A 144,179-nucleotide genomic window follows, 5' to 3' on the forward strand; every position below is an offset into this window, starting at 1 on the left:
CAGGACCTTTGCTGTGATTGTCGCCAGTGATATCGGCCTGTAATTTGACCCGTCTGCCATATCCCCTGTTCTGTTTTTAACTATGGGCACCACAACAGTCATCATCATTGCATCTGGTAGATAAACATGGCTACAACAAAGATTATAGAGTAACCTGAGAACTCTGGAAAGGTGAATACCGGCATACTTTAAATGATCGATGCTCGTCGAGGCCGTCGTGACCCGGCGATTTCCCACGTTTCATGCTGTTTAACGCTTTCATTATGTCATTTCTTGTGAAACAGACCGGACCCTCACCAGCGACACTAACACCCCCAGCATCGCTCTCATCCCCACAGTCACAAATTTCACATGGGTCCACGCTAAACTGGGCTTTAAACATATTAGCAATATTTTTAGAGCCACTGGTACCTCCTACCTCAGCCGGAAGGCTCGCCTTTGCATTCAGCCTGTTAGTTTGTTCCCAAAATTTACTGAAATGTTTAGCCTCATACGACGAGGCGAGGATATCCATTTTTATTGTTTCGGTATTGTCTTGGCACCACTTTAATTTGCTCTTAAAAACCTTACGTGATTCTCGCATCTCGTCGTATGTCCACCACATGTCGGCCTTCCAGCTAATATCCACGACTGAAAGCAATTACGAGTTTTCAAATGAGCCATCCTAACGTGCTTATTCCATCCCATAACATATTCTTTCTTACTACGCTTTACAGTTTTGTGGCTGGATAATATTGCAGCCTCCTGCAATATACCTATAATATCACTATACAGTTTATCTATAATTACTTTATGCTCGGACTTATTACATACGTTATTGCAACAATCGATCATTTCTATTGGAAAATTAACTAAACTTAACCTATTGTTACATAATTCAGTATATAGTTTAATCTGGTCACTATCCCTATGACCCCATATTATTTTGTTAGTAGAGAGCGGGGTCGATTCTAGTTTTTTATGATTGGCTTGTGCATTATAGTTAAAACTACAATGGACTTCCAGAGGATAGTGATCAGACCATGACACATTATTTATAACATTGATACTTTGTATATGCCTTCTAGCTAGTTCCGTTACAATGCAGTGATCTAACCACCGCGAGGACCCATGACTGTCACTAACATATGTGTAAACATTGTTCTTATTAGCAAGCATTTCATAGTCAGCACATACATAAGACTGATCAGTACAAAATTGCATCATTTCATTAAAAAATAACTCTTTAGGATGCGCATTAAAGTCTCCTAATACAAAAACTATACTAATTCCACAATCCTCAACAATTGCATTAATTTCACTCAGGCACTCTGTGTATTCTATTAAATTATCTGCACAGTCTGTAGGCATGTAAACAGAAAAATATAGTATATTATACTCACGAAGTTTACATTTGATCGCGCACAGCCTCACGTTATTACATTTAACCACTGACACAGAAGAAAAAACACCCTTTCGCCATAAGAGCGCGACGCCACCATAGGGTCTGCCTAGCAGAATGCTGGCACTGGTGTCCACAGCCGACGTACCAGTAGATTCAAACTCGTCGTGAACAGTGCCGAGGTAGGTAAGGTCATGAGGTAGTAACCAAGTCTCCTGTAGTGCCACTAAGTCGGCACTCAAGCAAAGTCTTCTCACACTGTCTATTGAACGCTTAAGAAATTTACAATTAAAGCTCACCACCTTTATTTTATGACTTTTTAAGTTATTCTTATCCATTTTGTTTGTTTAAATTTACTGAAGCCTTTTTTCCATGTCTAAAATATATATACTTTCTGAAATAAATATCTTCCGGCCATAAATTAGCGTTAGTAAATACGGCCAATTTACTTCGTGGTATATAAAATTTGAAAGATAGATAATTTCTTGAACCTTTCGTATGTACTTTCTCTGGCAATATTTTTATCTGTGTCTTTTCATATATATAATCCGCTATATCTTGCTCCGTGTTTTCTTTTGAAATATTGTAAATATATAACGGAATTTGAATGTCTGCTGCTTTTAATTTTGTAGTTGAACTCGAGACGGCAGTACCTCGCATCCCTTTAAAACGCAACGATTTACGCTTTGTAACTCGAATCCATTCGCCTTCACCGCCACTGTGAGTGTCCGCCACTCCGTCTTGCTCGCACATTATTACATCGTGTGACGTCACTAAACCATCTGCCGCTATCGGCACCGATAACGGTGCCTCACGCACGTCGTTCCGTCGATGCGAATTATTGCCGCGGTGAGCCTCCACGTGTTGCATCGGCGGGGTGACAGAGATAGCTGTATCATTTACTATTGCCGGAGTGCATGCGTGCGTCGGCGATGGACGATCCGGAACCTGTTTTTGCACAGTCATTCTCTTTGTTGCAATATTCTCTAGTTCGTTCGTTGACCCCATCGATTCGCTAGCGTAATCGGGACTATCCCGCATGCAGAAACCACCTCTCTTTGTATTTACATACTGACCATTGTCCCTTGATACAACTTCTGATGCTTGTTTCTTTTCTTTTTCACTAAAATATTTTTCAAATACACTTTTTGTGATATATTCTTCCTTTTGATTTTCTATGGCCTGGACTTGACTTTGAAGCTTAACAATATCCTTTAGTAGTCGCGTTACATCTATATGATCAAACGTAACAGGCGGTAACTTTTGCAAGTCTTTTGCCACAAATATGGGGATATTTTCGGGATCTATACTCCTTAACACCCCAATTATATCATCAATATTTTTCTGTCTTCGGTCTTCACCTTTCCTTTTAACTAGCCGTTGCGGAATCGATTGAAACAATAAACACTTGGCTTTAAGAATTTCCTGTTCATCAAAGGATTGGCGGCATATAAGGGCCAAGCTTACATTGTTCATAACATCTAATTTGTTTTGAATGAAACTAAGCACCTCGTTTATCACAATGTTACAATTATTACACTTTAACGTATCCATACCGACGGAGGTCACTGACCCGTGACCGACCGCACGCGACCGCACTATACAATTCTTAAGCCACGTTTCTGTTAATATAATAACATCATAATTTGTACACGATAAATTGCAGATGAAGTCATGTGTTTTAGTACGGAGACCTCGGACGTTCTGGTAGTATATATTAAGACCGTTGAATTTTATAACATGAAACACTAAAATGATCTATGAGTTTAGAGAGCAAAGCAATTTACTGGATATTATTCAAAACAGATTTTTTACATAAATACATTCTGAATGTTCTGTCTTTCTCATAAATACCTTGCCCTGTCTAACCCACACAAATCTGTATTTTTTTTCTTTAGATTTTATTCGAGCTGCTGCATGTAAAGACTTAATAGCCGGTGACAAGTGTTCCATAACATATATTGGCTGCTTATCTGCTGCAATACCTATGTGACTTGTGTTCAGTTTATCGTCAGGATGCGATTTATTGTAATTGATGACACATGCTAGCATCGTGTCTCTCATTCGTGGTGTGGATAGCTTTACAATCACAGATCTGGGTCTTTTGTCGCTGTTGTTCAATTTTGCAACTCTAGTACAGTGATGTATATCAGACTCCTTTAGATCACATGATATTGCTTTACTCAGTTGCATTACTGCACTAATTAAATTTTCATTTTTATGCTCAGGAATCATTTGTATTTCAATGTTATTTGATCGATTATACTGCTCCATAGTATGTATTCGTTGTTGCAAATCAGATGTTACATTTTTTAGTGCATTTTTCTCTCTTTCCATTTCCGCAAATTTATCGTCGTAACTTGCAATTATTTTTTTAGTAGATTCGTATTCTTCGCTCAAAAAAGTCATCGAGTTTTCAATAGTAGATATTTGCTCTTTTATAGGTTTAAGATTTTCTTGAATCATTTTGTTTAACATGTTAGTGATATCTTCCAATAGTAAATTTTTTTAAAGGCCTGAAACTAATTACGAATGATTTGTTCAACGTCTTGTTTAGTAAGTTGTTCTGATGCAGGCGACCACTTTTCAGACTGTTTGCTTTTTTGCCGATTTGTCACATTGTAAGATTCTGGAGAAGTATTATTTCTTGTTGTTATTATTTTTTTCTGTGGAATCATTCTTACTTAGTAACGACTATAACAGCAACTTCTTAACAGAAAAATAAATAAATTGAAATAGGTCACTGTATATTTTTTAAAGTATTTCTTTGTTTTAAAATAAATTACTAGAACTTTAAGTGTTTCTTAAAATCGTTTTATAAAGCATTTATTTTTATTAATATACTACTTTCTTAACTTATTTTGTAAAATATTCGTAAAATAAGTCACTGCCCTTAGTAAAAGTACCTATATTATATAATTATCGTTTCACCCTTTTGCGTATTAAACTTATTCAAACAATAATGTTTTTATATAGATCACACACTGTCTTTGTTATTTACACATATCTACGTTTTATGATTTCAAAACACAGTCCTTATATTTTTAAAACAATTTTTTTTTACGGAGCTATATAGTTCCGTGCGCTTACGCCGCCTTTTTGGGTCTGGCACAGAAGTCTTCTCTCCAAGCTACTGGCATATGGTACACAAGCGTAGCCTTCGTGTTTTAGTAGATGGTTGCGCTTCACAATTCTATGTAGTGAATGCTGGGGTCCCCCAGGGATCTGTGCTATCTCCCACACTCTTTCTTTTGCATATCAATGATATGCTCTCCCTTGGGAACATACATTGCTATGCAGATGATAGTACAGTGCATGGTGGATACCGCTGATGATACAAAGCAAAATCGCCATGCTGGGGATGGACGTTCGCTGCGACCTTAGTCCAAGGGCATATAATTACATCGAGGCTATGATAAAAAAAGCTTCACGAAAACTCGGAGTTCTGAACAAGGTGCGGCGTTTTTTCACGCCGAAACAACTGTGCCTGTTATACAAAACACAGGTACGATCTTCCGTTAAATATTGCTCGCACCTTTGGGATGGCTCCGCTAAGTACCTACTGGAGGCCTTGGACCGGTTGCAGTGACATGCAGTACGCATTATTGGCGACGTAAAGGTAACAAACACCCTTGAACCTTTACAATTGCGTCGCGAGATAGCAGCACTGAGCGCTTTCTATCGACTGTATCACGGCGAGTGCTCTGAGGAATTATTCTCTCTAATTCCTGCTTCCCCCTTCCTTCTTAAGTCCACGCGAGCTGGTTCTCGATGTCACCGCCTAACTGTGACATCAATTCCTAACTGTGACAATCAATGTATTTACATAAGAAAAGTAGTATATGTAGTATATCAGTTGTCTTGTTTCCATAGCACGAGTTTTGTACAAGCTTAATTTGGGATCAGATGGCCGTGTGTGAAAAATGTCCCAGGATGTTTTTATTATTAGTTTCAAAGATTTAGAATTAGGATTACGTTGTTAATGTACCAGGAGAACATAAACAGTGAGTCGGTCTCACCGAACGATTAGATTAAAAGAGTCAATTAGTTTCAGTTAGGATTACAGTATTAATGTACCAGGAGATCATAAACAGTGAGTCGGTCTCACCGAGCGATTAGATTAAAAGAGTCAATTAGTTTCAGTTAGGATTACAGAGTTAATGTACCAGGAGATCATAAACAGTGAGTCGGTCTCACCGAACGATTAGATTAAAAGAGTCAATTAGTTCCAGTTAGGATTACAGTGTTAATGTACAAGGAGATCATAAACAGTGAGTCGGTCTCACCGAACGATTAGATTAAAAGAGTCAATTAGTTTCAGTTAGGATTAGAGTGTTAATGTACCAGGAGATCATAAACAGTGAGTCGGTCTCACCGAACGATTAGATTAAAAGAGTCAATTAGTTCCAGTTAGGATTACAGTGTTAATGTACAAGGAGATCATAAGCAGTGAGTCGGTCTCACCGAACGATTAGATTAAAAGAGTCAATTAGTTTCAGTTAGGATTACAGTGTTAATGTACCAGGAGATCATAAACAGTGCGTCGGTCTTACCGAACGATTAGATTAAAAGAGTCAATTAATTTCAGTTAGGATTACAGTGTTAATGTACCAGGAGATCATAAACAGTGAGTCGGTCTCACCGAACGCGGATGGCATTAATCGAAATAAGATCAATGTTAAATATATTCGATTTGGCCCTCAGAACATCCGACGCCGACTATTCCGGCGACGAGTGCTACGGGAGTCTACCCCCGCAGCCTCGTTTCGGGAACGTCGAGTACAAACTGCAGCTGGTCTCGCCGTGCGAGCAACGCTTCGAGCACCTGGTGACGCAAGTGAATAATAAATAATATTAAATATATAACATTATATATAACTTAGGTAGCTAACTGGGTAGGTATCACCCACTCATCAGATATTCTACCGCAAAACAGCAGTACTTGGTATTGTTGTGTTCCGGTTTGAAGGGTGAGTGAGACAGTATAATTACAGGCACAAGGGACATAACGTCTCAGTTCCCAAGGTTGGTGGCGCATTTGCGATGTAAGCGATGGTTAACATTTCTTACAATGCCTATGTCTATGGGCGTTAGTGACCACTCACCATCAGGTGGCCCATATGCTCGTCCGCCTTCCTATTCTATAAAAAAAATATATTTATAAGGCTTCGTATCCAGAAGTTTTTGATTCGATTATCATGTAGAGATCCTATACGTGTGTACTCGTAATAAGGAGATGACGCCTTATCCCAGCTGTGGGTAAAAATGCTGTTTCATTTTTAAACAAATTAAATGATACCTACTCAGTCGCGACAAAAACCGACTTTGTTAATATTATATTGTAATATCATTTATTTTATCCTCAGATAAATATTTTATGGTCAAGAAACTTAGTTGTAATTACAATGGCAGTATAAAATTTGATCTTGAAATTGTAATGACTTCATTGGTTGATGGTATGTTAGCTGTTTGTAGTGCGCAATACAATAATTTTTCTTTTCTACAGTTGAACTCGATAACGGTAGAGGGTTCGCTCGCCTGAACATGTTCAGGCATTTGCACGAAGTGAAAAGTGGTAGGACGTCCTTGCTCAGCCACGAGATACTCGGCTTCGATGCTCAGGTGCGCTAATGATTATTTTGACATTTATTTAAATTAAGAACAATCCCCCACCCACTTGCAAAGCCCGGGCAAACACCACTGCACTTTGATGTGCTTAATTAATGGGCACATTGTCAGGAGATCTGCTTTTATGGGATGAAGTATTGCTATGTATATCCATCAACCCGCATTGAAGCAGCAAGCTAGAGCTCCAAATCACAAGTGGGGGGGAGGCCTTAGCCCAGCAGAGGCGTTATTTTTTTTATAATAAGTAAATAGAAAAGAAAAGTAAAAGTAAGTTGTACACTAGAAGTGAGATTTGGAAGCATGTAAAGACATTGTTTGCGCCTGAACTCTCTCTAATTTTCACCCTGGGATTATGTAAATGTCTAAGTCCCACTGCTGGGCTAATCCCTCTTCTCCCTTTGATGAGGAGCTTATTCCAATACGCTGTTCCAATTTAGAGGTGCTAATCTGGGTTTTAACACGCTATCATTGGTAACGATTTACACATTCTATTCACTACCATCTCGGTTCTCAATAGGATTAAGAGTGTGTGGGAATAGAAACTGTCTGTGCTTGCACGCACACACAAGTACCATTATTAGTCCCGTGCAGTTGTCTAAATCGTTCGTATCCGTAACAGCCTGTGAATGTCCCACTGCTGGGCTAAAGCCTCCTCTCCCTTTTTTTAAGAAGGTTTGGAGCTTATTCCAGCACGCTGCACCAATGCGGATTGGTGGAATACACCTACTACTTGTGTATTCCTAAAACCTGTATGTGTCTAATTTCAGTGAAATTAGACACATACAGGTTTCCTCACGATGTTTTCCTTCACCGTCAAGCAGAGATGAATTATAATCACAAATTAAGCACATGAAAATTCAGTGGTGCTTGCCCGGGTTTGAACTCACGATCATCGGTTAAGATTCACGCGTTCTTACCACTGGGCCATCTCGGCTACAAGTTGTCTAAACATGTGTATCTAGTTTTCATACTCATTTTTCAATTATATTAATCTTTGTAAAAGCTTCCGTTATTCTATTATCCAGTTGTATGATGGCGTATGTTACACCCCGTTAACGATAGATGGCGCTCATTCGAAATGTCACATTCCTGAATCGCGCTGTCTAGATATTCGCTTTTTTTTTTTTTTTATATTCTCCGGGAGGGCAAATGACTCTACTCCACCTGTTGGTAAGTGGTAGTAGAGTCCAAACGCGACGACGGCCAGTACAGACGGGAAAAACGTTCTGCACTAGCCGCCTTCGCCTTGCCGGCCCGCAAGATGCCTCTTCACGCCTCGTTTGAAGGAACCCGGGTTGTAAGAGGAGGGGAACACGTGAGCTGGTAAGGAATTCCATTTTTTGGAAGTGCGACAAAGAAAGGAGTTGCCCAATTTCTTTGTTCGCGATGGAATTGATGTTACAGTTAGGCGGTGACATCGAGAACCAGCTCGCGTGGACTTAAGAAGGAAGGGGGAAGCAGGAATTAGAGAGAATAATTCCTCAGAGCACTCGCCGTGATACAGTCGATAGAAAGCGCTACGGAGTATATATAGTGTAGAAGTGATTGTTTTTGTAATCTAATAAATTGTAGTTTCATTTACCTAATCCCAGGTATCAGTGTTGCAGAACTATCGATAGTTTGACCTCGAAAACTATTATCGACAGTACTTCCGAAAGTATCGTCTTGTGTCAATATTGTCGATATTATCGATAGTTACTATAGCTCTCTGTTCACAATACTATTGGTAACTCATTTGCCTGCCTCGTTAGTCTAGTGGCTTCATATAAGACCGCAGACCCCGGAGGTCCTGAGTTCAATTCCCAGATCGGGACAATAAAAAGTTATTGGGTTTTTCTGTTAGAAAATTCTCAGTAGCAGCCCGGAGTCTGGAAGTTGGAAGTGTGTACACTCCCGTGCCTCGGAAAGCACGCAAAACCGTTGGTCCTGCGCCTGAACTCTTTCCGGTCGTGTCGGGTCGCCGTCCCATCGGATTATGAGAGTTTGGGAGTAGAGAGTGCACCTGTGTTTGCGCACACACTTGTGCACTATAATATCTCCTGCGTAGTTGGCTAATCTCTCTTCAGATTGGCCGCCGTCGTTGAAATCGGTCTGGAGGACATTATTATTATTAATACTATTGATAACAGCAATCCATAGAAATTCATTCGATAGTAACGATTTAATAAAACTTCATTAATAATAGTGTTGTTACTGGGCCTACTACATTACTTATCTTGAGAAAGCAATATAATAATAATAATAATAATAATAATAATAATAATAATAATATTGGACATTATTCACACGCGGTCATCTGATCCCAAATTAAGCAGAGCTTGTGTTATGGAAACCAGACAACTGATATAATACATATACTACTTTTCTTTTGTAAATACATACTTATATAGATAATTACACCCAGACTCAGGACAAACAGACATGTTCATGCACACAAATGTCTGTCCTGGGTGGGAATCGAACCCACGACCTTTGGCATGAAAGGCAAGTATCTAGCAAGGGTGGTTGGCGTAGCTATAGACAATACTATTACCATTACCAATAGTATGGAACTCGTTTTAAGGTCATACATAAGAGTTCACCCAGAAACACTTCGGGTTAAATAAAGGCTTGTGAAGCTACTCACTCCTCATCCTTTTTGATTTCCTTGTCTACATTATCTATGGTGTCCAGTATCGACTTTTGCGGCGCGACGCAGTTCCTTGCCATATTCTCGTCAGTTATTAACAGCGGTTTCTGTAATAATACCAATATATATCATGCATTAACATGTCTGTTTTACCTGAGTCTGTGTGTAATTGTCTATACAATAGTATATCAGTTGTCTGGTTGCCATAGTACAAGCTCTGCTTAGTTTCGGATCAGATATATATATATATATATATATATAGTTGAACGCAAATCACGGTAGTGTCGGCCGGCAGGGTGGCCGTGTTCCCGGTGAGCTGCGCGCGCGGCGCCGGCCTCAACGCGCTGCACGCGTGCCTGCTGGCGCTGGCGCCGCGCCGTGACCTGCAGCGCTCCGAGGACGTGAGTGAACCATATGTTGCGCAGTTGACTAGTATCAATCAATCAATCAATCAACAGCCAATCGTTGTCCACTGCTGAACATAGGCCTCTCCCAAGGTGCGCCAAAGCTCCCTGTCCTCCGCCTTCCTTATCCAGTTGGTGCCCGCCACCTTCTTAAGGTCGTCGGTCCACCTGGCTGGAGGGCGCCCTACGCTGCGCTTGCCGATTCGCGGTCTCCACTCTAGGATTCGTCTGCTCCAACGGCCATCGGTCCTACGACATACGTGACCAGCCCACTGCCACTTCAGCCTGCTAATTTTGCAAGCTATGTCGGTGACTCTGGTTCTTTTCCGGATAATCTCATTTCTGATCTTATCCTTCAAAGATACTCCGAGCATAGCTCGCTCCATAGCACGCTGAGCGACTTTGAATTTGTGGACTAGTCCCGCAGTTAGTGTCCACGTTTCGGCACCGTCTGTCATGGCAGGTAAGACGCATTGGTTGAAGACTTTCGTCTTCAAACATTGCGGTATAGACGACTTGAGGACTTGACGAAGGTTGCCAAATGCTGCCCATCGTAAGCGAATTCTTCGATCGGCTTCCGAAGTTGTTCCTACCGACTTGTATTATCTGTCCTAGGTAGGTATATTCACTAACAACTTCGAGAGGTTTCCCCTCGACGTATATCGGTCCCGGCACGACATGCCTATTGAACATGACCTTGGTCTTGTCCAAGTTCATACCGAGACCGACACACCGGGAAGACTCGCCTAGGCTACGCAGCATTTCGGTGAGTTGTTCCAGCGACTCTGCTATGATGACGATATCGTCGGCAAATCGAAGGTGTGAGATGTACTCGCCGTTTACATTGACTCCATACCTAGTCCAATCCAGCGTTTTGAAAACGTCTTCCAACGCGTTGGTGAACAGTTTCGGGGATATTACATCCCCCTGTCTCACCCCTCTGCGCAGTTGGATCGCCTTCGTCTTACAGTCCTGGATGTGGACAGTCATTGTAGCGGCGTTGTACAGACATCTCAGTGCCTCGATATATCTCCAATCGATATGACATCTCTGCAATGAGTCGAGCACTGCCCAGGTTTCGATGGAGTCGAAGGCTTTCTCGTAGTCCACAAATGCCATACACAGCGGCTGATTGTACTCTTCGGTCTTCTGCACAATTTGCCGAACAGTATGGATGTGGTCCACGGTGCTGTAGCCTGATCGAAAGCCGGCTTGCTCTGGGGGCTGGAACTCGTCAAGTCGTCTGGCGAGACGGTTCGTGACGACTCTTGAGAACAGCTTATACACGTGACTCAGGAGGGAGATTGGTCTGTAGTTTTTCAAGAGGGTTTTATCACCTTTCTTGAAAAACAGTACCACCTCACTCCCGCTCCACGTTTCCGGGGTCTTGCCATGTTGGATGACGGAATTAAAGAGGCTTGCTAGCTCTTTCAGGACCGGAGTCCCGCCTGCCTTAAGCAACTCTGTTGTGATTCCGTCATCTCCCGGAGCTTTGTTGTTTTTAAGCTGTTCTAGAGCCGCCCTAATCTCTCCTTGGTCAACGACCGGGAGCTCCTCGGAGTAATGGCGCATAAGAGGGGCGCGCTGGTCATCAATACTGATTCCCACGGGTTTATCCGATCTTGAAGAGAACAACTGCCCATAAAACCTCTCTACTTCTCCGATAATCTCAGGCCTAGAGGTAACGACCCCACCATTTTCAGTTTTAAGTTTTGTCAGACGCGGCCTCCCAAACTTGCGAGCGAACACTTTCGATCCCCGATTTTGCTCAATCGCAGCCTTGATGGCACGGGTATTGGAGCGTCGGAGATCGCGTCGCGACTAGTATCCTTTTTATTAAATTATAAATGTTATAATTTATGTCACTTTACAGGAGGCGTGCGAGTTTCAAATAGACGAAATTTTCCACGTAGGGGACTCGACGGGGCCCGTCGTGGGGGGACTGCTCGCGCGAGGGCGACTCTACGAGGGCGACGAACTTGTCATAGGTGCGTTGCGTTCTGTTAGTTGTGAGATGAATAGAGCGACGTACATTTAACACCCCCCCCCCCTGCAGAACCCCTGGAGTCCGGCGAGTTCTCGGAGATATCCGTGCTCACGATATACCGCAACCGGGTCCCGTGCGGCAGCGTGCGCGCGGGACAGTCGGCGTCGCTGGGCCTGGGTCGCTTCCCGCCGGGACTGCGGCAGGGCATGGTGCTGCTAGCGCGGCCGGGGGGCTACGCCGCGGGACACGAGCGGCCCACCTTCGGAGGCTGTCCGCGCGGGACTTGCAGAGGACGACAGGTGGGTCGCTAATTCAAACCTTATTACTAAATAAAAACTTACATGTATTTAAGACAGAATATATATACGCGGCCAGTAGTGCTATTCTAGAATCTTAGATTCATCACTCTCCGTTGAAATGTTGACATGATGATGATGAGTGAGAGAATGTTCTTACAGAGTAGCCATACTGGTTGTAGCTTTATATTTAAAATTATATTATACAAACGATTTAAAAAGGCTTTTTTGAATAACGTTTCTACCGCCAAATAGCAATACTTAGTATTATTGTGTGCTAGTTTGAAAGATGAGTTAGACAGTGTAACTATAGGCACAAGAGACTTAATATCTTAGTTCCCAAGGTTGATGGCGCATTTCGATGTTAGGGGTGGTTAATAGACTGTGACAAAGTCTATGGGAAGTGACGACCACTTACCATAAGGTGGTCATTTGCCAGCGTACCTATACGAAATTAAAAAAGTGATATATTTTTTTATTTTCAAAATTCATTGTTACAGATATCAGAACTAGTCCACTCGTCGCAAGCTTCCGAGAAGAATCGAAAGAACGCAAGGAGACAGAACAAGAATATCCTCCAGGACATCGCCAACGTGAAGACCAGCCTCACGAAGACATCGGACACGAAGTGCACGAACGTGTACGTGTCGGACGACGGGAGCAAGTACAGCGACGCGCACGTGTCGAGCGACACGCAGGACAAGTGCGTGTGTGACGACCTGGTGTTCCTCGAAGACCCAAACGACCCTAGACGCTGTATATACTTTCAGGTGAGCAGAAAACTCTACTCGTTTTTAAAAGATTAGCAAACCTTAGATATGCGATTCCACGCGATTCGCTACCAGCTCTGCTGTATTGTACACCACAAACACTTCTCGATAAATATATCTCTATATATAACACGACACTGTTACACTTAACTACTTATATACACTTTAGTTTTACTTACAAAGTTCCGATAACAACTTCACAGATAACCAAAACGGTAAATTTTTCGCGAATCCATAGTCAATACCACAGAATATTAAGATTTCGACCAAATTTCAAGGTCAAAGTTGCTTATATACTCTACTTGCTATTGGAATCGACTATAGACTTGTATATGTTTGCACAGCACATTGTGTGTGTGTTTTTTTTTATCCGTAACAGCACGTGAATGTCCTACTGCTGGGCTAAAGGCCTCCTCTCCCTTTTTTGAGGAGAAGGTTTGGAGTTTATTCCACCACGCTGCTCCAGTGCGGTTTGGTAAATACACATGTGGCAGAATTTCAGTGAAATTAGACACATGCAGGTTTCCTCACGATGTTTTCCTTCATCGTAAAGTACGAGATGAATTATAATCACAAATTAAGTACATGAAAATTCAGTGGTGCCTGAACCATCTTGGCTGTTTTTTTTATATGCTAGCAATATTAGCACAGACTGTGCAATATAATATGTAATGCGGTCATGAATTAAATTTGATTGAATGTAACAGGCATCCGTGCATGTCCTGAGACATTCCACGGCCATCTACCCAGGGTTCCAGTACTCTGTGCATGTCGGGAACGTGCGTTAGACGGCCATTATCGAGGTAACGAATACATACATCAAACTCACTTTGCGGAATGGAATTAAATAGTTTAATTTTGGTATAATTTGTGGTGTTGCGTAAAATACTTAAGTATGATAATGATATTTATTTTTTTATGTTATATTCCTGTTCAGCGGTAGAATATCTGATGAGTGGGTGGTACCTACCCAGGCGGGTTTGCACAATGTCCTTACCACCAGTTACCACACACACTTATAATATATTCTGCCGCCAAACAGCAATAGCATTATTGTTGGTGAGTAAAACAGTGTAACTACAGGCACGAGGGACACAAAAAACGACAAACGATGATGGTATTTTTATGTTACATAAAAACAGTGTTGCCAACCTCTTAGAAGCATCCTCCTGACGGATGAATTGAAACAAATACAAAATACATTTATAATATGATGTTAAAAAAAAGCAAATCAAGTACTGCAAGTAGCATTAGTAAACTTGAAATATACTCAATTAAATGAAGCTGAAGAGTTAATCCCCGGAGAGAATTTCTTTAAAAAAATGTTCCTCCTAAAAAATGTCTGACCTAAAAATATCCTATTTGATTTCATCTGACATAGCCCTATTTAGGGGAAAAACCCCCAAGTTGGCAACACTGTATAAAAAAAAAGTGGACCATCCATATAAACTTTCATATATTTAACACTAGCGGACAAATTTTTAATAAACCATCATATGTGATCGAGCAAATTTTCACTCATAACTCATTGTTATTCAGTCAGTTAATTAATCAGTGTCAGAGTTTTTAGTACGTATATAACATACATGCAAAACGTCTATGCTTATGTATAAATAATATTGCAATATATAAAGGCTTATATATATATATATATATGAAAATATAATATGGAACTAATGGCTTCTTATGTATGTACACACATACATCCAATTTCTAGTTAATATTAAATAATTATATGACTAGATTTATGGAATAACGTACATACACAATGGATTGTTGGTGTTGGTGGCACATTGACAATATAAATGATGGTTAATATTTCTTAAAACGCCAATGACGCGGTGGAGAATTACCACCAAAATTTCATTTGAAATTAAAAAAGAGAAACAGAAATCGCAACAGTAAAAGGTTATGTCTTTATATTTGAAAATATGTACATTCAAAAACATTAATTTAATAAACTTGAGCGTCTCCAAAATCTTTGCATCCGATTCATATTTGGTCTTCGTAAATATGATCACGTTTCTGAATTTCGTAAAAAGCTCAAGTGGCTCCCAATCCGGCTTCGCAGGAATACTCACATCCTTCAACTTCTGTACTGTATTCTGTTCAATCCGTCTTCTCCTTCATATCTAAAAGAACGTTTTCAATTTCTTAGTTCTTCACATAGCCATAATCTTCGTTCTGAAGAGAATTTGATTTTAAAAATACCACCTCATACAACATCTTTTTATAGTGACTCATTTACAGTCCATTCAATTCGTCTTTGGAACTCTCTTCCACTAGAAGCAAGACGTGCACCAACTATTACTTCTTTTAAAAAAATGATAAAAGAGCACTATCTTGCTTCATGAAGAAATACTGCAATTAAATATTTTATTTATTATGTAAGTATCTATAGTATGTAAATGTATATATTTATAATGTGTATGTATATTATATTATTATATAATTATATATTTATGGAATATTTATTTATGTATCGTATATATACATATATATATTGTATCTATTTTTTTTTTTTTTATGTATTAAATAATTGCACACCCCTACCATCCTATCTCTCTCCTCTACCAAAGGTTGCCTGGAAGAGATCGCTGTTTTAGCGATAAGGCCGCCTATTGTACATTTTTCTTTTCTTTGTTTTGTTTTACTCCTATTATTTTTGTCTATATTGGTGTGCAATAAAGAGTATATAAATAAAATAAATTCTTAGTTATACCATGTTTGCCTATCTACCCTTCCGTGACGCCACGGTGACACGACTATGATAATATTATCGTATGTTAAATTGTTATAATAATAACTTATTTAGAAGTTAGTTGACTTAAAATTTCAAATAAACTGAGATTTAAATTAAATATTCTTATTTAAAATCAAAATAGCACTGTGGGACCTACATTACCTACCACACGCAGTGTCCATACAAAACATCAAGCATATGACCGTCGCGAGCCGAAGGCGCGCGGTTACTAAAACGTAGGAGCACATACGCCGAGTTTTGTATGGACACAGATAGGCGCGTATTTATATGGTGCCCTCCGCGGCGCCTGCGGTGCGCCCCTCACCTCTCGTACAATTCGTAAGAAATAATTATTGTTCTTACATACTCACTCGCTATTGGTAGAAAAGCCAATGTTTTGATTTGTACATAATTTTCTTAAAGAATTTTATTCTTGTTATAGCCCTTCCGATTGGTAAACCGGTAATTAAATTGTAACTCACATTATAATCCAATTTCATTGGTTATAATGTGAAACTTTTTATTGGAGACGAATTTCTGTAAATATTGTTTATTGGTTATTAATAATTTTCATTTTTGTATATATATCTGTGTAAATTTCAAATAAAATCATTCCACCTGAAGCATCAACAAGTTTATTACGATACTCAAGAAACCTCCGAAATAGTTAGGGAAGCAAGAGCCCCTACAGTGGTGACCTACCGACGTTGAGAAAATGGATCAAGATACTGCTGCTCAAGACCCCAAACCTCTGGCCGAGGTAGACCTGGCAGCCATCTCCGTACAGTCACGGATACTACCATTCTGGAGGGACCTTCCACGAGCCTGGTTCATACAATTTGAAGCTGTCGTCGACCCCTTGAAGACGTCCGATGATCAGAAGTTCCGTTACGTCCTGCAACAGCTGCAAGCCACGGACCTGCAACACGTCACCGACATTCTATACGACACGCCGGCTACTGATTAATACATCACATTGAAGAACCGACTACTCGCCGTATATGAAAAATCAGACGTAAAGAACTTCCAGAAGCTCGTCGGCGGTCTACAGCTGGGTGACCAGAAACCCTCTCAATTACTTCGCAAGATGCGAGAACTAAGCGCCGGTATGATTACGAACGAAGGGCTCCGTATCGAGTGGCTTAACCATTTACCTACTCAGATACGCGTTGTTCTATCCGTAAATACCGAGTCATCACTCGACACACTCGCCGCCATGGCCGACAAGATGGCGGAATACTCCGAGCCCGCGATGATCGCCGCTGTATCGACCGCAACAACAACTACGAACGACGCCGTATCAACACAAATAGCAATGTTATCGAAGCAGCTAGAAAAATTGTCGCTACAAATCAACGAAATACGCGGCCGCTCCACACATCGTCAATACCGTCGCTATCGCTCCCAGTCAAGGCCACGATCCAATTCAAACTCAACAAGAAACAAATCATCTGTGAAGCCCGGCGATGCCACGTGGGAATGTAAATACCATTACCGATTCGGCGATAAAGCGAAGCGTTGCGAATCGCCGTGTTGCCGAAGAAACAAAGCTTTAAACTAGCTCCGACATCGACTACGGCGGACCTCGATGTCCCTACTGCCAGCAACCGCCTATGTATCTACGATCGCAACACTCGAGAACGTTTCCTCGTGGATACCGGCGCCGATATATCCGTATTATCAGCATCAAATTATAGAAGCAATACAAAAATCGAAAACGCCTGCAGATTATTTGCCGCAAACAACACACCTATCAAGACGTATGGCGAAAAAACGTTAAGATTGGATTTTGGTTTACGACGAAACTTTCTATGGACATTCATCATCATCGCAAGGTACATATAATGGTACAGGTAATCGGCACAAACCAAGCCTATTACCACGTACTGAAGCAATATCCAGATGTACTTCGACCCATGTCACTCAAACAACCTTCGAAGCATAACGTCGTCCACCATATCGAGACAACTGGCCCGCCACTCTACGCCCGTCCGCGTCCGCTTCCACCGGATAAGTATAAAGCTGCAAAGACTGAGTTCGAGAATATGCTGGAAATGGGCATCTGCAAACCGTCAAACAGTCCCTGGGCGAGCCCGCTACACGTTGTGAAGAAGAAGGACGGCGGCTTACGAGTTTGCGGTGACTACAGACGTCTAAATGCGATCACACTACCCGACCGCTATCCGATACCTTGCATACAAGACTTCACATATCAACTTCATAACAAGACAATATTCTCGAAGATCGACTTAAAAATGGCTTACTACTGGATACCAATTGCTGAGGAAGACGCACAGAAAACCGCGATTATAACTCCATTCGGTTTGTTTGAATTCAACTGCATGACCTTTGGACTACGTAACGCGAGCCAGACATTCCAGCGATTTATGCACGAAGTACTCCGAGGCGTCGAAAACTGCTTCTGTTTCGTCGATGACATCTTATTATATTCCGAAAACGAAGAAAAACACATTGAATTATTACATCAAGTATTACAGCGATTAGAAAAATTTGGCGTCACACTGAAAATAGAAAAATGCGAATTCGGAAAAAGCAAAATTAATTTTCTCGGTTACGAAGTCTCAGCGGACGGAATCAAACCGACTGAAGATCGCATCGAAGCCATTTCAAAATATCCGAAACCGAAAACCATCGTCGAGTTACGTCGCTTCCTAGGCATGTTGAATTTCTATCGAGACTGCCTACCACATCAAGCCGAACTTCAACACGAACTCAACAAATATTTGCACAACCGTAAGAAAAACGACAAAACCCCGATCGAGTGGACACCGGAAGCCGACATAGCCTTTGAAAATTGCCGTCAAAGCATTTTAAAAGCTTCAACTTTGACTCATCCGCTACCCAGTACACAACTCAGCATCATGACTGACGCTTCAGATCACAGTCTCGGCGCCATACTACAACAGAAAGTAAACAACGAATGGAAACCGCTCGCATACTTCTCAAAAGCAATGAGTGCTACACAACGCCGCTACAGTGTATACGATCGCGAATTACTAGCGATCTATACAGCTGTAAAACACTTCCGACGACTCATCGAGGGATGCGAAGTGACTGTGTACACCGATCACAAGCCACTTGCCTACGCACTACATCGCCAAGCAAATAGTACCGACACTCCGAGAAGAGAACGACAATTACATTTCATTAGTCAATTCTGCTCAAATATCAAACACATACAAGGGGAAGAAAACACAGTCGCCGACGCTCTCTCACGCATAGAAGACATTCAATGCCCGACGATCATCGATTTCAATCAATTAGCCATCGATCAACATAACGACGAAGAACTAAAATCATTACGAAGACAACCTAACTTGAAATTCGCCGACGTCGCGATGCCTGGGATACAGCAGCCAATTACATGCGAGCTGTCTACCGCGACGCCGCGACCGTACCTACCGAGCATTTATCGCTACGCAGCATTCAAAGCGCAACACGATCTATGCCACCCGAGCGTGCGGACATCAAGAAAACAAATAAGTTCGAAATACTTTTGGCCGAACATGAACACAGACATCGGTACATGGACTAAGGCGTGTATTAATTGTCAACGAGCAAAAATACATCGACACGTCGTCACACCCTTAGGCGAGTTCCCGCCGTCACAGCGCTTCGAACATATACACATCGACATAGTCGGACCGCTAAGACCGTCGAAGGATTGTCGATATCTAGTGACTATGATCGATCGCTGTACGAAGTGGCCCGAAGCAGTACCGATACAAGATATAACAGCTGAAAACGTCGCAGAAGCCTTATACGAACAATGGATCGCACGTTTCGGTTGCCCGCTGCGTATATCAACGGATCAAGGACGTCAGTTCGAATCCGAGCTATTCAATTCTCTCATGAAAAGATTCGGAATTACAAGAATTCGAACTACTGCATACCACCCGCAATCGAATGGCCAAATTGGGCGATGGCACCGAACCCTGAAAGCTGCACTGATAGCGCGCGAAGCTACAATTCAATGGACGGACGAGTTACCCACCGTGCTACTCGGTTTACGCACGGCGTTACGCAGCGATAACAACTTTAGTCCGGCAATTATTACCTACGGTACTACTCTGCGCATACCTGCGGATTTCTTCGTACCTACACAGTCGAAGATTGACGACGCCGAGTATGTACGCCGCCTCACCGAGAACATGGCAACGCTACAACCAACGCCGCGCTCGCACACGCCGCAAAACAAACCATTTGTTTACAAAGACCTAGCGACGTGTACGCATGTATTCGTGCGCAACGATACAGTTCGAGCTCCACTAACTTCGCCGTACGATGGGCCTTTCGAAGTTTTGAAACGCTACGACAAGTACTTCCAGATACATCTGCCAACACGCACGACAGTTGTCACATTGGACAGACTCAAGCCAGCATATACATACAACGAGTCGCCATCGTCTGAGGACCCACCGGTCAGCAGCAGATGCCAGGACAACTCTCCGACCTACACGACGAGATCTGGAAGAAAAGTCAAGCCATCCGTACGATTTTCTTGAGGGGGAGTGATGTGGGACCTACATTACCTACCACACGCAGCGTCCATACAAAACATCAAGCATATGACCGTCGCGAGCCGAAGGCGCGCGGTTACTAAAACGTAGGAGCACATACGCCGAGTTTTGTATGGACACAGATAGGCGCGTATTTATATGGTGCCCCCCGCGGCGACGGTGCGCCCCTCACCTCTCGTACAATTCGTAAGAAATAATTATTGTTCTTACATACTCACTCGCTATTGGTAGAAAAGCCAATGTTTTGATTTGTACATAATTTTCTTAAAGAAATTTATTCTTGTTATACCCCTTCCGATTGGTAAACCGGTAATTAAATTGTAACTCACATTATAACCAATGAAATTGGATTATAATGTGAGTTACACATTTGAAACTTTTTATTGGAGACGAATTTCTGTAAATATTGTTTATTGGTTATTAATAATTGTCATTTTTGTATATATATCTGTGTAAATTTCAAATAAAATCATTCCACCTGAAGCATCAACAAGTTTATTACGATACTCAAGAAACCTCCGAAATAGTTAGGGAAGCAAGAGCCCCTACAGCACTATGTACGTGTTAATATTGTATTTAATACACCTTTTACAATTAGTTGAAATGTATATTTATCTTCTTTGCAAATATTGATATTTGAGTATCAAGTAGATGGTTAATATTTGTCTCTGGTCAGACACTCTCTGTCCAATAAAAAATAATTTATTATAAGGGAAATGGTAAATTGGGTGGTTGAGATGCTAATTTATTCTCTTCAAAGTCCTCGTATAATTATGACTGCCTCGTTGGTCTAGTGGCTTGATGTAAGGCAGACCCCCTCCGGGTCAATTCCCAGGTCGGGCAAATAAAAAAAGCTATTGGGTTTGTCTGTCAGAAAATTCTGAGTAGCAGCCCGGAGTCTGGAAGTTGGAAATGTGTACACTCCCGTGCCTCGGAAAGCACTTAAAGCTGATGGTCCTGCGCCTGAACTCTTTCCGGTCGTATCGGATTGCCGTCCTATCGGATTATGAGAGTTAGGGAATAGGGAGTGCACCTGTGTTTGCGCACACACTTGTGCACTATAATATCTCCTGCGTATTTGGCTAATCAATCTTGAGATTGGCCGCCGTAGCCGAAATCGGTCTGGAGGACATTATTATTATAATTCAATTATAGATTAAAAGAGTCAATTAGTTTCAGTTAGGATTACATTAACACTGTAATCCTAACTGGAACTAATTGACTCTTTTAATCTAATCGTTCGGTGAGACCGACTCACTGTTTATGATCTCCTGGTACATTAACACTGTAATCCTAACTGAAACTAATTGACTCTTTTAATCTAATCGTTCGGTGAAACCGTCTCACTGTTTATGTTCTCCTGGTACATTAACAGCGTAATCCTAATTCTAAATCTTTGAAACTAATAATAATAACATCCTGGGACATTTTTCACACACGGCCATCTGATCCCAAATTAAGCTTGTACAAAACTCGTGCTATGGAAACCAGACAACTGATATACTACATATACTTCGAACGAATACTTCGAACTAGAAAGACGTGTTACAAGCTTCTCTCATTTAAAATTACTTAACTCTTAAAATAGTGGCAATAGTGATTCAAATTAATAATCCTTACATTAAATAAATCTTTAAACAGTGTTTCCAAGAAAAATATAAACGTTTTGTCCATGCGCAAGGTGCTAAATAATAAAAATATAAAGTGGTTTGCTGGATACAACTGAGTGCAGTGATATTTTTTAAACCATCTACCTACTACAATTTATTATACTAAGAGATCATCACGCCAATACAGTACGAGAAATTTAACATATACGTCATACACTCGCTGGTGTCGTGGACACTGCGCGGAAGTAAAGTCGAAGCTCGCGGTGAACCGAGTTCGATTCTCAGCAAAACTACAAATTTTTTTTTTTGAGTCTTTTGCCGTCCACTGCTGGACGAAAGCCTCCCCCATAGAACGCCAACCATCCTGATCTTGGGCAGTCCGCATCCATCCCGAACCTGCCACCTTTTTTAAATCGTCGGCCCATCTTGTCACAGGGCGTCCTACACTACGTTTGCCTAAGCGTGGTCTCCACTCCAACACGTGTCGGCTCCATCGGCCATCAATGCGCCTGGAGACATGACCAGCCCACTTCCACTTCAGCGAGCTAATTCTAAGCGCGATGTCGGTGACTTTAGTTCTCTGGCGACACAAATTTTGTATTTTTACAAATTATAAATTTATTAATACTGGTAGACATAAGCGCCAAAATGGTATTCCTATGTAAGATATGCAATATCAATGTCGCAGTTACTCAAAAAAGAATTAAATGTACGGTATGTTCGCAGCACTATCATACCGATTGTATCAAAACGATTAAAGATCTTACAGCAACAAGAGCGCATTGGAAGTGTTCATCATGTCTGGAACCGCAGAATAAATTTGCTTTAAGCAACACTAATAATTCAGAATTAGAAGTTAAAAAAACTAGAAAGCAACAATTAGATACAGATGAAAATAATCGCCCTATGTCCACATCAACGTCGCGATCACCTTCCTACTCTTCTCCAGTAGATAATGCAGGTCAACCAATAGTCACTCCAGAAAAAAACAGTCCATCTGAATTTTTGGTACACTGCGAATCAATTATTGAGGAGCGTTTGAAGCCAATGGTACAAACAATTGTGAATCAGCTAAAGCAATCGCTTATGGAAGAAATACGAAAGGAATTAACCGTCGAGTTTAAAAGCTTAGAAGATTCACAAAATAAATTGCGTATGGAATACGATATATTAGAGGAAAAATATAATGAACTAGAATCATTGGCGCTTAAATCAGAGAGCGAACTCTCAGACTTGAAAGCACAAATGAATAAACAACAGCAGTGGTCACGAATGACAAATATAGAAGTAATGGGCCTGCCAGAAACAAAAGGAGAATCGCCGATTAATATCATTGTAAATATTGCAAAGCATGCCAGAGTCAATGTCAAACCTGAAGAGATTGAATTCGCAAATTGAGTGCAGCCGATGCAGCAAAAATCGGGTAGACCTAAATCACTCGTGGCTAAATTAAAAAGTCGCGACTTAAAGGATTCGATTCTATCAGGATTAAGAAAATGCAGGGGTATCAATACGAGTCACATAGGATTGAATGGCCCACCTCGAAACTTTTTCGTCAGCGAACACCTAACGCCCATGAACAAAGAGCTGCTCAGAAAAACAAAAATACGCGCATCAGAAAAGGCTTATAAATTCGTCTGGATAAGAAATTGCAATATTTTTTTAAGAAAAAACGAAGAAGCCCCTGCAATAAACATAAACTCCGAAAAGGATCTATGGAAAATTATGTAGATTTTAATTATAATAACTTAATATTGAAATCTTCTTATTTTGTGGATATTGTAAACTTTATACTAAATTTTCAAAGTTATGAACTTAGACTTCTTATTTTAGTTGATGTGGCGAGGTGGGATTCAATACAAAAAATACATGTCATACTTACACTTACTTACAATTTACTAAGCTACACTACACTAAAACAATCTACACAATTACTTATACTATATTTATTTACTTTTAATCAAATCAATTGTATAGCTGGACAACTTTTATTAAAATCACAACAATTACGAGTAATATGTCTAGAGAAAACATTTAATTTACATTTACAAATTGATAATACTATTTCCTATTTTATCACATTTTTAGAATCATGCAACAATATTTTAAATTTAAACGTCACCATTAATGTTAATTTCAATTATAATTTATTCATATACTTAAGCTTTCCTTTAAATTGCCTATATAAATGATTAATGCTTTACAACTATTTTATCAGAATGTCCGTGGATTGCGAACCAAAACTGAAGAATTTCGTTCAAATATATTAATAAACGATTACGACATCATTCTAATAACCGAAACTTGGCTTACTGATGGCTTTTATGTCAGAGAACCGTGCGATGACAGATATGACGTTTTTCGTACGGATCGAAATACTAGCACATCGACCAAAAATACTGGAGGTGGAGTTATGATATGCGCCAAATCCATATTACAGCCTCAAAGAAGACCAGAGTGGAGTTCACCCGGTGTTGAATCAGTTTGGATAACAATCCCTAAAAACGTCATGAAGCATAATCAAAGTTTACATATCGGAGTATTTTATATACCACCAGATATTGATCAAGTTAAACGTATTGAGACAGTAACTACTTTTTTGTCATCCATGTTAATACACTTACCTGAAGATTACTTTATAATAGTGGGTGATTTTAATCTTCCCCACACTGACTGGAAGGGAACAGGGCCATTGCACTTTAATCGTGGATCATCATTGTTACAGACCGTATCAACTAATTTTATTGAAACCTGCAGCGGTTTTAACTTGACACAATTTAACAAAATATCAAATTGTAGTAACAACATTTTGGACTTAGTTTTTGGAAATACTTATCTACATGTTCAAAGGTCGAATCAAAACTAGTTGCTGAAGATAAATATCACCCCAGTCTCGAAATTGATGCCTCAGATTTTCTATTAAGAGAACTTAATGTACCTCCTTTAAGTAAATTAAATTTCTAAAAAGCGGATTTTAATGCTATTAATGATACTCTCATTAAGTTAGACTGGCAATCTATTCTAAACGGTAATTCTATTGATGACATAGTTAACAACTTCTATACCATTATTAACAAAATAATAGACGAACATGTACCAAATACCACAGGCAAATATCTTAACCACTACCCCATTTGGTATAGCAAATCTCTAAGACATATAATTCGAGACAAACTTAAAGCTCATGCACGTTGGAAATCATCTAAAAATCCACGTGATTATGATGAATTTTCGCTATTACGATTCAGACAAAAGAAAGCTCAAAATAAGTATTACAACCAATTTCAAACAAAAATGCAGGAGAACATTAAAAAGGATCCAACACGATTATGGTGGTACCAAAAATACTTACGAAACTGTAAGAACGGCTATCCGAGCTCTCTTTCCTTAGGAGATCGTCAATTCAATAATCCTACAGAAATATGCACGGGATTCTATGAGTTCTTCGAAAGTGTTTTCGCCAAGCGTAATGGTAATGCTTACAGCACACATATCCAAGAGCCTAATACAAATGATACTATTTGTAACCTCAACATTGACAAAGAATTAGTTTATAAAATACTTAAAGACCTGGATATAAAAAAAGGAGCAGGAAGTGACAGAATCCCAGCCATATTCTACAGTAAATGTGCTAAAGCATTAGCAGAGCCACTGTCAATAATATATAATAAGTCTGTCAATGTATTTAGCGCTTTTCCAACGAAATGGAAGGAAGCACTAATCATACCAATCCATAAATCAGGACCAAGGAATAAAATAGAAAATTATAGACCCATTTCCATATTAAATACAATAAGTAAAATCTTTGAAAGTTTTGTTTATAAGGCGATCGTACCTATTATCCATAACTCAATACCCGTACAACAACATGGCTTTATGGAAAAACGATCAACGGTAACAAACTTATCATTATTTACTAATTTTGTTTACATGGCAATGGACAATAGAGAGCAAGTAGATGTAATATATACCGACTTTCAAAAGGCGTTTGACAGAGTAGACCATGATATACTAATGCAAAAGCTTCAAGAACTTGGAATCAAAGGTGACTTGCATAGGTGGTTTTGTTCCTATATATCAAAAAGGCAGCAAGCAGTTGTTAAAGGTAGTGCTCGTAGTGACTTCATATACGCAACTTCAGGGGTCCCACAGGGATCACTATTAGGTCCGTTACTGTATAACGTATACTTGTATGATATATTTAATTGTTTTAAGCACTCCCGTTTTTTACTATTCGCAGATGATAAAAAAGTTTATAAAGTAATAAGTAGCACATCTGACTGCATTGAATTGCAACGTGACCTTGATAATCTTTCACATTACTACGAAAAAAATAAAATAACGATTAATATTAAAAAACAGTAAAAATAACATTTTCTAGGAAGTATAAAAATTTTGAATATAACTATAATATTGATAACAAGCCGATACAAGAAGTTAAATCAGTGCGTGACCTTGGAATTCAATTAGACTCTAAATTATTGATGGCAGAGCATATAGAACTCATTACTGATAAGGCATATAAGCAATTAGGCTATATTAAACGTATATGTCAATCTTTTAATAATATTGAATGCATAAAAATTTTATATTTTACTTATGTACGTTGTATTCTAGAATACGGTTGTAGTATATGGTCTCCGAATTATATAACTTACAAAGAAAAACTGGAGAGAATACAAAAAAAGTTCATAAAATTTCTTTGCTTCAAGGACTTTAAAGAATTTAACGATTATGTTGATATATGTAAACAATATAATATTGAAACATTAGAAACGAGACGACGACATTACGATATGTATATGCTACATGCAATAATAACCGGAGATATAGATTGCAACGATTTATTGAGCGTTTTGTATTTAAGAGTTCCTAATCGCCGCACACGTCACACAGCACTATTCCACACGCCTGAGCTAAACACTAATTATGCACACAACTCTGTCCTTAATCGCATGGTCCACACGTGTAATTCAAAATACTCAGAAATAGATCTGTTCAGCATGTCAAAACTAGCTTTTAAAAAAGCTATAATTAAAAAAGATAAAAATTCATTATAACACACACACACACACACACCACACACACACACTCACACTCACACACATACACGCACATATTGGATTCCCACCCGTAAACAGTTTTACTTTTACTACCGTCTTCTAGTTATTAATATGTTTAAGTTACCTGTGTAATCCTATTTTGGTTTTAATTATATGTTATATAATAGTCAATATATCAACTTATGTATAAAAACTGTTGGATTACCAAATAAATAAATAAATACTACTTTTCTTATGTAAATACATATTTATACAGAAAATTACACCCAGACTCAGGACAAACAGACATGTTCATGCACACAAATGCAAACGCTGTAATCCTAACTGAAACTAATTGACTCTTTTAATCTAATCGTTCGGTGAGACCGACTTACTGTTTACGATCTTTTAATCTAATCGTTCGGTGAGACCGACTCACTGTTTATGATCTCCTGGTACATTAACACTGTAATCCTAACTGGAACTAATTGACTCTTTTAATCTAATCGTTCGGTAAGACCGACACACTGTTTATGATCTCCTGGTACATTAACACTGTAATCCTAACTTTTTTTTTTTTATATGTCTGGGATGGCAAATGACTACTCCACCTAATGGTAAGTGGTAGTAGAGTCCAAACGCGACGACGGCCAGTACAGTCGGGAAGAATGTTCTGAACTAGCCGTCACCACCTTGCCGGCCCGCAAGATGCCTCTTCACGCCTCGTTTGAAGGAACCCGGGTTGTAAGAGGAGGAGAACACGTGAGCTGGTAAGGAATTCCATTTTTTGGTAGTGCGACAAAGAAAGGAGTTGCCAAATTTCTTTGTGCGCGATGGAATTGATGTCACAGTTAGGCGGTGACATCGACAACCAGCTCGCGTGGACTTAAGAAGGAAGGGGGAAGCAGGAATTAGAGAGAATAATTCCTCAGAGCACTCGCCGTGATACAGTCGATAGAAAGCGCTCAGTGCTGCTATCTCGCGACGCAATTGTAAAGGTTCAAGGGTGTTTGTGACCTTTACGTCGCCAATAATGCGTACTGCACGTCGCTGCAACCGATCCAAGGCCAGTAGGTACTTAGCGGAGCCATCCCAAAGGTGCGAGCAATATTCAACGCAAGATCGTACCTGTGTTTTGTATAACAGGCACAGTTGTTGTGGCGTGAAAAAACGCCGCACCTTGTTCAGAACTCCGAGTTTTCGTGAAGCTGTTTTTATAATAGCCTCGATGTAATTATATGCCCTTGGACTAAGGTCGCAGCGAACGTCCATTCCCAGCATGGCGATTTTGCTTTGTATCATCGGCGGTATGCCACAGAGGGAGGGATGAGGGTAAAATGGTGACTTTTTCGCTGTGAGAGCGCATACCTGTGTTTTCTTGGCATTAAACTCAACAAGATTATCAGAACCCCATTTGGCAATGAGCTCTAACGTCCTATCGAGTTCAATGACAAGATTCTCCCGCCTCTCCTAAGTTTCCGCCCGCCCAGCCACTGCGCGTCCGTGGTATTCACCATGCACTGTACTATCATCTGCATAGCAATGTATGTTCCCAAGGGAGAGCATATCATTGATATGAAAAAGAAAGAGTGTGGGAGATAGCACAGATCCCTGGGGGATCCCAGCATTCACTACATAGAATTGTGAAGCGCAACCATCTAATAAAACACGAAGGCTACGCTTGTGTAGGAAGCTGGCAATCCAGGTGCATAGCTGAGAAGGCAGACCATATGCCGGCAGCTTGGAGAGAAGACTTCTGTGCCAGACCCTGTCGAAAGCCTTGGAGATATCGAGGCTGACAGCCAACGATTCTCCATGCTTGTCGATAGCTTCACCCCAGAGGTGTGTTACGTACGCTAGAAGATCACCTGTGGACCGTTTTGGTCGAAACCCGTACTGACGATCATTAATTAGACAGTGATCTTCTAGGTAATGGATCAGTTGGTTGTTTAGAATCCGTTCAATCACCTTACAAAGTACTGAGGTGATAGCTATTGGTCGATAATTTGCCGGGTCAGACCGATCCCCTTTTTTGGGAACCGCTTGCACATTAGCTCTTCTCCAAGCCTCCGGCACACATCCCGAAGAAAGAGAAAGTTGGAACAGGCGCGTTAACACAGGAGACAGCTCCGCCGCGCACTTCTTCAGCACAATGGCTGGTTTTCCATCAGGACCGCTAGCTTTCCGTATATCAAGTGATTGCAGCTCCGCACGCACATCACGTTGCCTGATTTTGATGTCAGGCATCGTGTGGCCACATGAAGGTATTGTTGGTGGCTGCGCACTACAATCATCGATCACAGAGTTGTCGGCAACCTAGTAAGAAGAGTTTAGCCAGGAGGTCGGCTTTCTCCTGCGCACTGTGAGCTAGCGATCCGTCCGGATTTCTGAGCGGTGGCAGCGAAGGTTGGCAGAAATTGTTTTGCACAGACTTGGTCAGACGCCAGAAGCTACGGGAGCCCCTAGGATGCGAAATAAGGTCATGACCAATCTGTACAATGCGCTGTGCATCCGCTCTCGTGTATGCCTTCCTACAGGACTTGGAATTTTTATTGTAATTTGCTTTTAGTGAGTCAATGTTAGATGCCCCGCTAATGCAGCCGTTGATTCACGTGCGATATGCCGCCTGCTTAGATGATACAGCGTCGGCACATTCACGAGTGAACCAACGGTTACGCGTACCCCTATTGATGAGATCTGAGGTAGGAATGTAGTATTCCATTCCTAACATGATCTCATCAGCAACAGCAGCGGCACTAGCTGTCGGGTCATTCCCACTGAAGCAACGTTCCTTCCAAGGGAATGACGCACAGTAATCGCGCATACCGTCCCAATCTGCCGACTTATAGTGCCAAACGCGACGTTTGCATACCGCTGATGGCGGCAGCTTGGCCTGTGGCACTTTGGTAGATATAAGGCCGTGATCCGAAGAACCAAGTGGAGCTTGAACCACAACCTGATATTACCACCGGGTGAGAAGTCAGCAGAAGATCCAGTAGAGAAGGCGCTTGCCCATCAATGTCTGGGATCCTGGTGGGCTGATCAACCAGTTGGGTCAAGTCGTGTGTGAGAGCAAAAGCATGAGCAGTTCTTCCAGCATGGTCAGTTTTGAGGGATTTCAACCATGATTCATGGTGAGCATTAAAATCCCCCAAAAACACCAATTCCGCGTTAGGAAACTGCTCTTGCGCAGCATCTGCCACCCGACTAAGATGGTCAAATAATCGGCTTGTCTCCAAGTCACCATTGTGGGATCTGTAGAGGCACACGTAGACTCGACTCTGACGAACCAGGTCCACACGTACCACCAACATGGAGAAGGAGGGGTCCTCCAAGCAGCGCAATCGGTGATAACAAACGCCCGCCCTGACGAACAAGCATACTCCGGCTTTCGCTTTAAAAGATTCTTCTAGCATGTAGCCGGGATAGTTAAGGTAGCTGGTGTCGGCAGGGCGGAGTATTTGCGTCTCCGTGAGAAACAGCATTGATTATAACTGAAACTAATTGACTCTTTTAATCTAATCGTTCGGTGAGACCGACTCACTGTTTATGATCTCCTGGTACATTAACACTGTAATCCTAACGGAAACTAATTGACTCTTTTAATCTAATCGTTCGGTGAAACCGTCTCAATGTTTATGTTCTCCTGGTACATTAACAACGTAATCATAACTGGAACTAATTGACTCTTTTAATCTATAATTGAATTATAATAATAATGTCCTCCAGACCGATTTCGGCTACGGCGGCCAATCTCAAGATTGATTAGCCAAATACGCAGGAGATATTATAGTGCACAAGTGTGTGCGCAAACACAGGTGCACTCCCTATTCCCTAACTCTCATAATCCGATGGGATGGCAATCCGATACGACCGGAAAGAGTTCAGGCGCAGGACCATCAGCTTTAAATGCTTTCCGAGGCACGGGAGTGTACACATTTCCAACTTCCAGACTCCGGGCTGCTACTCAGAATTTTCTGACAGACAAACCCAATAGCTTTTTTTATTTGCCCGACCTGGGAATTGACCCGGAGGGGGTCTGCCTTACATCAAGCCACTAGACCAACGAGGCAGTCATAATTATACGAGGACTTTGAAGAGAATAGATTAACATCTCAACCACCCCATTTACCATTTCCCTTATTATAAATTATTTTTTATTGGACAGAGAGTGTCTGACCAGAGACAAATATTAACCATCTACTTGATACTCAAATATCAATATTTGCAAAGAAGATGCTCTGAACATAATGAAGATAGTAGAAAGCGGCACCAGCACCAAGTTGTACTACTACTATAACAATAAAAAATCCAAATACAGTGCAGACTGGCGACATCTAGTGTCTACTACATGTAACATTATGCTAGACATTATGGTAAGTTCGTTTAATCATTAATTAAATCATATAATCGACTAAATGGGTACAATGATATTTATGATTATATACTAATGTATGGAATTCGATTAACGCTACAAGATTTACTATTGAGTTTCTTTCTTCGGTTCAGTTCTTCTTGGTAGAATCTGCATATATCCACAACTAGTAGCTTTAAACCTTTGTGAAATAATTCGAATGTACTTATAAGTCTACTTGATTAATTATCACCAACTCAGCAAGCGCGCATTGTCGTGAAACTTTCTTATGAACGCGGGTTGACACAATAATTGCCAATTTATTTTTTACAAAGTGTAGCTTAAATTATAAAGATTTTAAATAAAAAATCCAACATACTTTAATTATTTTTATTATAGTCTAATGATGTGCTAAAAAATGTTTTAATTTTTTTTTTAATATTGAATGACTGATTTAAATTTTTTTTTAATCTTTGCTAATATATAACATTTTTCTAAGTCAGTAAAAAACATTGTTTTATTTTTTAAGTCACAATCACACGTTTTATTCAAAGCATAATTAAATAAAAAGATTAATTTAGTCTAATAACACCCTAAAATTTTCATAAATCGATGACACGAAACTAAATTTTATTAAAACTGGCCGTTTACTCTGACAAAATTAAAAAATTAAAGAAACACACGTTTCAAATTAATATTCTAAGCGAACTGCCACAGATAATACACAATTAATTATTTAACACCATCATTTCATCGCTTACCATTACTTTATCCAATTAAATTAATTCGGATTAATTGATACTTTGAGGCAAAGAGATCTAATAAAATACGTACTTAAAATTTATGTAATAAGGACTATTTTTGTATAAACAATAAGATATGTAAGAAAATTTTAAAGTCGTTAAGAAGAAGATAAAAGTTAAAATGAATCTTAGTGGAATATATATAAAATACAAATTTGATGATAAATATAGAGTAAATGTAAAAAATACACTTATAAATATACATTTTTTTAGTAGGATTACTTTTTAGGTATTTTTAGTTCATACAAATTATAAATTAAAATATTTACTTACAATTGTTTTTACATATGAAAAACGAAACAGCAAATTATTTAATTAATTTTGTTCCCATAAATATTTCTGAATTTCAAAATGGTGTCACTTAAAAATGTCTTACGTTTGTGTTACATAAATACGTATATTTAACTTAAAATAGCAAGTTATATCAGCTTACAGGAACTAGAAAAATCATTTAGATTTAATGTACAAAATTTAAATACTTCGACAAAAGATATGTATACATCAATACAATAATATGAATCGCGCCAAAATTTAAATTTAAAATGGCGTCATGATTATGTTTAAAAATATTTAATATTTTAATAAATTTAAATAACACAATACGAATTTGAAAATGGGGTCTTTTCAAAATAACAGAATATGACATAACAGAGCATTTTTTAATATTCTTGAGGATGGTTATCACACAAATGCTATTTCTGATGTTAGGTCTGCTATTCTTTTAATAATTATTGTTATTTAGCTTAGCGGTATTTTTTTCCATTCATGTTGCCGCAGAGTCTTAAACACAGGCCATTCCTTATATATTCAAAATGGCGCCTAATAAGAATAAAATATAATTTTCAAGCAGTGATGAATCGCTTGAATTTTGTAAAAATTTACCAAAATAGTAATATATAATTTTGTTTTGGTACATATTCAAATTTAGTATTGCATAAGTTAGGTAATAGACGAAATTTCATTTATATTTATAACTGATCAGAATATGATTGACGGGAATAGTTCGTGCTTATAATGCCTGAAGTTCTCAAAAAAATATGACCGAGTTATTACAACTTATACCTAAATACCTGGATGTTTATTTTTTAATTTATATATAATTAACATTATTTTATGCTGCAATTTTTTTTAATTTGTTATGTGTAATATAATAATCAGGTTAGTAAAGGTTTGAATATGTTTTTTTATTTAAAAAAATAACTTTTAACGCGACACGTTTTCTTAGACCAAAAACGTAAATGATACTAATTATCTTTGTTTAAAAAAAATCTTATTGCGCCCTTATATTGAAAAACGATTTATCCCATACTTATCAACCATTAATTGCTTTTATTAAATTATGTTTAATATTATTGTAGTTTAATTAATATCGATACCACAGATAGCTATAAAAATATTAATTAATACAAATCATAAAAATTCAATGTCATATCGTCTAAAGTAAAATCGGCATTAAATAATCCGATCATTGATAAATAAATATCGTAATGTTATATAAATATGTATCATTAACTTAAAATTGCAATTTATAAACAGGAACTGGATATATCATTTAATGTATATTGACATTTATTAATTAATTATAATTATAATAATTAATTATATATACAACTACAACTGATATACTACATATATATACATATATGTAGTATATCAGTTGTCAGGTTTCCATAGCACGAGTTTTGTACAAGCTTAATTTGGGATCAGATGGCCGTGTGTGAAAAATGTCCCAGGATGTTATTATTATTAGTTTCAAAGATTTAGAATTAGGATTACGATGTTAATGTACCCGGAGAACACAAACAGTGAGACGGTCTCACCGAACGATTAGATTAAAAGAGTCAATTAGTTTCAGTTAGGATTACAGTGTTAATGTACCAGGAGATCATAAACAGTGAGTCGGTCTCACCGAACGATGAGATTAAAAGAGTCAATTAGTTCCAGTTAGGATTACAGTGTTAATGTACCAGGAGATCATAAACAGTGAGTCGGTCTCACCAAACGCGGATGGCATTAATCGAAATAAGATCAATGTTAAATATATTCGATTTGACCCTCAGAACATCCGACGCCGACGATTCCGGCGACCAGTGCTACGGGAGTCTACCCCCGGAGCCTCGTTTCGGGAACGTCGAGTACAAACTGCAGCTGGTCTCGCCGTGCGAGCAACGCTTCCAGCACCTGGTGACGCAAGTGAATAATAAATAATATTAAATATATAACATTATATATAACTTAGGTAGCTAACTGGGTAGGTATCACCCACTCATCAGATATTCTACCGCAAAACAGCAGTACTTGGTATTGTTGTGTTCCGGTTTGAAGGGTGGGTGAGACAGTATAATTACAGGCACAAGAGACATAACGTCTCAGTTCCCAAGGTTGGTGGCGCATTTGCGATGTAAGCGATGGTTAACATTTCTTACAATGCCTATGTCTATGGGCGTTAGTGACCACTTACCATCAGGTGGGCCATATGCTCGTCCGCTTTCCTATTCTATAAAAAAAATACCTTTGATATCACACAACGGTTATTAATTGATATAAAACAAACACTTTATTAGGAAAACATTTTCCTTGTTCGAAATATTTTATTAAATCACGAAGGTTTTAAAAATATGCTAATTTTGACTATTGTTTTTGTTATGAATAATAAAAACTGGAAAATCATATTATCTTTAGGATTTTAATGCGATATAAGGTTCCGTCATGCTATGGCATAAATAAACATCACTGAGAAACTATATTTTGAGACAAAATAGTCGTACTTACGCGTGAAAACACACGCCGGCAATTTTCTTCTTGCTGTCGCTTTAACATGAAATAATACGACACTGCACCATTGTATAACCATCGATATGATATAAGGATTGTTTCTCGGCCTTTACACTGGATTAGAATCGTTTTCTAACATAAATATAAGCGAAAATTGAACATAAAACACAATGAACGCACCAACTGTCAAGTTTGTTACACCAACACTGGTTACACGATAAGGGTCAAAAGATTTGATAATTCTATCTCTGTCTAAACCTGTCTACGCTACAGTACGTACTCGGTTCGCAGCTGGCGGACACGCAGCAGAGCGTCGAGCTGCGGGTCTTTTTTTTTTTTTTTATATTCGCCGGGAGGGCAAATGACTCTACTCCACCTGATGGTAAGTGGTAGTAGAGTCCAAACGCGACGACGGCCAGTACAGACAGGAAAAACGTTCTGCACTAGCCGCCTTCGCCTTGCCGGCCCGCAAGATGCCTCTTCACGCCTCGTTTGAAGGAACCCGGGTTGTAAGAGGAGGGGAACACGTGAGCTGGTAAGGAATTCCATTTTTTGGAAGTGCGACGAAGAAAGGAGTTGCCAAATTTCTTAGTTCGTGATGGAATTGATGTCACAGTTAGGCGGTGACATCGAGAACCAGCTCGCGTGGACTTAAGAAGGAAGGGGGAAGCAGGAATTAGAGAGAATAATTCCTCAGAGCACTCGCCGTGATACAGTCGATAGAAAGCGCTCAGTGCTGCTATCTCACGACGCAATTGTAAAGGTTCAAGGGTGTTTGTGACCTTTACGTCGCCAATAATGCGTACGGCACGTCGCTGCAACCGGTCCAAGGCCTCAAGTAGGTACTTAGCGGAGCCATCCCAAAGGTGCGAGCAATATTCCACGCAAGACCGTACCTGTGTTTTGTACAGCAGGCACAGTTGTTGTGGCGTGAAAAAGCGCCGCACCTTGTTCAGAACTCCGAGTTTCCGTGAAGCTGTTTTTATAACAGCCTCGATGTAATCCCTTGGACTAAGGTCGCAGCGAACGTCAATCCCCAGCATGGCGATTTTGCTTTGCATCACCAGCGGAGTACCACAGAAGGAGGGAAGAGGGGAAAATGTTGACTTTTTCGCCGTGAGAGCGCATACCTGTGTTTTCTTGGCATTAAACTCAACAAGATTATCAGAGCCCCATTTGGCGATGAGCTCTAACGTCCTATCGAGTTCAATGACAAGATTCTCCCGCCTCTCCTCAGTTTCCGCCCGCCCAGCCACTGCGCGTCCGTGATATCCACCATGCACTGTACTATCATCTGCATAGCAATGTATGTTCCCAAAGGAGAGCATATCATTGATATGCAAAAGAAAGAGTGTGGGAGATAGCACAGATCCCTGGGGGACCCCAGCATTCACTACATAGAATTGTGAAGCGCAACCATCTACTAAAACACGAAGGCTACGCTTGTGTAGGAAGCTGGCAATCCAGGTGCATAGCTGAGCAGGCAGACCATATGCCGGTAGCTTGGAGAGAAGACTTCTGTGCCAGACCCTGTCGAAAGCCTTGGAGATATCGAGGCTGACAGCCAACGATTCTCCATGCTTGTCGATAGCTTCACCCCAGAGGTGTGTTACTTTTTTTTTTTTTTTATAGAAAAGGAAGGCGGACGAGCATATGGGCCACCTGATGGTAAGTGGTCACCAACGCTCTTAGACATTGGCATTGTAAGAAATGTCAACCATCGCTTACATATCCAATGCGCCACCAACCTTGGGAACTAAGATTTTATGTCCCTTGTGCCTGTAATTACACTGGCTCACTCACCCTTCAAACCGGAACACAACAATATCAAGTATTGCTGTTTTGCGGTAGAATATCTAATGAGTGGGTGGTACCTACCCAGACGAGCTTGCACAAAGCCCTACCACCAGTTACGTACGCTAGAAGATCACCTGTGGACCGTTTTGGTCGAAACCCGTACTGACGATCATTAATCAGACAGTGATCTTCTAGGTAATGGATCAGTTGGTTGTTTAAAATCCGTTCCATCACCTTACAAAGTACTGAGGTGATAGCTATTGGCCGATAATTTGCCGGGTCAGACCGATTCCCTTTTTTGGGAACCGCTTGCACATTAGCTCTTCTCCAAGCCTCCGGCACACTTCCCGAAGAGAGAGAAAGTTGGAACAGGCGCGTTAACACAGGAGACAGCTCCGCTGCGCACTTCTTCAGTACTATGGCTGGTATTCCATCGGGACCGCTAGCTTTCCGTACATCAAGTGATTGCAGCTCCGCACGCACATCACGTTGCTTGATTTTAATGTCAGGCATCGTATGGCCACATGCAGGTATTGTAGGTGGCAGTGCACTAAAATCATCGATGACGGAATTGTCGGCAAAGAGTTTAGCCAGGAGATCAGCTTGCTCTTGCGGACTGTGAGCTAGCGATCCGTCCGGATTTCTGAGCGGTGGCAGCGAAGGTTGGCAGAAATTGTTTTGCACAGACTTGGTCAGACGCCAGAAGCTACGGGAGCCCCTAGGATGCGAAACAAGGTCATGACCAATCTGTACAATGCGCTGTGCATCCGCTCTCGTGTATGCCTTTCTACAGGACTTGGAATTTTTATTATAGTTTGCTTTCAGTGAGTCAATGTTAGATGCCCCGCTAATACAGCCGTTGATCCACTTGCGATATGCCGCCTGCTTAGATGATACAGCATCGGCACGTTCAACTTACTACTTATATAAATAATTACACCCAGACTCAGGACAAACAGACATGTTCATGCACACAAATGTCTGTCCTGGGTGGGAATCGAACCCACGACCTTTGGCATGAAAGGCAAGTAACTACCAACCACGCCTACCGGCTCGTCAAAAAATCGATACGTTGTGCCTACGTATTAACTTTTATTAATGTAAGCAAAAATCACTGTCCATAATGGCACCTAGAAACAAGTCGATATTCGATATGCTACATTGTCAATTAATACATTATTATATGTTCTGTCGCCAGTCGCCATTCTAACATCGCACTGTAATATCGTCGTAACAATTAAATATTGTAAATTATATTACAATACATATATCTATACTCAATTGCCTTTCATTACATCATCCACAAGACATTTAAGGCAAAACGTCAATACTATCGAAAAATCATTGATATTCGATAGTCCAAAACTATCGATTTTATCGATAATGGACTATCGACATGCAACACTACCCGGTATTCTTATACCTAAAATGAAAGTCATATAATGTATTACATTCTTATAATCAGGGTAATGTCGTCAACTACGGTTGTTCCGAGCTGATGACAGCGGAGCGCATCGGAGAGAGGAGCGCCAAGCTGGTGTCTTTCCTGGACCACGTTCGTACCACGCTCCACGGGCTCACGGGTTACTCCCCGCACTACGCCATGCTCGTTGTATGTTTATTTATTACTAGTTCCCATACGTGTGGGGGGGGGCTCAGATTTTAGGTATCCTAAGTCTTTTTCTATAGCCCTGATAACGTGTTTTCAAATTATTATTAGGTAAGGATTTTTTTGGAGTCCTGACATATCAAACCAAAAGTTAATTTTCATTTTATTGAATAAATATCTTATCTTATTAATACATTTTTACAAACAGCTCAAAATCAAAATAATTTATTCAGGTAATAATATATAAACCTATCACCGGCTCAAACTGTAGATCCTACTAAAAATAATCGGCAAAAAAACTAAACTCTTTTGCTACAATTAAACTATGTAAGAGTTTAAATAATACTTATGTAAGAGCTTAAATAATACCGGCTTAGAATAGTACTCCCCCAATCTCATCCCGTGGGTGTCGTAAGAGGCGACTGAGGGACGGGGAAAAGGGGGGATGGGCAGCAGCGTCCCCCCTCCCATAAACATCTTACCCCCCCTTCTGCGCTCGCCAACACGCCTGCCCAGCGCGGCGAGTATGGGCAAACCCCTCCCTTAATGGCAGATGCGCCCAAAAAAAAGGCCCCCAGTTACCGGCAAGCCCGCTAGGCCCGACCAAGGTAGCGGTCGCGGTATCGGCAGGGCAGGGGGTGCTAAGAATCACCGGTTCACGGCAGGCTACCGTATAAAACGACTGCACATGGCAACGTATAATGGACGCTCGATGAGGCGGGACCATCACCTCGCCGAATTAGAAGTAGAGTTAAGTCATATAAACTGGCATATATTGGGGTTATCTGAAGTCCGAAGACAGGGGGAGGACACGATAACTCTAGAGTCCGGTAACTTACTCCACTTCCGCGAAGGTGATAACCTCTCCCTGGGTGGTGTCGGTTTTCTAATCAAAAAGGATCTCATTAGCAGCATTGTGGAAATCAGTAGTGTGTCGAACCGGGTAGCGTACCTTGTCCTAAAACTTTCCGACAGGTACTCCCTGAAGGTCGTACAGGTATATGCGCCAACTTCGACATACTCTGATGATGTGGTCGAAGCGATGTACGAGGACATCGCAAAGGCCCTCAACGACACCTCGAAGGCCCACTACAATGTTGTTATGGGAGACTTCAATGCTAAAGTCGGAGTACAAGATAGCGGTGAATCGAAAGTCGGACCTTACGGCTTGGGCTGCAGAAATCACAGGGGGCAAATGCTGGTAAACTTTCTCGAAGCGCAGGGGCTTTTTTTGATGAATTCTTTCTTTCAAAAGAAGCCTCAGAGGAGGTGGACCTGGCGAAGCCCCGATAACGTGACAAGGAACGAGATAGACTTTATCATTTCGAATAAAAGGCACATATTTAGAGATGTTTCAGTGATCAACAGGTTTAATACCGGAAGTGATCACCGCTTGGTTCGAGGCACTCTAAATATCAACTTAAAAGCCGAAAGATCGAGAATGATGAGGTCTACTCTCCGACCTACCATGCTCCAAGCTGCTCAAGGCTCCGAAAAGTTCCAAATGGAACTTCAAAATCAATTCACCGCGTAGGAAACCATAAGCAGCATTGATGAGAGAACCGACACGCTGGTCAAAATACTGCAAAACACATCCCGCAAGTGTTTTCCGCCACAGAGAAGAGACAACGCACCAAAACTCTCTGCTGAGACACTCGAGCTCATGAGAAAACGACGAGAACTACCATCGTTTTTGTCAGATAAGACCTTAAATCGAACAATAAAAACGCTGACGCGTCGCGATCTCCGACGCTCCAATACCCGTGCCATCAAGGCTGCGATTGAGCAAAATCGGGGATCGAAAGTGTTCGCTCGCAAATTAGGGAGGCCGCGTCTGACAAAACTTAAAACTGAAAATGGTGGGGTCGTTACCTCTAGGCCTGAGATTGTCGGAGAAGTAGAGAGGTTTTATGGGCAGTTGTTCTCTTCACGATCGGATAAACCCGTGGGAATCAGTATTGATGACCAGCGCGCCCCTCTTATGCGCCATTACTCCGAGGAGCTCCCGGTCGTTGACCAAGGAGAGATTAGGGCGGCTCTAGAACTGCTTAAAAACAACAAAGCTCCGGGAGATGACGGAATCACAACAGAGTTGCTTAAGGCAGGCGGGACTCCGGTCCTGAAAGAGCTAGCAAGCCTCTTTAATTCCGTCATCCAACATGGCAAGACCCCGGAAACGTGGCGCGGGAGTGAGGTGGTACTGTTTTTCAAGAAAGGTGATAAAACCCTCTTGAAAAACTACAGACCAATCTCCCTCCTGAGTCCCGTGTATAAGCTGTTCTCAAGAGTCGTCACGAACCGTCTAGCCAGACGACTTGACGAGTTCCAGCCCCCAGAGCAAGCCGGCTTTCGATCAGGCTACAGCACCGTGGACCACATCCATACTGTTCGGCAGATTGTGCAGAAGACCGAAGAGTACAATCAGCCGCTGTGTATGGCATTTGTGGACTACGAGAAAGCCTTCGACTCCATCGAAACCTGGGCAGTGCTCGACTCATTGCAGAGATGTCATATCGATTGGAGATATATCGAGGTACTGAGATGTCTGTACAACGCCGCTACAATGACTGTCCACATCCAGGACTGTAAGACGAAGGCGATCCAACTGCGCAGAGGGGTGAGACAGGGGGATGTAATATCCCCGAAACTGTTCACCAACGCGTTGGAAGACGTTTTCAAAACGCTGGATTGGACTAGGTATGGAGTCAATGTAAACGGCGAGTACATCTCACACCTTCGATTTGCCGACGATATCGTCATCATAGCAGAGTCGCTGGAACAACTCACCGAAATGCTGCGTAGCCTAGGCGAGTCTTCCCGGTGTGTCGGTCTCGGTATGAACTTGGACAAGACCAAGGTCATGTTCAATAGGCATGTCGTGCCGGGACCGATATACGTCGAGGGGAAACCTCTCGAAGTTGTTAGTGAATATACCTACCTAGGACAGATAATACAAGTCGGTAGGAACAACTTCGAGAAGGAAGCCGATCGAAGAATTCGCTTGGGATGGGCAGCATTTAGCAACCTTCGTCAAGTCCTCAAGTCGTCTATACCGCAATGTTTAAAGATGAAAGTCTTCAACCAATGCGTCTTACCTGCCATGACATACGGTGCCGAAACGTGGACACTAACTGCGGGACTAGTCCACAAATTCAAAGTCGCTCAGCGTGCTATGGAGCGAGCTATGCTCGGAGTATCTTTGAAGGATAAGATCAGAAATGAGATTATCCGGAAAAGAACCGGAGTCACCGACATAGCTTGCAAAATTAGCAGGCTGAAGTGGCAGTGGGCTGGTCACGTATGTCGTAGGACCGATGGCCGTTGGAGCAGACGAGTCCTAGAGTGGAGACCGCGAATCGGCAAGCGCAGCGTAGGGCGCCCTCCAGCCAGGTGGACCGACGACCTTAAGAAGGTGGCGGGCACCAACTGGATGCGGAAGGCGGAGGACAGGGAGCTTTGGCGCACCTTGGGAGAGGCCTATGTTCAGCAGTGGACAACGATTGGCTGTTGATTGATTGATTGAAGAGTTTAAACACAATTTTTTATCATATTTATAAGCCCTTATCGAGCAATACGTCTTATTAATGAAAGTTTTTTAAGAGGGAGAGTTGGTTCCTCCTAACTGGCCTAGGCCAGTCTGGGTACGGGCCGCGGGGTTGCCCCCTAACCTGTCGTGTCTTTAATTTTTGGCCCATAGGGGCCAGGGTCACAGCGACCCAGTGGCTGTAAGTTTTTTAATTCAGCTACAAGATAATATTATAGATGGCACTGTAGTCATATTATCAACTTATACTATAAACTTATACTATAAAGTTCAAAAGTCGATACTGGACACCATAGACAATGTAGACGAGGAAATCAAAAAGTATGAGGAGTGAGTAGCTTCACAAGCCTTTATTTAAACCCGAAGTGTTTCTGGGTGAACTCTTATGTATGACCTTAAAACGAGTTCCATACTATTGGTAATGGTAATAGTATTGTCTATAGCTACGCCAACCACCCTTGCTAGATACTTGCCTTTCACGCCAAAGGTTGTGGGTTCGGTTCCCACTCAGGACAGACAATTGTGTGCATTAACATGTCTGGTTTTCCTGAGTCTGTGTGTAATTGTCTATACAATAGTATATCAGTTGTCTGGTTGCCATAGTACAAGCTCTGCTTAGTTCGGATCAGATATATATATATAGTTGAACGCAAATCACAGTATTGTCGGCTGGCAGGGTGGCCGTGTTCCCGGTGAGCTGCTTGCGCGGCGCCGACCTCAACGCGCTGCACGCGTGCCTGCTGGCACTGGCGCCGCGCCACGACCTGCAGCGCCCCGAGGACGTGAGTGAACCATATGTTGCGCAGTTGACTAGTATCCTTTTTATTAAATTATAAATGTTATAATTTATGTCACTTTACAGGAGGCGTGCGAGTTTCAAATAGACGAAATTTTCCACGTAGGGGACTCGACGGGGTCCGTCGTGGGGGGACTGCTCGCGCGAGGGCGACTCTACGAGGGCGACGAACTTATCATAGGTGCGTTGCGTTCTGTTAGTTGTGAGATGAATAGAGCGACGTATATTTAACACCACCCCCCCCCCCGCAGGACCTCTGGAGTCCGGCGAGTTCGCGGAGATATCAGTGCTCACGATATACCGCAACCGCGTCCCGTGCGGCAGCGTGCGCGCGGGACAGTCGGCGTCGCTGGGCCTGGGTCGCTTCCCGCCGGGACTGCGGCAGGGCATGGTGCTGCTAGCGCGGCCGGGGGGCTACGCCACGGGACACGAGCGGCCCACCTTCGGAGGCTGTCCGCCCGGGACTTGCAGAGGACGACAGGTGGGTCGCTAATTCAAACCTTATTACTAAATAAAAACTTACATATATTTAAGGCAGAATATATATACGCGGCCAGTAGTGCTATTCTAGAATTTTAGATTCATCACTCTCCGGTGAAATGTTGACATGATGATGATGAGTGAGAGAATGTTCTTACAGAGTAGCCATACTGGTTGTAGCTTTATATTTAAAATTATATTATACAAACGATTTAAAAAGGCTTTTTTGAATAACGTCTCTACCGCCATTGCAATACTTAGTATTATTGTGTGCTAGTTTGAAAGATGAGTTAGACAGTGTAACTATAGGCACAAGAGACTTAATATCTTAGTTCCCAAGGTTGATGGCGCATTACGATGTTAGGGGTGGTTAATAGACTGTGACAAAGTCTATGGGTAGTGACGACCACTTACCATATGGTGGTCATTTGCCAGCGTACCTATACGAAATTAAAAAAGTGATATATTTTTTTATTTTCAAAATTCATTGATACAGATATCAGAACTAGTCCACTCGTCGCAAGCTTCGGAGAAGAATCGAAAGAACGCGAGGAGACAGAACAAAAATATCCTCCAGGACATCGCCAACGTGAAGAACAGCCTCACGAAGACATCGGACACGAAGTGCACGAACGTGTACGTGTCGGACGACGGGAGCAAGTACAGCGACGCGCACGTGTCGAGCGACACGCAGGAAAAGTGCGTGTGTGACGACCTGGTGTTCCTCGAAGACCCAAACGACCCTAGACGCTGTATATACTTTCAGGTGAGCAGAAAACTCTACTCGTTTTTAAAAGATTAGCAAACCTTAGATATGTGATTCCACGCGATTCGCTACCAGCTCTGCTGTATTGTACACCACAAACACTTCTCGATCAATATATCTCTATATATAACACGACACTGTTACACTTAACCACTTATATACACTTTAGTTTTACTTACAAAGTTCCGATAACAACTTCACAGATAACCAAAAGGCTAAATTTTTCGCGAATCCATAGTCAATACCACAGATTATTTAGATTTCGACCAAATTTCAAGGTCAAAGTTGCTTATATACTCTACTTGCTATTGGAATCGACTATAGACTTGTATATGTTTGCACAGCACATTGTGTGTGTGTGTGTTTTTTTATCCGTAACAGCACGTGAATGTCCTACTGCTAGGCGAAAGGCCTCCTCTCCCTTTTTTGAGGAGAAGGTTTGGAACTTATTCCACCACGCTGCTCCAGTGCGGTTTGGTAAATACACATGTGGCAGAATTTCAGTGAAATTAGACACATGCAGGTTTCCTCACGATGTTTTCCTTCATCGTAAAGTACGAAATGAATTATAATCACAAATTAAGTACATGAAAATTCAGTGGTGCCTGAACCATCTTGGCTGTTTTTTTTTATATGCTAGCAATATTAGCACAGACTGTGCAATATAATATGTAATGCGGTCATGAATTAAATTTGATTGAATGTAACAGGCATCCGTGCATGTCCTGAGACACTCCACGGCCACCTACCCAGGGTTCCAGTGCTCTGTGCATGTCGGGAACGTGCGTCAGACGGCCATTATCGAGGTAACGAATACATACATCAAACTCACTTTGCGGAATGGAATTAAATAGTTTAATTTTGGTATAATTTGTGGTGTTGCGTAAAATACTTAAGTATGATAATGATATTTATTTTTTTATGTTATATTCCTGTTTAGCGGTAGAATATCTGATGAGTGGGTGGTACCTACCCAGGCGGGTTTGCACAATGCCCTTACCACCAGTTACCACACACACTTATAATATATTCTGCCGCCAAACAGCAATGGCATTGTTGTTGGTGAGTAAAACAGTGTAACTACAGGCACGAGGGATACAAAAAACGACAAACGATGATGGTATTTTTATGTTACATAAAAACAGTGTTGCCAACCTCTTAGAAGAATCCTCCTGACGGATGAATTGAAACAAATACAAAATACATTTATAATATGATGTTAAAAAAAAGCAAATCAAGTACTGCAAGTAGCATTAGTAAACTTGAAATATACTCAATTAAATGAAGCTGAAGAGTTAATCCCCGGAGAGAATTTCTTTAAAAAAATGTTCCTCCTTAAAAATGTCTGACCTGAAAATATCCTATTTGATTTCATCTGACATAGCCCTATTTAGGGGGAAAACCCCCAAGTTGGCAACACTGTATAAAAAAAATGTGGACCATCCATATAAACTTTCATATATTTAACACTAGCGGACAAATTTTTAATAAACCATCATATGTGATCGAGCAAATTTTCACTCTTAACTCATTTTTATTCAGTCAGTTAATTAACCAGTGTCAGAGTTTTTATTACGTATATAACATACATGCAAAACGTCTATGCTTATGTATAAATAATATTGCAATATATAAAGGCTTATATATATATATATATATATATATATATATATATATATATATGAAAATATAATATGGAACTAATGGCTTCTTATGTATGTACACACATAAATCCAATTTCTAGTTAATATTAAATAATTATATAACTAGGTTTATGAAATAACGTACATACACAATGGATATTACATCTTGGTTCCCAATGTTGGTGGCACATTGACAATATAAATGATGGTTAATATTTCTTAAAACGCCAATGACGCGGTGGAGAATTACCACCAAAATTTCATTTGAAATTAAAAAAGAGAAACAGAAATCGCAACAGTAAAAGGTTATGTCTTTATATTTGAAAATATGTACATTCAAAAACATTAAATTCTTAGTTATACCATGTTTGCCTATCTACCCTTCCGTGACGCCACGGTGACACGACTATGATAATCTTATCGTATGTTAAATTGTTACAATAATAACTTATTTAGAAGTTAGTTGACTTAAAATTTCAAATAAACTGAGATTTAAATTAAATATTCTTATTTAAAATCAAAATAGCACTATGCACGTGTTAATATTGAATTTAATACACCTTTTACAATTAGTTGAAATGTATATTTATCTTCTTTGCAAATATTGATATTTGAGTATCAAGTAGATGGTTAATATTTGTCTCTGGTCAGACACTCTCTGTCCAATAAAAAATAATTTATTATAAGGGAAATGGTAAATGGGGTGGTTGAGATGCTAATCTATTCTCTTCAAAGTCCTCGTATAATTATGACTGCCTCGTTGGTCTAGTGGCTTGATGTAAGGCAGACCCCTTCCGGGTTAATTCCCAGGTCGGGCAAATAAAAAAAGCTATTGGGTTTGTCTGTCAGAAAATTCTGAGTAGCAGCCCGGAGTCTGGAAGTTGGAAATGTGTACACTCCCGTGCCTCGGAAAGCACTTAAAGCTGATGGTCCTGCGCCTGAACTCTTTCCGGTCGTATCGGATTGCCGTCCCATCGGATTATGAGAGATAGGGAATAGGGAGTGCACCTGTGTTTGCGCACACACTTGTGCACTATAATATCTCCTGCGTATTTGGCTAATCAATCTTGAGATTGGCCGCCGTAGCCGAAATCGGTCTGGAGGACATTATTATTATAATTCAATTATAGATTAAAAGAGTCAATTAGTCTAATCGTTCGGTGAGACCGACTCACTGTTTATGATCTCCTGGTACATTAACACTGTAATCCTAACTGGAACTAATTGACTCTTGTAATATAATCGTTCGGTGAGACCGACACACTGTTTATGATCTCCTGGTACATTATCACTGTAATCATAACTGGAACTAATTGACTATTTTAATCTAATCATTCGGTGAGACCGACACACTATTTATGATCTCCTGGTACACTAACACTGTAATCCTAACTGAAACTAATTGACTCTTTTAATCTAATCGTTCGGTGAGACCGATTCACTGTTTATGATCTCCTGGTACATAAACACTGTAATCCTAACTGGAACTAATTGACTCTTTTAATTTAATCGTTCGGTGAGACCGACTCACTGTTTATGATCTCCTGGTACATTAACACTGTGATCATAACTGGAACTAATTGACTCTTTTAATCTAATCCTTCGGTGAGACCGACTCACTGTTCATGATCTCCTGGTACATTAACACTGTAATCATAACTGGAACTAATTGACTCTTTTAATCTAATCGTTCGGTGAGACTGTCTCACTGTTTATGATCTCCTGGTACATTAACACTGTAATCCTAACTGAAACTAATTGACTCTTTTAATCTAATCGTTCGGTGAGACCGTCTCACTGTTTATGATCTCCTGGTACATTAACACTGTAATCCTAACTGAAACTAATTGACTCTTTTAATCTAATCGTTCGGTGAGACCGACTCACTGTTTATGACCTCCTGGTACATTAACACTGTAATCCTAACTGAAACTAATTGACTCTTTTAATCTAATCGTTCGGTGAGACCGACTCACTGTTTATGATCTCCTGGTACATTAACACTGTAATTCTAACTGAATCTAATTGACTCTTTTAATCTAATCGTTCGGTGAGACCGACTCACTGTTTATGATCTCCTGGTACATTAACACTGTAATCCTAACTGAAACTAATTGACTCTTTTAATCTAATCGTTCGGTGAGACCGACTCACTGTTTATGATCTCCTGGTACATTAACACTGTAATCCTAACTGAAACTAATTGACTCTTTTAATCTAATCGTTCGGTGAGACCGTCTCACTGTTTATGTTCTCCTGGTACATTAACAACGTAATCCTAATTCTAAATATTTGAAACTAATAATAATAATATCCTGGGACATTTTTCACACACGGCCATCTGATCCCAAATTAAGCTTGTACAAAACTCGTGCTATGGAAACCAGACAACTGATATACTACTGTTATAAATCAAACAATTATTAAAATAAAAAAAGATTTATTTGGCCTTCGGCCTCAAGTACATACACAATTTATGACTTTAAACAAACATAAAATAATTAGTAATTTAATTAAATCGGTAATTATTCGGGCAGAGCTTCCGCACACTTCAAAAGTTAACGTAATAATGAGCTCTTATCGCCAACATCTCGTCTTATATAGGCAGGTGTGGTGTTGCTGAATTAAAATATTAGTCTTCCTCCAACACGGCCTCTCCTGACGGGGCTGCGTCCCTGAAGCCCTCAGATGAACTTGTGGATGGACCGGTAACACCCACAACATCCGATAACTGCTCAGCATTGTCATCATTGGTTTCTGAGGAAATAAACACACAAAAATCCATCATTAGTCACGTCTGTTCTATTACTCAACAAGGCATATATTTGTATATTTGTCAACTACACAAGTCAGTTTGAATAGACTACATAGGTTTTACACAGGTCTGGTCCCACGCAACCGAATACCTCGCACAAAGTCGTGTGTACGAACAGGTTTTATATCAGTCTATAGTAGGTCACCCCAGATACCTATACATCATGGATTTACACAGGTCTGTTGTCAGCTGCGCAACCGACTCACCCCAGAAACCATTGTGGTCAACCCAATACCGCGCGCACAGGTTTTACATGGGTCTTTTCCACTAGCACGTCTCACATTTACATGCTACAATAAATAAATAAAGTCAAGACAAATAACAACTCATGCACAACAAGTAAATACCTTCAAAAAATGCAGCACAAGTTTCCGTAGAATCCGTTTTACATGTTTCCAATGGTTTTTGCTGAAACAATTATTAAATTGGCTAAGGTAACAAACTGCGTAAGAAATATCTGGACGGGTGAGCAATGATAAATAAATCAAACTTCCTATCAATTGCTGGTAAGGATATTTAGTGGAACAAATATCTTCCTTTTTAAGTTTCAAATTTACCTCCATTGGTGTATTTATTGGATTACAATCTTCCATGTTAAATCTCCTTAACAACTGTTCAACAAATTGTTCTTGGTCTACAATCAAAGCATTGTTTTCTTTTCTAACCTTCATGCCTAAACATTGTCGGATTTCTCCTAAATCTTTTAACTTAAATTTTGAATTTAATTCAGTTTTTAGACATTCAGTTTCAATTTTACAGTCAGAAAAAATAAAAAAGTCATCAACAAACAGAGCTATAAATGTTTTAGATTTCTCATTCTGCTTAACAAACAAGCACGGCTCATACAAAGACTTTTTATAACCTAATCCTTGTAAACAATCATCTACTCGTTTATACCATGCCCGAGCAGATTGCTTCAAGCCATAGATTGCCCTATTCAACTTTAGTACTTTATTTTCTCTATTCTGACAAACAAAATTTTCTAGTAATTTCATATAGACAGTTTCATCCAAATAGCCATTTAAAAATGCTGTGGTAACATCTAGGTGAGTTATATCTAGGCCATATTTGACACTCAATGCAAATAAGAGTCTTAGTGTAGAGTATCGAAGCACAGGGGAAAATGTCTCTTTGTAGTCTATACCTGCTTTTTGGGTGAAGCCCTTCGCCACCAAACGCGCACGATATCTCACTTTTTCACACTTGTCTAATTTCTTTTTAAACACCCACTTACACTGAACCACTGTAGCTTTATTTGGCTTATCCACCACTTCCCATGCCATATTATCTTGGAATGACTTGAGCTCCTCCTTCATAGCCTGACACCATTCTTCTGCCTCTGGACCGCTTATAGCCTCTTCATATGTTATCTGGTCTCCATACAGATTAAAATCTGCTTCAACACACATATTACTGCAACCGTATCTCTCTGGCTTCTTTCTTTGTCTTACTTCTGCCTTCGGTTTAGTCATCTGATTAAGGTCCTTCAATTCTCTCAATGGTACAGTATCGAAAAACTCTTCTGAGGAACTAGTAGATGGTTCTTCTTCTACATAAGTACTATCATCCTTTGATATTACTGTACTAGTAGATTCATCAGAGTCGGAGTTGGTTTGGTCTTCATGTTGCTCGGCAGGATTTGCTGGTGCGCTTGGATTCTCTTCAACTACTGCTTGTATTATTTCTGGGTTATGATTTGGTTCTATTATTGTAACATCTGGGCTTGTTATTACTTTGTTGGTCTTTGGGTTATATAGCCTATAGCCCTTCACCTTAGCGTATCCAACAAGTTAATGTTTTTCTGCCTTTTTGTCCCACTTCAGGCGTTTCTCTTTAGGAACATGTGACATTACTATACTACCAAATACTCGTATGTGACTGATATTTGGTTTTCGACCATGCCAAAGTTCATAAGGAGTCTTCCGGTGCAGTCCTGAAGCTATTGATCGGTTTTTTAAATATACAGCTGTATGTACTGCTTCTGCCCAGAACTTTTTCTCTAATTTAGCATCATATAACAGACACCTTGCTTTTTCAACAATAGTTCGGTTAAAACGTTCACACATTCCATTCTGTTCTGGACTATAAGGATTAGTTCTCTGATGAATGATGCCGCTTTGTTTCAAAAAATCTCTCATTTCATTTGAACAAAATTCTGTGCCATTATCAGTCCTTAAGGTCTTAATACTGGAATTTGTCTGTTTTTCAACCATATTCTTGAACTCTCTGAAAGTGGCAAAAACTTCACTTTTATTTTTCAAAAAATACACGAATGACATCCTGCTATAATCGTCAACAAATAGCAAGAAATATCTGGATGAACCAATTGATTTGTTCTCCATTGGGCCACACATCTGCATGCACAATCTCGAGGACTCTTTCACTTCTGTGACTGCTCTGTGGAAAAGGTAACCTTGTCTGCTTGCCCTCACAGCACACTGTGCAGTTGAACTTGCCAATGTCAGCTTTGTTGTCATACATTAAACCTTCAACAGCACCATTTTTCATTGCATTCATGTCTGTACTATTAATATGACCGAGTCTTCTGTGCCATGTTACATCTGAGGTTGTTCTAGCTGAAGCTGCTAATGAATATGCTGGCCGAGTGTTAAGTCTGTATACTCCATTCACCAACTGTGCTATGCCAATCAACTCGTTCTGCCGATTTCTGATGTAACAATGTTCTTGTTGGAAACTTACTTTGTTGCCATGCTTTATCAACTGGCTGACCGACAAAAGGTTAGTAGTAAGATCTGGTATACATAACACATCCTTGACCAAAATATCATGTTCTGAATTCTCAACAACCGTCGTAATCTGTGTATCTCCTGAACACAACACTGGCATAGTTGTTTTATTAGCAACTATAATCTCCTTTGTTGTTAGGTTATGTGACGTATTTTTAATGTTTTCCTGACATATCATCATGTGATTGCTGGCTCCCGAATCGATATACCATTCTTGCTTACTGAAACTGCCATTGAGGAAAACTGCACTAAATGCATTTACTTGCTTTTCTTTATTTTGTGGGCACTGGTTTTTATAATGACCAATTTGTTTACATTTGTAACATTTAATAGGTTTGACAGGTCGATTTGACATTGACGTATCTCCAGTTTTGCCAATTTTTTTTCGTTGCCAGTTTTTAGCCGTTATAAATGCACTTTCTGTTTCAGTACTACCAACATTATCACTCATGTCTATCAATTTTGTTTTTACGCTGACGTGACAGCGGAAATGGCGATACCTGAGTGCTCTATGGCCATTATCATTGGCGAAAATTTGTCGAGTAGTCACGCCAATAACAATGAACCTACCCATTCTTCATTAATATCAAAGCCGGTTCCTTTCAATTTATGCGCCGTATCAATGAGCTGAGTTATGTACGCCGTCATTGAATCGCAATTTTCGAGCCGTATAGAGATGAGAGTTCGCAACAAACTGATTCTGCGTGTAAAACCCGAATCATCAAACAGCGATTTTAGCTTTGTCCAAACACCGTGCACTGTTTTTTCACACTTTATATGCACATACAGGGATGAATCGATGGCCATTACTAATTTCGCTTTTGCCTTTTGATCTTCGACGCTAGTTGCTGTTTCGCCATCTTTCTTGTTGATATCTACGCCTTCCAATATCATAAAATTCTCAACCGCGAACGCCCACTCGTCGTAGTTTTCGCGTCCCTTGAGTTTAGGAACATTTACGATGTAACTACCAGCCATTTCACTGCAGAAAACTAATACTTTTTACTGAAATTAGCGGGTCTGGGCCCATAACCTAATGAAACACTCGTTGAGTTTTTACAGACTAAACAGTTTTTATTTGAACGGAAGACACAATGACAGAACAAATAGGGTTGACATACCTAGAGACAGATGTTGCCAGTAGTAGTTAAATTATTATTTCGTTATATAAATCTATCTGCTATTAGTCGATAATTTGCCGGGTCAGACCGATCCCCTTTTTTGGGAACCGCTTGCACATTAGCTCTTCTCCAATCCTCCGGCACACATCCCGAAGAAAGGGAAAGTTGGAACAGGCGCGTTACCACAGGAGACAGCTCCGCCGCGCACTTCTTCAGCACAATGGCTGGTATTCCATCAGGACCGCTAGCTTTCCGTATATCAAGTGATTGCAGCTCCGCACGCACATCACGTTGCCTGATTTTGATGTCAGGCATCGTGTGGCCACATGAAGGTATTGTTAGTGGCTGCGCACTACAATCATCGATCACAGAGTTGTCGGCAAAGAGTTTAGTCAGGAGGTCGGCTTTCTCCTGCGCACTGTGAGCTAGCGATCCGTCCGGATTTCTGAGCGGTGGCAGCGAAGGTTGGCAGAAATTGTATTGCACAGACTTGGTCAGACGCCAGAAGCTACGGGAGCCCCTAGGATGCGAAATAAGGTCATGACCAATCTGTACAATGCGCTGTGCATCCGCTCTCGTGTATGCCTTCCTACAGGACTTGGAATTTTTATTGTAGTTTGCTTTCAGTGAGTCAATGTTAGATGCCCCGCTAATGCAGCCGTTGATTCACGTGCGATATGCCGCCTGCTTAGATGATACAGCGTCGGCATATTCACGAGTAAGCCAACGGTTACGCGTACCCCTATTGATGAGATCTGAGGTAGGAATGTAGTATTCCATTCCTAACATGATCTCATCAGCAACAGCAGCGGCACTAGCTGTCGGGTCATTCCCACTGAAATGACGTTCCTTCCAAGGGACTGACGCATAGTAATTGCGCATACCGTCCCAATCTGACAGGACAGACATTTGTGAGCATGAACATGTCTGTTTGTCCTGAGTCTGGGTGTATTTTTCTGTATAAGTATGTATTTACAAAAGAAAAAAGTATATGTAGTATATCAGTTGTCAGGTTTCCAAAGCACGAGTTTTGTACAAGCTTAATTTGGGATCAGATGGCCGTGTGTGAAAAATGTCCCAGGATATTATTATTATTAGTTTCAAAGATTTAGAATTAGGATTACGTTGTTAATGTACCAGGATAACATAAACAGTGAGTCGGTCTCACCGAACGATTAGATTAAAATAGTCAATTAGTTCCAGTTAGGATTACAGTGTTAATGTACCAGGAGATCATAAACAGTGAGTCGGTCTCACCGAACGCGGATCGCATTAATCAAAATAAGATCAATGTTAAATATATTCGATTTGGCCCTCAGAACATCCGACGCCGACGATTCCGGTGACGAGTGCTACGGGAGTCTACCCCCGGAGCCTCGTTTCGGGAACGTCGAGTACAAACTGCAGCTGGTCTCGCCGTGCGAGCGACGCTCCCAGCACCTGGTGACGCAAGTGAATAATAAATAATATTAAATATATAACATTATATATAACTTAGGTAGCTAACTGGGTAGGTATCACCCACTCATCAGATATTCTACCGCAAAACAGCAGTACTTGGTATTGTTGTGTTCCGGTTTGAAGGGTGAGTGAGACAGTATAATTACAGGCACAAGGGACATAACATCTCAGTTCCCAAGGTTGGTGGCGCATTTGCGATGTAAGCGATGGTTAACATTTCTTACAATGCCTATGTCTATGGGCGTTAGTGACCACTTACCATCAGGTGGCCCATATGCTCGTCCGCTTTCCTATTCTATAAAAAAAAATACCTTTGATATCACACAACGGTTATTAATTGATACAAAAGAAACACTTTATTAGGAAAACATTTTCCTTGTTCGAAATATTTTATTAAATCACGACGGTTTTAAAAATATATTAATTTTGACTTTTAACGCTGATAAAACGCAACCACGAGCTACAGTGTGTGCTTTCATACAGACCCTGTGGTCTTGACAGCTCAACGTCACGAGGTAATTCAATTTATAACACGGATTAAAAAAAAACAATAGTGTTTTTATATGTCGCTTAAGCAATATATATGTATATTCAATTTGAGCGTATAATACAAACAATTTTATTGAGGTTGTGCTCGTGAAATATATCGATGCGATGCTCGTAGTTCCACTCGGGGCCGATAGGTGGCGCCGTTTCGAGTGACGTACAACGTTAAGCGGCATGTCAAAAGCATAATAATGCCCCGGATACACACGTGTGGAGCTGTTAGCGAATCGTTTAATTAAAATGAATTTTGATAGGCGATTGACATTCAGCGAGATAATTTTTTTTTTTATAGAATAGGAAGGCAGATGAGCATATGGGCCACCCGATGGGAAGTGGTCATCGACGTCCATAGGCATTGGCATTGTAAGAAATGTTAATCATCGCTCACATCATCAATGCGCCACCAACCTCGGGAACTAAGAAGCTATGTCCCCCGTGCCTGTATTTACACTGACTCACTCACTCTTCAAACCGGAACACAACAATACCGAGTACCGCTGGTCTGCGGTAGAATATCTGACGAGGCACCCCCTCGTACCCGGACGGGCTCGCACAAAGCTCTCCCACCAGTAAAAATATATAGTATTGTCACCCCGACACCTCAACACGTGCCCCCCCCCCGCAGCTGAAGTGGTGGCTGCGCTCGGGCGGCGGCGCGGTGGTGTACGTGGTGGGCGTGCGCGACTGCGGCGCGCTGCGCGGGCTGCGGGCGGGCGCGCTGCGGGCGTCGCTGCGCGCGCTGCGGGACATGGCGCGCGCGCTCGGCGCCGCACTCGTGGGCGCGCGGGCCCGCCGCGTGGCACCGCGCGCGCCGTCGCCGAGGTGTACATCCGCAAGGTGGGCACGCCTGGAACTGGTACACCGAGGGGCCGCGAGGCCGCGATCGAGACGGAGATGGTTTGTCGATGTGTGCTTATAACGTTGCTATAGTACCCGCGTTCCCTGTTTTGGGAGATTTTCGGGACTTAATTAAAACTAAATAGGGTTATTAAATTTTACTTTTTAATGTTTATTATACATTTTTTTTAATTATAATATTTTTTGTTTTCCTCCTACACCCGAAAACCGTTGCATTGTTTGTTTTTGCTTCCGTTATCAATAGTACTTCGGCATCTTTATATGGTACTGGATTAGCGTTCTCCTCATAAAGAATGATTGCCACATATATTTCTATGTTACCCTCTTGACTCGGAATCTAATAATATTATAAATTCATGAAGAATGTTAAATCATGTTGTCGTTAGAAAACTATAAATAGGATAACGAATAAATTAAAATAACATATATACATATAACGAAGCTCTTTAGTTTATTAATGGACTCCGTATTTATTTGTTTCATTGTCGACGAGTCGATATTTTTTATCGAATATCGGGACTTTTTTTAGCCGATGCTTTCAGCACTTACATGATAAATAATTATAGGTTATGAATAATAAAAACTGGAAAATCATATTATCTTTAGGATTTTAATACGATATAAGGTTCCGTCATGCTATGGCATAAATAAACATCACTGAGAAACTATATTATCTGTCGCTTTAACATGAAATAATACGACACTGCACCACTGTATAACCATCGATATGCTGTAAGGATTGTTTCTCGGCCTTTACACTGGATTAGAATCGTTTTCTAACATAAATATAAGCGAAATTTGAACATAAAACACAATGAACGCACCAACTGTCAAGTTTGTTTCGCTACTTAAGTAGCGAAACAAACACCAACATTGGTTACACGATAAGGGTCAAAAGATTTGATAATTCTATCTCTGTCTAAACCTGTCTACGCTACAGTACGTACTCGGTTCGCAGCTGGCGGACACGCAGCAGAGCGTCGAGCTGCGGGTCGCGGTGATGGGGGCGAACGAGGCGGGCAAGTCGACGCTCATAGGCGTTCTCACTCAAGGTACGTTCGTTATTATCTTGTTGAAGTCGTGAGTTCTAGTAACTAAATTAAATATTGAGTATTTAATTACAGGCACAAGGGACATAACATCTTAGTTCCCAAGGTTGGTGGCGCATTGGCGATGTAAGCGATGGTTAGCATTTCTTGCAATGCCAATGTCTATGGGCGTTGGTGACCACTTACCATCAGGTGGCCCATATGCTATAAGAACAATCCCCCACCCACTTGCAAAGCCCGGGCAAACACCACTGCACTTTGATGTGCTTAATTAATGGGCACATTGTCAGGAGATCTGCTTTTATTGGATGAAGTATTGCTATGTATATCCATCAACCCGCATTGAAACTGCAATTTAGAGCTCCAAATCACAAGTGGAGGGGAGGGCTTAGCCCAGCAGAGGCGTTATTTTTTTATAATAAGTAAATAGAAAAGAAAAGTAAAAGTAAGTTGTACACTAGAAGTGCTAATCTGGGTTTTAACACGCTATCATTGGTAACGATTTACACATTCTATTCACTACCATCTCGGTTCTCAATAGGATTAAGAGTGTGTGGGAATAGAGACTGTCTGTGCTTGCACGCACACACAAGTACCATTATTAGTCCCGTGCAGTTGTCTAAACCGTTCGTATTCGTAACAGCCTGTGAATGTCCCACTGCTGGGCTAAAGGCGGGTTGGTGGAATACACATGTGGCAGAATTTCAGTGAAATTAGACACATGCAGGTTTCCTCACGGTGTTTTCCTTCACCGTCAAGCAGAGATGAATTATAATCACAAATTAAGCACATGAAAATTCAGTGGTGCTTGCCCGGGTTTGAACTCACGATCATCGGGGAAGATTCACGCGTTCTTACCACTGGGCCATCTCGGCTACAAGTTGTCTAAACATCTGTATCTAGTTTTCATACTCATTTTTCAATTATATTAATCTTTGTAAAAGCTTCCGTTATTCTATTATCCAGTTGTATGATGGCGTATGTTACACCCCGTTAACGATAGATGGCGCTCATTCGAAATGTCACATTCCTGAATCGCGCTGTCTAGATATTCGCTACGGAGTGTATATAGTGTAGAAGTGATTGTTTTTGTAATCTAATAAATTGTAGTTTCATTTACCTAATCCCAGGTATCAGTGTTGCAGAACTATCGATAGTTTGACCTCGAAAACTATTATCGACAGTACTTCCGAAAGTATCGTCTTGTGTCAATATTGTCAATATTATCGATAGTTACTATAGCTCTCTGTTCACAATACTATTGATAACTCGTTTGCCTGCCTCGTTGGTCTAGTGGCTTGATATAAGACCGCAGACCCCGGAGGTCCTTGGTTCAATTCCCAGATCGGGCCAATAAAAAGTTATTGGGTTTTTCTGTTAGAAAATTCTCAGTAGCAGCCCGGAGTCCGGAAGTTGGAAGTGTGTACACTCCCGTGCCTCGGAAAGCACGTAAAGCCGTTGGTCCTGCGCCTGAACTCTTTCCGGTGGTGTCGGGTCGCCGTCCCATCGGATTATGAGAGTTAGGGAGTAGAGAGTGCACCTGTGTTTGCGCACACACTTGTGCACTATAATATCTCCTGCGTAGTTGGCTAATCTCTCTTGAGATTGGCCGCCGTGGCCGAAATCGGTCTGGAGGACATTATTATTATTATTAATAATATTGATAACAGCAATCCATAGGTATTCATTCGATAGTAACGATTTAATAAAACTTTACATTAATAATAGTGTTGTTACTGGGCCTACTACATTACTTACCTTGAGAAAGCAATTATAATATAATAATTATAATAACCCCACCGACGTATCTTTACGTTGCCGACGTGGTGGTGCTTGTTTTTTTTTTTTTTTATTTGTCCGGGATGGCAAATGACTCTACTCCACCTGATGGTAAGTGGTAGTAGAGTCCAAACGCGACGACGGCCAGTACAGTCGGGAAGAATGTTCTGTACTAGCCGTCACCGCCTTGCCGGCCCGCAAGATGCCTCTTCACGCCTCGTTTGAAGGAACCCGGGTTGTAAGAGGAGGGGAACACGTGAGCTGGTAAGGAATTCCATTTTTTGGTAGTGCGTCAAAGAAAGGAGTTGCCAAATTTCTTTGTGCGCGATGGAATTGATGTCACAGTTAGGCGGTGAGGCTATCATTGAAGCGCACAGTTGTCCGCTTCAATGATTCTTAGGGCTATGCCAATAGAGCTACTCATGTTGGATTGGCCTAAGATGAGAAGACAGACCAAGAGAGATACAACCCAAGCCAAGGTGGAACAGCGTACGCCGAGGGCTCCATGGCTAAGGGGGTGCTTAGTCGTTAGTATGCGAACTTTAGAGACAAGGGGACCTCTAATTTAATTTACCCTTATCACAGTGAATGCAGGGCTCTGCTGTGATTGACTTTTATGTCCCTAGCTACTCGTGGGAATAATATGATAACTAGGTCTAAAACTTAAAAATATATACAGGCGAACGAGCCATCGTTAGAAGAAGAGTCCACGCAGACTTCTAATTCATCCTCCAAATCTTTATTCCCATCAATACCCTCTTCATCACCAATTTTGTATGCATCTTCACCAAATTCATCATCAACCGGTGCTCAACTGGCGGATGTTGCACAGGAGACAAATTTTGTCAGTGAACCTGTGCCCACCACCAGTGGCGTAAAAAAACGTAAAAAATAGAGTATGGAAATGAATAAGTTCATCCTACGTACCTACCTATATCTTACAAATTTAGAATCATACACAAATTCATATATTTCTTCATTACATATAAAATTTATAGATAAATATCCACATATGAAAGTAAGCAGACAGATAATTGGTGACCAACGTAGAGCTATTATACAAAAGAAATTATTATCACAAGAAACCATTGATCAGATTTACGATGAAGTTAGAACAGAATTGCAAGTAATCCAAACTCAGATACAACAAAACGCCACAAATCTTAAAACATCCCTTAACACACTAACAGGAAAACGTATGAAATGGACAAATGAATGCAATGAAGCAATTATTAGGATTTATTTCAAAATAACACAATTAGAGACTAATAAGACCGCTTATAGAAAACGTTTGTATGAAGAGTTTATAAACTTATACCCAGAGTTTACACACATTACAGAGCAAAGATTAGCGGATCAACGAAGGGCAATAATAAATAATAAATATATTAAACAAGATAGATTAACACTGATTAAACAACAAGTAGCAGATGAATTACATTATACACACACACTAACGGAAGACACAGATAATGAACATTTACAAACAACAGAACAAAGTAATATTACACACTACGATGCATTCAAATCTAATTCAGAAACAAACTCACAAGCTAGGAAAATGCAAAACACTACAGTTACATGCACTGATTCCGTTACATCAACCCCTATCGATGAACAAAACATAGAAAGTATCACCCACGATCATGATATGACTTTAGAAGAAAACACTGAAATAGAGAACACATTCGTTCATGCTCTAGAACATTTTTGTGATACTGAACCAACTAGCAGACCATACATTCCTAAACAAAGGACTTCTAAAATGTTTTCATTAATAATGAAATACATAGATACGATGATACTGACAAAATTTGTAAACACTGATACTGATTTTATCACTCTACAGACAATAATTTACTGTGCAGCATGGACAGCAGCTAAATGTAATGGGGCAAGAATGACATTCTTAACACAAAACAACCATCAAAACAAATCATACAGAAAACCTAGCTGGCAAAGAAGATTAGAAAATAAAATAAGGAAGTTGCGAGTCAATATAGGCAGGTTAACACAATTTATTAGAGGAAATAGAAACCGAAAAGTAGTAGCTGCAGTAGAACTCATAAAGACACAATATCAATCACACGCACAATATGAAAATACAAACACGCATATAGAACACTTCTTAGATACCTTAAAACAGAAACTCAATGCAGCAGCTAGTAGACTTAAGAGATATTTGACGTGTACTGCCCGTAAAATAGAAAACAAAACATTTGCTAACAATGAAAAAATCTTCTATAGAATTTATTATCTAACTGCAAAGATAATGAGCAAAATCTAGAAATACCTCCCCCTGAAATATTTCGACAATTCTGGGCTAAGACATGGGAAAACCCCATAGAACATAATGAACATGCAGACTGGGTTAACGAAATAACTACACATATTCCAGAGATGGAGTTCAACTTCCTACCAATAGAAACATTTATAGATGTCATCAAACGAATGCACAATTGGAAATCCCCAGGCTCAGACAATATTCACAACTATTGGTACAAGAAATTTAGTAGCATACACTCATACATACATAAGTACTTAAATACATTCATTCAATCACCACATTTACTACCGAAATATATAACACATGGAATCACATACTTAGTACCTAAAGATAAACATGATACCACAAATCCAGATAAATACCGACCAATAACTTGCTTACAAACCATATATAAAATTTTATCAGCTTGCATAAGTGAAGAAATATACAAACATTTAACTAAACATAATATATTAGCCGAACAGCAAAAGGGGTGTAGAAAAAATAGCCAAGGTTGTAAGGAGCAGCTTACTTTTGATGCAATCATTTTAAGTAGTGCGGTAAAATCAAAATCAGATATCCATACTATGTTTATTGATTATCAAAAAGCCTTTGATTCAGTCCCGCGTAGCTGGTTATTGTATGTCTTAAAATTGTATAAAATAAACCCAACCCTCATATCATTTCTTCAAAATTCTATGCAAAACTGGCAAACTGTATTAAAAATAAAACAATCGTCCATGAAATCTCTAACTACTGAACCAATTCGTATCCAACGAGGAGTTTTTCAAGGAGACGTTCTGAGCCCCCTCTGGTTTTGCTTGGCCTTAAATCCTCTTTCACTCTTGTTAAATAAAACCAATACAGGATTCACACTTTACGGTAATAACACCCAATATAACTTATCACACCTCATGTACATGGACGATATAAAACTTTACTCCACTGACAAAAACACGCTGCTTGAGTTAGCAAGCATTACGGAACAGTTCTCCAAAGATATTCATATGAAATTCGGTGTCGACAAGTGCAAAATTCTGTCAATCTCGAAAGGAGAAATCCTTAATAATAGCTACACACTCGAAACTGGTGAACAAATTGAACCAATGGATGAACAAAGCACATATAAATACCTTGGTTTTAAACAATCTAGGCAAATACTACAAACTACGACAAAACAAGAACTGCTTACAAAATTCTCGCACCGATTAAATCTCGTATTAAAGACACACCTTAACTCTAAAAACACAATAAAAGCTATTAACACATTTGCCATACCCTTACTTACGTACTCTTTCGGAATAATACAATGGTCAAAAAGTGACATAAAAAAATTGCAGCGTACTATAAACACTCACTTCACTAAATATAGGAAACATCATCCAAAATCTTGTATTCAAAGGCTCACACTACCACGCAAAGAAGGAGGAAGGGTATTAATAGACATACACAATTTACACAATAAGCAGATACTCTCACTCAGACCATACTTCCATGATAAATCCGAACACTCACCTCTACATAGACACGCAACAGAAATAGACAAAAAGCTTACACCATTAAACCTACATGACAAAAACACTCAAGTAAACGAACATATCATAAGTACACAACAACAAATGTTGGCATGGACTGAAAAAACACTGCATGGGAGGCACCGAGCCTATTTGAACCAACCCCACGTCGACAAAGAGAAGTCGAACGAATGGCTCAAACGAGGTGAACTGTTCCCTGAGACCGAAGGTTTTATGCTCGCCATTCAAGACCAAATAATAGCAACTCGTAACTATAGGAAGTACATAATGAAGGATAATAATCAACCTACTGACTTATGTAGACAATGTAACGCAGCCTCTGAAACTATTCAGCACATAACGGGGGCTTGCAAATCTCTCGCACAGACCGATTATAAGCATCGACATGATCAAGTGGCTGCAATCATACACCAACATTTAGCATACAAATATAAACTTATAACAGAAATGAATCCATATTACAAATATAAACCGGAAAGTGTATTAGACACTAGAAACCACAAAATCTACTGGGATAGAACAATAATAACTGACAAAACTATCTGTTATAACAGACCAGATATTACCGTTCATGATAAAATCAATAGAATCATTTATCTTATCGATATAGCCGTTCCTAATTCACATAACATACAAACCACAATATCTGAAAAGTTAAGTAAATATCAAGATCTCGCCATAGAAATTAAAACGCAATGGAAAGCACAAACAGTACACATAGTCCCAATAGTCCTATCATCCACAGGTATCGTGCCAAAATCCTTGACGCAAAGTCTGAACACCTTACAAATGCCAGCGTATATCCTCCATATACTTCAAAAAGCCATAATCCTTAACACCTGCCGTATCACCCGAAAGTTTATATCATCATCCACTTTATCATCAACGTTTTTAATATAAGCAACACTCCTTAACGCTTGGCTGCAGCCCGCGTTTTCGGTTTAAACCCTTCGAAAGAAGAGAAACTTTAAAAGTTAAATAGAAATAATAATAATATTGGACATTATTCACACACGGTCATCTGATCCCAAATTAAGCAGAGCTTGTGTTATGGAAACCAGACAACTGATATACTACATATACTACTTTTCTTTTGTAAATACATACTTATATAGATAATTACACCCAGACTCTGGACAAACAGACATGTTCATGCACACAAATATCTGTCCTGGGTGGGAATCGAACCCACGACCTTTGGCATGAAAGGCAAGTAACTACCAACCACGCCAACCGGCTCGTCAAAAAATCAATACGTCAATACTATCGAAAAATCATTGATTATCGATAGTCCAAAACTATCGATTTTATCGATAATGGACTATCGACATGCAACACTACCCGGTATTACTTATACCTAAAATGAAAGTCATATAATGTATTACATTCATATAATCGGGGTAATGTCGTCAACTACGGTTGTTCCGAGCTGATGACAGCGGAGCGCATCGGAGAGAGGAGCGCCAAGCTGGTGTCTTTCCTGGACCTGGCGGGCCACAGCAAGTACCAACGCACCACGCTCCACGAGCTCACGGGTTACTCCCCGCACTACGCCATGCTCGTTGTAAGTATGTTTATTTATTACTAGTTCCCATAAGTGTGGGGGGGGGGCTCAGATTTTAGGTATCCTAAGTCTTTTTCTATAGCCCTGATAACGTGTTTTCAAATTATTATTAGGTAAGGATTTTTTTGGAGTCCTGACATATCAAACCAAAAGTTAATTTTCATTTTATTGAATAAATATCTTATCTTATTAATACATTTTTACAAACAGCTCAAAATCAAAATAATTTATTCAGGTAATAATATATAAACCTAACACCGGCTCAAACTGTAGATCCTACTAAAAATAATCGGCAAAAAACTAAACTCTTTTGCTACAATTAAACTATGTAAAAGTTTAAACACAATTTTTTATCATATTTATAAACCCTTATCGAGCAATACGTCTTATTAATGAAAGTTTTTTAAGAGAGAGAGTTGGTTCCTCCTAACTGGCCTAGGCCAGTCTGGGTACGGGCCGCGGGGTTGCCCCCTAACCTGTCGTGTCTTTAATTTTTGGCCCAAGGGGCCAGGGTCACAGCGACCCAGTGGCTGTAAGTTTTTTAATTCAGCTACAAGATAATATTATAGATGGCACTGTAGTCATATTATCAACTTATACTATAAAGTTTTTTTTTTATTTCTAGATTTCGGCAACAGCCGGTATAACTCGCATCACAGAAGAACACATCGGTCTTCTGCTGGCTTTGGACATGCCGTTCTTCGCAGTCATCAACAAGTGTGAACTGGTTAGCAACATCAACGCTGTTGTAGCGAGGCTGGCTCAATTGTTGGAACCCGCTAATAAGGTCAGTGATTTTATTTTAAATAGCATCTATAAAGACTAGCTTATAAGCTAGGTTATTATTTCTTACATCAATGCTTATGGGTGATGGTGACCACTTACCATCAGGTGGCCCAACTGCACACATATAACATAAAGAGAAGCCGGGGGGGGGGAAAGTTTAACAGACAAACAGATATATTTACTTTCCCATTTATAATATTAGTATATATTGTAATTGGAAACATGCAGGTTTCCTCGCGATGTTCTTCAAGGAGGACGAGATGATAAATCAGGGATGCTGTATAATTTATAAATTTATTTAAATTTAAAGTAATGGTATATATTGGTATTATTACAGAAACCGCTGTTAATAACTGACGAGAATATGGCAAGGAACTGCGTTGCGCCGCAAAAGTCGATACTGGACACCATAGACAATCTAGACGAGGAAATCAAAAAGGATGAGGAGTGAGTAGCTTCACAAGCCTTTATTTAACCCGAAGTGTTTCTGGGTGAACTCTTATGTATGACCTTAAAACGAGTTCTATACTATTGGTAATGGTAATAGTATTGTCTATAGCTACGCCAACCACCCTTGCTAGATACTTGCCTTTCACGCCAAAGGTTGTGGGTTCGGTTCCCACTCAGGACAGACAATTGTGTGCATTAACATGTCTGTTTTTCCTGAGTCTGTGTGTAATTGTCTATACAATAGTATATCAGTTGTCTGGTTGCCATAGTACAAGCTCTGCTTAATTTCGGATCAGATATATATATATATATATAGTTGAACGCAAATCACAGTAGTGTCGGCCGGCAGGGTGGCCGTGTTCCCGGTGAGCTGCGTGCGCGGCGCCGGCCTCAACGCGCTGCACGCGTGCCTGCTGGCGCTGGCGCCGCGCCGCGTCCTGCAGCGCCCCGAGGACGTGAGTGAACCATATGTTGCGCAGTTGACTAGTATCCTTTTTATTAAATTATAAATGTTATAATTTATGTCACTTTACAGGAGGCGTGCGAGTTTCAAATAGACGAAATTTTCCACGTAGGGGACTCGACGGGGCCCGTCGTGGGGGGACTGCTCGCGCGAGGGCGACTCTACGAGGGTGACGAAATTATCATAGGTGCGTTGCTCCCTGTTAGTTGTGAGATGAATAGAGCGACGTATATTTAACACCACCCCCCCCCCCAGGACCTCTGGAGTTCGGCGAGTTCGTGGAGATATCCGTGCGCACGATATACCGCAACCGCGTCCCGTGCGGCAGCGTGCGCGCGGGACAGTCGGCGTCGCTGGGCCTGGGTCGCTTCCCGCCGGGACTGCGGCAGGGCATGGTGCTGCTAGCGCGGCCGGGGGGCTACGCCGCGGGACACGAGCGGCCCACCTTCGGAGGCTGTCCGCCCGGGACTTGCAGAGGACGACAGGTGGGTCGCTAATTCAAACCTTATTACTAAATAAAAACTTACATGTATTTAAGACAGAATATATATACGCGGCCAGTAGTGCTATTCTAGAATTTTAGATTCATCACTCTCCGGTGAAATGTTGACATGATGATGATGCGTGTGGTGAAATGTTACAATTATTACCGTTTTCTGCGGTGAGTGAGAGAATGTTCTTACAGAGTACTGGTTTACCGTTTGTAGCTTTATATTTAAAATTATATTATACAAACGATTTATATAACGATTATAAGGTCGAGATGGCCCAGTGGTAAGAACGCGTGAATCTTAACCGATGAACGTGGGTTACAACCCGGGCAAGCACCTCTGAATTTTCATGTGCTTAATTTCTGTTATAATTCATCTCGTGCTTTTCGGTAAAGGAAAACATCGTGAGGAAACCTGCATGTGTCTAATTTCATCGAAGTTCTGCCACATGTGTATTCCACCAACCCGCATTGGAGCAGCGTGGTGGAATAAGCTGCTCCAGTGCGGTTTGGTAGAATACACATGTGGCAGAATTTCAGTGAAATTAGACACATGCAGGTTTCCTCACGATGTTTTCCTTCATCGTAAACTACGAGATGAATTATAATCACAAATTAAGTACATGAAAATTCAGTGGTGCCTGGATCATCTCGGCTGTTTTTTATATGCTAGCAATATTAGCACAGACTGTGCAATATAATATGTAATGCGGTCATGAATTAAATTTGATTGAATGTAACAGGCATCCGTGCATGTCCTGAGACACTCCACGGCCATCTACCCAGGGTTCCAGTGCTCTGTGTATGTCGGGAACGTGCGTCAGACGGCCATTATCGAGGTAACGAATACATACATCAAACTCACTTTGCGGAGTGGAATTAAATAGTTTAATTTTGGTATAGTTGATGGTGTGGCGTAAAATACTTAAGTATGATAATGATATTTATTTTTTATGTTATATTCCTGTTTAGCGGTAGAATATCTGATGAGTGGGTGGTACCTACCCAGGCGGGTTTGCACAATGCCCTTACCACCAGTTACCACACACACTTATAATATATTCTGCCGCCAAACAGCAATAGCATTGTTGTTGGTGAGTAAAACAGTGTAACTGCAGGCACTAGGGACATAAAATCTTAGTTCCCAAGGTTGGTGACGCATTGGTGATGTAAGCGATGGTTAATATTTATTGCGGTGTCAATGTCTATGGGCGGTGGTGACCACTTACCATCGGGTTGCTCATCTCATTGCTGACCACGGGTATATTTTTCGCTTTAGGGTATAATGTCTCCGAACAACGTGCTGAGGGCGGGCGAGGGGGCCTCCGTGCTGTTCAGGTTCGCCCGCTGTCCGGAGTACCTCGTGCGGGGCCGTCGGCTGCTGTTCACGGCGGGGCTGGGGACCAGGTACCGCTCAACGAACCCAACGATAACTTCTAATTACAGTTGAATTGTTGAGCCAATAAAGTATATCGTCAGCTCAGTGTTGGTATCCGAGATCGCTAGTTCCACTGACTTTCACACATTTAATTTATAAGTGTTCGGTGAAGGAAATCCATGCATCGAAGCAGGTTGTGGAATAAGCTCAAACCTTCTCCTGAGAAGGAGAGGTTTTAGCCCAGCTGTGGGACATTTATATACTGTAACTGTTTTGAATCATGTTGGAATAAGTTTTGTTCTTAAGAAGAGATATCTTCGACCAACAGACACTTTTGTACTTTACTAGCAAAACCCGGAAGGTGGCTGTTAATGTGGTACAGCGCCATCTAGCGGCGTTACAACGAAGTGGATATTATAAAATCATCCATGAGACATACATCTAAATTTCAACTATGATGGTGATTCAAACGGTCCGAACTCTATTAATCACAAACAGATACACAAACAGCCATTTTTATATATTAACGAAATTGTTTTGTTACAGAGCCATCGGCCGGGTCACGCAAACCTTCCCGTACATACCATGAATTCTATAGAACACGGCTCCAATGTAAAATTCGAGATCTCTCTAGAATATTCTAGATAAATTAAATATATTAATTTTATCGTTTCGCCTTGCGGATTAAATTACAAAAAACGACAAATGATGATGGTATTTTTATGTTACATAAAAACAGTGTTGCCAACCTCTTAGAAGCATCCTCCTGACGGATGAATTGAAACAAATACAAAATACATTTATAATATGATGTTAAAAAAAAGCAAATCAAGTACTGCAAGTAGCATTAGTAAACTTGAAATATACTCAATTAAATGAAGCTGAAGAGTTAATCCCCGGAGAGAATTTCTTTAAAAAAATGTTCCTCCTAAAAAATGTCTGACCTGAAAATATCCTATTTGATTTCATCTGACATAGCCCTATTTAGGGGGAAAACCCCCAAGTTGGCAACACTGTATAAAAAAATGTGGACCATCCATATAAACTTTCACATATTTAACACTAGAGGACAAATTTTTAATAAACCATCATATGTGATCGAGCAAATTTTCACTCATAACTCATTTTTATTCAGTCAGTTAATTAATCAGTGTCAGAGTTTTTATTAAGTATATAACATACATGCAAAACGTCTATAAAATATAATACATCCAATTTCTAGTTAATATTAAATAATTATATAACTAGGTTTATGAAATAACGTACATACACAATGGATATTACATCTTGGTTCCCAATGTTGGTGGCACATTGACAATATAAATGATGGTTAATATTTCTTAAAACGCCAATGACGCGGTGGAGAATTACCACCAAAATTACATTAGCCTTCCTATTCGAAATTAAAAAAGAGAAACAGAAATTGCAACAGTAAAAGGTTATAAGTCTTTATATTTGAAAATATGTACATTCAAAAACATTAAATTCTTAGTTATACCATGTTTGCCTATCTACCCTTCCGTGACGCCACGGTGACAGGACTATGATAATCTTATCGTATGTTAAATTGTTACAATAATAACTTATTTAGAAGTTAGTTGACTTGAAATTTCAAATAAACTGAGATTTAAATTAAATATTCTTATTTAAAATCAAAATAGCACTATGTACGTGTTAATATTGTATTTAATACACCTTTTACAATTAGTTGAAATGTATATTTAGTATATTCCAATCGTAGGAGTAAATATAAACTAACTTTATATTTCCATATCCCGTGATAGTCGCTAATAGCTCAGCTTAACTACTTTCTCGAATAAAACGCAATTTTTTCGCAAATCCATAATGAATATCACAGATAACTCAAAATCTCGACCAATGATATCGCGCCAATTCAATGTCGGTTGTTAATTTGCCTTTGTCTACTCTTGTGGCTTTAATACACTAGTTATTTTCTATTTAAATGAAATAACATATTTATATGCATACATATAAAGGGTTACAGGGTAATATGTCACGATCCTTTTAAAGGGTTATAGTTCAGGACAATAGCTATCAAATGACCCCCAAAATGCTTATGCAAAAGTGTATCGTTTTCGAGTTCATCACCAGCCGAAAGACGTCCACTGCTGGATAAAGGCCTCCCCCAAGGATTTCCACGTTGGCCGATCTTGCGCTGCCCGCATCCAACGGCTTCCCGCGACTCGTTCTAAGTCGTCGGTCCACCTTGTAGGGGGCCTGCCCACGCTGCGTCTTCCGGTTCGTGGTCGCCACTCGAGAACCTTTCTGCCCCAGCGGCCGTCGGTTCTGCGAGCAATGTGCCCCGCCCACTGCCACTTCAATTTAGCAATTCTTCGGGCTATGTCGGTTACTTTGGTTCGCCTGCGGATTTCATCATTTCTGATTCGATCTCGCAGAGAAACTCCGAGCATAGCCCTCTCCATTGCCCTTTGAGTGACCTTGAGCCTTCTTATGAGGCCCATTGTGAGCGACCACGTCTCTGATCCATAAGTCATCACTGGCAACACACACTGGTCGAAGACTTTCGACTTGAGACACTGCGGTATTTGGGATGAGAAGATATCGTGTAGCTTCCCGAACGCTGCCCAGCCGAGTTGAATTCGACGATTGACCTCTTTCTCGAAGTTGGACCTACCTAGTTGGATGGTCTGACCTAGGTAGACATAGTTGTCTACAACTTCGAGTGCAGAATTTCCAACCTTGACTTGAGTGGGTGCAACATGGATGTTCGACATGATTTTCGTCTTGTCCATGTTCATTTTTAGACCCACTTGTTGGGAAACCCTGCTGAGGTCATCGAGCATAGTGCCGAGGTCTTCCAAGGTCTCAGCCATAATTACAATGTCATCGGCAAATCGAAGATGAGTGATGTACTCGCCGTTAATATTGATGCCAAGTCCGTTCCAGTCCAGAAGCTTGAAAACATCTTCCAATGCAGCGGTAAACAGTTTCGGAGATATAACGTCTCCCTGTCTTACACCTCTCTGCAGTTGGATAGGTTTTGAGTTCTGATCCTGGAGTCGGATCGACATGGTGGCGTTCTCGTACAAGCACTTTAACACCCTGATATACCGATAATCAATTTGGCACCTTTGAAGAGAATTCAGCACGGCCCAGGTTTCGATCGAATCAAAGGCTTTCTCATAGTCCACAAACGCTAAGCAAAGTGGCTGGTTATACTCCCCAGTCTTCTGTATAACTTGCCGCAGCGTATGTATGTGGTCTCTGGTGCTAAAGCCTTTCCGGAATCCGGCTTGTTCGGGTGGCTGGAAGTCGTCAAGCCTTTGCTCGAGACGATTCGTAATGACTCTCGAAAACAACTTGTAAACATGACTCAGCAGTGAGATGGGCCTGTAATTCTTCAGAAGGGTTTTATCACCCTTCTTAAAGAAAAGTACCACCACACTTCTGTGCCATGCTTTTGGCGTTTGACCTTTGGCAATGACGGAGTTAAAAAGCCTCTGAAGAGCCCTGAGGATCGGTGTACCACCCGCCTTCAGAAGCTCGGCTGTAATACCATCATCACCAGGTGCCTTGTTGTTTTTGAGTTGTCCGAGAGCCATTCTAATCTCGAAAAGACTGACGTCCTGAAAATCTTCAGTGTAGTGTCGGGTTAGTCTTGCTCTAGGATCTGCAGCATGACTACTGACAGGTGATTGAGCTGTCGTGTACAGCTGACCGTAGAACTTCTCAACCTCTTCCAACAGCTCAGATCTTGACGTGACTATTCTGCCATCCTCAGTTTTCAGCCTTGTCAGTTGACTCTGACCAACAGGCAGATCTCTGGCGAACACTTTAGAGCCTTTGTTCCGCTCGATGGCCTCTTTAATGCGCATTGTATTAAATTGGCGAGTGTCGCGAGTTAGAGACTTTGAAATCCGTCTGTTGATCAGCCGATAGCCGGCAGCATCAGCTGGGGACGTCAGAATCATTTTCCGTCTTTCCTCCATAAGCCGTAGGGTAGAGGCAGAGATCTTTTTGGTTCCTTTTGTACGGCTGGTCTTGAAGGTCTTAGACCCAGCCGTACGGACAGTTTCCACAAGCCTGTCGTTGTATGTGTCCACTTCCTCGCAGTCTGCTAGGCAATCGAATCGGTTTTGGAGTTCGAGCTGAAAGGCTTCGGGATTTCGGATTTGAAGAGGTGATGGTCGGAGCGTAGACTTCATCAGTCGGGACCTCTGGAGTTTAACATTGATATTTAACGAGCCTCTTACGAGTCTGTGATCGCTCCCAGTTTTGACAGCATTGATCACGGAGACGTCATTAAATATTTGTCTTCTCGTCGACAAGATGAAGTCTATCTCATTCTTGGTTTTCCCATCAGGGCTCACCCAGGTCCATTTACGCTGACCTGGCTTCTTGAAAAAGGAGTTCATCATAAAGAGTCCCTCCTTCTCCATAAAGTCGGCCAACACCTGGCCCCGAGTGTTGCGGTCTCCAATTCCATGAGGTCCCACCTTTAACTCATCACCGAATCGTTTGCCCAGCTTCGCGTTGAAGTCCCCCATTACAACAATGAAATGAGTCTTGTTGGTATGTAAGGCTTTAGATAAATCCTCATACATGACCTCAACCTCATCGTCGGAGTGTGTCGAAGTCGGCGCGTATACCTGTATGACCTTCAAAGAATACCGCTTGGTGATTCTGAGTATAAGGTACGCCACCCTAGCCGACACACTCTCGATTTTCACAACGTTGTTAACGAGGTACTTGTGGACTATGAACCCGACACCACCTTGTGACAGTTGATCGCCCTCTCGGAAATAGAGAAGGTTACCGGATTTCAGGATCATCGTATCCTCCCCCTGTCTTCGGACTTCGGATAATCCGACGATATCCCAGTGTAACCTGCTCAATTCTTCCTCCAGTTCGATGATCTTCTCGTCGGCCCGCAGTGTACGCGTGTTATATGTTGCCAGGGCCAGAGGTCGTCGGTGTTGGTAACACGAAATCTGCCGGGGATTCTTAGCACCCCCTGCCCCGCCGTTACCACAGCTGTTACCAAGGCTAGGAATAGCAGGGCTGCCGGGGACTAGGGGCCGTGGTTTAGTTGCGCGAATCATGAGGGGATATGCCATAATCGCCACGCTTGGCAGACGGGTTGGCGATCGCAGTAAGTTAGTCATAGTACTCAGAGAGACGCTGCTGCCCGTTCTCTGGTGTATATTCCCTCGGGTCGACTTCTACGCCCCCCACGGGATGAGATGGGGTGGTGATATTCGTCGCCGTCACCACACGGCGCACCACACGGTTTTCGAGTTATTAATTTTTTAATATTTTTTTTATTTAAAGGATGTTTAAGATTCTAAAATTCAATAAAAAAAAATCAACGTATTTTCCCTATTTTTTTTTTGTATTTCTTGCTAGGGTACATCCTAGTTAATAATAACCAGTTATAAAACAAAAACATTCTTCAAGCATTTTTAAATTACAGATCCAAAACTGTACAACTTTTCGATTTTTAATTTTGATTCTTTAAGTTACTCGCAATTTTTTTGTAAAAATCACTATGGCTTTTATCGTGCGAATCATTTTAAAAACATCTGCGTTTCCTTAGCTATCCATCGGTACATAAAAAGTACAGTAACAATCATAAACTCAGGAGAAAATTAGATAACAAAGAGACCAGGTAGGAAATTCTAAGAATTTTTTTTTTTTTTTTTATAGAATAGGAAGGCGGACGAGCATATGGGCCACCTGATGGTAAGTGGTCACCAACGCTCTTAGACATTGGCATTGTAAGAAATGTCAACCATCGCTTACATATCCAATGCGCCACCAACCTTGGGAACTAAGATTTTATGTCCCTTGTGCCTGTAATTACACTGGCTCACTCACCCTTCAAACCGGAACACAACAATATCAAGTATTGCTGTTTTGCGGTAGAATATCTGATGAGTGGGTGGTACCTACCCAGACGAGCTTGCACAAAGCCCTACCACCAGTAGGTGCTATAGTTAAGAAATTAAATCTGGATCAAAGACAAAAGGACCTCAATGCAAAGTAGTTAAAGATTATTTTTAATAGGGGTAATAGGTAAAAAAGGAGAGATAAACCAGAGCTGTCATTGTAATTTTGAATTTAAATCAAAAACAAAATACTTAATCTTTTTAGTTACTCCATACTTTCGAAATTACACTGTTTATTATTCATAATTCGTGTTCAAAATGAGATCCCCTATTTCGTATACAAATACGCATTCTTTTTCTTAATTCACTTTTTACTACAACACTACTCAAGCTATGTCGAATAGAATTTGCAGCATTCATTATTCTTGTTTTGAGTTCTTCAATTGTTTGTACTGGTGAAACATCATAAACCAGGCTTTTCATATGCCCCCAGACATAATAGTCCATCGGAGTCAAATCTGGACTTCTCGCTGGCCATGGGATTGGTCCTCCTCTGCCAATCCATCTATTACGATAATTGCTGTCTAGCCACTGTCTTACGGACATTCGAAAGTGTGCGGGGCAACCATCATGCTGGAATATCATTCTCTGCCTAAGTTTCAGCGAAACATTTTCGAGTAACTCATGCAGGATTTCTCTAAGCAAGCTTTCATAACTTTCACCATTTAAGTTATCAGGTAGGAAATGTGGCCCAATAAGATTATCATTGATAATCCCCATCCAGACGTTTACCGAGAAACGTCTTTGGGAACCGCTTAATCGCTTTTTGTGAGGGTTTCCCTGTTCTTTTTGAGACCAATATCGAATATTGTGGTAGTTAGTAATACCATCTTTGTCAAACTTTGACTCGTCTGTCCATAAAATTTTTCTCAAAAAATTGGGATTTTCTGCATCACAGTGTAGCATAAATCGGCAAAAATCTAAACGTCTTGCAGGATCTCCTTCTTCAATCACGTGTACGGGTGTGTAATGATAGGGATACAATCCAGCCGCGTGGACAGTAAACCAGACTCTCCATTGAGATACGCCCAGTCGGTTTGCCACAATATTGGTGGAAACTGTAGGGTCCTCTCGAAAATGACGAATAATTACATCTTCTTCATCTGGAGAACGGACACGAGGGCGTCCGGAATCAGATTGTCTCCTTTGCACGCGACCAGTTTCTCTAATTCGACGATACACACCAATAAAGACACTATTGTCAGGTGTCCGGCGATCCGGAAATCGACGATTATACTCACGACGAGCAGCTGCGGCGTCACCGTTACAATATCCATATCAAAATAAGATGTCAGCGTATTCTTCATTAGAGTACGGACGACGAGAAGAATTTTGTTCTGCAGCCATAATAGTCCTTTTTACGCGCCAAGTTATCATAAACACAAATCACAAATTCCTTTTAGCTAGCCGAGTCACGAAGTTGTAAGAAACAGAGTCCAGTAAACGAAGCGGTTTTTTTCAAAAATTTAAGAGATCAATATTCACCAAAGCGCGTCCACACTATACGAGCAGTGCAAGTACAGTGAGTATTATGTACCCCGACAAGGTTTTATTACTCTTATTCCTAAAAGAAATGAGATAAAAGGAAATTAGAAAAAATGACGGTAAATTCAAAGGAATTGATAATAGTATTCCACAAACAGCTCTGGTTTATCTCTCCTTTTTTACCTATTACCCCTATTAAAAATAATCTTTAACTACTTTGCATTGAAGTCCTTTTGTCTTTGATCCAGATTTAATTTCTTAACAATAGCATTTCTTAGAATTTCCTACCTGGTCTCTTTGTTATCTAATTTTCTCCTGAGTTTATGATTGTTACTGTACTTTTTATGTACCGATGGATAGCTAAGGAAACGCAGATGTTTTTAAAATGATCCGCACGATAAGAGCCATAGTGATTTTTACAAAAAAATTGCGAGTAACTTAAAGAATCAAAATTAAAAATCGAAAAGTTGTACAGTTTTGGATCTGTAATTTAAAAATGCTTGAAGATTGTTTTTGTTTTATAACTGGTTATTATTAACCAGGATGTACCCTAGCAAGAAATACAAAAAAAAATAGGGAAAATACGTTGATTTTTTTTTATTGAATTTTAGAATCTTAAACATCCTTTAGATAAAAAAAATATTAAAAAATTAATAACTCGAAAACGATACACTTTTGCATAAGCATTTTGGGGGTCATTTGATAGCTATTGTCCTGAACTATAACCCTTTAAAAGGATCGTGACATATTACCCTGTAACCCTGTATAACGTTACTGTTTTTAAAATGATAATCACGCCCCAAGAAACAAATCTTAAGGTTTGTATTTATTTTTTTTTTTTAATGGTAGCTCTTACAATGCCGATGTTACTTTTGCATTAAGCCGCGCTGATATGTAAGACTCCAATAAAAATTGATTATAAATTTAAAATAATAATGTTTGCGGTAAAATAATTTTTGTATTTATTTAAAAAAAAAAAAACATGCTTAGCATTTTAAAAACACAAACGTCATGACGCCATTTTGAATTACAATTTTGGCGCCATTAATATAATCACTACCTCAAGAGGTAAACCAAAATTAGCTTTCATATTGTTAGTATTTAAACTTTGTACATTAAATGATATATCCAGTTCCTGTTTATAAATTGCAATTTTAAGTTAATGATACATATTTATATAACATTACGATATTTATTTATCAATGATCGGATTATTTAATGCCGATTTTACTTTAGACGATATGACATTGACTTTTTATGATTTGTATTAATTAATATTTATATAGCTATCTCTGGTATCGATATTAATTAAACTACAATAATATTAAACATAAGTTAATAAAAGCAATTAATGGTTGATAAGTATGGGATAAATCGTTTTTCAATATAAGGGCGCAATAAGATTTTTTTTAAACAAAGATAATTAGTATCATTTACGTTTTTGGTCTAAGAAAACGTGTCGCGTTAAAAGTTATTTTTTTAAATAAAAAAACATATTCAAACCTTTACTAACCTGATTATTATATTACACATAACAAATTAAAAAAAATTGCAGCATAAAATAATGTTAATTATATATAAATTAAAAAATAAACATCCAGGTATTTAGGTATAAGTTGTAATAACTCGGTCATATTTTTTTGAGAACTTCAGGCATTATAAGCACGAACTATTCCCGTCAATCATATTCTGATCAGTTATAAATATAAATGAAATTTCGTCTATTACCTAACTTATGCAATACTAAATTTGAATATGTACCAAAACAAAATTATATATTACTATTTTGGTAAATTTTTACAAAATTCAAGCGATTCATCACTGCTTGAAAATTATATTTTATTCTTATTAGGCGCCATTTTGAATATATAAGGAATGGCCTGTGTTTAAGACTCTGCGGCAACATGAATGGAAAAAAATACCGCTAAGCTAAATAACAATAATTATTAAAAGAATAGCCGACCTAACATCAGAAATAGCATTTGTGTGATAACCATCCTCAAGAATATTAAAAAATGCTCGGTTATGTCATATTCTGTTATTTTGAAAAGACCCCATTTTCAAATTCGTATTGTGTTATATAAATTTATTAAAATATTAAATATTTTTAAACATAATCATGACGCCATTTTAAATTTAACCGTAACCGTAACAGCCTGTGAATGTCCCACTGCTGGGCTAAAGGCCTCCTCTCCTCTTTTTGAGGAGAAGGTTTGGAGCTTATTCCACCACGCTGCTCCAATGCGGGTTGGTAGAATTCACATGTGGCAGAATTTCAGTGAAATTAGACACATGCAGGTTTCCTCACGATGTTTTCCTTCACCGTAAAGCACGAGATGAATTATAATCACAAATTAAGCACATGAAAATTCAGTGGTGCTTGCCCGGGTTTGAACCCACGATCATCGGTTAAGATTCACGCGTTCTTACCACAGGACCATCTCGGCGATTTAAATTTAAATTTTATAGAATTAGGATTACGTTGTTAATGTACCAGGAGAACATAAACAGTGAGACGGTTTCACCGAACAATTAGATTAAAAGAGTCAATTAGTTTCAATTATAATCAATGCTGTTTCTCACGGAGACGCAAATACTCCGCCCTGCCGACACCAGCTACCTTAACTATCCCGGCTACATGCTAGAAGAATATTTTAAAACGAAAGCCGGAGTATGCTTGTTCGTCAGGGCGGGTGTTTGTTATCACCGATTGCGCTGCTTGGAGGACCCCTCCTTCTCCATGTTGGTGGTACGTGTGGACCTGGTTCTTCAGAGTCGAGTCTACGTGTGCCTCTACAGATCCCACAACGGTGACTTGGAGACAAGCCGATTATTTGACCATCTTAGTCGGGTGGCAGATGCTGCGCAAGAGAGAGTTTCCTAACGCGGAATTGGTGTTTTTGGGGGATTTTAATGCTCACCATGAATCATGGTTGAAATCCCTCAAAACTGACCATGCTGGAAGAACTGCTCATGCTTTTGCTCTCACACACGACTTGACCCAACTGGTTGATCAGCCCACCAGGATCCCAGACATTGATGGGCAAGCGCCTTCTCTACTGGATCTTCTGCTGACTTCTCACCCGGTGGTAATATCAGGTTGTGGTTCAAGCTCCACTTGGTTCTTCGGATCACGGCCTTATATATACCAAAGTGCCACAGGCCAAGCTGCCGCCATCAGCGGTATGCAAACGTCGCGTTTGCTGCCGCGACTTATAGTGCCAAAGCACTATACGTCGGCATATTGGGACGGTATGCGCGATTACTATGCGATTACTATCCCTTGGAAGGAACGTTGCTTCAGTGGGAATGACCCGACAGCTAGTGCCGCTGCTGTTGCTGATGAGATCATGTTAGGAATGGAATACTATATTCCTACCTCAGATCTCATCAATAGGGGTACGCGTAACCGTTGGTTCACTCGTGAATGTGCCGACGCTGTATCATCTAAGCAGGCGGCATATCGCACGTGGATCAACGGCTGCATTAGCGGGGCATCTAACATTGACTCACTGAAAGCAAACTACAATAAAAATTCCAAGTCCTGTAGGAAGGCATACACGAGAGCGGATGCACAGCGCATTGTACAGATTGGTCATGACCTTATTTCGCATCCTAGGGGCTCCCGTAGCTTCTGGCGTGTGACCAAGTCTGTGCAAAACAATTTCTGCCAACCTTCGCTGCCACCGCTCAGAAATCCGGACGGATCGCTAGCTCACAGTGCGCAGGAGAAAGCCGACCTCCTGGCTAAACTCTTTGCCGACAACTCTGTGATCGATGATTGTAGTGCGCAGCCACCAACAATACCTTCATGTGGCCACACGATGCCTGACATCAAAATCAGGCAACGTGATGTGCGTGCGGAGCTGCAATCACTTGATATACGGAAAGCTAGCGGTCCTGATGGAATACCAGCCATTGTGCTGAAGAAGTGCGCGGCGGAGCTGTCTCCTGTGTTAACGCGCCTGTTCCAACTTTCTCTTTCTTCGGGATGTGTGCCGGAGGCTTGGAGAAGAGCTAATGTGCAAGCGGTTCCCAAAAAAGGGGATCGGTCTGACCCGGCAAATTATCGACCAATAGCTATCACCTCAGTACTTTGTAAGGTGATTGAAGGGATTCTAAGCAACCAACTGATCCATTACCTAGAAGATCACTGTCTAATTAATGATCGTCAGTACGGGTTTCGACCAAAACGGTCCACAGGTGATCTTCTAGCGTACGTAACACACCTCTGGGGTGAAGCTATCGACAAGCATGGAGAATCGTTGGCTGTCAGCCTCGATATCTCCAAGGCTTTCGACAGGGTCTGGCACAGAAGTCTTCTCTCCAAGCTGCCGGCATATGGTCTGCCTGCTCAGCTATGCACCTGGATTGTCAGCTTCCTACACAAGCATAGCCTTCGTGTTTTAGTAGATGGTTGCGCTTCACAATTCTATGTAGTGAATGCTGGGGTCCCCCAGGGATCTGTGCTATCTCCCACACTCTTTCTTTTGCATATCAATGATATGCTCTCCCTTGGGAACATACATTGCTATGCAGATGATAGTACAGTGCATGGTGGATACCACGGACGCGCAGTGGCTGGGCGGGCGGAAACTGAGGAGAGGCGGAAGAATCTTGTCATTGAACTCGATAGGACGTTAGAGCTCATTGCCAAATGGGGTTCTGATAATCTTGTTGAGTTTAATGCCAAGAAAACACAGGTATGCGCTCTCACAGCGAAAAAGTCACCATTTTACCCTCATCCCTCCCTCTGTGGCATACCGCTGATGATACAAAGCAAAATCGCCATGCTGGGGATGGACGTTCGCTGCGACCTTAGTCCAAGGGCATATAATTACATCGAGGCTATTATAAAAACAGCTTCACGAAAACTCGGAGTTCTGAACAAGGTGCGGCGTTTTTTCACGCCACAACAACTGTGCCTGTTATACAAAACACAGGTACGATCTTGCGTTGAATATTGCTCGCACCTTTGGGATGGCTCCGCTAAGTACCTACTGGAGGCCTTGGACCGGTTGCAGCGACGTGCAGTACGCATTATTGGCGACGTAAAGGTCACAAACACCCTTGAAACTTTACAATTGCGTCGCGAGATAGCAGCACTGAGCGCTTTCTATCGACTGTATCACGGCGAGTGCTCTGAGGAATTATTCTCTCTAATTCCTGCTTCCCCCTTCCTTCTTAAGTCCACGCGAGCTGGTTCTCGATGTCACCGCCTAACTGTGACATCAATTCCATCGCGAACAAAGAAATTTGGCAACTCCTTTCTTTGTCGCACTTCCAATAAATGAAATTCCTTACCAGCTCACGTGTTCCCCTCCTCTTACAACCCGGGTTCCTTCAAATGAGGCGTGAAGAGGCATCTTGCGGGCCGGCAAGGCGGTGACGGCTAGTACAGAACATTCTTCCCGACTGTACTGGCCGTCGTCGCGTTTGGACTCTACTAACACTTACCATTAGGTGGAGTAGAGTCATTTGCCATCCCGGAAATATATTAAAAAAAAAAAAATTAGGATTACAGTGTTAATGTACCAGGAGATCATAAACAGTGAGTCGGTCTCACCGAACGATTAGATTAAAAGAGTCAATTAGTTTCAGTTAGGATTACAGTGTTGATGTACCAGGAGATCATAAACAGTGAGACGGTCTCACCGAACGATTAGATTAAAAGAGTCAATTAGTTCCAGTTAGGATTACAGTGTTAATGTACCAGGAGATCATAAACAGTGAGTCGGTCTCACCGAACGATTAGATTAAAAGAGTCAATTAGTTTCAGTTAGGATTACAGTGTTTGCATTTGTGTGCATGAACATGTCTGTTTGTCCTGAGTCTGGGTGTAATTTTCTGTAAAAATATGTATTTACATAAGAAAAGTAGTATATGTAGTATATCAGTTGTCTGGTTTCCATAGCACGAGTTTTGTACAAGCTTAATTTGGGATCAGATGGCCGTGTGTGAAAAATGTCCCAGGATGTTATTATTATTAGTTTCAAAGATTTAGAATTAGGATTACGTTGTTAATGTACCAGGAGAACATAAACAGTGAGTCGGTCTCACCGAACGATTACATTAAAAGAGTCAATTAGTTTCAGTTAGGATTACAGTGTTAATGTACCAGGAGATCATAAACAGTGAGTCGGTCTCACCGAACGATTAGATTAAAAGAGTCAATTAGTTCCAGTTAGGATTACAGTGTTAATGTACAAGGAGATCATAAACAGTGAGTCGGTCTCACCGAACGATTAGATTAAAAGAGTCAATTAGTTTCAGTTAGGATTAGAGTGTTAATGTACCAGGAGATCATAAACAGTGAGTCGGTCTCACCGAACGATTACATTAAAAGAGTCAATTAGTTTCAGTTAGGATTACAGTGTTAATGTACCAGGAGATCATAAACAGTGAGTCGGTCTCACCGAACGATTACATTAAAAGAGTCAATTAGTTTCAGTTAGGATTACAGTGTTAATGTACCAGGAGATCATAAACAGTGAGTCGGTCTCACCGAACGATTAGATTAAAAGAGTCAATTAGTTTCAGTTAGGATTACAGTGTTAATGTACCAGGAGATCATAAACAGTGAGTCGGTCTCAACGAACGATTAGATTAAAAGAGTCAATTAGTTTCAGTTAGGATTACAGTGTTAATGTACCAGGAGATCATAAACAGTGAGTCGGTCTCACCGAACGATTAGATTAAAAGAGTCGATTAGTTTCAGTTAGGATTACAGTGTTAATGTACCAGGAGATCATAAACAGTGAGTCGGTCTCACCGAACGATTAGATTAAAAGAGTCAATTAGTTTCAGTTATGATTACAGTATTAATGTACCAGGAGATCATAAACAGTGAGTCGGTCTCACCGAACGATTAGATTAAAAGAGTCAATTAGTTCCAGTTAGGATTACAGTGTTAATGTACCAGGAGATCATAAACAGTGAGTCGGTCTCAACGAACGATTAGATTAAAAGAGTCAATTAGTTTCAGTTAGGATTACAGTGTTAATGTACCAGGAGATCATAAACAGTGAGTCGGTCTCACCGAACGCGGATGGCATTAATCGAAATAAGATCAATGTTAAATATATTCGATTTGGCCCTCAGAACATCCGACGCCGACGATTCCGGCGACGAGTGCTATGGGAGTCTACCCCCGGAGCCTCGTTTCGGTAACGTCGAGTACAAACTGCAGCTGGTCTCGCCGTGCGAGCGACGCTTCCAGCACCTGGTGACGCAAGTGAATAATAAATAATATTAAATATATAACATTATATATAACTTAGGTAGCTAACTGGGTAGGTATCACCCACTCATCAGATATTCTACCGCAAAACAGCAGTACTTGGTATTGTTGTGTTCCGGTTTGAAGGGTGAGTGAGACAGTATAATTACAGGCACAAGGGACATAACGTCTCAGTTCCCAAGGTTGGTGGCGCATTTGCGATGTAAGCGATGGTTAACAGTTCTTACAATGCCTATGTCTATGGGCGTTAGTGACCACTCACCATCAGGTGGCCCATATGCTCGTCCGCCTTCCTATTCTATAAAAAAATATATTTATAAGGCTTCGTATCCAGAAGTTTTTGATTCGATTATCATGTAGAGATCCTATACGTGTGTACTCGTAATAAGGAGATGACGCCTTATCCCAGCTGTGGGTAAAAATGCTTTTACATTTTTAAACAAATTAAATGATACCTACTCAGTCGCGACAAAAACCGACTTTGTTAATATTATATTGTAATATCATTTATTTTATCCTCAGATAAATATTTTATGGTCAAGAAACTTAGTTGTAATTACAATGGCAGTATAAAATTTGATCTTGAAATTGTAATGACGTCATTGGTTGATGGTATGTTAGCTGTTTGTAGTGCGCAATACAATAATTTTTCTTTTCTACAGTTGAACTCGATAACGGTAGAGGGAGCGCTCGCCTGAACATTTTCAGGCATTTGCACGAAGTGAAAAGTGGTAGGACGTCCTTGCTCAGCAACGAGATACTCGGCTTCGACGCTCAGGTGCGCTAATAATTATTTTGTCGTTTATTTAAATTAAGAACAATCCCCCACCCACTTGCAAAGCCCGGGCAAACACCACTGCACTTTGATGTGCTTAATTAATGGGCACATTGTCAGGAGATCTGCTTTTATGGGATAAACTTATAACAATTTCAGTGCCAAAATATAATAGTTTTCAACAATAACTTTGCAAATATAAAAGTGATTTACATATGTTTAACGTTGGACAAGTGCATCGTGATCTACTTCGTGCGTCAAGACGTTAATGAGCTTCATATTGAAAAAACATACCGCAACCGATAGGTCATTGACCACACATAAACAACGTACAAAACTGATAACTATTTTTGCCCGGTCAACTTAAACAGTTGTTGGAACAGAGGTTTCGAACGCACCGCATACGCAGTCGGTACAGGTTCAAATCTCACTTTTGCGCATCGTTACTTTTTTTTTTTTTTTGGTTTCGAAGTAATAATATGGAGTTCGCCTGCTGTAGCAAATCAATAAAAGATGCTGAAGATCCTATTGTATGTACATCTTGCGATAGGGAATTCCATGTAGCTTGTATGCTACAGCTAAAAGATCAAGAACTAAAACCGGACGATGATCTTAGACTCTCCTGGCGGTGTTCATCGTGTACCTCAAATAATTCTCGGGACAACAAATCTGATACCCCAATTCGCAATGTCACAAAGCGGTCCAAGCAAAAAACTGATAAGAGTACGTCTTCTGAAAAAAATACACATAAGGTAAATCTCACTGCGCTACAAATATCAAGAGATGAAATTCGAAATATTATTAAATCTGAGTTTAAAGAGGCTTTTTCTGGATTTCAAAATGTCCTTGAGGATGTTAAAAAGGAAATTTTGTCACTCCAAAACTCTGTGAAATTTTTAAGTGATACTCATGATGCGATTCTTAAGAGACTAGAAACAGCCGAGAATGGGATAAAAAAGTGTGATGCATTATATTCCGATGTAAAAAACTGCCAATTATCTATGATAAACCTCCAAAATGAAATTAATAATAAGGAACAATGGTCCAGGCGTTCTAATATTGAGATTATTGGCCTTCCCGAATCCAAAAACGAAAATTTAATGACAACAATGAATAAGTTATCGGAACTGGTGGATCACTCAGCTTACAGTCATTCGGACATCGATTTTATAACCCGCGTGGCCCCTAAAAACAATGATTCTAAAAAACCAAGACCCGTAATTATTCGATTTTTGTCTAGATGGAAGAAGGATGATTTCCTTGCTAGATTACGAGCAAAGAAGAATATCAGGGCTTGCGACCTTGGCTACGTGGGAAATACTAATCGTGTTTACTTTAACGATCATCTAACAAGTGCTAATAAGGCGCTTCTTCGTAAAACAAAAGAAATAGCTCGCGATAAAAAATATACGTATATTTGGGTAAAAAACTGTTCTATTATGGCTAGAAAAACTGACACTAGCCCAGTTATTCATATACTTAACGAATGTGATTTAAAAAAATTGTAATACGCGCAATTAATTTATCCAACATATTATATATAAGTACGTTTGGTGGCTTCTTTATAAATTTACTAAAATTATGTTGGCTTTTCTATTTGATTGTAATTTTATTAGGCTTTGAGAGAGAGATGAAACTGCTAAATCTGTTTAAGGTTTATTCTATTTGTATAATTTTAGAAAGGAGAATTATTATAATTAATTTAGATGAAATGGTCAGTTTAAATGTATTTAGTATAATTCTTAAGTCTTATATGATTTATAAATTACTTATTTCGCAATGGTATCCAAAATAGCGATTTTGTACCAAAACGTGCGAGGTCTTCGAACAAAAACTTCTGAGTTTTTTTCGAATATATTAAATTGTGAACATGACATAATTTGTCTAACTGAAACGTGGTTATTACCTGGAATTTTTGATTCAGAAATGTTTGATAGTCGCTACTCGGTCTATAGATGTGATCGTAACTACAATGAACGTAACGATAAAATGGGAGGCGGTGTCCTGATTGCGGTGCGTAACGGACTCGTTGTTAAAGACCCTGTCTTTTTGCCGTCAAACGATATTGTTTCCTGTGACGTTTTTTCATTATGCGTAGCTTTAAGGACAAAAGGTAAGCCCGTTAATTGTAGATTTTTTTGTTGTTATTTTCCTCAGTCGGGTTCACAATTTCAAGATCAGTTGAACTTTTATGAACGTATCTCTGAATTAGTGATATTGAATCCGAAAGATATATTTTTAATAGTTGGTGATTTTAATGTTCCCAGTGCTATTTGGTCTCCTTCGTCCACATCCGCTGAGCTCTGTGAGAATATTGGAAACTCAATGGTCAATGCAATGTCTTCCTTCATGTCCTTAAATAACTTTTCCCAATATAACTTAGTCTCAAACATCAATAATCGCCAATTAGACCTTGTCTTCAGTAACTCAAATTGTAGGGTTATGCGCTGTGAAACACCTTTAGTAAAGGAAGATTTACACCATCCCACGTTGGATATTATGTTAATAGATATTAACATTAGTAGCTTTCTTAGCCCTCCTCGTATTGTTAAACTTTTTCATAAAGCTGACTATAAAATAATTAATGAATTATTGGCTAACATTGATTGGTCGGTTATTTCTGATTACTATGATATTGACACATCCGTTGAGAAATTCTATTACATAATCAATGATATAATTACAAAGAATATTCCTTCTAAAGTGGTTGTTGATTTTAGTAAGTATCCAGCGTGGTATTCCCCTGCACTTATTAAAATTATTAAAGAAAAACTAAAATATCACAAAAAATGGAAAATGTATGATAATTACAGTGATTACAGTACTTTTAAATTACTTCGTGATAGACAAAAAAGGGTTGAAAAGACATGCTACGATAACTATCTTGATTTTGCGGAAAATAATATTTTGAGAAACTCTAAGTGTTTTTGGACATTTGTCAAGACCAAACAGAATACAAATGACATACCTGAGCGGCTATATTATAACGATATCTCAACAAGTGACGGTCAGCAAATAAGCAATCTATTTAATGAATATTTCTATACATCCTTTGAACATATAATCTTAACAATTTTTCCTGTAACAGTCAAAATAATAGTGGATATGCTAATACAATTAATTTGTCATCTGTTGATATTTCACTTGCTGATGTTCGTAAGTATTTGAAAACCTTAAATATTAAAAAAGGTAGCGGACCCGACGGTATACCACCTCTTTTTCTAAGTAAATGCTATATGACTATATCTATTCCTTTACATTTATTGTTTTGTATTTCCCTTCATACATGTACTATGCCTTCAATTTGGAAACAGTCTTATGTTGTGCCTATTTTTAAAAATGGAGATAGACATGATATCAAAAATTATCGTCCTATTTCGAAATTAAGTTCAATTCCAAAACTTTTTGAACGTATAATTTATGACAAAATCTTTCCAAGCATACGTCCCATAATTATTGACCAGCAGCATGGATTTATTAACAAGAAATCAACTGAAACTAATTTGTGTGAATTCACTGACTATGTTTTGACTGCAATGGACAAAGGATATCAGGTGGACGTTGTGTACACCGATTACTCCAAAGCGTTTGACAAAATCTCTCATTCTATCTTAATAGCAAAAATGGAGTTCATCGGTGTACATGGTGACCTCCTTAGATGGATCAAGTCATATTTATTGAATAGAAGTCAAGCCGTTACTGTGAAAGGATATTGCTTATCTTTTCTACCCGTTCCATCTGGAGTCCCTCAAGGCTCACATCTTGGACCACTGTTTTTTAATATATATATAAATGATGTTGTTTCGGTATTTGCATCTTCTAAATTTCTATTATATGCTGATGATACAAAAACTTATAAAATTATTAAGAGTGTTGATGATTGTATTAGTCTGCAAAAAGATTTGAACTTACTTAGCGATTATTGTACTACCAATTCGCTGTTTTTGAATATAAAGAAATGTAATTGTATAACATATACCAGAAAAAGAAAAGTGATCATTTACAACTACCGATTTAAGGAAGATGATATAAAACGTGTATCAGTGGTCAAAGATCTTGGAATAACACTCGATTCTAAACTTCTTTTCGATGAACACATAAATTCCATAACTTCTAAAGCGTTTCGTATGCTAGGATTTGTGCTGAGGATTTCCAGAGAGTTTAAGCGTGTTTCAACTTTTGCTATTTTATATAAATCATTTGTGAGACCTATTCTAGAATACGCTTGCACTGTCTGGAATCCACGGTATAGTAAATATATAGAATTCATCGAAAATATTCAGGAAAAGTTTTTAAAATATTTAAAATTTTCGTCTATAAATAATTTGAATCAAATAGAAAAGATACCGACAACTGAACAGAGACGACTTGAACGTGATATGGTGTTTTTATATAAATTGATCCACAACATATTTGATTCCCCTTATCTCCTTTCTAAAATAAATATCAAGTGTCCTCGCCCTGGTAGTCGCAATAAATCTATTTTTGATTTTCCATTGACAAAGACTAAATATGCAGCAAATGCATTTATTAATAGATCATCTAAACAGTACAATAAAACATTTATTGAATGTGATATATTTCATCTCTCCCTTAAAAAATTCAAACTGCAAGTAAAAGAAATATTATACTCTCAAGAGCCTTAATTTACTCATGCATTTCTAATTAATTAATTATAAATTGATTATTTATTATTAAATTATGTTTTCTTGATTTAAAAATTAAATTTATATTAAATTAAATTATATAAATGAATTATATAATTTCATGCACCTATTAAATATAAAAAATGTCTTGTTTTGTAATTACTTATGATTAATTTATAAATGGAAACTGTTTTGGTTTATGGATTGTTTTATATTTTTTATTTTATTGTAATTATTTCACTGTTTGTTTCCTGTACACTAAATAAATAAATAAGTATTGCTATGTATATCCATCAACCCGCATTGAAGCAGCAAGCTAGAGCTCCAAATCACAAGTGGAGGGGAGGCCTTAGCCCAGCAGAGGCGTTATTTTTTTTATAATAAGTAAATAGAAAAGAAAAGTAAAAGTAAGCTGTACACTAGAAGTGAGATTTGGAAGCATGTAAAGACATTGTTTGCGCCTGAACTCTCTCTAATTTTCACCCTGGGATAATGTAAATGTCTATGTCCCACGGCTGGGCTAATCCCTCCCTCTTCTCCCTTTGATGAGGAGCTTATACCAATACGCTGTTCCAATTTAGTGGTGCTAATCTGGGTTTTATCACGCTATCATTGGTAACGATTTACACATTCTATTCACTACCATCTCTGTTCTCAATAGGATTAAGAGTGTGTGGGAATAGAGACTGTCTGTGCTTGCACGCACACACAAGTACTATTATTAGTCCCGTGCAGTTGTCTAAACCGTTCGTATCCGTAGCAGCCTGTGAATGTCCCTCTGCTGGGCTAAAGCCTCCTCTCCCTTTTTTTAAGAAGGTTTGGAGCTTATTCCACCACGCTGCTCCAATGCGGGTTGGTGGAATACACATGTGGCAGAATTTCAGTGAAATTAGACACATGCAGGTTTCCTCACGATATTTTCCTTCACCGTCAAGCAGAGATGAATTATAATCACAAATTAAGCACATGAAAATTCAGTGGTGCTTGCCCGGGTTTGAACTCACGATCATCGGTTAAGATTCAGGCGTTCTTACCACTGGGCCATCTCGGCTACAAGTTGTCTAAACATCTGTATCTAGTTTTCATACTCATTTTTCAATTATATTAATCTTTGTAAAAGCTTCCGTTATTCTATTATCCAGTTGTATGATGGCGTATGTTACACCCCGTTAACGATAGATGGCGCTCATTCGAAATGTCACATTCCTGAATCGCGCTGTCTAGATATTCGCTACGGAGTGTATATAGTGTAGAAGTCATTGTTTTTGTAATCTAATAAATTGTAGTTTCATTTACCTAATCCCAGGTATCAGTGTTGCAGAACTATCGATAGTTTGACCTCGAAAACTATTATCGACAGTACTTCCGAAAGTATCGTCTTGTGTCAATATTGTCGATATTATCGATAGTTACTATAGCTCTCTGTTCACAATACTATTGATAACTCGTTTGCCTGCCTCGTTGGTCTAGTGGCTTGATATAAGACCGCAGACCCCGGAGGTCCTGGGTTCAATTCCCAGGTCGGGCCAATAAAAAGTTATTGGGTTTTTCTGTCAGAAAATTCTCAGTAGCAGCCCGGAGTCTGGAAGTTGGAAGTGTGTACACTCCCGTGCCTCGGAAAGCACGTAAAGTCGTTGGTCCTGCGCCTGAACTCTTTCCGGTCGTTTCGGATCGCCGTCACATCGGATTATGAGAGTTAGGGAACAGAGAGTACACCTGTGTTTGCGCACACACTTGTGCACTATAATATCTCCTGCGTAGTTGGCTAATCTCTCTTGAGATTGGCCGCCGTGGCCGAAATCGGTCTGGAGGACATTATTATTATTAATACTATTGATAACAGCAATCCATAGGTATTCATTCGATAGTAACGATTTAATAAAACTTCATTAATAATAGTGTTGTTACTGGGCCTTCTACATTACTTATCTTGAGAAAGCAATAATATAATAATAATAATATTGGACATTATTCACACACGGTCATCTGATCCCAAATTAAGCAGAGCTTGTGTTATGGAAACCAGACAACTGATATACTACATATACTACTTTTCTTTTGTAAATACATACTTATATAGATAATTACACCCAGACTCAGGACAAACAGACATGTTCATGCACACAAATGTCTGTCCTGGGTGGGAATCGAACCCACGACCTTTGGCATGAAAGGCAAGTAACTACCAACCACGCCTACCGGCTCGTCAAAAAATCAATACGTTGTGCCTACGTATTAACTTTTATTAATGTAAGCAAAAATCACTGTCCATAATGGCACCTAGAAACAAGTCGATATTCGATATGCTACATTGTCAATTAATACATTATTATATGTTCTGTCGCCAGTCGCCATTCTAACATCGCACTGTAATATCGTCGTAACAATTAAATATTGTAAATTATATTACAATTCATATATCTATACTCAATTGCCTTTCATTACATCATCCACAAGACATTTAAGGCAAAACGTCAATACTATCGAAAAATCATTGATAATCGATAGTCCAAAACTATCGCTTTTATCGATAATGGACTATCGACATGCAACACTACCCGGTATTACTTATACCTAAAATGAAAGTCAGATAATGTATTACATTCATATAATCAGGGTATTGTCGTCAACTACGGTTGTTCCGAGCTGATGACAGCGGAGCGCATCGGAGAGAGGAGCGCCAAGCTGGTGTCTTTCCTGGACCTGGCGGGCCACAGCAAGTACCAACGCACCACGCTCCACGGGCTCACGGGTTACTCCCCGCACTACGCCATGCTCGTTGTAAGTATGTTTATTTATTACTAGTTCCCATAAGTGTGGGGGGGGGGGGGTCAGATTTTAGGTATCCTAAGTCTTTTTCTATAGCCCTGATAACGTGTTTTCAAATTATTATTAGGTAAGGATTTTTTTGGAGTTCTGACATATCAAACCAAAAGTTAATTTTCATTTTATTGAATAAATATCTTATCTTATTAATACATTTTCACAAACAGCTCAAAATCAAAATAATTTATTCAGGTAATAATATATAAACCTAACACCGGCTCAAACTGTAGATCCTACTAAAAATAATCGGCAAAAAACTAAACTCTTTTGCTATATAATAGAGTCCCGCATAGCTGGTAATTGTATGTCTTAAAATTGTATAAAATAAACCCAACCCTCATATCATTTCTTCAAAATTCTATGCAAAACTGGCAAACTGTATTAAAAATAAAACAATCGTCCATGAAATCTCTAACTACTGAACCAATTCGTATCCAACGAGGAGTTTTTCAAGGAGACGCTCTGAGCCCCCTCTGGTTTTGCTTGGCCTTAAATCCTCTTTCACTCTTGTTAAATAAAACCAATACAGGATTCACACTTTACGGTAATAACACCCAATATAACTTATCACACCTCATGTACATGGACGATATAAAACTTTACTCCACTGACAAAAACACGCTGCTTGAGTTAGCAAGCATTACGGAACAGTTCTCCAAAGATATTCATATGAAATTCGGTGTCGACAAGTGCAAAATTCTGTCAATCTCGAAAGGAAAAATCCTTAATAATAGCTACACACTCGAAACTGGTGAACAAATTGAACCAATGGATGAACAAAGCACATATAAATACCTTGGTTTTAAACAATCTAGGCAAATACTACAAACTACGACAAAACAAGAACTGCTTACAAAATTCTCGCACCGATTAAATCTCGTATTAAAGACACACCTTAACTCTAAAAACACAATAAAAGCTATTAACACATTTGCCATACCCTTACTTACGTACTCTTTCGGAATAATACAATGGTCAAAAAGTGACATAAAAAAATTGCAGCGTACTATAAACACTCACTTCACTAAATATAGGAAACATCATCCAAAATCTTGTATTCAAAGGCTCACACTACCACGCAAAGAAGGAGGAAGGGGATTAATAGACATACACAATTTACACAATAAGCAGATACTCTCACTCAGACCATACTTCCATGATAAATCCGAACACTCACCTCTACATAGACACGCAACAGAAATAGACAAAAAGCTTACACCATTAAACCTACATGACAAAAACACTCAAGTAAACGAACATATCATAAGTACACAACAACAAATGTTGGCATGGACTGAAAAAACACTGCATGGGAGGCACCGAGCCTATTTGAACCAACCCCACGTCGACAAAGAGAAGTCGAACGAATGGCTCAAACGAGGTGAACTGTTCCCTGAGACCGAAGGTTTTATGCTCGCCATTCAAGACCAAATAATAGCAACTCGTAACTATAGGAAGTACATAATGAAGGATAATAATCAACCTACTGACTTATGTAGACAATGTAACGCAGCCTCTGAAACTATTCAGCACATAACGGGGGCTTGCAAATCTCTCGCACAGACCGATTATAAGCATCGACATGATCAAGTGGCTGCAATCATACACCAACATTTAGCATACAAATATAAACTTATAACAGAAATGAATCCATATTACAAATATAAACCGGAAAGTGTATTAGACACTAGAAACCACAAAATCTACTGGGATAGAACAATAATAACTGACAAAACTATCTGTTATAATAGACCAGATATTACCGTTCATGATAAAATCAATAGAATCGTTTATCTTATCGATATAGCCGTTCCTAATTCACATAACATACAAACCACAATATCTGAAAAGTTAAGTAAATATCAATATCTCGCCATAGAAATTAAAACGCAATGGAAAGCACAAATAGTACACATAGTCCCAATAGTCCTATCATCCAAAGGTATCGTGCCAAAATCCTTGACACAAAGTCTGAACACCTTACAAATGCCAGCGTATATCCTCCATATACTTCAAAAAGCCATAATTAAGCCTTAACACCTGCCGTATCACCCGAAAGTTTATATCATCATCCACTTTATCATCAACGTTTTTAATATAAGCAACACTCCTTAACGCTTGGCTGCAGCCCGCGTTTTCGGTTTAAACTCTTCGAAAGAAGAGAAACTTTAAAAGTTAAATAGAAATAATAATAATATTGGACATTATTCACACACGGTTATCTGATCCCAAATTAAGCAGAGCTTGTGTTATGGAAACCAGACAACTGATATACTACATATACTACTTTTCTTTTGTAAATACATACTTATATAGATAATTACACCCAGACTCAGGACAAATAGACATGTTCATGCACACAAATATCTGTCCTGGGTGGGAATCGAACCCACGACCTTTGGCATGAAAGGCAAGTAACTACCAACCACGCCAACCGGCTCGTCAAAAAATCAATACGTCAATACTATCGAAAAATCATTGATTATCGATAGTCCAAAACTATCGATTTTATCGATAATGGACTATCGACATGCAACACTACCCGGTATTACTTATACCTAAAATGAAAGTCATATTATGTATTACATTCATATAATCAGGGTAATGTCGTCAACTACGGTTGTTCCGAGCTGATGACAGCGGAGCGCATCGGAGAGAGGAGCGCCAAGCTGGTGTCTTTCCTGGACCTGGCGGGCCACAGCAAGTACCAACGCACCTCGCTCCACGGGCTCACGGGTTACTCCCCGCACTACGCCATGCTCGTTGTAAGTATGTTTATTTATTACTAGTTCCCATAAGTGTGGGGGGGGCTCAGATTTTAGGTATCCTAAGTCTTTTTCTATAGCCCTGATAACGTGTTTTCAAATTATTATTAGGTAAGAATTTTTTTGGAGTCCTGACATATCAAACCATAAGTTAATTTTCATTTTATTGAATAAATATCTTATCCTACTAAAAATAATCGGCAAAAAACTAAACTCTTTTGCTACAATTAAACTATGTAAGAGTTTAAACACAATTTTTTATCACATTTATAAACCCTTATCGAGCAATACGTCTTATTAATGAAAGTTTTTTAAGAGAGAGAGTTGGTTCCTCCTAACTGGCCTAGGCCAGTCTGGGTACGGGCCGCGGGGTTGCCCCCTAACCTGTCGTGTCTTTAATTTTTGGCCCGAGGGGCCAGGGTCACAGCGACCCAGTGGCTGTAAGTTTTTTAATTCAGCTACAAGATAATATTATAGATGGCACTGTAGTCATATTATCAACTTATACTATAAAGTTTTTTTTTTTATTTCTAGATTTCGGCAACAGCCGGTATAACTCGCATCACAGAAGAACACATCGGTCTTCTGCTGGCTTTGGACATGCCGTTCTTCGCAGTCATCAACAAGTGTGAACTGGTTAGCAACATCAACGCTGTTGTAGCGAGGCTGGCTCAATTGTTGGAACCCGCTAATAAGGTCAGTGATTTTATTTTAAATAGCATCTATAAAGACTAGCTTATAAACTAGGTTATTATTTCTTACATCAATGCTTATGGGTGATGGTGACCACTTACCATCAGGTGGCCCAATTGCACACATATAACATAAAGAGAAGCCGAGGGGGGGAAAGTTTAACAGACAAACAGATATATTTACTTTCCCATTTATAATATTAGTATTTATTGTAATTGGAAACATGCAGGTTTCCTCGCGATGTTCTTCAAGGAGCACGAGATGATAAATCAGGGATGCTGTATAATTTATAAATTTATTTAAATTTAAAGTAATGGTATATATTGGTATTATTACAGAAACCGCTGTTAATAACTGACGAGAATATGGCAAGGAACTGCGTTGCGCCGCAAAAGTCGATACTGGACACCATAGACAATCTAGACGAGGAAATCAAAAAGGATGAGGAGTGAGTAGCTTCACAAGCCTTTATTTAACCCGAAGTGTTTCTGGGTGAACTCTTATGTATGACCTTAAAATGAGTTCCATACTATTGGTAATGGTAATAGTATTGTCTATAGATACGCCAACCACCCTTGCTAGATACTTGCCTTTCACGCCAAAGGTTGTGGGTTCGGTTCCCACTCAGGACAGACAATTGTGTGCATTAACATGTCTGTTTTTCCTGAGTCTGTGTGTAATTGTCTATACAATAGTATATCAGTTGTCTGGTTGCCATAGTACAAGCTCTGCTTAGTTTCGGATCAGATACATATATATAGTTGAACGCAAATCACAGTAGTGTCGGCCGGCAGGGTGGCCGTGTTCCCGGTGAGCTGCGTGCGCGGCGCCGGCCTCAACGCGCTGCACGCGTGCCTTCTGGCGCTGGTGCCGCAGGACGTGAGTGAACCATATGTTGCGCAGTTGACTAGTATCCTTTTTATTAAATTATAAATGTTATAATTTATGTCACTTTACAGGAGGCGTGCGAGTTTCAAATAGACGAAATTTTCCACGTAGGGGACTCGACGGGGCCCGTCGTGGGGGGACTGCTCGCGCGAGGGCGACTCTACGAGGGCGACGAACTTATCATAGGTGCGTTGCGTTCTGTTAGTTGTGAGATGAATAGAGCGACGTATATTTAACACCACCCCCCCCACCCCGCAGGACCTCTGGAGTCCGGCGAGTTCGCGGAGATATCCGTGCTCACGATATACCGCAACCGCGTCCCGTGCGGCAGCGTGCGCGCGGGACAGTCGGCGTCGCTGGGCCTGGGTCGCTTCCCGCCGGGACTGCGGCAGGGCATAGTGCTGCTAGCGCGGCCGGGGGGCTACGCCGCGGGACACGAGCGGCCCACCTTCGGAGGCTGTCCGCCCGGGACTTGCAGAGGACGACAGGTGGGTCGCTAAATCAAACCTTATTACTAAATAAAAACTTACATGTATTTAAGACAGAATATATATACGCGGCCAGTAGTGCTATTCTAGAATTTTAGATTCATCACTCTCCGGTGAAATGTTGACATGATGATGATGAGTGAGAGAATGTTCTTACAGAGTAGCCATACTGGTTGTAGCTTTATATTTAAAATTATATTATACAAACGATTTAAAAAGGCTTTTTTGAATAACGTTTCTACCGCCATGGCAATACTTAGTATTATTGTGTGCTAGTTTGAAAGATGAGTTAGACAGTGTAACTATAGGCACAAGAGACTTAATATCTTAGTTCCCAAGGTTGATGGCGCATTTCGATGTTAGGGGTGGTTAATAGACTGTGACAAAGTCTATGGGTAGTGACGACCACTTACCATAAGGTAGTCATTTGCCAGTGTACCTATACGAAATTAAAAAAGTGATATATTTTTTTATTTTCAAAATTCATCGTTACAGATATCAGAACTAGTCCACTCGTCGTAAGCTTTGGAGAAGAATCGAAAGAACGCGAGGAGACAGAACAAGAATATCCTCCAGGACATCGCCAACGTGAAGAACAGCCTCACGAAGACATCGGACACGAAGTGCACGAACGTGTACGTGTTGGACGACGGGAGCAAGTACAGCGACGCGCACGTGTTGAGCGACACGCAGGACAAGTGCGTGTGTGACGACCTGGTGTTCCTCGAAGACCCAAACGACCCTAGACGCTGTATATACTTTCAGGTGAGCAGAAAACTCTACTCGTTTTTAAAAGATTAGCAAACCTTAGATATGCGATTCCACGCGATTCGCTACCAGCTCTGCTGTATTGTACACCACAAACACTTCTCGATCAATATATCTCTATATATAACACGACACTGTTACACTTAACTACTTATATACACTTTAGTTTTACTTACAAAGTTCCGATAACAACTTCACAGGTAACCAAAACACTAAATTTTTCGCGAATCCATAGTCAATACCACAGAATATTAAGATTTCGACCAAATTTCAAGGTCAAAGTTGCTTATATACTCTACTTGCTATTGGAATCGACTATAGACTTGTATATGTTTGCACAGCACATTGTGTGTGTGTGTGTTTTTTTAACCGTAACAGCACGTGAATGTCCTACTGCTGGGCTAAAGGCCTCCTCTCCCTTTTTTGAGGAGAAGGTTTGGAGCTTATTCCACCACGCTGCTCCAGTGCGGTTTGGTAAATACACAAGTGGCAGAATTTCAGTGAAATTAGACACATGCAGGTTTCCTCACGATGTTTTCCTTCATCGTAAAGTACGAGATGAATTATAATCACAAATTAAGTACATGAAAATTCAGTGGTGCCTGAACCATCTTGGCTGTTTTTTTTATATGCTAGCAATATTAGCACAGACTGTGCAATATAATATGTAATGCGGTCATGAATTAAATTTGATTGAATGTAACAGGCATCCGTGCATGTCCTGAGACACTCCACGGCCATCTACCCAGGGTTCCAGTGCTCTGTGCATGTCGGGAACGTGCGTCAGACGGCCATTATCGAGGTAACGAATACATACATCAAACTCACTTTGCGGAATGGAATTAAATAGTTTAATTTTGGTATAATTTGTGGTGTTGCGTAAAATACTTAAGTATGATAATGATATTTATTTTTTTATGTTATATTCCTGTTTAGCGGTAGAATATCTGATGAGTGGGTTGTACCTACCCAGGCAGGTTTGCACAATGCCCTTACCACCAGCTACCACACACACTTATAATATATTCTGCCGCCAAACAGCAATAGCATTGTTGTTGGTGAGTAAAACAGTGTAACTACAGGCACGAGGGACATAACATCTTAGTTCCCAAGGTTGGTGACGCATTGTTGATGTAAGCGATGGTTAATATTTATTTCGGTGTCAATGTCTATAGGCGGTGGTGACCATTTACCATCGGGTTGCTCATCTCATCGCTGACCACGGATATATTTTTCGCTTTAGGGTATAATGTCTCCGAACAACGTGCTGAGGGCGGGCGAAGGGGCCTCCGTGCTGTTCAGGTTCGCCCGCTGTCCGGAGTACCTCGTGCGGGGCCGCCGGCTGCTGTTCACGGCGGGACTGGGGACCAGGTACCGCTCAACGAACCCAACGATAACTTCTAATTACAGTTGAATTGTTGAGCCAATAAAGTATATCGTCAGCTCAGTGTTGGTATCCGAGATCGCTAGCTCCACTGACTTTCACATATTTAATTTATAAGTGTTCGGTGAAGGAAATCCATGCATCGAAGCAGGTTGTGGAATAAGCTCAAACCTTCTCCTGAGAAGGAGAGGTTTTAGCCCAGCTGTGGGACATTTATATACTGTAACTGTTTTGAATCATGTTGGAATAAGTTTTGTTTTTAAGAAGAAATATCTTCGACCAACAGACACTTTTGTACTTTACTAGCAAAACCCGGTAGGTGGCTGTTAATATGGTACAGCGCCATCTAGCGGCGTTACAACGAAGTGGATATTATAAAATCATCCATGAGACATACATCTAAATTTCAACTATGATGGTGATTCAAACGGTCCGAACTCTATTAATCACAAACAGATACACAAAGGAGAAGGTTCTCCTTAAAAGGGAGAGGAGGCCTTATCCCAGCAGTGGGACATTAACAGGCTGTTACTGTTACTGTAGATACACAAACAGCCATTTTTATATATTAACGAAATTGTTTTGTTACAGAGCCATCGGCCGGGTCACGCAAACCTTCCCGTACATACCATGAATTCTATAGAACACGGCTCCAATGTAAAATTCGAGATCTCTCTAGAATATTCTAGATAAATTAAATATATTAATTGTATCTGTAACCAGTTTTCTTGTCGTGTTCACTTCATGATTGCGTGGGAGGCGTTTCGCCTTGCGGATTAAATTACAAAAAACGACAAACGATGATGGTATTTTTATGTTACATAAACAGTGTTGCCAACCTCTTAGAAGCATCCTCCTGACGGATGAATTGAAACAAATACAAAATACATTTATAATATGATGTTAAAAAAAGCAAATCAAGTACTGCAAGTAGCATTAGTAAACTTGAAATATACTCAATTAAATGAAGCTGAAGAGTTAATCCCCGGAGAGAATTTCTTTAAAAAAATGTTCCTCCTAAAAAATGTCTGACCTGAAAATATCCTATTTGATTTCATCTGACATAGCCCTATTTAGGGGGAAAACCCCCAAGTTGGCAACACTGTATAAAAAAATGTGGACCATCCATATAAACTTTCATATATTTAACACTAGCGGACAAATTTTTAATAAACCATCATATGTGATCGAGCAAATTTTCACTCATAACTCATTTTTATTCAGTCAGTTAATTAACCAGTGTCAGAGTTTTTATTACGTATATAACATACATGCAAAACGTCTATGCTTATGTATAAATAATATTGCAATATATAAAGGCTTATATATATATATATATATATATATATATATATGAAAATATAATATGGAACTAATGGCTTCTTATGTATGTACACACATACATCCAATTTCTAGTTAATATTAAATAATTATATAACTAGGTTTATGAAATAACGTACTTACACAATGGATATTACATCTTGGTTCCCAATGTTGGTGGCACATTGACAATATAAATGATGGTTAATATTTCTTAAAACGCAAATGACGCGGTGGAGAATTACCACCAAAATTACATTAGCCTTCCTATTCGAAATTAAAAAAGAGAAACAGAAATCGCAACAGTAAAAGGTTATAAGTCTTTATATTTGAAAATATGTACATTCAAAAACATTAAATTCTTAGTTATACCATGTTTGCCTATCTACCCTTCCGTGACGCCACGGTGACAGGACTATGATAATCTTTTTTTTTTTTTTTTTATTCTAAAAAAAAGGGCTTTTTCGCATAAGCGAACATGCCGCCCTGGTTGAGAATTCTTAGGAGGGTACAAAATATAATATATTAAACTTAAAAATACCTTAATTAATCACAGATCTAAGACTTAATTTGGACAACATTTTTGCGAGATTTGACGTCGGATCTGACAGAATGACATTGCATTGTCCAACAGACTTTATATCCAAATTAAGTCTAGTTCTAAGAGATTCGTTCTGAGCACATTCCATCAATACGTGCAAAAGATCATCAGGTACATTACAAGTTGAGCAGTTTGGAGAAGTTGATTTCCGCATCAGAAATGCAAACTTATTGCATGGGATGTGCCCAGACCGAAGCCGCAGAATTAATTTCGTTTCATTAAAATTCATGTTACTATTCTCAATCCAAGGATATCTGCATGGATGAGGCTGGATCGTACGGTACCATATACCTTTCTCCTTAGCTCTTTCGTCAAAGTACTCTTTCCATAAATCATAGCAATGCACTTTTAGATTTGGCAAGTAACTTTCAAATGAAGGTGTAAAGAGGACTTCAACACCGTCAGATATAGCTTCTTTGGCTAGTACATCTACTTGTTCATTCCCTTCTATGCCTACGTGAGATGGTATCCATTGAAAGAAAATTACTTTGTCATCTGATTGTAACTTAGATAGAAGCTTTAGAATCGCGTAAGCTACAGGTAATCCTCGACAGATCGAGGTACATCGAGCTAGGTGTTGAAGCGCGCTTTTGGAGTCTAACAAGATAACTACTTTACTGTAGCTTGTACACTCAATATAGCCTAAAGCCTCTAAAATAGCTACAAGCTCAGCTTCCATTATAGATACCTCTATTTTAATTTGGAATTTAGAATAAATGTTCAAATTGACATCCAAAAATGCAGCTCCTATTCCATATTTGTCTTTCGAACCATCTGTAAATATTTTTTGACAGTTGGAGTAATTCGAATTTATGTATTTTATACAAGTATTTCGCAAACTAATTTGATGATACTCTCGCTTAGAACCGGTAAATCCTTCGATATTTGTTTTTAGAATGCTTGACATATCAATACTAGTTACCCATTGATCTAATGAAAACATGCCTAAACTTGAGAAAGAGTTGCATGGTTGAGATTTGTACATCTCGGAAATTTGTGCAAGTAAAGGTTTTTTCTTGTTAGTCCAGAATCTGTTATGTGTCAGATCTGTTAATTGATTAATTAATGAAAAAGAAGTATTATTATAGAGTGATCTGTTTTTAAGCCAAAATTTTCCTGCCAAATATAATCTTCTTAAATACAAAGGAGGTAAACAAAGTTCACTCTCCATCACATGTATGGGAGTGGTCCTTATAAACCCTCCAATGTTTCGCATTGCTTGATTTTGAATTTTGTCCAATTTCGATAAATTGGTTTTACAACAGTTGTCATACAAAAATGAACCATAATCTAATCTACTTCTAAGTAACGTTATATACAGCTTACGAATATGTTTTGGATGGACTCCCCAACCTGATCCTGTTAACACCTTAAATATATTTAAAAACTTAGACACCCTAGACACAATCTCTTTAATATGTTTAGTCCATCTAAGACCGCGATCCAGCCACATCCCCAGGTACTTAACATTATCCACGACTTCCAAAACTACATCATTTAGAGTAATAGTAATATTGTGCAATTTGTGCCCTCTTGAAAAAATACATATTTTGCTTTTTGTTGATGAAATTTCTAAATTAATGTCATGGAATTTTTTGGCTATACAATCAAAAGCAGTTTGTAATCGGCTTTGAATGTCATCTAAATTATCAGAAGAAGTAAATATTACAAAGTCATCGGCATATTGCGAAAAACTAATATAATCCATCGAATTAATAGTATCACATATATCAATTGTTGCAACATTAAATAGTAATGGAGATATAGGATCTCCCTGTGCAAGGCCTACTCCCGTACATCTTACAATTTTAAAGTCTTGGCCTTCAATAATCAGACATCGTTTATGTAAAAAATCCCACAAATAATTACAAAGCATACAACTACACCTACACCTAATTGATCTAATTTACAAATAAGATATGTAACATCAACATTGTTATAAGCATTTTCTACGTCTATAAAACACCCCACTGTCATTAGATTTTTACTAAATCCAATTTGTACACTAGATACGAAGTCTGTTAGATTATCTAAGCAAGAGCGGGTTTTTCTAAACCCTTTTGTTTGTTCGGAAAATATATGATTTTTTTCAAGATACCATTCGATTCTATTCTTTAAGATAGCATGAAAAATTTTGCATATACATGACATCAGGGATATTGGCCTAAGAGATGATACTTGGGTACAGTCCCGGCCAGGCTTAGGAATGAGAAGTATGCGAATGTATCGCCATTGATTAGGAACTATATTACTATTGAGGAACATATTATAAATTTTTAGTAACGTAGTCTTTCCTATAGTAGGTAAATTAAAAATCATTGAATATGAGACATCGTCTAAACCTGGTGCCGTGTCCTTAGATTTTAAACATTTTTCTAATTCATGTGTCGAAATGATGGATTCTAATTTTAAGTTTCGAGATGTACAGCGAGGGTGGCATGGAGTAACAAAATCGGGTGTGAGGTTATTTAACATCGTTTCGGCTACAGTTTTGCCCACCATTCGCTTAGCAAATTTGTGTCCTTTTATCCATCTCATTCGCATCCACATTTGATTAACAGAAGTTTCCTCATTTATTGAAGAGCAAAAGTCCCACCATTCCTTATTCTTTGCTTTTCTAATGAGCCTTTGAACGTCAGATATTTTGGCTTTCAGTTCTTCTAATTTAATAGGTGTTGGGTTTTTCCGAAACTCTGATAATGCCAGTCTCCTTTCCGCTACGGCTTTAGAAAGTTCGGGTTTCCAGTAGGTTTTTGTGACAAATTTAGGACTAGGGTTGACACATACCTTAGTATATGGAATGCATAAATTTGCTGCTTTATTAATTATGTTAACAAAAACATCGTAAGCTTTTTGGGGTTCAACTGGCAAACTTATTTGTACTAGGTCATTTTCTATCGATTTCCTATATTTTTCCCAATCTGCTAATTTGTAATTCCGTTTTTTGTTAAATATAGGGTTATAGTTAGAAGATGTTGATAATTTTATGATGAGGTGGTCGCTGCCTAGACATTCATTGGTAACATTCCAGGAGAACCCCAATGCAATATCCGACGAAACTATAGAGATGTCAGGACTCGACTTTTGTAATACACCATTTGCAAGTTTTATGCGCGTATGTCTACCATCATTAAGCGTAACAAAATCATGGTCCATTAGTGCGTCAAATATTTGCATTCCTCTGACGTCAGTTTTATTGGACCAGTTTGGGTGGTGTCCATTGAAGTCACCGAGTATTATAGTCCTTCTATGAGAAATTGAGAATATAAAATCCCAATCTGCGTTTGTTGTACAAGCACTCGGGGGGCAGTACATTGAAATTATGTTTTCTAATCTTTCACAGTTCAATACCCTAACAGAAATAATCTCAATGGCTGTATTTCCACTTTGAATTGACAGAGGCTCTGTTTTAAAGGATCTATGAGCCACTATAGCGACACCCCCATAAGAGTCATCCCGGTCCAACCTGTAAATATTATAGTTTGTAAGTTTGAATGTATTTACTGAACTAAGCCACGTTTCACACAATGAAGCAAAATGTATTTTTTCCTGACACAGTAATTGTTCCAACTCAAGTATTTTTGGTTTTAAGCTTTGTGCATTCCATTGCAATATATTAATATTAATACTGTTCATAATTAAATATTAATCCTTGAAAAAAAGGCAAACTTGAGATGTTTTGTAATATCCAAGAGATAATCCACTCGACACATAATTTTGCTAACTTTTCTATTTTATCATTTATTGAGATATTGCTGTTACAAAAAATATTAATAAATTCTTTAACTAGACAAGTAAACGGTATATCTCTTGATAGTCTCTTTCCCTTTTGCCTACTCTTTTCCCTTTTCGAATAATAAGACACACTTTCCTCGGAGTCTGTAACCATCATATTTTCTTCATCGCTGTTTGCTTCCAGTTCTTGTTTTTTTTCCTTTTCTTTGTTCTTCTTTTTAGCGTCACTTGTGTTTCTATTCTTTACTTTATTAGTAATTTCTGTCTTCCTCGCACGAGATGATGCAACTTGTGCATACGTCAGGGCTTCTGTGGTAGATTTCGCCGGGGATTGATGATTTGTAGGTGCCGGCGTTGGGGCACGAGGATCAGGATTACTTTGGTTCGCTGGGAGCGTAGCCTCCTTTGCATTAAGTTGCGGCGGAACATACATTGTAATAGCTTTTCGGTATGAGACATTAAACTCGGCCATTATTTCCCGTATCTTTTTTTCCCTACGATATTCCGGGCAGCTACGATCTAACGCCATGTGGTCTTTAGAGCAGTTAATGCACTTATACACTGTCGTTGGGCAGTTATCATGTTTCCCACCACACTTTGGACAAAATACTGTTTTCGTAGGACACATCTTAATAGTATGCCCGAACCGCCAGCATCTAGAGCATTGCGTCACTGGAAACATATAGGGCTCAACTTTCACTTGCATGCTATAAATGTGTATGTAGGCAGGCAAAGACGGCCCTTTAAATCCAAGCCTGACTGCTTCACTGTCTGTCCAACCTCCCTCTACTTCAGCCCGACGCTTAAGTCTTTTCAAACTAGCTACCTCATATACGCTAGTGATCGCATCTAGCAATTCTTCTTCAGACAAATTCAGCTCGATATGTTTGATAACGCCATAGGAAAGAGCAACTTCCATCGGTCGTTGAAATCTCCATCCCAACCCGAGAAGGTATTCGCAGGAAGTTAATTTCTCCATACTGCACACGTTAGTTACCTCCACGATTATTTTATATGGGTTTATATATTTAACTCGGCTTATGTCGGTAATTCCCTGATCCCTGAATATTTTGGCTAAAGCAAATTGTTTGGGTAAAATATTTGTTGAGGAAATGCAAATATCTATAATACCCCTCACTTCCCTTCGCCTTGCTTTTCTATTTCTGATTTCAACCCATTCCTCATCCCCTTCATCTTCCCTGCTTCTTTTAGCTAGTCTTTTTTCGCCGTATTCAATAATTGGTGAGGGTACTATTATTTCTTCCTCGCATACTTCTCCCACTTCACTCAAGATTGGATCCACACTCATTGCGATAAGGTCTAAATATCACTAACCGGTCCAGTCCACTAGAACCGGCCGTTAGCAAACAATTCCGAGAACTGATAAGCGATACTCACAATATAATAAAAACAATGAAACACGTCCAAGCAATATAACAATTACTCGCACACTGGACTATGATAATCTTATCGTATGTTAAATTGTTACAATAATAACTTATTTAGAAGTTAGTTGACTTGAAATTTCAAATAAACTGAGATTTAAATTAAATATTCTTATTTAAAATCAAAATAGCACTATGTACGTGTTAATATTGTATTTAATACACCTTTTACAATTAGTTGAAATGTATATTTAGTATATTCCAATCGTAGGAGTAAATATAAACTAACTTTATATTTCCATATCCCGTGATAGTCGCTAATAGCTCAGCTTAACTACTTTCTCGAATAAAACGCAATTTTTTCGCAAATCCATAATGAATATCACAGATAACTCAAAATCTCGACCAATGATATCGCGCCAATTCAATGTCGGTTGTTAATTTGCCTTTGTCTACTCTTGTGGCTTTAATACACTAGTTATTTTCTATTTAAATGAAATAACATATTTATATGCATACATATATAACGTAACTGTTTTTAAAATGATAATCACGCCCCAAGGAACAAATCTTTAGGTTTGTATTTTTTTTTTTTTTGTTAATGGTAGCTCTTACAATGCCGATGTTACTTTTGCATTAAGCCGCGCTGATATGTAAGACTCCAATAAAAATTGATTATAAATTTAAAACAATAATGTTGTACGGTAAAATAATTTTTGTATTTATTTAAAAAAAAAACATGCTTAGCATTTTAAAAACACAAACGTCATGACGCCATTTTGAATTACAATTTTGGCGCCATTAATATAATCACTTCCTCAAGAGGTAAACCAAAATTAGCTTTCATATTTTTGTATTTAAACTTTGTACATTAAATGATATATCAAGTTCTTGTTTATAAATTGCAATTTTAAGTTAATGATACATATTTATATAACATTACGATATCTAACTATCAATGATCGGATTATTTAATGCCGATTTTACTTTAGACGATATGACATTGAATTTTTATGATTTGTATTAATTAATATTTTTATAGCTATCTGTGGTATCGATATTAATTAAACTACAATAATATTAAACATAATTTAATAAAAGCAATTAATGGTTGATAAGTATGGGATAAATCGTTTTTCAATATAAGGGCGCAATAAGATTTTTTTTTAACAAAGATAATTAGTATCATTTACGTTTTTGGTCTAAAAAAACGTATTCAAACCTTTACTAACCTGATTATTATATTACACATAACAAATTAAAAAAAATTGCAGCATAAAATAATGTTAATTATATATAAATTAAAAAATAAACATCCAGGTATTTAGGTATATGTTGTAATAACTCGGTCATATTTTTTTGAGAACTTCAGGCATTATAAGCACGAACTATTCCCGTCAATCATATTCTGATCAGTTATAAATATAAATGAAATTTCGTCTATTACCTAACTTATGCAATACTAAATTTGAATATGTACCAAAACAAAATTATATATTACTATTTTGGTAAATTTTTACAAAATTCAAGCGATTCATCACTGCTTGAAAATTATATTTTCTTCTTATTAGGCGCCATTTTGAATATATAAGGAATGGCCTGTGTTTAAGACTCTGCGGCAACATGAATGGAAAAAAATACCGCTAAGCTAAATAACAATAATTATTAAAAGAATAGCCGACCTAACATCAGAAATAGCATTTGTGTGATAACCATCCTCAAGAATATTAAAAAATGCTCGGTTATGTCATATTCTGTTATTTTGAAAAGACCCCATTTTCAAATTCGTATTGTGTTATTTAAATTTATTAAAATATTAAATATTTTTAAACATAATCATGACGCCATTTTAAATTTAAATTTTGGCGCGATTCATATTATTGTATTGTTGTATACATATCTTTTGTCGAAGTATTTAAATTTTGTACATTAAATCTAAATGATTTTTCTAGTTCCTGTAAGCTGATATAACTTGCTATTTTAAGTTAAATATACGTATTTATGTAACACAAACGTAAGACATTTTTAAGTGACACCATTTTGAAATTCAGAAATATTTATGGGAACAAAATTAATTAAATAATTTGCTGTTTCGTTTTTCATCTGTAAAAACAATTGTAAGTAAATATTTTAATTTATAATTTGTATGAACTAAAAATACCTAAAAAGTAATCCTACTAAAAAAATGTATATTTATAAGTGTATTTTTTATATTTACTCTATATTTATCATCAAATTTGTATTTTATATATATTCCACTAAGATTCATTTTAACTTTTATCTTCTTCTTAACGACTTTAAAATTTTCTTACATATCTTATTGTTTATACAAAAATAGTCCTTATTACATAAATTTTAAACACGTATTTTATTAGATCTCTTTGCCTCAAAGTATCAATTAATCCGAATTAATTTAATTTGATAAAGTAATGGTAAGCGATGAAATGATGGTGTTAAATAATTAGTTGTGTATTATCTGTGGCAGTTCGCTTAGATTATTAATTAGAAACTTGTGTTTCTTTAATTTTTTATTATTGTCAGAGAAACGGCCAGTTTTAATAAACGTTAGCTTCGTGTCATCGATTTATGAAAATTTTAGGGTGTTATTAGACTAAATTAATCTTTTTATTTAATTATGCTTTGAATAAAACACCCCAAGTAGCAGACTGAGGTCTGCCATCCCACGTCCTGGTCTCGGAAGGTGAGCCGACGCGTCGGCTTATCAGCACCGACAAGCAGAGCGGCCGTCTTACCAACGTTGACAGCCATCCTCCACTTGTCTAGCCAATCCGGTATCAGATCCAACACACGTTGCATCCTGTTTATGGCGACGATCTGGTGGTAGGACGACGAAAAGAATGCGCTGTCGTCCGCGTACAGGGCCAGCATCACATCCTCTTCACCCTCTCGCAGATGGTCGCGAAGGGTAGGGATGTCGTCCGTGTACACCGCGTATAGACGCGGTGACAGGCAGCTACCCTGGGGTACTCCGGCTCGAATGGGGCGCGGCTGAGAATCCGCGCCTTCCACCGAGACATAGAAGCTTCGGCCTTCCAAAAACGACGCCACTACTCGCACATACGCGAGAGGCGCCGAGGTGTTCAAGAGCTTAACCAGGAGTCCGGCATGCCACACCCGGTCGAAGGCCTTCTCAATGTCGAGAAAGACCCCGACGGTGGGATGCCTTTTGTTTCGCTCACTGGCTAAGTGGCTAAGAACTCTCGCCAGCTGGAGCGTCGTTGAGTGGTCGCTGCGTAATCCGAACTGCTCCTCGCGCAGGGGCAGGTGAGGCGCGAGTCTCCGCAGCAACCATAATGTCGCACGAACTTACCATAATGTCTAATCTTGTCATAATGTTACATGTAGTAGACACTAGATGTCGCCAGTCTGCACTGTATTTGGATTTTTTATTGTTATAGTAGTAGTACAACTTGGTGCTGGTGCCGCTTTCTACTATCTTCATTATGTTCAGAGCATCTTCTTTGCAAATATTGATATTTGAGTATCAAGTAGATGGTTAATATTTGTCTCTGGTCAGACACTCTCTGTCCAATAAAAAATAATTTATTATAAGGGAAATGGTAAATGGGGTGGTTGAGATGCTAATCTATTCTCTTCAAAGTCCTCGTATAATTATGACTGCCTCGTTGGTCTAGTGGCTTGATGTAAGGCAGACCCCCTCCGGGTCAATTCCCAGGTCGGGCAAATAAAAAAAGCTATTGGGTTTGTCTGTCAGAAAATTCTGAGTAGCAGCCCGGAGTCTGGAAGTTGGAAATGTGTACACTCCCGTGCCTCGGAAAGCACTTAAAGCTGATGGTCCTGCGCCTGAACTCTTTCCGGTCGTATCGGATTGCCGTCCCATCGGATTATGAGAGTTAGGGAATAGGGAGTGCACCTGTGTTTGCGCACACACTTGTGCACTATAATATCTCCTGCGTATTTGGCTAATCAATCTTGAGATTGGCCGCCGTAGCCGAAATCGGTCTGGAGGACATTATTATTATAATTCAATTATAGATTAAAAGAGTCTATTAGTTTCAGTTAGGATTACAGTGTTAATGTACCAGGAGATCATAAACAGTGAGACGGTTTCACCGAACGATTAGATTAAAAGAGTCAATTAGTTTCAGTTAGGATTACAGTGTTAATGTACCAGGAGATCATAAACAGTGAGTCGGTCTCACCGAACGATTAGATTAAAAGAGTTAATTTTGACGAGACGTTTGGCGCGGTTGGTAGATACTTGCCTTTTCACGCCGAAGGTTGTGGGTTCGATTCCCACCCAGGACAGACATTTGTGTGCATGAACATGTCTGTTTGTCCTGAGTCTGGGTGTAATTTTCTGTATAAGTATGTATTTACAAAACAAAAGTAGTATATGTAGTATATCAGTTGTCTGGTTTTCATAGCACGAGTTTTGTACGAGCTTAATTTGGGATCAGATGGCCGTGTGTGAAAAATGTCCCAGGATATTATTATTATTAGTTTCAAAGATTTAGAATTTGGATCACGATGTTAATGTACCAGGAGATCATAAAAAGTGAGTCGGTCTCACCGAACGCGGATGGCGTTAATCGAAATAAGATCAATGTTAAATAAATTCGATTTGGCCCTCAGAACATCCGACGCCGACGATTCCGGTGACGAGTGCTACGGGAGTCTACCCCCGGAGCCTCGTTTCGGGAACGTCGAGTACAAACTGCAGCTGGTCTCGCCGTGCGAGCGACGCTCCCAGCACCTGGTGACGCAAGTGAATAATAAATAATATTAAATATATAACATTATATATAACTTAGGTAGCTTACTGGGTAGGTATCACCCACTCATCAGATATTCTACCGCAAAACAGCAGTACTTGGTATTGTTGTGTTCCGGTTTGAAGGGTGAGTGAGACAGTATAATTACAGGCACAAGGGACATAACGTCTCAGTTCCCAAGGTTGGTGGCGCATTTGCGATGTAAGCGATGGTTAACATTTCTTACAATGCCTATGTCTATGGGCGTTAGTGACCACTTACCATCAGGTGGCCCATATGCTCGTCCGTTTTCCTATTCTATAAAAAAAAATACCTTTGATATCACACAACGGTTATTCATTGATATAAAACAAACAATTTATTAGGAAAACATTTTACTTGCTCGAAATATTTTATTAAATCACGAAGGTTTTAAAATTATGCTAATTTTGACTGTTAACGCTGATAAAACGCAACCACGAGCTACAGTGTGTGCTTTCATACAGACCCTGTGGTCTTGACAGCTCAACGCCACGAGGTAATTCATTTTATAACACGGATTAAAAAAAAACAATAGCGTTTTTATATGTCGTTTAAGCAATATATATGTATTTTCAATTTGAGCGTATAATACAAACAATTTTATTGAGGTTGTGCTCGTGAAATATATCGATGCGATGCTCGTAGTTCCACTCGGGGCCGATAGGTGGCGCCGTTTCGAGTGACGTACAACGTTAAGCGGCAAATGTCAAAAGCATAATAATGCCCCGGATACACACGTGTGAAGCTATTAGTTAGCGAATCGTTTAATTAAAATGAATTTTGATAGGCGGTTGACATTCAGCGAGATATTTTTTTTTTTATAGAATAGGAAGGCGGACGATCATATGGGCCACCCGATGGGAAGTGGTCATCGACGTCCATAGGCATTGGCATTGTAAGAAATGTTAATCATCGCTCACATCATCAATGCGCCACCAACCTCGGGAACTAAGATGCTATGTCCCCCGTGCCTGTATTTACACTGGCTCACTCACCCTTCAAACCGGAACACAACAATACCGAGTACCGCTGGTCTGCGGTAGAATATCTGACGAGGCACCCCCTCGTACCCGGACGGGCTCGCACAAAGCTCTCCCACCAGTAAAAATATATCGTATTGTCACCCCGACACCTCAACACGTGCCCCCCCCCGCAGCTGAAGTGGTGGCTGCGCTCAGGCGGCTGCGCGGCGGTGTACGTGGTGGGCGTGCGCGACTGCGGCGCGCTGCGCGGGCTGCGGGCGTCGCTGCGCGCGCTGCGGGACATGGCGCGCGCGCTCGGCGCCACGCTCGTGGGCGTGCGGGCCCGCCGCGCGCCGTCGCCGAGGTGTACATCCGCAAGGTGGGCACGCCTGGAACTGGTACACCGAGGGGCCGCGAGGCCGCGATCGAGACGGAGATGGTTTGTCGATTTGTGCTTATAACGTTGCCATAGTACCCGCGTTCCCTGTTTTGGGAGATTTTCGGGACTTAATTAAAACTAAATAGGGTTATTAAATTTTACTTTTTAATGTTTATTATACATTTTTTTTAATTATAATATTTTTTTGTTTTCCTCCTACACCCGAAAACCGTTGCATTGTTTGTTTTTGTTTCGATAGTACTTCGGCATCTTTATATGGTACTGGATTAGCGTTCTCCTCATAAAGAATGGTTGCCACATATATTTCTATGTTACCCTCTTGACTCGGAATCTAATAATATTACAAATTCATGAGGAATGTTAAATCATGTTGTCGTTAGAAAACTATAAATAGGATAACGAATAAATTAAAATAACATATATACATATAACGAAGCACTTTAGTTTATTAATGGACTCCGTATTTATTTGTTTCATTGTCGACGAGTCGATATTTTTTATAGAATATCGGGACTTTTTTTAGCCGATGCTTTCAGCACTTACATGATAAATAATTATAGGTTATGAATAATAAAAACTGGAAAATCATATTATCTTTAGGATTTTAATGCGATATAAGTTTCCGTCATGCTATGGCATAAATAAACATCACTGAGAAACTATATTTTGAGACAAAATAGTCGTACTTACGCGTGAAAACACACGCCGGCAATTTTCTTCTTGCTGTCGCTTTAACATGAAATAATACGACACTGCACCATTGTATAACCATCGATATGATATAAGGATTGTTTCTCGGCCTTTACACTGGATTAGAATCGTCTTCTAACATAAATATAAGCGAAAATTGAACATAAAACACAATGAACGCACCAACTGTCAAGTTTGTTTCGCTACTTAAGTAGCGAAACAAACACCAACACTGGTTACACGATAAGGGTCAAAAGATTTGATAATTTTTTTTTTTTCACCAAACGCTCTTAGACATTGGCATTGTAAGAAATGTCAACCATCGCTTATAGCCAATGCGCCACCAACCTTGGGAACTAAGATTTTATGTCCCTTGTGCCTGTAATTACACTGGCTCACTCACCCTTCAAACCGGAACACAACAATATTAATTCTGTCTCTGTCTAAACCTGTCTACGCTACAGTACGTACTCGGTTCGCAGCTGGCGGACACGCAGCAGAGCGTCGAGCTGCGGGTCTTTTTTTTTTTTTTTATATTCGCCGGGAGGGAAAATGACTCTACTCCACCTGATGGTAAGTGGTAGTAGGTCCAAACGCGACGACGGCCAGTACAGACGGGAAAAACGTTCTGCACTAGCCGCCTTCGCCTTGCCGGCCCGCAAGATGCCTCTTCACGCCTCGTTTGAACCGGTTTGACCCGGGTTGTAAGAGGAGGGGAACACGTGAGCTGGTAAGGAATTCCATTTTTTGGAAGTGCGACAAAGAAAGGAGTTGCCAAATTTCTTAGTTCGCGATGGAATTGATGTCACAGTTAGGCGGTGACATCGAGAACCAGCTCGCGTGGACTTAAGAAGGAAGGGGGAAGCAGGAATGAGAGAGAATAATTCCTCAGAGCACTCGCCGTGATACAGTCGATAGAAAGCGCTCAGTGCTGCTATCTCACGACGCAATTGTAAAGGTTCAAGGGTGTTTGTGACCTTTACGTCGCCAATAATGCGTACGGCACGTCGCTGCAACCGGTCCAAGGCCTCAAGTAGGTACTTAGCGGAGCCATCCCAAAGGTGCAAGCAATATTCCACGCAAGACCGTACCTGTGTTTTGTACAGCAGGCACAGTTGTTGTGGCGTGAAAAAGCGCCGCACCTTGTTCAGTACTCCGAGTTTCCGTGAAGCTGTTTTTATAACAGCCTCGATGTAATCCCTTGGACTAAGGTCGCAGCGAACGTCAACCCCCAGCATGGCGATTTTGCTTTGCATCACCAGCGGAGTACCACAGAGGGAGGGAAGAGGGGAAAATGTTGACTTTTTCGCCGTGAGAGCGCATACCTGTGTTTTCTTGGCATTAAACTCAACAAGATTATCAGAGCCCCATTTGGCGATGAGCTCTAACGTCCTATCGAGTTCAATGACAAGATTCTCCCGCCTCTCCTCAGTTTCCGCCCGCCCAGCCACTGCGCGTCCGTGGTATCCACCATGCACTGTACTATCATCTGCATAGCAATGTATGTTCCCAAAGGAGAGCATATCATTGATATGCAAAAGAAAGAGTGTGGGAGATAGCACAGATCCCTGGGGGACCCCAGCATTCACTACATAGAATTGTGAAGCGCAACCATCTACTAAAACACGAACACTACGCTTGTGTAGGAAGCTGGCAATCCAGGTGCATAGCTGAGCAGGCAGACCATATGCCGGTAGCTTGGAGAGAAGACTTCTGTGCCAGACCCTGTCGAAAGCCTTGGAGATATCGAGGCTGACAGCCAACGATTCTCCATGCTTGTCGATAGCTTCACCCCAGAGGTGTGTTACGTACGCTAGAAGATCACCTGTGGACCGTTTTGGTCGAAACCCGTACTGACGATCATTAATTAGACAGTGATCTTCTAGGTAATGGATCAGTTGGTTGTTTAAAATCCGTTCCATCACCTTACAAAGTACTGAGGTGATAGCTATTGACCGATAATTTTCCGGGTCAGACCGATCCCCTTTTTTGGGAACCGCTTGCACATTAGCTCTTCTCCAAGCCTCCGGCACACTTCCCGAAGAGAGAGAAAGTTGGAACAGGCGCGTTAACACAGGAGACAGCTTCGCTGCGCACTTCTTCAGCACTATGGCTGGTATTCCATCGGGAACGCTAGCTTTCCGTACATCAAGTGATTGCAGCTCCGCACGCACATCACGTTGCCTGATTTTAATGTCAGGCATCGTATGGCTACATGCAGGTATTGTAGGTGGCAGTGCACTACAATCATCGATGACGGAATTGTCGGCAAAGAGTTTAGCCAGGAGATCAGCTTGCTCTTGCGGACTGTGAGCTAGCGATCCGTCCGGATTTCTGAGCGGTGGCAGCGAAGGTTGGCAGAAATTGTTTTGCACAGACTTGGTCAGACGCCAGAAGCCCCTAGGATGCGAAACAAGGTCATGACCAATCTGTACAATGCGCTGTCCATCCGCTCTCGTGTATGCCTTTCTACAGGACTTGGAATTTTTATTATAGTTTGCTTTCAGTGAGTCAATGTTAGATGCCCCGCTAATACAGCCGTTGATTCACTTGCGATATGCCGCCTGCTTAGATGATACAGCATCGGCACATTCAACTTACTACTTATATAAATAATTACACCCAGACATGTTCATGCACACAAATGTCTGTCTTGGGTGGGAATCGAACCCACGACCTTTGGCATGAAAGGCAAGTAACTACCAACCACGCCTACCGGCTCGTCAAAAAATCAATACGTTGTGCCTACGTATTAACTTTTATTAATGTAAGCAAAATCACTGTCCATAATGGCACCTAGAAACAAGTCGATATTCGATATGCTACATTGTCAATTAATACATTATTATATGTTCTGTCGCCAGTCGCCATTCTAACATCGCACTGTAATATCGTCGTAACAATTAAATATTGTAAATTATATTACAATACATATATCTATACTCAATTGCCTTTCATTACATCATCCACAAGACATTTAAGGCAAATTGGTGACCCCGACGTGATTCAGTCAGTTTATACGAAATTATAAGTGATTATAAAATGACTAGTGAAAATAGAACACCATCAGCCAGCACAGCATCCGAGTTAGCAACAGTCACAGTGTCATCAAGAATCCCTGAGTTTTGGTGCGATCAAGCTCGCTTATGGTTTGTGCAATGTGAAGCCATATTAACACCTCAAAAACTAAGCGACGAAGCGAAGTTCAACTTAGTCGTCACGAAGCTGGGAAAAGACGTAATACAACAAGTCAGAAACATTCTACTTCAGCAACCCCAAACGAAGAAATATGACACCCTAAAATCGAGATTATTAGCAGTGTACGAAGAATCAGAAAATCGTCAACTCCAAAAACTTTTGAGTGAAATCGACCTTGGCGATGAGAAACCATCTCAACTTTTGAGACGCATGCGAGATTTAGCCAGGAGGAAAATTCCCGACGAAACGCTGAGTATCATGTGGCGATGTCATTTGCCAGCCGCAGTACGCTCCGTCCTTGCCGTCACTGATGTAAAAGATTTGGAAAATTTGGCTACTATTGCAGACAAAATTATGGAAAATACAAGGCCTATTCAAATAGCGGAGGTTAGTAGGAAACCGTCGACGTCAGCTGATAACCTTTCCGTGTTGCAAGCACAGGTGGCTCAGTTATCTTTACAAGTGATGGAATTGCAGAACATTCAAAGATTTCAACACAAAAAACGAAATTATAATATTCATAATCGCTACCGATCAAAATCCCGTGGCCGTAATATGATACGACGTAAGTCACGGAGCGCCGATGATCTTTGCTACTATCATGCGCGATTTCGCCATAGAGCTAACAAATGTACAGAGCCGTGCGCATGGAATAAACAAAATACCCAGAACAAGAAAAACTAAATAAGGTGCAGTCAGTGGCGGATGTCTGCACCCTTTTACCATGCCACCGCCTTTGCGTGACCGACTTAAACAGTGGTCTACGTTTTTTGGTGGACACGGGAGCCAACGTTTCTGTTTTCGCAGTTACCGGCAAGCCCGCTAGGCCCGACCAAGGTAGCGGTCGCGGTATCGGCAGGGCAGGGGGTGCTAAGAATCACCGGTTCACGGCAGGCTACCGTATAAAACGACTGCACATGGCAACGTATAATGGACGCTCGATGAGGCGGGACCATCACCTCGCCGAATTAGAAGTAGAGTTAAGTCATATAAACTGGCATATACTGGGGTTATCTGAAGTCCGAAGACAGGGGGAGGACACGATAACTCTAGAGTCCGGTAACTTACTCCACTTCCGCGAAGGTGATAACCTCTCCCAGGGTGGTGTCGGTTTTCTAATCAAAAAGGATCTCATTAGCAGCATTGTGGAAATCAGTAGTGTGTCGAACCGGGTAGCGTACCTTGTCCTAAAACTTTCCGACAGGTACTCCCTGAAGGTCGTACAGGTATATGCGCCAACTTCGACATACTCTGATGATGTGGTCGAAGCGATGTACGAGGACATCGCAAAGGCCCTCAACGACACCTCGAAGGCCCACTACAATGTTGTTATGGGAGACTTCAATGCTAAAGTGGGAGTACAAGATAGCGGTGAATCGAAAGTCGGACCTTACGGCTTGGGCTGCAGAAATCACAGGGGGCAAATGCTGGTAAACTTTCTCGAAGCGCAGGGGCTTTTTTTGATGAATTCTTTCTTTCAAAAGAAGCCTCAGAGGAGGTGTACCTGGCGAAGCCCCGCTAACGTGACAAGGAACGAGATAGACTTTATCATTTCGAATAAAAGGCACATATTTAGAGATGTTTCAGTGATCAACAGGTTTAATACCGGAAGTGATCACCGCTTGGTTCGAGGCACTCTAAATATCAACTTAAAAGCCGAAAGATCGAGAATGATGAGGTCTACTCTCCGACTTACCATGCTCCAAGCTGCTCAAGGCTCCGAAAAGTTCCAAATGGAACTTCAAAATCAATTCACCGCGTAGGAAACCATAAGCAGCATTGATGAGAGAACCGAAACGCTGGTCAAAATACTGCAAAACACATCCCGCAAGTGTTTTCCGCCACAGAGAAGAGACAACGCACCAAAACTCTCTGCTGAGACACTCGAGCTCATGAGAAAACGACGAGAACTACCATCGTTTTTGTCAGATAAGACCTTAAATCGAACAATAAAAACGCTGACGCGACGCGATCTCCGACGCTCCAATACCCGTGCCATCAAGGCTGCGATTGAGCAAAATCGGGGATCGAAAGTGTTCGCTCGCAAATTTGGGAGGCCGCGTCTGACAAAACTTAAAACTGAAAATGGTGGGGTCGTTACCTCTAGGCCTGAGATTGTCGGAGAAGTAGAGAGGTTTTATGGGCAGTTGTTCTCTTCAAGATCGGATAAACCCGTGGGAATCAGTATTGATGACCAGCGCGCCCCTCTTATGCGCCATTACTCCGAGGAGCTCCCGGTCGTTGACCAAGGAGAGATTAGGGCGGCTCTAGAACAGCTTAAAAACAACAAAGCTCCGGGAGATGACGGAATCACAACAGAGTTGCTTAAGGCAGGCGGGACTCCGGTCCTGAAAGAGCTAGCAAGCCTCTTTAATTCCGTCATCCAACATGGCAAGACCCCGGAAACGTGGAGCGGGAGTGAGGTGGTACTGTTTTTCAAGAAAGGTGATAAAACCCTCTTGAAAAACTACAGACCAATCTCGCTCCTGAGTCACGTGTATAAGCTGTTCTCGAGAGTCGTCACGAACCGTCTCGCCAGACGACTTGACGAGTTCCAGCCCCCAGAGCAAGCCGGCTTTCGATCAGGCTACAGCACCGTGGACCACATCCATACTGTTCGGCAGATTGTGCAGAAGACCGAAGAGTACAATCAGCCGCTGTGTATGGCATTTGTGGACTACGAGAAAGCCTTCGACTCCATCGAAACCTGGGCAGTGCTCGAATCATTGCAGAGATGTCATATCGATTGGAGATATATCGAGGTACTGAGATGTCTGTACAACGCCGCTACAATGACTGTCCACATCCAGGACTGTAAGACGAAGGCGATCCAACTGCGTAGAGGGGTGAGACAGGGGGATGTAATATCCCCGAAACTGTTCACCAACGCGTTGGAAGACGTTTTCAAAACGCTGGATTGGACTAGGTATGGAGTCAATGTAAACGGCGAGTACATCTCACACCTTCGATTTGCCGACGATATCGTCATCATAGCAGAGTCGCTGGAACAACTCACCGAAATGCTGCGTAGCCTAGGCGAGTCTTCCCGGTGTGTCGGTCTCGGTATAAACTTGGACAAACCAAGGTCATGTTCAATAGGCATGTCGTGCCGGGACCGATATACGTCGAGGGGAAACCTCTCGAAGTTGTTAGTGAATATACCTACCTAGGACAGATAATACAAGTCGGTAGGAACAACTTCGAGAAGGAAGCCGATCGAAGAATTCGCTTGGGATGGGCAGCATTTGGCAACCTTCGTCAAGTCCTCAAGTCGTCTATACCGCAATGTTTGAAGACGAAAGTCTTCAACCAATGCGTCTTACCTGCCATGACATACGGTGCCGAAACGTGGACACTAACTGCGGGACTAGTCCACAAATTCAAAGTCGCTCAGCGTGCTATGGAGCGAGCTATGCTCGGAGTATCTTTGAAGGATAAGATCAGAAATGAGATTATCCGGAAAAGAACCGGAGTCACCGACATAGCTTGCAAAATTAGCAGGCTGAAGTGGCAGTGGGCTGGTCACGTATGTCGTAGGACCGATGGCCGTTCGAGCAGACGAGTCCTAGAGTGGAGACCGCGAATCGGCAAGCGCAGCGTAGGGCGCCCTCCAGCCAGGAGGACCGACGACCTTAAGAAGGTGGCGGGCACCAACTGGATGCGGAAGGCGGAGGACAGGGAGCTTTGGCGCACCTTGGGAGAGGCCTATGTTCAGCAGTGGACAACGATTGGCTGTTGATTGATTGATTGAAGAGTTTAAACACAATTTTTTATCATATTTATAAACCCTTATCGAGCAATACGTCTTATTAATGAAAGTTTTTTAAGAGGGAGAGTTGGTTCTTCCTAACTGACCTAGGCCAGTCTGGGTACGGGCCGCGGGGTTGCCCCCTAACCTGTCGTGTCTTTAATTTTTGGCCCATAGGGGCCAGGGTCACAGCGACCCAGTGGCTGTAAATTTTTTAATTCAGCTACAAGATAATATTATAGATGGCACTGTAGTCATATTATCAACTTATACTATAAACTTATACTATAAAGTTCAAAAGTCGATACTGGACACCATAGACAATGTAGACGAGGAAATCAAAAAGTATGAGGAGTGAGTAGCTTCACAAGCCTTTATTTAAACCCGAAGTGTTTCTGGGTGAACTCTTATGTATGACCTTAAAACGAGTTCCATACTATTGGTAATGGTAATAGTATTGTCTATAGCTACGCCAACCACCCTTGCTAGATACTTGCCTTTCACGCCAAAGGTTGTGGGTTCGGTTCCCACTCAGGACAGACAATTGTGTGCATTAACATGTCTGTTTTTCCTGAGTCTGTGTGTAATTGTCTATACAATAGTATATCAGTTGTCTGGTTGCCATAGTACAAGCTCTGCTTAGTTTCGGATCAGATACATATATATAGTTGAACGCAAATCACAGTAGTGTCGGCCGGCAGGGTGGCCGTGTTCTCGGTGAGCTGCGTGCGCGGCGCCGGCCTCAACGCGCTGCACGCGTGCCTGCTGGCACTAGCGCCGCGCCACGACCTGCAGCGCCCCGAGGACGTGAGTGAACCATATGTTGCGCAGTTGACTAGTATCCTTTTTATTAAATTATAAATGTTATAATTTATGTCACTTTACAGGAGGCGTGCGAGTTTCAAATAGACGAAATTTTCCACGTAGGGAACTCGACGGGGCCCGTCGTGGGGGGACTGCTCGCTCGAGGGCGACTCTACGAGGGCGACGAACTTATCATAGGTGCGTTGCGTTCTGTTAGTTGTGAGATGAATAGAGCGACGTATATTTAACCCCCCCCCCCCCCCCCCGCAGGACCTCTGGAGTCCGGCGAGTTCGCGGAGATATCAGTGCTCACGATATACCGCAACCGCGTCCCGTGCGGCAGCGTGCGCGCGGGACAGTCGGCGTCGCTGGGCCTGGGTCGCTTCCCGCCGGGACTGCGGCAGGGCATGGTGCTGCTAGCGCGGCCGGGGGGCTACGCCACGGGACACGAGCGGCCCACCTTCGGAGGCTGTCCGCCCGGGACTTGCAGAGGACGACAGGTGGGTCGCTAATTCAAACCTTATTACTAAATAAAAACTTACATATATTTAAGGCAGAATATATATACGCGGCCAGTAGTGCTATTCTAGAATTTTAGATTCATCACTCTCCGGTGAAATGTTGACATGATGATGATGAGTGAGAGAATGTTCTTACAGAGTAGCCATACTGGTTGTAGCTTTATATTTAAAATTATATTATACAAACGATTTAAAAAGGCTTTTTTGAATAACGTCTCTACCGCCATTGCAATACTTAGTATTATTGTGTGCTAGTTTGAAAGATGAGTTAGACAGTGTAACTATAGGCACAAGAGACTTAATATCTTAGTTCCCAAGGTTGATGGCGCATTACGATGTTAGGGGTGGTTAATAGACTGTGACAAAGTCTATGGGTAGTGACGACCACTTACCATATGGTGGTCATTTGCCAGCGTACCTATACGAAATTAAAAAAGTGATATATTTTTTTATTTTCAAAATTCATTGATACAGATATCAGAACTAGTCCACTCGTCGCAAGCTTCGGAGAAGAATCGAAAGAACGCGAGGAGACAGAACAAAAATATCCTCCAGGACATCGCCAACGTGAAGAACAGCCTCACGAAGACATCGGACACGAAGTGCACGAACGTGTACGTGTCGGACGACGGGAGCAAGTACAGCGACGCGCACGTGTCGAGCGACACGCAGGAAAAGTGCGTGTGTGACGACCTGGTGTTCCTCGAAGACCCAAACGACCCTAGACGCTGTATATACTTTCAGGTGAGCAGAAAACTCTACTCGTTTTTAAAAGATTAGCAAACCTTAGATATGCGATTCCACGCGATTCGCTACCAGCTCTGCTGTATTGTACACCACAAACACTTCTCGATCAATATATCTCTATATATAACACGACACTGTTACACTTAACCACTTATATACACTTTAGTTTTACTTACAAAGTTCCGATAACAACTTCACAGATAACCAAAAGGCTAAATTTTTCGCGAATCCATAGTCAATACCACAGAATATTAAGATTTCGACCAAATTTCAAAGTCAAAGTTGCTTATATACTCTACTTGCTATTGGAATCGACTATAGACTTGTATATGTTTGCACAGCACATTGTGTGTGTGTGTATTTTTTTATCCGTAACAGCACGTGAATGTCCTACTGCTAGGCGAAAGGCCTCATCTCCCTTTTTTGAGGAGAAGGTTTGGAACTTATTCCACCACGCTGCTCCAGTGCGGTTTGGTAAATACACGTGTGGCAGAATTTCAGTAAAATTAGACACATGCAGGTTTCCTCACGATGTTTTCCTTCATCGTAAAGTACGAGATGAATTATAATCACAAATTAAGTACATGAAAATTCAGTGGTGCCTGAACCATCTTGGCTGTTTTTTTTATATGCTAGCAATATTAGCACAGACTGTGCAATATAATATGTAATGCGGTCACGAATTAAATTTGATTGAATGTAACAGGCATCCGTGCATGTCCTGAGACACTCCACGGCCATCTACCCAGGGTTCCAGTGCTCTGTGCATGTCGGGAACGTGCGTCAGACGGCCATTATCGAGGTAACGAATACATACATCAAACTCACTTTGCGGAATGGAATTAAATAGTTTAATTTTGGTATAATTTGTGGTGTTGCGTAAAATACTTAAGTATGATAATGATATTTATTTTTTTATGTTATATTCCTGTTTAGCGGTAGAATATCTGATGAGTGGGTGGTACCTACCCAGGCGGGTTTGCACAATGCCCTTACCACCAGTTACCACACACACTTATAATATATTCTGCCGCCAAACAGCAATAGCATTGTTGTTGGTGAGTAAAACAGTGTAACTACAGGCACGAGGGACATAACATCTTAGTTCCCAAGGTTGGTGACGCATTGTTGATGTAAGAGATGGTTAATATTTATTGCGGTGTCAATGTCTATGGGCGGTGGTGACCACTTACCATCGGGTTGCTCATGTCATCGCTGACCACGGATATATTTTTCGCTTTAGGGTATAATGTCTCCGAACAACGTGCTGAGGGCGGGCGAGGGGGCCTCCGTGCTGTTCAGGTTCGCCCGCTGTCCGGAGTACCTCGTGCGGGGCCGCCGGCTGCTGTTCACGGCGGGGCTGGGGACCAGGTACCGCTCAACGAACCCAACGATAACTTCTAATTACAGTTGAATTGTTGAGCCAATAAAGTATATTGTCAGCTCAGTGTTGGTATCCGAGATCGCTAGCTCCACTGACTTTCACATATTTAATTTATAAGTGTTCGGTGAAGGAAATCCATGCATCGAAGCAGGTTGTGGAATAAGCTCAAACCTTCTCCTGAGAAGGAGAGGTTTTAGCCCAGCTGTGGGATATTTATATACTGTAACTGTTTTGAATCATATTGGAATAAGTTTTGTTCTTAAGAAGAGATATCTTCGACCAACAGACACTTTTGTACTTTACTAGCAAAACCCGGTAGGTGGCTGTTAATGTGGTACAGCGCCATCTAGCGGCGTTACAACGAAGTGGATATTATAAAATCATCCATGAGACATACATCTAGATTTCAACTATGATGGGGATTCAAACGGTCCGAACTCTATTAATCACAAACAGATACACAAACATCCATTTTTATATATTAACGAAATTGTTTTGTTACAGAGCCATCGGCCGGGTCACGCAAACCTTCCCGTACATACCGTGAATTCTATAGAACACGGCTCCAATGTAAAATTCGAGATCTCTCTAGAATATTCTAGATAAATTAAATATATTAATTGTATCTGTAACCAGTTTTCTTGTCGTGTTCACTTCATGATTGCGTGGGGGGCGTTTCGCCTTGCGGATTAAATTACAAAAAATGACAAACGATGATGGTATTTTTATGTTACATAAAAACAGTGTTGCCAACCTCTTAGAAGCATCCTCCTGACGGATAAATTGAAACAAATACAAAATACATTTATAATATGATGTTAAAAAAAATCAAATCAAGTACTGCAAGTAGCATTAGTAAACTTGAAATATACTCAATTAAATGAAGCTGAAGAGTTAATCCCCGGAGAGAATTTCTTAAAAAAATGTTCCTCCTAAAAAATGTCTAACCTGAAAATATCCTATTTGATTTCATCTGACATAGCCCTATTTAGGGGGAAAACCCCCAAGTTGGCAACACTGTATAAAAAAAATGTGGACCATCCATATAAACTTTCATATATTTAACACTAGCGGACAAATTTTTAATAAACCATCATATGTGATCGAGCAAATTTTCACTCATAACTCATTTTTATTCAGTCAGTTAATTAATCAGTGTCAGAGTTTTTATTACGTATATAACATACATACAAAACGTCTATAAAATATATATAATACATCCAATTTCTAGTTAATATTAAATAATTATATAACTAGGTTTATGAAATAACGTACATACACAATGGATATTACATCTTGGTTCCCAATGTTGGTGGCACATTGACAATATAAATGATGGTTAATATTTCTTAAAACGCCAATGACGCGGTGGAGAATTACCACCAAAATTTCATTTGAAATTAAAAAAGAGAAACAGAAATCGCAACAGTAAAAGGTTATGTCTTTATATTTGAAAATATGTACATTCAAAAACATTAAATTCTTAGTTATACCATGTTTGCCTATCTACCCTTCCGTGACGCCACGGTGACACGACTATGATAATCTTATCGTATGTTAAATTGTTATAATAATAACTTATTTAGAAGTTAGTTGACTTAAAATTTCAAATAAACTGAGATTTAAATTAAATATTCTTATTTAAAATCAAAATAGCACTATGTACGTGTTAATATTGAATTTAATACACCATTTACAATTAGTTGAAATGTATATTTATCTTCTTTGCAAATATTGATATTTGAGTATCAAGTAGATGGTTAATATTTGTCTCTGGTCAGACACTCTCTGTCCAATAAAAAATAATTTATTATAAGGGAAATGGTAAATGGGGTGGTTGAGATGCTAATCTATTCTCTTCAAAGTCCTCGTATAATTATGTCTGCCTCGTTGGTCTAGTGGCTTGATGTAAGGCAGACCCCCTCCGGGTCAATTCCCAGGTCGGGCAAATAAAAAAAGCTATTGGGTTTGTCTGTCAGAAAATTCTGAGTAGCAGCCCGGAGTCTGAAAGTTGGAAATGTGTACACTCCCGTGCCTCGGAAAGCACTTAAAGCTGATGGTCCTGCGCCTGAACTCTTTCCGGTCGTATCGGATTGCCGTCCCATCGGATTATGAGAGATAGGGAATAGGGAGTGCACCTGTGTTTGCGCACACACTTGTGCACTATAATATCTCCTGCGTATTTGGCTAATCAATCTTGAGATTGGCCGCCGTAGCCGAAATCGGTCTGGAGGACATTATTATTATAATTCAATTATAGATTAAAAGAGTCAATTAGTTTCAGTTAGGATTACAGTAATAATGTACCAGGAGATCATAAACAGTGTGTCGATCTTACCGAATGGTTAGATTAAAACTGTAAAACTCCTGGTACATTAACACTGTAATCATAACTGAAACTAATTGACTCTTTTAATCTAATCGTTCGGTGAAACCGTCTCACTGTTTATGATCTCCTGGTACATTAACACTGTAATCCTAACTGGAACTAATTGACTCTTTTAATCTAATCGTTCGGTGAGAACGACTCACTGTTTATGATCTCCTGGTACATTAACACTGTAATCCTAACTGGAACTAATTGACTCTTGTAATATAATCGTTCGGTGAGACCGACACACTGTTTATGATCTCCTGGTACATTATCACTGTAATCCTAACTGAAACTAATTGACTCTTTTAATCTAATCGTTCGGTGAGACCGACTCACTGTTTATGATCTCCTGGTACATTAACACTGTAATCCTAACTGAAACTAGTTGACTCTTTTAATGTAATCGTTCGGTGAGACCGACTCACTGTTTATGATCTCCTGGTACATAAACACTGTAATCCTAACTGGAACTAATTGACTCTTTTAATTTAATCGTTCGATGAGACCGACTCACTGTTTATGATCTCCTGGTACATTAACACTGTAATCATAACTGGAACTAATTGACTCTTTTAATCTAATCGTTCGGTGAGACCGACTCACTGTTTATGATCTCCTGGTACATTAACACTGTAATCCTAACTGGAACTAATTGACTCTTGTAATATAATCGTTCGGTGAGACCGACACACTGTTTATGATCTCCTGGTACATTATCACTGTAATCCTAACTGAAACTAATTGACTCTTTTAATCTAATCGTTCGGTGAGACCGACTCACTGTTTATGATCTCCTGGTACATTAACACTGTAATCCTAACTGGAACTAATTGACTCTTTTAATTTAATCGTCCGGTGAGACCGACTCACTGTTTGTGATCTCCTGGTACATTAACACTGTAATCATAACTGGAACTAATTGACTCTTTTAATCTAATCGTTCGGTGAGACCGTCTCACTGTTTGTGATCTCCTGGTACATTAACACTGTAATCCTAACTGAAACTAATTGACTCTTTTAATCTAATCGTTCGGTGAGACCGACTCACTGTTTATGATCTCCTGGTACATTAACACTGTAATCCTAACTGGAACTAATTGACTCTTGTAATATAATCGTTCGGTGAGACCGACACACTGTTTATGATCTCCTGGTACATTATCACTGTAATCATAACTGGAACTAATTGACTCTTTTAATCTAATCATTCGGTGAGACCGACACACTGTTTATGATCTCCTGGTACACTAACACTGTAATCCTAACTGAAACTAATTGACTCTTTTAATCTAATCGTTCGGTGAGACCGACTCACTGTTTATGATCTCCTGGTACATTAACACTGTAATCCTAACTGAAACTAATTGACTCTTTTAATCTAATCGTTCGGTGAGACCGACTCACTGTTTATGATCTCCTGGTACATTAACACTGTAATCCTAACTGGAACTAATTGACTCTTTTAATTTAATCGTTCGGTGAGACCGACTCACTGTTTATGATCTCTTGGTACATTAACACTGTAATCATAACTGGAACTAATTGACTCTTTTAATCTAATCGTTCGGTGAGACCGTCTCACTGTTTATGATCTCCTGGTACATTAACACTGTAATCCTAACTGAAACTAATTGACTCTTTTAATCTAATCGTTCGGTGAGACCGACTCACTGTTTATGATCTCCTGGTACATTAACACTGTAATCCTAACTGAAACTAATTGACTCTTTTAATCTAATCGTTCGGTGAGACCGACTCACTGTTTATGATCTCCTGGTACATTAACACTGTAATCATAACTGGAACTAATTGACTCTTTTAATCTAATCGTTCGGTGAGACCGTCTCACTGTTTATGATCTCCTCGTACATTAACACTGTAATCCTAACTGAAACTAATTGACTCTTTTAATCTAATCGTTCGGTGAGACCGACTCACTGTTTATGATCTCCTGGTACATTAACACTGTAATCCTAACTGGAACTAATTGACTCTTTTAATCTAATCGGTCGGTGAGACCGACTCACTGTTTATGATCTCCTGGTACATTAACACTGTAATCCTAACTGAAACTAATTGACTCTTTTAATCTAATCGTTCGGTGAGACCGACTCACTGTTTATGATCTCCTGGTACATTAACACTGTAATCCTAACTGAAACTAATTGACTCTTTTAATCTAATCGTTCGGTGAAACCGTCTCACTGTTTATGTTCTCCTGGTACATTAACAACGTAATCCTAATTCTAAATCTTTGAAACTAATAATAATAAGATCCTGGGACATTTTTCACACACGGCCATCTGATCCCAAATTAAGCTTGTACAAAACTCGTGCTATGGAAACCAGACAACTGATATACTACATATACTACTTTTCTTATGTAAATACATATTTATACAGAAAATTACACCCAGACTCAGGACAAACAGACATGTTCATGCACACAAATGCAAACACTGTAATCCTTACTGAAACTAATTGACTCTTTTAATCTAATCGTTCGGTGAAACCGTCTCACTGTTTATGTTCTCCTGGTACATTAACAACGTAATCCTAATTCTAAATCTTTGAAACTAATAATAATAACATCCTGGGACATTTTTCACACACGGCCATCTGATCCCAAATTAAGCTTGTACAAAACTCGTGCTATGGAAACCTGACAACTGATATACTACATATACTACTTTTCTTTTGTAAATACATACTTATACAGAAAATTACACCCAGACTCAGGACAAACAGACATGTTCATGCACACAAATGCAAACACTGTAATATTTACTGAAACTAATTGACTCTTTTAATCTAATCGTTCGGTGAGACCGACTTGCTGTTTATGATCTTTTAATCTAATTGTTCGGTGAGACCGACTCACTGTTTATGATCTCCTGGTACATTAACATTGTAATCCTAACTGGAACTAATCGACTCTTTTAATCTAATCGTTCGGTAAGACCAACACACTGTTTATGATCTCCTGGTACATTAACACTGTAATTTATTTATTTATTTATTTATTTATTAGGGAAACATACAGCATATCGTATATTACAACTTAATATAATAATCATATTTTAACACTTATGCCAGTTAAGTTTGCACTACTGTTTTAACAGGGAAGTGGACTAATTTTGATGTTACATAAAATATAACTATTTATGACAAAGTAAAGTTTTAACGTAAATATGGTTATGGTTAATTACTAATAAGTATTTTTCACAAGATTATAAAATTTACTTAAACTATTTTTAAACAGATCAATGTGGTTGTATTTTCTATTATGACTATTACAAGATCTTAGAATAAAAGAATTTTTGAAATAATTAGTTTTATAAATGGGTATTGAAAAAGTATCCTGAGAGCGAGCGTTAAAACGAGGACACTTAAATAAAATGTCACTGAGCAGATATGGAGAATCAATTAAATTATTTAATATTTTGTAAAGAAACATTTGGTCTCTTTGTTCTCTACGTTCTTCAAGTGGCATAAAAACAGAGTCATGAAAAGTAAATTTGTATCGCAACCTCCTGATAAATTTGTTTTGTATATTTTCAATTAAGTTGACATATTTTGCATATTGTGGATTCCAAACAGTTGACGCATACTCTAAATGTGATCTAACGAAAGCATTGTACAAAATTACAAAGGTATGAATATTTTTAAAATCTGCCCCTTGCCGAAAGATAAATCCAAGCATTTTATACGACTTCATCACTATTTCCTCAATATGCTTATCGAATATAAGTTTGTTGTCTAGTTGTACCCCAAGGTCTCTCACCTCGTTTACCCTTTTTAATTTAGTATTAAATATGGAATAGTCAAAAATTATTTGTTCTTTTTTTTTCGAAAATGTAATTACACAGCACTTGTCAACATTAAGCTGCAAATTATTAGCAATGCAATATTGTCCTAATTTATTTAAATCCTCTTGTAAATGAAAACAGTCTTGATTATTTTTTATTATCTTAAAAATTTTAGTGTCATCAGCGTATAATAAAACTTGAGAATTTTTGAAACAATTAGTTACGTCATTAATAAAAATGTTAAAAAGTAAAGGGCCAAGGTGAGAACCTTGTGGTACACCCGATGTTACAGGAATAAAACTAGACGTATATCCTTTAATAGCAACGGCTTGAGATCTTTCGCGGAGATAAGATGTAAGCAAACGTAGAAGGTCACCATGTATATGTTAAGTTTTTGTAATAACAAATTGTGCGATATCTTATCAAATGCTTTCGAGTAATCAGTGTATACGACATCTACCTGGAAACCAACTTCCATAGCACTCAATACTGTATGCAAGAACTCACACAGATTGGACTCAGTGGATCGCTTATTAATAAAACCATGTTGGTTACAGGTAAGTAGAGGCCTTAATAATGGAAATATCGTATCATAGACAATCTTTTCAAAAAGTTTTGGAATAACTGACAATTTAGAAATACCGCGATAGTTTTTTATATCGTTTTTATTTCCAGACTTATAAATCGGCGTAATTAAAGATTGTTTCCAAATAGTTGGTAATAATCCGTTGTCCAATGATTTTTTGAAAAGCATTGTTAAAGGCACACATAACACTTTACTGCAGTTTTTTAAGAAAATGGGATGTATTCCATCTGGACCATAACCCTTGGATGTATCTATGTTCGATAAATTTCGTTCTACTTTTATGTCAACAATCTCGATAGAGCTGATGATAGTCTGATTTGCGCTAGTAGAATAGTGATCCATTGTTTGATTTCCACTATTATCCTCAAAAACTGAATGAAAATAAGAATTAAACATATTTGCTATATCGTGTCCATTGTATCCAACCTGAGAGTTAAAATACATTACATTAGGTACAGATGTATGGACCTTTTTTAGTCTTTATATAGGACCAAAACTGTTTTGAGCTAAAACGAATATTATTCTCTGCTCGTTCCAGAAACTCATTATAACACGTTCCTTCTAAGTTTTTTGATTGTAGTCGTAATTCAGAGAACTTGTTATAATCGTTTTGTTGGCCATAAATTTTCCACTTTTTGTGGAATTTTAATTTTTTATTAATTAATTTTATCAAGGGTCGCGTAAACCAGCGTGGATATTTATTGATCTCATTTATACACTTAGACGGGACAAATGTCTCTATAATGTGATTTACGATAAGATAGAACGTATCAACTGCCTGACTAATATCTTTGTTTTTAAATTCGTGTTGCCAGTTGACTTTAGCTAATTCAAAATTAATTTTATCATAATCAGCGCTGTGAAAGCGACGTACAACACGAATAGCTGGATTTAAATTTCGCTCAATGGTATTCATATCAACTTTAATACAAAGGAAAGGATGATGTTCATCTTCAGGTTCTGATAAAGGGTCCACACGAGATATGTTACAATTCAGATTGGAAAGTACTAATCCTAACTTTTTTTTTTTTTTTTATATGTCCGGTATGGCAAATGACTCTACTCCACCTAATGGTAAGTGGTAGTAGAGTCCCAACGCGACGACGGCCAGTACAGTCGGGAAGAATGTTCTGAACTAGCCGTCACCACCTTGCCGGCCCGCAAGATGCCTCTTCACGCCTCGTTTGAAGGAACCCGGGTTGTAAGAGGAGGGGAACACGTGAGCTGGTAAGGAATTCCATTTTTTGGTAGTGCGATAAAGAAAGGAGTTGCCAAATTTCTTTGTGCGCGATCGAATTGATGTCACAGTTAGGCGGTGACATCGAGAACCAGCTCGCGTGGACTTAAGAAGGAAGGGGGAAGCAGGAATTAGAGAGAATAATTCCTCAGAGCACTCGCCGTGATACAGTCGATAGAAAGCGCTCAGTGCTGCTATCTCGCGACGCAATTGTAAAGGTTCAAGGGTGTTTGTGACCTTTACGTCGCCAATAATGCGTACTGCACGTCGCTGCAACCGGTCCAAGGCCTCCAGTAGGTACTTAGCGGAGCCATCCCAAAGGTGCGAGCAATATTCAACGCAAGATCGTACCTGTGTTTTGTATAACAGGCACAGTTGTTGTGGCGTGAAAAAACGCCGCACCTTGTTCAGAACTCCGAGTTTTCGTGAAGCTGTTTTTATAATAGCCTCGATGTAATTATATGCCCTTGGACTAAGGTCGCAGCGAACGTCCATCCCCAGCATGGTGATTTTGCTTTGTATCATCATCGGTATGCCACAGAGGGAGGGATGAGGGTAAAATGGTGACTTTTTCGCTGTGAGAGCGCATACCTGTGTTTTCTTGGCATTAAACTCAACAAGATTATCAGAACCCCATTTGGTAATGAGCTCTAACGTCCTATCGAGTTCAATGACAAGATTCTCCCGCCTCTCCTCAGTTTCCGCCCGCCCAGCCACTGCGCGTGCGTGGTATCCACCATGCACTGTACTATCATCTACATAGCAATGTATGTTCCCAAGGGAGAGCATATCATTGATCATGCAGAAGAAAGAGTGTGGGAGATAGCACAGATCCCTGGGGGACCCCAGCATTCACTACATAGAATTGTGAAGCGCAACCATCTACTAAAACACGAAGGCTACGCTTGTGTAGGAAGCTGGCAATCCAGGTGCATAGCTGAGCAGGCAGACCATATGCCAGTAGCTTGGAGAGAAGACTTCTGTGCCAGACCCTGTCGAAAGCCTTGGAGAAATCGAGGCTGACAGCCAACGATTCTCCATGCTTGTCGATAGCTTCACCCCAGAGGTGTGTTACGTACGCTAGAAGATCACCTGTGGACCGTTTTGGTCGAAACCCGTACTGACGATCATTAATTAGACAGTGATCTTCTAGGTAATGGATCAGTTGGTCGATAATTTGCCGGGTCAGACCGATCCCCTTTTTTGGGAACCGCTTGCACATTATTTTTTTTTTTTTTTATAGAATAGGAAGGCGGACGAGCATATGGGCCACCTGATGGTAAGTGGTCACCAACGCTCTTAGACATTGGCATTGTAAGAAATGTCAACCATCGCTTACATATCCAATGCGCCACCAACCTTGGGAACTAAGGTTTTATGTCCCTTGTGCCTGTAATTACACTGGCTCACTCACCCTTCAAACCGGAACACAACAATATCAAGTTGCTGTTTTGCGGTAGAATATCTGATGAGTGGGTGGTACCTACCCAGACGAGCTTGCACAAAGCCCTACCACCAGTAATCATTAGCTCTTCTCCAAGCCTCCGGCACACATCCCGAAGAAAGAGAAAGTTGGAACAGGCGCGTTAACACAGGAGACAGCTCCGCCGCGCACTTCTTCAGCACAATGGCTGGTATTCCATCAGGACCGCTAGCTTTCCGTATATCAAGTGATTGCAGCTCCGCACGCACATCACGTTGCCTGATTTTGATGTCAGGCATCGTGTGGCCACATGAAGGTATTGTTGGTGGCTGCGTACTACAATCATCGATCACAGAGTTGTCGGCAAAGAGTTTAGCCAGGAGGTCGGCTTTCTCCTGCGCACTGTGAGCTAGCGATCCGTCCGGATTTCTGAGCGGTGGCAGCGAAGGTTGGCAGAAATTGTTTTGCACAGACTTGGTCAGACGCCAGAAGCTACGGGAGCCCCTAGGATGCGAAATAAGGTCATGACCAATCTGTACAATGCGCTGTGCATCCGCTCTCGTGTATGCCTTCCTACAGGACTTGGAATTTTTATTGTAGTTTGCTTTCAGTGAGTCAATGTTAGATGCCCCGCTAATGCAGCCGTTGATCCACGTGCGATATGCCGCCTGCTTAGATGATACAGCGTCGGCACATTCACGAGTGAACCAACGGTTACGCGTACCCCTATTGATGAGATCTGAGCTAGGAATGTAGTATTCCATTCCTAACATGATCTCATCAGCAACAGCAGCGGCACTAGCTGTCGGGTCATTCCCACTGAAGCAACGTTCCTTCCAAGGGACTGACGCATAGTAATCCTGACATTCCACAACCTGATATTGTATGTATTTACAAAAGAAAAGTAGTATATGTAGTATATCAGTTGTCAGGTTTCCAAAGCACGAGTTTTGTACAAGCTTAATTTGGGATCAGATGGCCGTGTGTGAAAAATGTCCCAGGATATTATTATTATTAGTTTCAGAGATTTAGAATTAGGATTACGATGTTAATGTACCCGGAGAACATACACAGTGAGACGGTTTCACCGAACGATTAGATTAAAAAAGTCAATTAGTTTCAGTTACGTGTGCGAGTAATTGTTATATTGCTTGGACGTGTTTCATTGTTTTTATTATATTGTGAGTATCGCTTATCAGTTCTCGGAATTGTTTGCTAACGGCCGGTTCTAGTGGACTGGACCGGTTAGTGATATTTAGACCTTATCGCAATGAGTGTGGATCCAATCTTGAGTGAAGTGGGAGAAGTATGCGAGGAAGAAATAATAGTACCCTCACCAATTATTGAATACGGCGAAAAAAGACTAGCTAAAAGAAGCAGGGAAGATGAAGGGTATGAGGAATAGGTTGAAATCAGAAATAGAAAAGCAAGGCGAAGGGAAGTGAGGGGTATTATAGATATTTGCATTTCCTCAACAAATATTTTACCCAAACAATTTGCTTTAGCCAAAATATTCAGGGATCAGGGAATTACCGACATAAGCCGCGTTAAATATATAAACCCATATAAAATAATCGTGGAGGTAACTAACGCGTGCAGTATGGAGAAATTAACTTCCTGCGAATACCTTCTCGGGTTGGGATGGAGATTTCAACGACCGATGGAAGTTGCTCTTTCCTATGGCGTTATCAAAGATATAGAGCTGAATTTGTCTGAAGAAGAATTGCTAGATGCGATCACTAGCGTATATGAGGTAGCTAGTTTGAAAAGACTTAAGCGTCGGGCTGAAGTAGAAGGAGGTTGGACAGACAGTGAAGCAGTCAGGCTTGGATTTAAAGGGCCGTCTTTGCCTGCCTACATACACATTTATAGTATGCAAGTGAAAGTTGAGCCCTATATGTTTCCAGTGACTCAATGCTCTAGATGCTGGCGGTTCGGGCATACTATTAAGATGTGTCCTACGAAAACAGTATTTTGTCCAAAGTGTGGTGGGAAACATGATAACTGCCCAACGACAGTGTATAAGTGCATTAACTGCTCTAAAGACCACATGGCGTTAGATCGTAGCTGCCCGGAATATCGTAGGGAAAAAAAGATACGGGAAATAATGGCCGAGTTTAATGTCTCATACCGAAAAGCTATTACAATGTATGTTCCGCCGCAACTTAATGCAAAGGAGGCTACGCTCCCAGCGAACCAAAGTTATCCTGATCCTCGTGCCCCAACGCCGGCACCTACAAATCATCAATCCCCGGCGAAATCTACCACAGAAGCCCTGACGTATGCACAAGTTGCATCAACTCGTGCGAGGAAGACAGAAATTACTAATAAAGTAAAGAATAGAAACACAAGTGACGCTAAAAAGAAGAACAAAGAAAAGGAAAAAAAACAAGAACTGGAAGCAAACAGCGATGAAGAAAATATGATGGTTACAGACTCCGAGGAAAGTGTGTCTTATTATTCGAAAAGGGAAAAGAGTAGGCAAAAGGGAAAGAGACTATCAAGAGATATACCGTTTACTTGTCTAGTTAAAGAATTTATTAATATTTTTTGTAACAGCAATATCTCAATAAATGATAAAATAGAAAAGTTAGCAAAATTATGTGTCGAGTGGATTATCTCTTGGATATTACAAAACATCTCAAGTTTGCCTTTTTTTCAAGGATTAATATTTAATTATGAACAGTATTAATATTAATATATTGCAATGGAATGCACAAAGCTTAAAACCAAAAATACTTCCGTAATCCGTAACAGCCTGTGAATGTCCCACTGCTGGGCTAAAGGCCTCCTCTCCTCTTTTTGAGGAGAAGGTTTGGAGCTTATTCCACCACGCTGCTCCAATGCGGGTTGGTAGAATTCACATGTGGCAGAACTTCAGTGAAATTAGACACATGCAGGTTTCCTCACGATGTTTTCCTTCACCGTAAAGCACGAGATGAATTATAATCACAAATTAAGCACATGAAAATTCAGTGGTGCTTGCCCGGGTTTGAACCCACGATCATCGCTTAAGATTCAGGCGTTCTTACCACAGGGCCATCTCGGCTTTTTAGAAGTTGAGTCGAGTAAAAATACTTGAGTTGGAACAATTACTGTGTCAGGAAAAAATACATTTTGCTTCATTGTGTGAAACGTGGCTTAGTTCAGTAAATACATTCAAACTTACAAACTTTAATATTTACAGGTTGGACCGGGATGACTCTTATGGGGGTGTCGCTATAGTGGCTCATAGATCCTTTAAAACAGAGCCTCTGTCAATTCAAAGTGGAAATACAGCCATTGAGATTATTTCTGTTAGGGTATTGAACTGTGAAAGATTAGAAAACATAATTTCAGTGTACTGCCCCCCGAGTGCTTGTACAACAAACGCAGATTGGGATTTTATATTCTCAATTTCTCATAGAAGGACTATAATACTCGGTGACTTCAATGGACACCACCCAAACTGGTCCAATAAAACTGACGTCAGAGGAATGCAAATATTTGACGCACTAATGGACCATGATTTTGTTACGCTTAATGATGGTAGACATACGCGCATAAAACTTGCAAATGGTGTATTACAAAAGTCGAGTCCTGACATCTCTATAGTTTCGTCGAATATTGCATTGGGGTTCTCCTGGAATGTTACCAATGAATGTCTAGGCAGCGACCACCTCATCATAAAATTATCAACATCTTCTAACTATAACCCTATATTTAACAAAAAACGGAATTACAAATTAGCAGATTGGGAAAAATATAGGAAATCGATAGAAAATGACCTAGTACAAATAAGTTTGCCAGTTGAACCCCAAAAAGCTTACGATGTTTTTGTTAACATAATTAATAAAGCAGCAAATTTATGCATTCCATATACTAAGGTATGTGTCAACCCTAGTCCTAAATTTGTCACAAAAACCTACTGGAAACCGGAACTTTCTAAAGCCGTAGCGGAAAGGAGACTGGCATTATCAGAGTTTCGGAAAAACCCAACACCTATTAAATTAGAAGAACTGAAAGCCAAAATATCTGACGTTCAAAGGCTCATTAGAAAAGCAAAGAATAAGGAATGGTGGGACTTTTGCTCTTCAATAAATGAGGAAACTTCTGTTAATCAAATGTGGATGCGAATGAGATGGATAAAAGGACACAAATTTGCTAAGCGAATGGTGGGCAAAACTGTAGCGGAAACGATGTTAAATAACCGCACACCCGATTTTGTTACTCCATGCCACCCTCGCTGTACATCTCGAAACTTAAAATTAGAATCCATCATTTCGACACATGAATTAGAAAAATGTTTAAAATCTAAGGACACGGCACCAGGTTTAGACGATGTCTCATATTCAATGATTTTCAATTTACCTACTATAGGAAAGACTACGTTACTAAAAATTTATAATATGTTCCTCAATAGTAATATAGTTCCTAATCAATGGCGATACATTCGCATACTTCTCATTCCTAAGCCTGGCCAGGACTGTACCCAAGTATCATCTCTTAGGCCAATATCCCTGATGTCATGTATATGCAAAATTTTTCATGCTATCTTAAAGAATAGAATCGAATGGTATCTTGAAAAAAATCATATATTTTCCGAACAAACAAAAGGGTTTAGAAAAACCCGCTCTTGCTTAGATAATCTAACAGACTTCGTATCTAGTGTACAAATTGGATTTAGTAAAAATCTAATGACAGTGGGGTGTTTTATAGACGTAGAAAATGCTTATAACAATGTTGATGTTACATATCTTATTTGTAAATTAGATCAATTAGGTGTAGGCAGTATGCTTTGTAATTATTTGTGGGATTTTTTACATAAACGATGTCTGATTATTGAAGGCCAAGACTTTAAAATTGTAAGATGTACGGGAGTAGGCCTTGCACCGGGAGATCCTATATCTCCATTACTATTTAATGTTGCAACAATTGATATATGTGATACTATTAATTCGATGGATTATATTAGTTTTTCGCAATATGCCGATGACTTTGTAATATTTACTTCTTCTGATAATTTAGTTGACATTCAAAGCCGATTACAAACTGCTTTTGATTGTATAGCCAAAAAATTCCATGATATTAATTTAGAAATTTCATCAACAAAAAGCAAAATATGTATTTTTTCAAGAGGGCACAAATTTCACAATATTACTATTACTCTAAATGATGTAGTTTTGGAAGTCGTGAATAATGTTAAGTACCTGGGGATGTGGCTGGATCGCGGTCTTAGATGGACTAAACATATTAAAGAGATTGTGTCTAGGGTGTCTAAGTTTTTAAATATATTTAAGGTGTTAACAGGATCAGGTTGGGGAGTCCATCCAAAACATATTCGTAAGCTGTATATAACGTTACTTAGAAGTAGATTAGATTATGGTTCATTTTTGTATGACAACTGTTGTAAAACCAATTTATCGAAATTGGACAAAATTCAAAATCAAGCAATGCGAAACATTGGAGGGTTTATAAGGACCACTCCCATACATGTGATGGAGAGTGAACTTTGTTTACCTCCTTTGTATTTAAGAAGATTATATTTGGCAGGAAAATTTTGGCTTAAAAACAGATCACTCTATAATAATACTTCTTTTTCATTAATTAATCAATTAACAGATCTGACACATAACAGATTCTGGACTAACAAGAAAAAACCTCTACTTACACAAATTTCCGAGATGTCCAAATCTCAACCATGCAACTCTTTCTCAAGTTTAGGCATGTTTTCATTAGATCAATGGGTAACTAGTATTGATATGTCAAGCATTCTAAAAACAAATATCGAAGGATTTACCGGTTCTAAGCGAGAGTATCATCAAATTAGTTTGCGAAATACTTGTATAAAATACATAAATTCGAATTACTCCAACTGTCAAAAAATATTTACAGATGGTTCGAAAGACAAATATGGAATAGGAGCTGCATTTTTGGATTTCAATTTGAACATTTATTCTAAATTCCAAATTAAAATAGAGGTATCTATAATGGAAGCTGAGCTTGTAGCTATTTTAGAGGCTTTAGGCTATATTGAGTGTACAAGCTACAGTAAAGTAGTTATCTTGTCAGACTCCAAAAGCGCGCTTCAACACCTAGCTCAGTGTACCTCGATCTGTCGAGGGTTACCTGTAGCTTACGCGATTCTAAAGCTTCTTTCTAAGTTACAATCAGATGACAAAGTAATTTTCTTTCAATGGATACCATCTCACGTAGGCATAGAAGGGAATGAACAAGTAGATGTACTAGCCAAAGAAGCTATATCTGACGGTGTTGAAGTCCTCTTTACACCTTCATTTGAAAGTTACTTGCCAAATCTAAAAGTGCATTGCTATGATTTATGGAAAGAGTACTTTGACGAAAGAGCTAAGGAGAAAGGTATATGGTACCGTACGATCCAGCCTCATCCATGCAGATATCCTTGGATTGAGAATAGTAACATGAATTTTAATGAAACGAAATTAATTCTGCGGCTTCGGTCTGGGCACATCCCATGCAATAAGTTTGCATTTCTGATGCGGAAATCAACTTCTCCAAACTGCCCAACTTGTAATGTACCTGATGATCTTTTGCACGTATTGATGGAATGTGCTCAGAACGAATCTCTTAGAACTAAACTTAATTTGGATATAAAGTCTGTTGGACAATGCAATGTCATTCTGTCAGATCCGACGTCAAATCTCGCAAAAATGTTGTCCAAATTAAGTCTTAGATCTGTGATTAATTAAGGTATTTTTAAGTTTAATATATTATATTTTGTACCCTCCTAAGAATTCTCAACCAGGGCGGCATGTTCGCTTATGCGAAAAAGCCCTTTTTTTTTAGAATTAAAAAAAAAAAAAAAAACAGAGCCTCATATCATCTCACACGGAATTGCAAGCGGAGCATAGCAAACTATCCGAGGAAAATTCCGCTTTAAAAGCTCATGTATCATCGTTACAAGAAGGTGTAGATAATCTTATTTATCAAAACTCAAAACATCAGCAATGGGCGCGGCAACAGAATATAGAAATTATAGGCGTTCCAGAACTAAAAAATGAGTGCGTGAGAGATATTGTAATTAATATTAGTAGACATGCAGGTGTTCAACTAGAGTGTAATGATATTGAATTTGCAAATAGAGTGCAACCTAAAAGAAGTATCAATGGCAGACCAAAAGTAATAGTCGCTAAACTTAAAAACAGACTTATTAAAGACAGTATTCTCTCCGGCCTAAAGAAAACGCGTGGTATCACGACGAAAGACATAAACATTGCTGGCAACCCAAATAAAATTTTCGTGAAAGATCATCTTACACTACAAAACAAGATGTTACTTCAGAAATGTAAATCACTTGCATCCGAAAAAGCGTACAAATTTGTGTGGACAAAAAACTGTCTAATTTTTGTTCGAAAAAACGAAAAATCACAGGCCATCGCAATAAACTCAGAAAAGGACCTTATAAAAATGATTTAATAACTAAAAAATTGTATGTATTATTAGATTTTTTTTTTATTTTTACACTTTTCCGCAATACTTTTTCTTATATTTTTGCTTTTTAGTTGTAATAAAAAAATTTACACTTAAAGGCGACGCACACACACTTTCCATCACTCATACAAACACTCTCACACATACTGCTTTAATATTGGTTATGTTGACTTTTGACCGTCTTAGATCACTTAGCTTTACAATTATTTTGTTCCATTTTAATGAGTGTCTTAGTAATGCTTTAATTTCTACCCAACCATCATGAAACCATCGATAAACTGTTACTACCAGAACGTCCGCGGTCTTCGCACTAAATTGGATGACTTACATAAGAATATTCTTAGCCATGACTTTGACTTAATCTTTATTACTGAAACCTGGCTTAATGATAGTTTCTTAGCCGATGAAATATGTGATAATAGATATGATGTTTTTAGGTGTGATCGTAATAAGTATACTTCTGTTAAAGGCATTGGTGGCGGTGTATTAATATGTGCTAAAAATGTTTTTCAAGCCGAAGCTAGAAATGAATTTGTTGGGGAGGGAATTGAAATTATTTGGATATCAGTTAAAGCACGAGTTTTCGCTAATACTCAGTGTCACGCAATTCATTTTGGTGTAACGTACATACCGGGTGACTCTCTGCATTCTCATCGCCTCACACTGGCTCTAGATTCATTGTCTAATGTTATACGATCCCAACCTAATGATTATGTATTCTTTTTGGGTGATTTCAATATCCCCAACCTCGATTAGACACATCGAGGACCCTTGTGATTAAAAAAGGGTACAACACAAAGTCAAGCTGCTGTAGCTAATTTTATGAACACTATTGAGTTCCTTGGACTTAGACAAGTCAATGAGCATTGCAATTGTTCCAATAATATTTTAGACCTTATTATTACCAATACCTCGCCAAAAGTGTCAGTTTCGTGCGATCCTTTATTAGTCGAAGATAAGTATCACCCAGCACTAGAAATAGATTGTTCTGATATGTTCATATCGCAACATCGCCTTTTAAAAAATATAAAATACAAATTTCATAAAGCGGATTATATTAAAATTAGAGAATACCTGTCTAGTGTTAATTGGAATGCATTGTTCATTGATAAGTCGTGTGAGGAGTCACTTCATAGTTTTTATGAAATACTGTATGAAACAAGGAATTCCTTCGTGCCAAAGTCTCTTTCGGGTGGAAAGTATAGCTATCCAGTCTGGTACTCTAAAGCGTTGATTTCTATAACTAAAGAAAAATATACTGCACATCGCAAATGGAAAATACATAGTAACCCTCTCGATTATGATGAATTTAAATTGCTTCGCGACAGACAAAAGCGTATTCAAGCTGAATGCTACGACTCCTACATTTTTGGAATACAAGCAGGCATTAAAAACTCACCTAAACTTCTTCACGAACATATTTCTTCCAAACGTAATAATCAAAGTTCGTATCCAAGTTCCTTACGCTGTGGTAATCAAATTTACAATAACGAAAAACAAATATGTTCTGGTTTTAGTGACTTTTTCAAAAATGTCTTTATTAAACATGCGCCTAGCTACGACAACTTATTACACGAAATACCTTCAGTGACGGACGATACTTACCACTCTTTCACTGTTACTGAAGAGGAAGTTTTAAAATTATTAACATCTCTCGATACTCAAAAAGGCTCTGGTAGTGACAACATACCTTCAATTTTTTTTAAATCTTGCGCTATTGAATTATCTTTGCCTTTAACTCTAATATTTAATAAGTCGTTGAAGGAAGGCGTGTTTCCCGCTAAATGGAAGGAGGCACTTATAGTTCCTATTCATAAGAAAGGCCCCAAGACAGAGATAGAAAATTATCGACCTATATCTATTTTGAATATTTCAAGTAAAATATTAGAAAAGCTAGTATATCACAAACTATACCCTTTCCTCGCGAGAGCCATTCCGTATAATCAGCATGGTTTTATGAAAAATCGGTCTACAGTATCTAATTTGTCAATTTTCATTAGTGATATTCACAATAATATGGACTCAGGTGCTCAAACTGACGTGGTCTACACTGACTTCGAAAAAGCGTTCGATCGTGTAGACCATGTCATTCTTCTACATAAATTACACGGCTTAGGAATTCGTGGTGATCTCTTTCGTTGGTTTAAATCTTATATATCTAACAGAAGACAAGCTGTAAGAATTGGTGGCTCTTGTTCTGACTACGTCGATATTATTTCTGGTGTCCCTCAGGGGTCACACTTAGGGCCTCTTCTCTATAATACTTATTTGTTTGATATTGGTGCTTGCTTTAAATATTCAAACTTTTTAATGTTCGCCGATGACAAAAAAGTATATAGAAAAATTAACAAAATAGAAGATTGTTTATTACTTCAGAGTGATTTGAATAGTTATATTTCAAACCCGGGCAAGCACCACTGAATTTTCATGTGCTTAATTTGTGTTTATAATTCATCTCGTGCTTAACGGTGAAGGAAAACATCGTGAGGAAACCTGCATGTGTCTAATTTCATTGAAATTCTGCCACATGTGTATTCTACCAACCCGCATTGGAGCAGCGTGGTGGAATAAGCTCCAAACCTTCTCCTCAAAAAGGGAGAGGAGGCCTTAGCCCAGCAGTGGGACATTAACAGGCTGTTACTGTTACTGTGATTTGAATAGATTATGTAATTATTATACAATAAATAGGATCTCCATTAACGTAAATAAATGTTCGCAAATTACTTTTACTAGAAAAATAAATACACATACTTATGGTTACACAATGAATGGCGTTCCTGTAAAGAAAACCAACCTGGTTCGTGATTTAGGCGTTCTCCTAGACTCGAAACTGCTATTTAATCATCACATAGATTATATAACTAATAAGGCCTATAAACTACTAGGTTTTATAAATAGAACATGCAAACCTTTTCGCGACATTAATTGTCTAAAAATAGCCTATTTCTCTTATGTGAGAAGCATATTAGAGTATGCTAGTTGTGTTTGGAATCCTCAATATTTTAAATATATCGAAGGAGTTGAGGCCATACAAAAGAAATTTATTAAATATCTGAACTTTAAAACTTACAGTAACACAAACTACAGGGATGCTTGTAATCTTTATCGCATATCCAGCTTGACAGGTCGACGTGAAACTTTAGATATGATATTTCTACATGATTTGGTCTCTGGTAAGCTAGACTCGCCTGAGTTGCGCTCGCGCGTTCTTCTTAATGTACCTAACAAGCGAACTCGTTATGCATATTCGAATCTGTTACACGTCCCTTTATCCAATTCGCGTTACGCTGCAAACTCAATATTGCCGCGCGTTTTCATACTATATAATAAAAAATACTCGCACATCGACATCTTTCATCGGTCGATTAAATCATTTAAAAAAGACATTCTCACGGCTCAAAATTCTACTTAACCATTCAAACTCATACAAAATTTACATACACCTAAACACATACATACAAACACTTAAACACATAAATACAACCTTCCCTACTACCTACCTACCTACTTATACACACACAAAACAACAGTGCAGTTAGCACTACGACACCCATCCACAACATAGTCTGTGTCGCCTAATTTATATTCATTCTTTTTTTTATTTTATTTATTTTGTATTTTTTTTATAGATATTTTGTTACTTACATTTTTTTTTTTTTACCAAAACTGTGTGTTGCTACTTCTGTTTACTAATATTAAGTTTGCATAACTCAATGGAAAACAGTAATTAGCTCTATTTTTTGTATTTTTTTATTTTTAATGCTTGTATTTTGTATTATATGCTGTTGTTTTCCTTAAATAAATAAATAAATAAATAGTCAAACTAGAAACTTCCACCGGTTAAAAGTAACACCCAGCCCTGTGTCGAACCAGTGAAAGAAACTCAGACTATTAGTCTATAAAGTAAATAGTAGTCTTTTTGTAATAAGCAACAAATATATTTTTATCAAGGCAGAATGTTTTGTACACAACTAGCATAGATACTGGTAAAAAAAAATCAAATTTAGAAATAAATTCGAATGAAGTCTCTGGATCATTTCTTTTTCTTCTTCGAGTGCCACTCCGACTAGCGAAGGTTGGCAGTCAGCTTTAAATACTCCTTCTTGTTCTTCGCGAGGCGAAAGAGTTCGACAGCACTCGCGATTCCCGTCCATTCACGGATGTTGCACAGCCAAGACTTTTTTCTGCGCCCAACAGCTCTCCTTCCGGCAACTTTTCCCATCATAATCAGTTGCAAAAGTTCATATTATTCATGCCTAAGCACGTGTCCGAGATATGCAACTTTTCTCTTCTTGACAGTCTCCAAAAGTTGCCGTTTTTGGTTGACGCGTCGCAGAACTTCCACGTTCGAGACCTTTTGAGTCCAATTAATGGCCAACATACGTCTATAAGCCCACATCTCGAAAATATACGTTTTTTGAGATCTTCTTTAATTGTCCTCGCCTCGCATCCGTAAAGAAGTATAGGCCAGATGTAACAATGTAGGAGTCGTATGCGCACAGGGATCTTAAGTCTGCGATTGCAGAGTACTTTTTTTTACGTGCAGAAGGAACTTCGAGCTATTTCGATGCGAGTCTTAATCTCCTGTTCACAGCTCCAGGTGTCATTAAGCCATGTCCCCAGATATTTGTACTTGCGCACCCTCTCAATTTTTTGGCCTGCTGCAATGATAGCAATGTCATCGAAGCTATGTTTAGATAACACCATGATCTTCGTTTTTGATAGGTTCATTCTCAGACCAGCGTTTTCACTGCACTCATTAACACGGCTCATAATTAATTGCAGCTCTTCAGGAGATGATGCTATTAGGACTGTATCGTCAGCGTATCTGATGTTGTTAATATACCGGCCATTTATTTTGACTCCACATTCTTGGCCTTCAATTGCTTCTGCTATTATTTGTTCCGAGTACAAATTAAATAGCGTGGGTGATAATATAAGCCCTGTCGGACTCCTCTCTTTATTTCTACCTCATCAGTCTCCTCATTGTCAACTCGTACAGTAGCCTTCTGGTTCCAATACAAATTCTGGATAATACGTACATCTTTGTCATCTAAGCCGATATCATGTAATATTGCAATTAGACGGTCATGCAGTACTCTGTCAAAGGCTTTTTTGTAATCGATGAAACAAAGGAAAACGTCTTGTTGCATGTCTCTGCATTTTTGTACGAGAACCTGCATTGCGAAAAGAGCCTCTCTCGTGCCCACTCCTATTCGAAAACCAAAGTGACTATCTGCGAGATGTTCGTCGCATTTAGCTCTTATTCGCTCGTGGATGATATTCAGAAATAGTTTCAATACTTGGCTCATAAGGCTAATCGTTCGAAACTCTTCGCACCTTCTTGCGTTGGTCTTCTTAGGAAGCGTAATAAAAGTTGAGGTTAGCCAGTCTTTGGGTAAGTGGCCAGAGTCGTATACCAAGTTAAAGAATTTAACCAGGAAGTTAATATTTTCGTCTTCAATAAGTTTGAGTACCTCTATGGGAACATTATCCGGTCCGGTTGATTTTCCTGTTTTAGCTTTTTTAAGAGCGTTTGTGACTTCATTTTTCAGGATACAATATCCCTCATTTGGATCACAATTTACCGCTATGCGGTATTTCGGAAATCGTCGGTATATTGATGAAATGTATTGTTCCCATAGGCGTTTTTTTCCTGATATATCTAATATGGGAATATTATTTTCATCCGTAAGTTGGTGAGTCGTCTTTTTGTGTCCTACCAAAGATTTTATTTCCTTATGCAGGTTAAATGCATCATGTTTAGCATAAAGGTCCTCCACAAAATCACACTTGCACTGATACCAAGCATCTCTAGCATAACGAACTTCACGCCGAATTTTCTTATCAATCTCAGTATACTTGCTATTGTCGGAATTCTTGTAGATTCTCCTTTCTTCGATAAGATCATATGTATATTTTTTCTGTCATCCAACTCTGCTTAGGAATCCAATCTCTTTTCAAGTGTGTCTTATTGATGTTTAATATTTTGTTCTTCATTGAACACCACTCTTCCTCCACCGTACGCATTATCCCAGGTTTCTCATCTGCTGCCCACTCGTTTATTTCTTTCGCCACTTTATCTTGGATGTTAAGTTCTTTAAGTTTCCTCACGTCTATTGCGTGGTACTGTGTTCTCTTCTTTAGTTGTTTGAGTCTACATGATATTAAGATGGTTCGGTTTGATTTTGGTATTAAGTTTACAGGTGTATTAATGTATTTTGTGTTTATGAT

At 39.7% G+C, this 144,179-nt stretch overlaps 2 protein-coding genes and 1 pseudogene across 2 annotated transcripts; all 3 read left to right on the forward strand.

Annotated features, from left to right (window-relative positions):
* Positions 1 to 16,925: 16,925 nt before the first annotated feature.
* Positions 16,926 to 17,399, forward strand: LOC126779819 (uncharacterized). The gene has a single exon (XM_050503937.1). It carries the CDS (start codon positions 16,926 to 16,928, stop codon positions 17,397 to 17,399), a length of 474 nt encoding a protein of 157 aa, XP_050359894.1.
* A 36,208-nt stretch (positions 17,400 to 53,607) lies between these two features.
* LOC126779820 (GTP-binding protein 2-like) lies at positions 53,608 to 67,512 on the forward strand (annotated as a pseudogene).
* A 17,266-nt stretch (positions 67,513 to 84,778) lies between these two features.
* LOC126779821 (uncharacterized) lies at positions 84,779 to 101,694 on the forward strand. Its single transcript, XM_050503939.1, has 3 exons — positions 84,779 to 85,042; positions 85,118 to 85,362; positions 101,673 to 101,694. Exons 1-3 carry the CDS (start codon positions 84,779 to 84,781, stop codon positions 101,692 to 101,694), a joined length of 531 nt encoding a protein of 176 aa, XP_050359896.1.
* Positions 101,695 to 144,179: the final 42,485 nt, after the last annotated feature.

This window comes from Nymphalis io, chromosome 30 (genome assembly GCF_905147045.1).
Source record: "Nymphalis io chromosome 30, ilAglIoxx1.1, whole genome shotgun sequence".
Taxonomy (NCBI): domain Eukaryota; kingdom Metazoa; phylum Arthropoda; class Insecta; order Lepidoptera; family Nymphalidae; genus Nymphalis; species Nymphalis io.

Excerpts from the sequence above, each read along its gene's own strand:
- LOC126779819 (XM_050503937.1), top strand. The coding sequence starts at position 16,926 with ATGCGAGAACTAAGCGCCGGTATGATTACGAACGAAGGGCTCCGTATC.
- LOC126779821 (XM_050503939.1), top strand. The coding sequence starts at position 84,779 with ATGCGCTGTGAAACACCTTTAGTAAAGGAAGATTTACACCATCCCACG. Across the intron at positions 85,043-85,117 it reads AGAATATTCCTTCTAAAGTG|CACAAAAAATGGAAAATGTA; the intron begins GTTGTTGATTTT and ends AAACTAAAATAT. Across the intron at positions 85,363-101,672 it reads GGTCAGCAAATAAGCAATCT|GGTTATAGTTAGAAGATGTT; the intron begins ATTTAATGAATA and ends TGTTAAATATAG.